The 144,179-nt window shown below is 46.6% G+C and overlaps 3 protein-coding genes across 3 annotated transcripts in view; 2 read left to right on the top strand and 1 right to left on the bottom strand.

The window, feature by feature from the left end:
* The first annotated feature begins 70,433 nt into the window (after window positions 1-70,433).
* On the top strand, window positions 70,434-85,450 carry Tectb (tectorin beta). The gene is made up of 10 exons (XM_032895566.1): window positions 70,434-70,638; window positions 71,279-71,469; window positions 73,006-73,148; window positions 73,252-73,324; window positions 78,851-78,954; window positions 79,077-79,160; window positions 80,391-80,553; window positions 81,542-81,614; window positions 82,853-82,885; window positions 83,673-85,450. The coding sequence occupies exons 1-10, from the start codon at window positions 70,563-70,565 to the stop codon at window positions 83,720-83,722; spliced, it is 990 nt and encodes a 329-aa protein (XP_032751457.1). The 5' UTR covers window positions 70,434-70,562; the 3' UTR covers window positions 83,723-85,450.
* Window positions 85,451-87,805: 2,355 nt separating this feature from the next.
* LOC116893845 (guanylate cyclase 2G-like) lies at window positions 87,806-129,203 on the bottom strand. The gene is given in 22 exon segments (XM_032895564.1): window positions 87,806-87,977; window positions 88,627-88,718; window positions 90,477-90,527; window positions 90,530-90,574; window positions 91,440-91,614; window positions 93,432-93,624; window positions 95,012-95,152; window positions 97,295-97,472; window positions 102,285-102,440; window positions 103,841-104,009; window positions 109,241-109,312; window positions 110,321-110,425; window positions 111,124-111,207; window positions 113,442-113,579; window positions 115,039-115,214; window positions 115,825-115,937; window positions 117,397-117,532; window positions 118,144-118,285; window positions 120,177-120,362; window positions 122,518-122,624; window positions 125,315-125,663; window positions 128,811-129,203. Coding segments are annotated over 22 exon segments (3,306 nt in total). The 3' UTR covers window positions 87,806-87,872.
* A 14,901-nt stretch (window positions 129,204-144,104) lies between these two features.
* The window catches only part of Acsl5 (acyl-CoA synthetase long chain family member 5), a 42,403-nt gene continuing 42,328 nt past the window's right edge, over window positions 144,105-144,179 (top strand). The window contains exon 1 of the mRNA XM_032892336.1: window positions 144,105-144,122. The gene's annotated coding sequence lies outside the window, so the exon portion shown is untranslated. The remainder of the gene's footprint in view (window positions 144,123-144,179) is intronic.

Below are 144,179 nucleotides of genomic sequence, written 5' to 3'. Positions count from 1 at the left end.
CATTCCTGTTTGTTCATTTAGCTTCAAGGTTGTGGTTGGTGATGTGAGATCTCAGCTTCCTGCTCCGGCTGCTACCCTTCCCTCCATGAGAGCCTCAAAGCCCTCTGGAATCTTATTCCCAAATAAACCCTTCCTTCTGTGGTTGCCTCGACTGCAGGGCTTTACTGAAACAACAGAAAATAACTAATACAACCTCTTCCAGTTCCTCAAGAAGGACGCATGTGCACTTCCTGAGCACTCTGCTTCTTCTCACAATGGAGGAAGATGGCAGTGGACTTCCTGTCTACTCCACACCCCCACCAGCATCTGGAGACAATGTAAATACAAAAGAGACAAGGCGCTAGGTTCCCAGATGTGAGCATGACACAAGGTGAGTATGAGGGAATGGGCTGTCTCAGCCATGAACAAAACCAACAAGAAGACGGGATCTGATCACTTTTGCCCGATAATCATGAAAGGACTTTCCAAATACTTAAAGGAAGAACAAGAAGTGGCCAGAGATTTTTGTCTTAGGGTTCTCTAGTGTCACAGAACTTAAGGGTAGTCTTTATATAGTAAGAGAATTGGTTGATGACTTACAGTCTGTAGTCCAACTCCCCAACAACGATCAGCAGCAGCTGTGAATGGAAGTCCAAGGATCTAGCGGTGGCTCAGTCCCACCAGGCAGGCAGGCAGGCAGGCAGGCAAAAAAGAAAGACTCTTCCTTCTTCCAATGTCCTTATGTAAGTCTCCAGCAGAAGTCGTGTCCCAGATTAAAGGTGTGTACCACCACGCCTGGGTCTGGGACTCACTTTGTCCCAGGTGACCTTGAACTCAGAGATCTCTTTGCCTTAAGCTCCTGGGATTCGTAGCCACTTTGCCTCAAGATCTCCATATCAAGATCCAGGTCAGAAACTTTTATCTCCCAGCCTCAAGATCAGGATCAAAGGTGAGCCTTCCAATTCTGGATTATAGTTCATTCCAGATATAGTCAAGTTGACAACCAGGAACAGCCACTACAATGATCTTGTTTTATCCTCTCTCTCCCAGCATTGGCCTTTGTCAAAGGCCCTTCACAGAAAGGAAGGTCAGAACTACTTTGCATATTTTCTGTTTCTAATGAGTTCAAAGAAAACTGGGACTTCACTCACTCAGTCTAATTAGGAAGATTAACCAAATTTAACCAACACTCACTTTTTTTAAGCATACTTCTGAGAAAATATGGTTTTATTATTTTCAAAGACACAGAAAAGCTCAGGATTTTTCTCTTGGGAAATGTATTCACTTTGCCATTAAAAACACACTCTACGCAACTGTCGTTGGCTTTTAAGTTACAAACTCCCAAAGAAATAGTTTCCAAAGTAATGAGTTACTCATCAACCAACTTATCACTCACAGTGAAGAATATGCCCATCTCTTTACACAAATCAGATATTAAGGGAAATGTGACCATGAAGTCAAAGCACAGTCGTGTGGTTTTAGTCAGGTCCAGTTTAGCTATTGAAGAAATAAGTTTCATAGATACAAGAAACGAAGCTGTAAAAACAAGGTTCTGGGAATATAGAAACAAGGTTTTGGTGGTCAGAGTGACCAGGCTTAGTTGAGACCAGCCAAAACAAACAAAGCTGTTCTCGGAAAAAGACCCCCTACACCTCCCTGTGGTGAATTAAGAGGGATGACTGGGGGCATTCGTCTTGTGCCGCTAGAGGTGAAATTCTTGGACCGGTGCAAGACAGACCAGAGCGAAAGCATTTGCCAAGAATGTTTTCATTAACCAAGAATGACAAGGAAAATTGGATCTTCTTAGTGATACCAATATGATGGACTTTGCTATGGATGTCTACAGAAACCTTTATTCCGATGATATCCCTCATGCTTTAAGAGACCAAGAAAAATCACCAGATGTGTCAGCCTGACATTCTGACCACCCAGCTCTGCCCCGTTTCCCAGGAACTTTTCGAGGCCAGGTGCAGAGCAGGATGAGGAAATTGGCTAATTAAGCCAAAAACAGCCAGTTGGGGTGAATCAACCAATGTCTGAAGAGATTCTTTGTCCTATGTTCCACCAATGAGAGTAAGCCAGCTAGCCCTGTTGCTGAGGTCTGCCCTCTGTGAAGTATAAAAGATGTGTGCCTTTTGAGTTTGGGGTTGACTCTCCCTACGTGGATGAGCAACCCCATGCCCATGGATCAATAAACCTCTTGCCATTGCATCGGTCCGTCATCATATTGTGTTCTGTGGGTCGCACTCCTGAGCTAAGACCACTTTGGGGTCTTACAACACTATCACTCACTGTGTTAAAAAGTCATCTCCCACACAGAAGCAAAGACAGGGGAACGGGTGTTCCATTTTCCAACATCTTGGGTGACGTCAGTCCACAGTTCCTTCTCTACCTGATCTTGTCACACTCCCAACTTCACTCAGGGCTAAGACTGTGTCTACCTCATTGCACATTCATTGTCTGTGATGATACAATGTATCTTTATCAATGACACTATAGTTGCTACATGGAAAGGCTCTCCCCAGTTCTGTTCCTGTGCCCCTGCTACATTTCCACAAGTCACAGTCACACATAAATTCCATACAGAACTGTAGAAATCCTCCTAACTCCAGTCAACAGACAGGCAAATAAATGTCAATACCAGTGAGGTTGGATTTTTTTCCTCTGGGTTATTTGTAAGTGAAGTCCTTAGAGTAGTCCATTTGTAGATCTGGGTCACTTTGTTTATTAACTATTGAGCAAATACAATGTAGACCAAGAATTAATGATTATCTAAAACCTTAGCAGTTGCTCAAACCCTGGAATGAGTGGAATTTTAGCTTCTCAGAGATAAATCTTACCTAACCCTCATGTCTACAGAGTTGGAACAAGCCCATGTATATACAGTGAATTTTAAATAATGATAATAGTACCTAAAATAAAATTGCCTGTTTAACAAAATCAGCCCTATGCATTTAGCCAGAGTGACTCTCAGACAAATTGTAATTAAGCAGAACAATTAATTGGCTTCACACAATACTGGCAAACTGGTATTATTCTAAAACCATGGTGGCACATCTCATATCCTGTTATTATTAGGAATGTGCTTTGGCATGACAGCAGGTAAAGCTGCTCGGACCTGTCCCAAAGTATAATTATTCTGAACTCATGCTTACAGCCTAAACAGCTATACATCTATATTTTGTGAAGGAATGTTGATGTAAATTCAACTTATGCAATTTGTTTTTTTTAATTCTACCGAACTGTCATCTGTCTATCTCTCCTCCCTTTCTCCCCTCTCCCACCCATCCCCCCTTTCTGCCTCAGTACAACAAAGTTAATAACAACAATAAAATAATAATTAATGATAATACTTTATGCTGTGATAGGGGGTTAGATTTAAAATATGTCATGTGTATAATCCCAGAACTCAGGAGAATTACTAAGAGATCTATAGGGGGCTGGAGAGATGGCTCAGAGGTTAAGAGCACTGGCTGCTCTTCCAGAGGTCCTGAGTTCAATTCCCAGCAACCACATGGTGGCTCATAACCATCTGTAATGGGGTCTGATGCTGTCTTCTGGTGTGTCTGAAATCTGTGAAAATATACTCACATAAAATAAATTTAATCCTGAGAGACACAGCCAGAATACAGCAAATACAGAGGCGAATGCCAGCAGCAAACCACTGAACTGAGAATGGGACCCCCCCGTTGAAGGAATCAGAGAAAGGACTGAAAGAGCTGAAGGGGCTTGAGACCCCATATGAACAACAATGCCAAGCAACTAGAGCTTCCAGGGACTAAGCCACTACCTAAAGACTATACATGGACTGACCCTGGACTCTGACCTCATAGGTAGCAATGAATATCCTAGTAATATCACCAGGGAAGCCCTTGGTCCTGCTAAGACTGAACCCCAGTGAACGTGATTGTTGGGGGAGGGGCGGCAATGGGGGGGAGGTGGGAGGAGAACACCCATTAAAAAAGGGGAGGGGGAGGGATTAGGGGGATGTTTGCCCGGAAACCGGGAAAGGGAATAACATTCGAAATGTAAATAAGAAATACTCAAGTTAATAAAAAAAAAATTTAAAAAGAAGAGAGATCTATAACAAGACCTTGTGTTAGAAAAAAATTATATATATATATATATATATATATATATATATATATATATATCGGAGACAGACTGGAATATGTCTGGAGACATATCTGGAATATGATAGATGCTGTGTGGCACCTTTAAAAGAACTAGAAAACTGATCTAAGAGCCAGTACCAGATAATTAATAAATGGGGTGTTTAAAACTACGAGGTCCCTCTTCCTTAACCACAGATCATCTTCTTTTCTGATTGTAAACTTAGAGACCTGATTTGTGGGCACAGCAACTGTAGTATTGACAGTACTGTGCAGTATTGGCAGTACTGTGCGGTATTGGCAGTACTGTGTGGTATTGGCAGTACTGTGTGGTATTGACAGTACTGTGTGGTATGGACAGTACTGTGTGGTATTGGCAGTACTGTGAGGTATTGACAGTACTGTGGGGTATTGGCAGTACTGTGTGGTATGGTCTGTACTGTGTGGTATTGACAGTACTGTGTGGTATTGACAGTATTGGCAGTACTGTGTGGTATGGTCTGTACTGTGTGGTATTGATAGTATTTTGGTGGAACATTGACAGCATTGTGGGTATTGGCAGTATCAGGAGGTATTGACAGTACTTGTGGTGGTTGGTACTGTGTGGTATGGTCTGTACTGTGGGTATTGATAGTATCAGGTGGTGCATGATAGCACTGTGGGGTATTGGTGCATCAGAGGTATTGGCAGTACTGTGTGGTATTGTCTGTACATTGACAGTACTGTGTGGTATTGACAGTACTGTGGGGTATTGGCAGTACTGTGTGGTATGGTCTGTACTGGTGTGGTATTGACAGTACTGTGTGGTATTGACAGTACTGTGGGGTATTGGCAGTACTGTGAGGTATTGACAGTACTGTGTGGTATTGTAAAGCAGTAATCCATAGTACTGTGCAGTATTGGCAGTACTTATTGACAGTACTGTGCTGTATTGGCAGTACTGTGCGGTATTGGCAGTACTGTGTGGTATTGTAAAGCAGTAATCCATGGTACTGTGAGGTATTGACAGTACTGTGAGGTATTGACAGTACTGTGAGGTATTGACAGTACTGTGCGGTATTAGCAGTACTGTGTGGTATTGTAAAGCAGTAATCCATGGTACTGTGCTGTATTGACAGTACTGTGAGGTATTGGCAGTACTGTGCTGTATTGGCAGTACTGTGCGGTATTGGCAGTACTGTGCGGTATTGACAGTACTGTGCAGTAATGTAAAGCAGTAATCCATAACTTTGTAACATCAAGGTGAAGAACCCGATCACATGGGATGCCGGGATTTTCCCCTGGAAAACCAAGTGTGTAAACGTTTTTATTCCTTCTTAGACAGTTCAAGGCCCTTCCAACGGCATCCGTGGGCTCTGTGCTCAAGAATCTATGCCCACATTATGACTATCCTACAAAATAGTACAGAGTCTCCTTTACGGATTTTAAAAATGGAGCTACTGTATGATCCTCCCTTCAGATTTTAGCCCAGTCTCAGTCTGACTCTGAGACTGCTACTTTCCGGTCTGCTCAGATGTCAAGGACCTGGACCATCAACTCCTGCCCCACTGGACTGAGCTCCTCCAGCTGTGGTACCTTCTCCTCCACAATGGGTGGCACCTCCATCCTCAACCTGATCAGCCTCCTCCTCCATCCTCAGCCTGGCCAGCCCTTACCCCACCACCCCCACCCCATCCCCCCCCGGTCTCCTCAGTTGCTTCTGTCAGGTGTTTTGTATGGCAATAGGGAAAGTAATTAATACAGTGGGCATCTAACTGTCCCCTCTCACTGCCAAGCCACGTATCAGTGACACTCTGTGACCGTGGCTACGGCACGGCTATGATTAGTAACTGTGGGGGCAGTTTGGGTAACTGATGGTATCTAATGCTTTCTATTAAGCCGCGAACAGGTAAAATATTATCATGAAGGCCCTTCACGCCTGTTCAGCTATTCGGACAAAATAGAAATGCTAATTGTGGGAACCAGAGCCATGAATTCTGAGTGGCCTTTGGGACGAAACGCTTATCTGGTGGTCTTCTGTTGCTGGACGTGCACTGGAGTCTTTGAGATCACGTTAACTGATACGCCCCTTAAGTGCTCTACCTGGAGAAGCACGGAGATTCCTGATAGAGATTTCAAAGAGTTACCAGCCAGCGTGTCCTAAAGGTTTGTCAGGTGAGTTAGGGCTACCATGCGGGAGAAAAGCCCCAGGAGGCAGCGGAGCTCAATGGGGTGCTCTGGTGGGATTTCCACAACAGAGGCCAGGGCTTAGGAGGCCCCTGTTCATTCCTGACTCCAGCAGGGGCTAACGGGCAACAAGGAGGGAGGAACACTGCTCCTACAAAGAGTGAAGAAAGCGGCCACAGTGCTTTCACTTCTGGCCCATCTCTGTCTCAGATTTCCCCGCTTCAGAGCTGAACCCTTCCCCAGGGCACAGGCTCTCACTGGCTCTCCCCCTCCGCTGTTCCTCACTGTCCTTTGCCACACCCCTCTCCCTCAGTACCACAGTCCCCAGGCCACCTCTTTCTTCTGGGCCAGTCTAACCTCATCTCTGGCTCAGGGCCTCTGTGTTTCTGGTTCCTCCAGCCAGGAACATGCCTCCTCTGAGTATTTGTGTGTCTGATTCATTCTTATTTTTAGCTCTTAGCTCCATGTGCAACTTTCTGTCCCAGGCTTGTCATTCTATTCTATGTCACTCTACTTTGTTTACAGAACTTACCGCTATCTAAATTTAACCTGTCATCATCTCCTATTCTTGGTCACCCTCTATCTGCTCCTAGTAGAACGCAAGCTCAGCGTGAGCAGGCCACTGCTAGGCTCTGCAGAAGGATGGGCAGTCACCCATAGTGAGCTTGCACACACACACACACACACACACACACACACACACACACACACTTGCCTGATGCAGGAGGGAATGGCCACCTTTTATCAAGCACTTACTTGGTGCCAGGCCCAGGGTGTAGGTTTCTATAAACACAATCTCACTCAACCAATCCTCTTCCCAAGCCCTCCAAAGTATCGTCCACATTGAGTAGATGTGGCTTCAGGTTGTAACTACCCCAATGTCACAGCTAACAAGAAAGCAAAAACCCTATTTGAACACAGGCCTTATTGGCTCCAACGCTCCTCTAAGGGGAGGAATCAGTGTGTTCTAAAAGGGGTGGGCAGATAGTCAATATTTTAGGCTTTGCTAACCCTATACTCTCTGTGACAGCTGCCCAAATCTGCTGAATGAAAGAGATCACAGACAATACATAAGCAAACCAATGGGGCTGTGGACCAGCAAGACATCATTTACAAAGCAGGGAGTGGCAGGAACTGGCCCACGGGCTACAACTAGCCATCCCCTTGGGAGTCCTTATTCTATGCTATACTGGAAAAACCTAAAGTGAGGTGGGGGGAAGAAGCTCTGGCAGTGGTTCTGTGAGCAATCTGTCACCCCAGCATCATCAAACACGATCCTCTGGGTCCCATCCCAGCGTTCCCATGAAAAGCTTGGCACAGCAGTACACGCCTTTAATCCCAGTGCTGTGAAGGCGGAGAGAGGATTCCAGGTGTGCGGGCAGCCGCCTAGCTGAGTTGGTAGCGTCGGGTCTTGTGAGAGACCTCGTTTCAAACAAGGTTAAGAACAATAGAGAAACCACCCAACCATTTAGCTTCCACACACTATGCACATGCACGAATATGTAGAATACACTCATAGATGTACACACACAGAGAGAGCGAGTAGAGTATAAGAAAATCATTGAGCATGTGATCTGTGCAAGGTGAGTCTCTTCAAATAATGAAGACAGCGGGCAGGTAAACTGTTCAGTCGGGAGGTAACTGTTAGGGTTCTGACAGGAACCAGGACTGAGCTGAACCCTTGACTGTGCTCCCCGGTCTTTCTAGCATAAGCTTCCTTTAGGGTCACTGTGGAGATGAACTCAATTTACTTCCTTTGGCCAAGGTCTTGTTCACACTGTAATCAGATATGATTCCACAACACCCTCAAGGACCTGCAGTTTGCTTCCTCAGCACAAGTCACCATTGGAGGACAGAACACGTGAAGTAGTTACGATGACTGTTGCTTCTCTGTAACTGAGCCTGGACACTTGCTCAAGCAAGCAAACTGAGGAGTGATAGGTCACGGGTCACGGAAAAGGAGGACCACAGCTCTGAAGTATCCCAGAGGAATCTCCCGCCATGCCATGAGATGCTGAGCAGTTTGCATTAAGTCGTCTGGTACTAGAGTGGGTACCTTGAGCGTTAAAAAGCAAGAGGCCAGTTCAGCAGTTCCTTGGATCTGGGCTGGACTTTGAGATGGAGAGAGCCCCAGGGTGTTTCTGTAGTGTTGGCTGTGCATCAGCAACTCAGCTGGACCTTAAAGGGCCTGTCCTCCTTAGGACTCTGCTCAGGGAGGCAGTGAGCTGATGTTTGAGCGTGCATGCACATGTATGTACGGAGTATATGTGGCAGGCCGAAAGGGAGTAGGCGGCAGCTGGGGAAGAATGTGCATATTTGTGTGATATATGTAAATGTGTGTCTGTGTGTGTGATATTGTGTGTTAAGTGTATGGCATGTGTGGGGTGTGTGTGTGTCTCTGTGTGTGTGAGAGAGAGAGAGAGATAGAGAGACAGAGAGAGAGAGAGAGAGAGATCTATATGTGATCTATATGCGTGTGAAATGTATGGGGTGCATCTGTGATATATGTCCGGTACACATGTGTGATGTTTATTGGTCTGATAGGTCTTAGCTATATTTTTTTGAGCTTTCATACAGTTTTCCAAACAGTGGGTCTCTAACGTTTGAGCAAGAAAGCAGCCTCAGGATGGGGGAACCGGTGTCTAAGAGATGTCACCTGCTCCAGCTCTGCTGTTGGTCAACGCTCAGGGCTTGGAAACCCCTCCCTAACTGTCCTTTTCCCCAGCTCCCTTTCTTGTCCGTCATGAGTCAGCCTTGCTCACCAGAGTCTCGAGCTGTGTGTGTTTGCCCCGTCTCCACTGCTGCAGAGAGCTGCTGCTCCAGTGTCTGAGTTACTCTTCTATTGCTGTGGTAAAACCCCAAACCAAGGCGACTTATACAAGAGAGCATTGAATGTGGCTTGCGATGGTTTCAAAGGTTGAGAACCTGGGATGATGGAGCGGAGGGGCAGCCGGGAGCTCTTATCTTGACCCCCAACCACAAGGCAGAAGAAAGGACTGAGAATTGAAAGGATCTTTGGAAACTTCGAAGCCTAAGACCCCAGGAACATCACCCCCTCCAACAGAAGCACACCCCCTAACTCCCCAAACAGTTCCACCAATGGGGCCCATTCTCATCCAAACCACCACATTAATGTAGGGAGGTGATGAGGTGGGAAAGGTCTGGGAGGAGTTGGGGGAGGGGAAATATGGTCGGAATGAATTGTATGAAATTTTCTTCAATAAAACAAACAAACAAAAATAGTGTGGACTATTGGCAATGGACTTTCTCTCAGTACTTCATACCGACAGGACCTTGGTAGTACCTATATGCTCTTCATATGTAATATTATTTAATTTTCACAATTGTCTGAGCCAGGATGGACCATTTCCTCAGCTCTGATGGGCAGCCGAGATTCTAGAAAGAGACTGGAGTTTACCAGTTAACACCAGGACTGGAGTTAGTGTGAGAACTTGTTCTGTCAAGAACAGCGTTGTTCTCCAGAGGTCTCTGGAGCCCTCCGTGCAGAGGAAAACACAGTCTCACATGCTCTTACCCCGAGGTCCTTCTTACTTGGCTACCATGTTTCCCCTTGCCAGAGCTCCATACACCAGGGTGCTTTCCATAGAAGAATCAACTCAGCAGCCACCATGATGTCCAAAACACAGCCTCTGCCCTGTCTACACTTAGAATTCAGGGGAGGAAGTAGCAGTTGGTGTTGTGGGAGAAGAGATTCAGGAGCACCCAGAGAAGGAGTCCCCTCACCCTTGGTCCCTCATCACTTGCATACATAAGCAAGCAGCTAGCATAAGCTTCTGCATTCTTCAAAAGAAAGAAAGAACTCCTTCAAGGAAGGCGGAGGTGGACAATCTGGCAATATACTTCTTCACACACAAGGCTTGAGGAAGAGGGGGTGTAGGAGCAGGAAGATGGAGAGACGTGCTGTGAAAGGCTCTCCTCTGGACACTGCGGCACACTGCAGCTGTGCTCACTTGCACAAGGTCAAGACAATTAAAAGCTGCCACAGTGAGCCAGGTGTGATGGCTCCTTTAATCCCAACACTTGGGAGGCAGAGTAAATTCCAGGCCATTCTGGTCTAATATGAGTTCCAAGCCAACTGGAGATGTAGAGTGAGACCCTGCCTCCAAAAAAAAAATGAAAGTGGGGGAGAGGGAGAAAAAAGAAGAAGAAAAGAAAGTTCCAACACTAAGGTAGGTGGAGCTCCCAAGGCTTTATCCATAAGTGAGGAGCTAACAGTGTTTGCTGATTAGGGGAGGTTGAATCACTTTTCTTTGGTTACGGTCCTAGCAAATGACCCCGCACCCATTCTCATATGGGCAGCACTAACAAACTCAGTGGGATATAATATTTTGAGAGAGAGAGAGAGAGAGAGAGAGAGAGAGAGAGAGAGAGAGAGAGAGAGTTGATAGAGAGAGAGATGTGTTAAGAGGAGCAGGAGTGGGGGGAGTGGGTATACATATGATAAATTGTGTATGTGTGTAGCTTTTTCAAAGACTAAAGGTGCTAGAATTTCTTACCTACAAAAAGAAATAAAATATAAACAACGCTAGCTCGGGCCACACACCTGGTCGGTGGTTACACCGCAGTAAGAACACCACTGATGCCTCCCTCTCTCCGTTCTCTAGGGCAAGTAGCCTCCTCTGCTGACTTCTGCTATGGCAGAAATGAGTGCAGGGGAGGGACTGGAGGGAGGGGAGGGGAGAGCCATGCTGGGGAAGCAGCACAAGGAAGTCAGTCACAACTATGCCAGTTCAAAAGGACAGCACCCAGTACTCAGCAGTCTAGACCAGCTCTGGAACAAGCACTCAAGGAAGGTTCCAGAAGACAGTAACCCAAAGCCAGGCAGCAAGCCAACATCAAGCACTCACCTGCAGGCTGTTTCTGCTTCACGGTTGCTGATCAACCCGGTAATGAAGTCAAAGAAAGCTTCTAGTAACTAAACAGGCAAGTTAAAAATAGTAGCAGTCAAGGGTCACGTAGATTAAGGTAGAAAGTTGCAGAAAATAGTTGCCTCTAAAGGAGATGAGTTCAATGTATCGGATGATCCCCAGCTCCGCCCACTGTGGTTGGTGCCAAGAGATGTTGAGTCCCGAGGGAGAGAGGCCGCCAACAGGGAGAGAAAAGCATCTATCAGGTGATGGATGCACAAGTCTCGAATCCAAACAGCTCTCCCTCCAAGTGTGAGCTTTTTCCGTGCGTTGCTGCAGCACAACCAACCTTGAGAACAGGCTGGACTCACCTTACACACTTGTGTGAGACCTGCTTGTTTTAAACAACATCGAACCCAGAAAGACCCAACTACAGCCCGATTACCCGCCACTACGACTTAGATTATTGGAATCTGAGTCCCCTGGTGTGTGTTTTCTGGTTTTCCCTCAAGCACTGGTGAGTGGGGGTGGCAGTGCTCTGGAGCACAGGGAAAGCAGTGAGACAACCAGAGGCCTCTGACGTCCTGTGTACCCTGAGCAGATCTAATGACGCCATGATTCCCCAACCTCAGCAGCCACCTTAGGCCAGGGTACCGGCAGCTCTTAGAGCCATCTCTAAGCAGCACCTAAGAGGAAGCTGACAACCCGTGTTAACACAACTCCTTTCATCTTGAAATACCAATAAAAAATTAATCAGCCCGATAACACGGGGTACCGATGGCTTTTATTTCCACTGCTGTCTGAAATGGATTAAATCCCTTTTAGAATTTCATGAGTTTGGCCCAGAAAGTAGATACTCGAGGCATTAAACATACAGGAGCCTGGGACACCAAGAAGACAGCAGCTTCTATTTAAGGGTCTGACTGACACAGCCAGCCGAGTGTCATAGGAAGAGATAAAAACTGAATTATGTCCCTGTCACTAGGACGGTCTGGGAAATCAGATGCCATGAAATACATTCCGGGACATGAGGTTTAGCCTCAGTGACAAACAGGCAGTCTGTTGGACACGACTTTCCCGAGATAACGTGGTTTGTTTTTAATTGTACCGGCACTGTATTAATATAAACCGTCAATGGGTAAACGCATACCGCCTGACAAAAATGAATGTTTTCCACTTCAACGAGCATGGAAGGCAGACTCTTAGAAAGCACAAGTCCTCACATACGTATATGTTTAGCTTCATTTAGAACCTGTGGTGAGGGTAGGGCAGGGTGGGAGGCCGCTGTCAGTAAAAGTATCTGCAACCTCATGAAGACCTTCGCTCAATTCACAGCACCAAGGTCAGATGCTGGATTCGGTCCGTTGCCATGTATTGTAATGCTAAACTCTGTATCCCAAGGTCTAGTGGATTCTCAGGTAGGCCAACTTCTGCCGTGGCAAACCTTGCTCCCCATAATTTACAACTATTGGTTGAATGAAGACGCCTACAGCCTGTAACTGGGCAGAAGAGAGGTGGGCTGGTTTTCTGATCCCAGGTTGGGATCTGAGGCAGAGACAGGAGGAGAGAGGAGGAAGGAGGCTCCAACAGGGTAGATAGATTGTGAGCAAGGGGCTGTTGTGGGAGCAGCCCAGGTAAAACATGGCAAATCACACCTCGGGGATGATTGACGGAGAAATAGACAACACAGCATAGAGGGTTGATAGCTGCTCAACTCTAAAGCTTATTATAAATATAACGCTTTTGTGTCTTTTTGGGGGGATTAAATGATCTAAGGTGGGGTGGAAACCCTCCAATAATATTTACTACAATGATGGTGCACATGTTCTTGGTACACATGTTCTAATTCTGCTACTGGGGTGACAGATACAAGGAGATGCCTAGAGTTCATTCTCCAGCTAGGCTTGCCTAATAGGCTAACCCTAGGTCCTAATGAGAGGCTACGTCTCAAAGCCTAAGAGGATACTGCATGAGGAACATTTGACCTTAGCCTACACATTCACATCCTTACACACACACACACACACACACACACACACACACACACACACACACACACTAATAAATTCATCCTTAGTGGGAAAGGCATTGCCTATGTGAATCTGTGAGTGTTACAGAGTCACTAGAGACCGCTGGAGAAATAGCTTAGAGGCCTCGCTAAGAAAGAAGATGAACCAGGACAAGGACAGAGAAGGGGGTGAAAGTCAAAGTAGGGACAGGGTTGCCCTGTGACACACTGCACTGCTCCACTCTGCAGTGTCAGGTGAAGTTGCTGTTAATGGCCTGTCCCCTCTTCTGGGCTGAGAATTCCTTATATGGGGTGACGCTGCCTTGTTGCTGTGTTCTAGGACTAGAGGTGGGTCGGGGATGCTGACCTACCAGAGCAGCACTGAGGAAGCAGAGTCCTAAGGACCCAGAGTGATGCTGCTCAGACCTACGGCCCATTCTCTGTTATCTAAGAGTGGTGCGGGGTATCCCACCTATCCAGCAAGCCCAAGTGTCAGTGATCAAGACGACTGCATGGGGTTCAAGGGGGACTTGGCTGGGATTAATACTGAAAGGGGCTTGGGGACTTGTGAACCAAAAATCAGCATCTCTTGCTAGTCCCTGTGGAGGTCCACTTGGGAGCAGGGCTTGGGGAGGGGGAACCAGCCTTCTGCTGCTGCCTGACCCCTGATTTCCATTCTCCCAGGCCCTTGTTCTTCCTGGTTGCTATTTGGAATTGACTCAACGTAAATAGTGTTCCCAGCAGTGTTCAAGTAGTCCATGTAACTGCCCCTCCTCTGCAGAGAAGGCTAGCTTACCGGTTCACCAGGAAACAGAAGTCCTGGCCTTGGGTGGAGCAGCCTATGTGATTGGTGGTGGTGGTGGTGGTGGTGGTGGTGGTGGTGGTGGTGGTGGTGGTGGTGGTGGTGGTGGTGGTGATGGTGTTTAGCTTGGTTTGGGTTTTTGTTTGCTGTTTTCAGGAGTGGTGGAGGTTGAATGCCTTGGTTTGTAGCAGGATACTAGAAGCCCAATACACAGCCACATCCCCATCCTGGGTGGAGACAAAGCAAAGTTTTGAAGTGAGGTCAGTGTAGTGAGACAGCCAGATGGGTAGGGAAGGAGGAAACCAGGCCCATTGCAGCAGCTGCTGCCACTGGGGCTCTGTGGAGGCCCCCCAGGAATAGGGACTGAGTGATCTCATTATCACACCCTGCATGACACCCCAGAACCCCATTCCACATCTAAAGTGCAAAGGAAGAACTGGATGGCACTGAAGTGGGGTGGATCAGGTTCTGGGAACGGAATGTTGACAATGGACCACCTCCCTACCCCCCTGCAATGATGCTGTCAAGTTCTTCTCTCCAGTGGAGGGAGAGGCGGGAGTGTGGTTGCCTTGGAGAATAATGGGCCATTTGAACTGCCTTTGGAAATCTCCCGGTGTAGTGTTCCCTGCATAGCATCTTTGTTCCTCTCTCAACATTTGATCCTCTGAGTGCCCATCCAGCGAGGAGTTTCAAATATAGAATACAAGTGCCGAGTGTTCTGGGCCTTGAATTCACAGTGCCGATCCACCCTGCCAGTAACTGTTTCCTTCGAGCATCTTTGGCTAAAACATCCAAGGCCCTGCAAGGTCCTTTACCCCTTGTGCCCAGGGCTAAAGGGAGTTGTGAAGCTCCAGGTAGAGAAAAGGAAATGAGGAGAATTGATATGCTGTCAGAGACTGGGTGGGGGTACAGTGGGGGGTCAGTGGGAGGCTCCTTCAGGGCGGCTCAGGAACCTGAGGTCACCAGCCGATGGCAGTCTCCTTTCATCTGTTAGCCTTCCAACTGCCTCCCTGGCCACCGTTTTTGTCTGGAAAATATGCTAACCAACTTTTCTAAGTACTGTCTCTAATGTCCTGGCCTGAGAGTTCATAAAAGATGGCAGACGAAGGCACCTGGTACTCCCAGGGCAGGCCAAGTGGGCAGCTCCGGGAACACCATGGGCAACCAAGGAAGAAACCGTGAGCCCATCTCTAAAGCCTCTGCTTCCAGCTCACCTCCAAGGCTCCTGTTCTCAGAGGTTCCCCAGCAGAGAGCGGCCTTCTGGATAGGTTTACCACCCAAGCTCTGCCTGTGGGATGTGAAGGGACGGGATGTCGGACACTGGCTGCAGGAGAAACGCAATTCCTGAGGCAGAGTAAAGAAGGTAATTGTCTCTGCCAGCAGGAAGAAGTAGGAAGTAAATGCCAGTGAGGGTCTTCCAAGGTGAGACAGCCTCTCTCCGCCAGCAAACAGGGCACCAGAGGGTCCTGTGGCTCTCTCTTGATCCGTGCTTGGACGCTGTTCAAGAGCATCTTAGACGCCAGCATGAACGACTTGGTCTTGGGGACATCTCGGTCACCCAGCATGCCTTGGGCCCCTTGACGTCTCGGTACAGCTCTCTTTTCTTCACAGATTCTGAGCCCCAAAGTAAGCAGGGCCTCTGCTGTGTGTCAGGTGAAGCAAAGCGTGCAAACGTTGTAGTTCACCAAACAGTGCTTTCATGACTGGATCCCACTCCCTCCTAAGTCTTTTGTCCTCTCAGAAGACACAAATGGTCTATTGATTTGTGTGCTGCTTTTCATGCCTGGCACACCACTCATACTTAGCTTGTCCAAGGGCAACTGGTTTCCTCTGCCTCCCTATTCGCCCTGTTCCCTGGGCTGAAAACACAGTAAAAGAATCTCTTTTCTCAAAGTCACTTCATGAAAGAAGTGTTGTGCCCATTTTACAGATGGAGGAAAACAAGGTTTAAAACACCGAGGAGAAACAGAGGATTCAGTTACAGATATAAATAACCTCTGTTCTTCCACCATCTACGGTGATTCTAATAGGATTAACCGGACAAGGAGTGTCCCTTAACTTGAGACACTTAGTGTAGAAGCAAATACACCGAGATTATTCTGGGAGTAGAGGGAAAACAACTCAGAGTGGGCATCTTCAGGTAATAGTATGGGCCCACAAGCATTAGTGGCCTAAGCAGATGCTAGACCTGGGGAAGAAAGGGGAGGCTGATGGCCCTCAATATGGAGGATCCTCCAGTGACAGGGAGGCAGAGAGGGCAAAATTATCTGCCTGACAGGAATATTCTAGGTCAGGCAGCAGGGTGTGATGAACCCAAAGCCAAGGGGCCCAAAGCATGCTGGGTGACCAAGCTCGGCTGAGTCTAGACCTGATGTGTAGTCCCAGCTCCAGCTATAACCACTGAGCATGGTCCTCTGGAGCTCAGGGTGATGTTAAGCCATCAATCTACACAGGAGACAAACAAGACCCACCAGAGCAAAGCACCGTGTGCGAGAGCCTGAACATTCACAATTCCGGCTAGCTTACTTCGAAGCCGGGTGTATTTCCCTCAGTCTGTACAGGAACTGAGGCAGGTGATGTGCTCTGTGGAAAAGGCAGAGCTTGACAGAGGGTGGAGCTTAGACCCCAAAGCATCTCATTTGGAGGTCTCACAGCCAAGCTCACAAGCCTGCATAGAGTCAGCTCTCACAGCTCACAGGCATGAAAGGGTCATAGAACACACAGGACATGTCACACACCCACCCTTAGCCTGCTGTCAGCCGTGTGCAGTTTCTCGACGGCTCCATCACATGGTCGTGTTGGGAAATCAGGGGACTGTGAAATGTCCACTTACTACACTGACTTATAACTAACTTGTAACTAACTTACAGCATGCTTGTCGGGGGAACGGTTCTAATGCTTTGATTTAATTGGCTATCTGCGTCTCCAAATGCTGAAGGTCTTTGACCCCAATTGCCTTTTGATCGATCAATAATGAGGCCAGTGGCCAGTGGTTGGGCAAAGGGAGACTGGCTGGAACCCTTAGATCTGCTTGGGCTAGGAACTGGGAAAAGGAGACAGAGAATCACCATGACTCGGGGTAGAGGGATAAAGTGCAGGAGCTGCAATAGAGAAAGCCAAAGGGCCATGTGAGAATTCGGGTGGGTGGGCCACTGGCCACTTCCCCGATTGGGCCTGGGGTAGCAGGGGAAGGTTTAGGAGTGCCCAACCTTTGAGGTAGCCAAGGCATTTAAAAATTAACTGGTGTGTGTTGGGGTGTGTGTTGGGGGGGTAGGGTGTGTGGGTGTGTCTTCCATTCGAGAGTCCAGATAGCTCCTAGATAGATCCACTCGCGCATGCGCGCTCTGCCAGAGCACAAAGCAAAGCAGCTAAACTCACCGGTACATCTACTCCTGCCCTATATGAGTTGACCTGTTTCTTCCCCAGCTTGTCCTGAAGACCGAGTCAGTGAGGGAAAGGCATGTTGGAGGAGTATCAGGAAGTAGCGAAAGGTCCTCCATCGGACGTTAGACATTGTGAGCACTGAGAACGCTGCACATCGGAAACTGGGTTGCCCCAGGGCCGGGCGGTCACACCACACCTGCTCCCTGCCCTGGCAGTGCTGTCATTCTGGCACTGGCAGTGGATCAGAAAGGAGCAATCACAAGGCAGCCTGGAGTAGTCCAGGAAGTTCATAACTCCGGACTTGTTTGCAGAGAGGCTAGAGGTTAACCTGCCGAACCCTTTGACTTGACCGAGCCAGGATCGGGGACAGAGTGGGGGTGATTTTAAGGGGACAGTATTAAATATGATGCGGTATGTCTATGGAGGAGGGTTATGGGGCTCAAGCTCTATACATTAGCAAGACAGAGAAGAACGAGTGTGAAGGAGAAAGCCAGCAGAACAAGCAGACCCCGGGCCAGGCAGGCCACGGGAAGGGAGGCTATGGGGAAATGTTCCCAAACAACAGAGTAGACTCAGGCACGGAGTTCTAATCCCTGCAGTGGCTTGTCCTCCACTCCACTTGTCCTTCCTTACAGATGAAGAGGGTTAGGACTCAATATGATGAGCTTCTCAGACCCTTGACTTCTGCTCCCAGAAAAGTCAATGGGGCCCACAAAAGAAGCTCCTGGGGAACCCACAGAGTAGAGAACGAGGAGAGACCTCCATCTGTATAGCCCCATGCAATGAAGCCATACTCTACCACAGACAATGAAGTAGAGATAATCTTGCGACAAGGAGAGGTGCACCGTGAATAAACGTAGTGGCGGAGAAAGGCTGACTGTGAGGCCTTGACCCATGGTGTTCATGGGAAAGGGGCGCTTAAGACACCCAAAGTAGCTGGACACAGTTGCACATGAGAGGCAGAGGCAAGTGGATGTCTGTGGGTCTGAGGCCAACCTGTCTGAGTTCCAGGCCAGTCAGGAATGCATAGCAGGACCCTGTCTCAAACAAACAAAACCCAAAGTGGCACAGATGGAAAGTTTCCTGTTCAGCCACTAAAACAAAATGGCTTTCCTTGTTTTAGCACCGTGTCCTCTCTTCCTCAGCCACCTCCAGGTCTAACCTACCAATCGGACCCTTTTTTCAAAGGATGGAGCCTAGCTCTCATCTGTAGAAGTTGTCAATCATAGGAACACCCTACGGGACCCTAGCTCAGAAAACACCACTGTGCTGGGATCCAATGGCAGAGGAACAGCCAGGGCACAGGCAAACTGGGAAACTAACTTGGACACAGAGGGCTCAGCCCAGCATCTCTCTTCTGGCCCTTTATTTTGCCTGAGTGCGGATCAAAGGATCTGGGTTCTTAGCAGTCAGCAGAGCACATGAAGGTCATGCCCATCTGCAAATCACACTTAGTGGTGTTTCAAGTGAAAGCCATCGACTGGGGTCTCCTCCGAGCCATGCCAACAGATGGCAGATGTCTAAGGAGTATGTAGACTTCAAGAAAAGTGACCCAGGGTACAAACAAATTCATGCAACCAACAAACTCATGCCACAGCTGTATTACAGACACCCCTGCACATCGTCCAAGCCACTAATTACTCTTCCCAAGAGGGGGTCTCTGCAACTCTCAGCTCTTTCTTAGGAGGCCTCCTCTACCTTCCTGTACCTGTCCTGGGTTCCACTTTGTGTCTTTCCCATGACATCCCACTCCCATGTCTCATCCCCGAGTCCCAGTTGCTCCAGTACCTGTATCCTTGATGTGGTGTCTGGAATTATTTCCAGTCAGTTGATTAGCAAAGCTATCCCCAGACAGCTTCAGAAGAAGACAGCCTGGGGCGTGAGTGATTCAGCAGCTCCTCCAGAGGCTTATTCGTGTAGCTGGAGGCTGGAGGCCTTCGGGTACATGGCTATAACCCCGGAGAAACGCCACGGGTAGCAGCAAACAGTCCAGGATGGTTTTGCAACAGTGGAAGAGGAGGAGGAAGGCTCTTTCATCAAATAATAAACAGCCAGAGATAAGGCCTGCTAGGCCGAGCTTGGTCAGCCAATCGCAACCTCCGAAGCATGAGAAAAGGCAGAGCCAGGCTTCTGGAGCCAGTTTTAGGGCTCGTTATAATTTAATGATGCTGCACAGGAGTGAGTGGGGGGTGGGGTGTCTTCTTGGCTTCTCCTGGTAGAGATTTTTCTAACGGGGCAGGGGGAGGGGGAGGGTTGCGAAGCTCTAAGCTCAATAGCCCCATTCTCCACGAGGGTGGCTGTGCTGAGCCATCCAGAGGTCACATGGAGCTCTAGGCTCGTGGCCTGGCTGTGCCTACTTTGCCAAGAGTTCTCTCTCACTGCCTCTGGGGAGCCGGGAAAGAGACTTGAGTGGGGCTGAGCAATGTAGGGGTCAACAGAGGGCAAGCTCTCTGACACTGGCTATGCAGCTCCCTGTTGGTGATGCTGATGGGGTCAGGGACACCTTGGTGACTTGAACTCAGTCCTTTGAGATGGTTCTCCCATCATCTTTTCTTGGTGCTAACTTTCCTGCATATAGTGATCTCCATCTGCCTGGCCTTTTCAGCCACAATTCTTTCCCAAAGTAGCACTGATCTTCTAAGGTTAAAGATTTACGTTGAAGAAGATGGGTTTTGGGGGCCCAGCTGACCTGGAATTGCATAATGGCCTCGCATCATGCCAGCCCTATGACCTGACTGCAGAAGCAAAATGGAGGGAAACTTCCCCCAACCCTATAGAGACATAAACCTTTAGGTGATGTCGATACGTCACTGCTGAACATCGAAAGGAACTTAAAGAGGACCCCTTTGCCATGTGAGGAGGCATTCATCCACCATGTACGTCCTCTGTGTTCATGGCCATCACAGGAGGCTTCTGCCCTCATGGCACATCACGGGAGACAGGAGCTCATTAGAGGGGTCCTTAGTGGAAGGGAGCCAAAGTCAGGGCCAGCGACCAGACTTGTTGTGAAGTTGTGTGCTTGTCTAAAGAGAACAAAGAATCCCACAGTGGTGATGAGAAGTCAAGTGGAAGATCAGAGGGTAGAGCAGAGCCACACACTCTCCAGGGGACGGCTTACAAGAAGTAAACACTGAGACAAACTAAAAATCAAATGTATGTCGTGTGTGTGTGTGTGTGTGTGTGTGTGTGTGTGTGTGTGTGTGTGTGTGTATGAGGGTGTGTGTATGGGTATATGTACATATGCGTGTGTATGGGTGTGTGTGCGTCTATATGTGTGTAAGGGTATGTGTATATGGGTGTGTGTAGGTATGTGTGTATATACGGGTGTGGGTGTATTGGTGAGTAGGTGTGTGTATATGGGTGTGCATGTCTGTATATGAGTGTGTATATGTGTTATATGTGTGTATGGGTGTGTATGTCTATATGTATGGAGAGTATGTGTGTGTGTATGTGTGTGTTTGAATATATATGTGTTTTTGTGTGTACATGTGTGTGATATGTGCATGTTTGTACATTGGAGGATGTGGCACAGGAATGCCCACTAAGGTCCCCCCTAATAAACTCATGTCTCCTGTGATGTGCCTTGTGTCATGAGGGCAGGAAACTACACCATTTTTTGCCTCCATTTGCTGCCTCCTGTCAATCTCAGAGTCTAGTACCTTCCTCTACCACCAGCAATGTGCTCACTATCTAGGCCAGACTGGATGGCCAGTGGACATCCGCGGTCTGCCTGGGTCTGCCTCCTCCCTACAGTGCTGAATTTCTTGTGCAAGCTGAGCCCTCATGTTTGTGCAGCTTGCAGTTTACCCACTGAGACATCTACACACACACACACACACACACACACACACACACACACACACACACACGTGCCACATGTCTCATTGAGATTAATTCATAGGCCATGTATTACACCCAATTACAGTGTCTATTTCAAAAACATCCTGCTGTATTCATGGAATTGTATAGTCGTCAACAGAATGAACTTTAGCGTATTTCTGAAAGACTGTTAAGAAAAGCTTGGTGGAAAGAGGTGCTTTCTACAGGTATGATCAGAATTCCTAGCATATAAATGAATCAAAATTTCAAAGAATACATGGAAATATTAAAACTGATAAACAGCTAGGGGAGTTGGGGGTAGCACTGAGTGAGATTGTCCGCACACAGGATGCCCTGAGTTCTATCTTCAGTGAGGAGAAAATAATTGTTGAAAGACCTCTCTTCTCATTGACTCTCCCTTCCCTTCAACCTCCCCTTCCCCATTTCCCCCAGAAGAATCCCTGCCATACACTACACAACCCTAATCGACTTGGATTCTCTATGGATTCTCCTTTCCTAGGTGTTTTCATAAAGGCTTCCATAATATGTCACCTTAATGTGATAAATGTCCCTTCATGTAATAATATGTCCCTTCATGTTATTATATGTCCCTTCATGTCATAGCATATCCCTTCGTGTCATAGCATGACCCTTCATGTCATAGCATGTCCCTTTGAGTCATAGTATGTCCCCTCATGTCATAGCATGACCCTTCATGTCATAGCATGTCCCTTTGAGTCATAGTATGTCCCCTCATGTCATAGCATGACCCTTCATGTCATAGCATGTCCCTTTGAGTCATAGTATGTCCCCTCATGTCATAGCATGACCCTTCATGTCATAGCATGTCCCTTCATGCATTGCTTCTTTCGCTTATTGTACTGCTTTCAAAGCCCATGTCCTTCCATGTTACTGGTGAGAAATTTCCCTTCTACAAATACATAGCAATTGGCTTACTCACTAATAGAGAATGTTTCGCTACTACAAATGATGATGATGGGATATTCATAGACTAGTGCTCTCTACATTTTACCTTCAAAATCACATGGGAATGAGGAGAAGGAACCGACGAGAAAGCCAGCCTCTGAGGGGCTTTTCCCTCAGCAGAGGTACAAAAACTCAACCCCAGGTTCACAGGTTCCACCTTCTGTCTACCATGGCAAGACAAAGGGACATGTTGCCATTTCAGGGAAGTGGCCATAGGAAGCCAGAAAGTTTGAGTGATTTACCAAAAGCTACCTATCAAGGAATTGAAACCACAAGTTCCACGTCCTTTCTGCCCCAGTTCCTCACACATAAACATCTCCTTATTCTTGTCATGCATCAGCCTTGGATTTTAGGATGCATAGCTCAAGGTGAGGAAAAACAAAGACCCTTTTAAAGTGAAGAAGGTAACAAATGATTGATACCGTGAGGATGAAATGCCTTGTCTGAAGACTCAGAGCCAGTGGGCCTTTGGCAATGCAAAGACAGTGAGTGCCTTACCCCTGGATGCAGCTGGCCCAGCTTGCCTTCTCCCAGCAGCTGGCTAAGGGCAGCTCCCTGAATGTTTTGGTTGTTCATGTAGGAGACATGGGGGCTGTAGGTGAGTTTCTGTAGGTTAGGGTGAGAGAGAAGGAGGGTGACCTCCTACATAGCAGTGAGATACAGAAATAGATCCTGGAACACAGAAGTCAGAAGGTGCCAGGGAAAGAGCAGGAGAGAAAGCAGAAAGAATGTGAGGAAGGTTACACTGGAAGACTGGCCAGTTTTCCAGTTTGCCTGTGGCCAAGAATGTTGTATCCTAACTCTTGAAGTCATTTGATCAACAGCCTGATCAGCTTGAAAGATGTCAAAAAAAATCAAGCTAGGACAGCAAGTGTCATAGCTGCAAGAGAGTCCTCCCAGACCCTCATCATCTGTCCAGTCTCAACATCCACATTTCTGGCAGAACTCTACTAAAAATCCCTGACAGTAGGAGGAGAAATATCTGAATGGGGAGAGATGAGGGTGAGCTGAGCAGGGGAGAACAGGTGACCTGGACTGGACACAGGTGCTGCTTTTGAAGTCAAGACTCCAGGGCCAAGTGCTTTTTATTGAGGCTAAGGATGACAGAACTGGTATCAGGCCATTGTGGGTACCAAAGGTCTTGAGCCACCATGCAGCTCACAGATCCCGAACCCTGGATTATTGCATCATGGTCATGCCAACTTTTGATATCCCTTTTATTTATTTAGCCTCATGACTTGCAGCATTCAAGGGCATCTGACTAGACATTATCAGAAAGAAAATCAGTTAGATAAGCTCTCTGGCTGTGGTTCAGGCTAGTCCCGGACCCTGCTTTTCTGGGTTATCTCCATAGGCTTTTAGAAAATCAAATTTGGAGCCTAGGCAGTAGTGATCTCCAGGATCAGAACAGGGCTAGCGCAGGCCAGGAGGTTCATCTTGGGGTAGAGAAGCAATAGCTCTTGGTATTTACCACGGGGTGGGTCCTGAACCACTGCTTCCTAGTCATGCTTTCATCCATAAAATCTCTATGGGGCACTCAGGAATTCATAGCCATCAGAGACTGAGAAAGCAGGACGAGAGGTCTGTTAACTTGCCTGTGCTCACACCATTAATACATATGTAGACAGCCGAAGCTCGAACTAAAGGTCATGTGACTCAAACCTATGATATCTTCCTTTCTATCCCATGCTGTCCCCATAAGAGTTCTTTTAAACTTTTTTTTTACTTATTTATCTATCTGTGTGTGTGAAACACACACACACACACACACACACACACAGAGGAGGGGGGAGCTTGGCGTGCATGTGGAGGTCAGAGGTCAAATCCTTTGGGGAGATGGTTCTCAACTATCTCTTGTCTGACTCAGGGTCTCCCCTGTGCTGTGTACTCCAGACTGGCTGGCTCCCAAGCTTCTGGGTGACTCTCCTGTCCTTGAATCCTGTCTCACAGGAGGTGTGCTGTGATTATAAACAAAGTCCCACGATATCTGGCTTCTTACATGGACTCTGGGGACCAAACTCGGGCTTTCAGGGTTGTGTGGCTGAAACCTTCTCCTGGTGATGCATCTTCTTTGGCCCCGCAAGAGTTCTTAGTTCATTTTCCTGTCTCTCTTACAAACTGACACTCATTTCCATCCCTCTTTCAAAGACTTGTAGAACCATCAAAATCATTATCTGTATGTTAATATATATTAATTTCTCGCACTACTTCACTGTGTGCGAGAGAACTTGGAAAATACACGGTTACTAAATGAATGGCTTGCCCACTGTTTGTGCCAGCTACGTTTAAGTTACGAGTCCCCAGGAAGGCAAGCTTCTTGGCAGAGGCCTATAATACCAGCTTCTCTGGAGGACTGACAGTTTAAAGCTAACCTGGGCTACAGAGTGAGTTCAGGGCCAGCTTAGGCAACTTAGGAAGCTCTACCTCATAAGCTAGGAAAGGCAAAAGAAGAGCTTCAAGCAGAGCATGCAGGAGGCCCTAAACTCCATCCAGGTTACTGTGGGAGGGGAGGAGCCCCACGGGAATCCACTCATGTCTCTGTAGATTGCTTTGAATGACTCATTAGAACCATAGCTTCTTCAGTGCCCTGGGCTTGTTTATCGTCAGATGCTGGCCAATGAAGTCATTTAACTTAGCTTGCAGGATGGTACTTAAGAGGCACTCGGTGAGAGCCAAAGGGCTTTCCTCTTGTGTCCTTCTGTGAGTCCCCTGAACACCTGGTTCCTGCCATCTGACTGAAACCTCACCACGCTTCTTTATCAGTGCGCCTGTCACCTCTTCGCCTGCATGGTGTGCATGTTTGCTATTCCAAACTCCAATGCTGTAGTAAGCACGAGCTCCCCGGAGATAGGAACCATGCATGGCCTCAGATCTCTGTAGTCTGTAGTCCTAGCACAGAGTCCGGTCTAGGATGCACAGCAGCCACAAGAGGCCCCACTCTGATCCTTCTTGAGACCCCCGGCTACAGGAGCACAGATGACTGACAGCCTCTTGGCACCGCCCCTTTGGGTCCACCATAGAGCATTCTGCTCAGGCTGATCCTGTTCAGTGGCTGACAAGTCAGCCCTTCCCTGCCACTCATATGTGTGTACACACACACACACGCGCACACACACACACACACACACACACACACACACACACACACACACACACACCACTCTAGCAGACACGGTATGGGAACTGCAGTGCACTCTGGGGCTGCTCCAGCATGGCCTCTCCTAACTCCCTCTCTGCTGACTGTCCTCTCTCCTGCTCTGTGGTCTCTGCTTCTGCTTACTCCACCTTGCTACTACATAAGCAGCTCCCACAGCGGACAAGAAATGTCACCTTCTCTTTGATATCTGCCTCTCAGAAGCTCTGAGCTGCTGCAGACTGGCAGCTTCATGCACCGGAACTCAGCAGTCACAGGTATCGTCCGTGCCCTTTCTTGTTCATAAAACCAATTCTCTTAACTTCCCATTTCTCCTTTTGAATATTTGCTGTGAGCTTCTTGTCCTAAATAGAACGAATTAAATAAATTCTTCTGCAAGAACCTTGAGTCCCCTGTTTGGTTTTGGTTTGTCGTTGTTGTTGTTTTGTTTTGTTTTGTTTTTAGACAGGGTCCCACTATGTAGCACTAGCTGGGCCCAACCTCACAGCAATCCCCCTGCCTCTGGCTCCTGAGTCCTGGGCTTACCAGCATGTATCACCATCCTGCTGGGCTCAAACCTTCTGTTTGAAGACCTGTGCAGCAGTGGCCTGGGCAGCTCTGGGTAGTTAAGACGAGTGCTCTGAGCAGAGTACATCTCACAGGGACCTACTTTCTTTATTCTTAGGATGAGGCTTATAGGATCACAGAGACGTTAGAGGGATGGGTGCTTTCTAAACCGCTGCAAAGCTGAGGCTGAAGAGAGGACCCCAGGGATGAGGGTGCCTACCGCTCGTGCACTGACTCAACTTCTGATCCCAGAACCCCCATCAGGTGACTTACTCCTACTTACCTGACTGGTGTTCTTCTCCAGCCTCTGCATGTACATGCACCCATGCGCACATCACCACACACACACACACACACACACACACACACACACACACACACACACACAAACCTCAAATAATAAATTTCAAAAAAAAAATAAATAAGTGCTCTAAACGACTCTATGCAGGGTTGGTAAAATTTGGCGCAAAGAACACAGTAACATTTTAAGCCTTGTGGAGCATGGTCTTTCTTATGACTACTCTGCCGTGCCGTGTGAAGGCTGCCCAAAGTTGTGCACGAGTGAGCATGACTGTGTCTAAATAAAACTTTATGAAAATGATGCCATACCATTGTATGAACGTGAGACGGACTTGGTCAGAGGGCCTCAGTTGGCTCATGTTTGCCCCAGAGTCACGGAATCTTATGGTTAGACAAATTATAACCATCATGATAATGGGTAGCCTATCTGTTCCTCAGACATCATGACAGACCTGACTAATCAATCTGGAGCACCTTCTCGAAGGGCTAGAGGTGGCTTCAAAGTCCTCCTGGACCAAGGGCTAGAGGTGAAGTTAAGTTGGTTGTGTAGAGATGTCTATCTGTGTCCCACCCACCATCCCGTTCTGTTTCCACAGCTCACAACTGAGAAACAGGCCAGCGAGAGATTCAGTAACAATAAAGATAGAGGCAATTTGGAAACACGTAGAGAGCAATCTTCAACGTTAAACGTGCTGGGGTAGAGCTAAAACCCAGTCTTTCATGTTTTTGAAAAGAAAAATTTTCACAAGGGGCTAGAACAGCTGGATCCAAAGTCTCTTTGTTCCTCGCCCTAGAAGGCAGGGCTATGTTCTGCTAGGACGAATAGATGTTTGCTCTGTTTCTCACCAGCAGAAAGTGGGGCAAGCTCCCTGACCCTGGGTACAGTCCAGGAGGCATGGTCCATGTTCCCTCTTCTGCAGGACAGGCTAAGCGGGGAGAGACAGATGCGGTTGCCTCCTCCCCCTCCAAGCCAGTGTCCTGTGTGCCCTCTTCCCTTCTTATCTCAGCTCCTCTCAAGGAAGATCAAAGCCTTGTGTAAACTCTGCCGCTTCCTGGTACTAAAGTCCACTCTGACAGGAAGCCAAGCTCTTTATAAATAGTAAATAGGTGAGCCTTAGTCATCTGGGACCAGCTATTCCTTCTGGAATCTCATGGCGACCAAGAAGTTTCTCCACAGTTAAGGTACACATTCTGTAGGCACCCAAACTCCCTAGCCTGCAGGATCTCCTCTTATATGCAAACAGCAATCACAGCCGGTTAATAGTATATTCGTAGCATCACAGTTAGGGACACGTGCTTTTAGATGACTGGTTAGGGATTCCCCAGTGGCCCCACGTGAATGACAGCTTGGCTGCCTGACAAGGAAGTTTCCAGGAAGTCCCCTGAGTGCCAGCAGCTGCTATATGGGTGCAAGCTTCCATCCTGGAGGCAGGTATGAGCTGGTTTTCACAGTAAGGCGTTGACCCTACTCCCTTAGCACACAAAGCTCAAAATTGCTTACAATTTCAGAAGGGCTAAGTACAGGCAAAGATTTCCCCCTCTTCCTCTTCTTCGTAGCCATTTTTTTACATTTGTTTGTGTATGTGGGTTCTGCTCACACACATGTCTCTGTGTCCTGGTGTATCCTAGCACTGGAGTTACAGACCTTCATCTACAGCCCACTGAGACTCAAAGCCAGGTTGTCTGCAGTGACAGGTGCTCTTAACCACTGAGACATCTTTCCAATCCACAAAGCCCTCATAATGGCCCTGCCTGACAGCCACTGGCTTCTGGAGAATATTCTTGAGGCTGGGGGATAGTGAGCAAAGTCTTGAAAAGCTACAGACTAAGGTTCAAGACACTCAAGAGCCCTGGGTCACCCATGCATTCCCCAGGCATCTCCCTTTCTCCCCACTCCCTACAGGGCATCCACCAGCCTGATTCCATCCCCAGAGCTTCTGTTAAGGAGCAGGGGTTGAAGGGACTTGCTACAGAGCAGTCCAGTTTTCTTCCTTTGGAAGGCCTCCTGACTTTCCCCATGCTCACCCAGGCCCTGTCTCCCTCACCTGCCTTCATTTACCTCGACGACACAAACCACTGCAAATCACTCCATCAAATGCTAAGGCGTTCTAGTTCGTGTCTAGCCTTCCACCAGGATGTCGGCTTCTCGGCAGGAAGCGCTGGCTAATTTTGTCTGCTCCCCGCAGTGCCTCTGCCATCGGGAAGGAAGCCTGACACAATAGGTGATTTCTATATCTGCTTATGGCGTCAGCACAAGGGTCGCAGCACCCACGAGCCAGGCTCAGACCGCCTGTGCTCTGAGGATCTCTCACTGCTCCTCTGGTGCTTGTTCATCTTTTTTCAAGAACGTTTTGCTGAAGCCCTACTGTGTGCTGGATCCAAGCTAGACAATGGGCTTACAGATAAGACGAGCAAAGTCCTTATCCCCCGCAGCTTAGAATGTCACTTAGGACATGCACAGTATTCTGCTGGGGTCTCCAGTTGTCTCCTAAAAATAGGAGGTGTTTGGGAATTTTTTTTCCTTGTCCCTCTCCTCTCCTTTTCTCTTTTCTTCTCTCTCCTTCCCTCTCCTCTACTCGAAGCCACTTGTGTAGCATATGTGTGCAGGTGAGAGAGAGGGGCTGGTATTACCTAAACATCAGCCTAGTTTTAATAGGTGACAGCTGTGTTCTTCTGCGTTTAGGAGGGTCCTCAGAGTCTTGAAGGCGGGGGAAGAAAGGGGTGGTGCATGCAGAGGTCAGGAGTGAGGATTCAGAGAGGAACTGGTGTCCATAGGAAATGCTCACCAGTCCTGGTGCCGAGCGTCTGGCCTTGGCCCAGTTTGACTGACACAAGGCCCAGTGTGAAGTTTGGGAAGTCCTCTTCCTCTTGTGGTGATTCTGTATCAGTAACAGCAAGTGTGCCCCTCAGAGACCTCTCATGCTCTTCTCATGCATGAATACCCACGATGATAATCCTAGCTAACCACATATCTATCCCCCTGCTTGAGTCCCTGCATTGGTCCTGACACGTCAGTACTGAAAGTGAGTATAGCATTTAAACTGGTCTTCCCACAAGAGAAGGTCCATCGAATTGAACTTTACTTCATATTATCAAAAGCATGAAGGAGGATACAAGACTCAGTCTTTCCTCTGTGTCTGTCTGTCCATCCACACTTAGTGCCTTCTGATCACTTGCCAACTACCCGCTCCCTGCAGGGTCCACCTCCTCCCAGAGTCCAACCATTGGCTGCCCTCGTTCTTCTCTTGCTCAAGTGACTTATCTGATGGCCGTAAGGTCCAAAGCCCATTAGGCTCTTACAATCATGAAGAGACCTTGACTTCTGGCCTTATGGCCTCCTCCAGTCAAAACCCAACAAGACTCATTTCTTGAGCAACCCCCCGCATCACGCTGATCCTGACTGCAAAAGATGAGCTGAGCTGAGAAAGACATGAGGTTAGAGACACTTGAACCATCGGCTCTTGCCCTATGGCTGCCCACGGGTGGGAATCATTCAAGGTTCCCTGTCATCATTCGCAACTCTTGCCCAACCACGCGCAAGGAGAAGTGCATGGCAAGGGCCTGCTGGCTTTTGGAACCACAAACAGTCTAGATTGATTTGTTCTTATGGCTCATTGGGCAACCGCGCTGACCTCTTCCCTCTTTGCCAGGCCATGAGGCTCTCTGCTGACTCGCAGCCCATCCTGATAGGCAAGAACCATCAGCCTCTCGCTTTTAAAGATCTGAGGTGCACAGTGTACCTCCGGCTACAGCCCAAGCTAAGTCACCAGGACACATGAGCAAAACCACTGCCTCCTCACTTAACCATCTCCAGATCTTTCCAAATGCAACCTTCCTTTCAAAGTTGATCATGTTGTCCCCAGCTTGGATGTGTTTGTCACAACAGTAACTAGGAGATGAGTGATGGCCAAACATTGTCTCTGAATCAAAGCCTGTGACATTGTCGTTTTGACTGATCCGTCTAAGTTTATGAAATACAAACATTTTGTGTTCTGGGTTCTGTTAAGATATCTATCCCTGTAGGATGTATAATATAAAGAACTTAGTGTTGTGGGCCGGAGAGATGGCTCAGCCATTAAGGGCACTGACTGCTTCTTCTGAGGGGACCCAGGTTCAGTTCCCAGCACCCACATAGCAGCTAACAGCTGTCTGTAATTCTGAGCTCTGACACCCTCACGGATCCATATGTGCAGGCAAAGACACCAACACATATAAATAAAAATAGACTATAAAAATAAACTTTTATAAAATATCATGTGTTTCCAACCAAGAAACAGTGACATTAGACAAAGGCTCTCAAAAAAGACACAGATGCCATATACAAATGTGTGTATGTGGTGTGTGTGTGTATGTGTGTGTGTGTGTGTGTGTGTGTGTGTGTTTTCAAAACCCTCATACACCAAGGAAACACAAATCAAAACTACGTTGAGATACCTCTGCCTCAATCAGTCAGAATGACTGTCACCAAGAGAAAAATGTATTAGCAAATGCTGATAAAGATGAAGGGGAGAAGCAAACCTAGCACCCAGTGGTGGGAAAGGAAGCCATAATGGAGACCAGTAGAAGGCCCTCGAAAGCTGAAAACAGAGCCAACAGAGGGTGAATCCTAAACCACTCCTGAGAGTCTATGTGAAGGAATTTACCACACCGCAGAGACTCTGGCACGCCCACGTGACCACCACACCTCACATAGACAAGCTTATAGATGGGCTAGAGGTACAGCAGTGAATGAGTGAAAGGAGGCAACGCACAGTTCATAGTGGAGTCTTACTTAGCTATAAAGAAGAATAAAATGTTATCATTTGCAGAAAGATGGATAGAAGTGGAGATCAAATAAGCCATCTTCAGGAAGACGAATGCCAGGTGATCACCAATAAGTGGAATTCACATTAGAAAGGACACACACACATAAACACACTCACACACACACACACACACACACAGGCATGCACGCACACACATACACACACACATTCACACACATTCACACACACACACGCACACATGCACTCACACACACATACACACATACATACACACACATGTACATTCACACACTCACACACACATACATGCACACACACACACACGCACACACACTCACACACACATACACACATACATGCACACACACGTACATGCACACACATATACACGCACACATGTACATGTGCACGTGCATACACGTATGTATATATACCTATGACATGAAAACAGCAAGAGAGCCAGTGGGCAGAGGAGAGGAGCCAGCAGAAGGGAAAGGGGAGACTAAAGCAGGTAGAGGACGGTGACTATGACCTATGTGTATGATGCACATGTATGAAAAATCATAATAAAACCCATTATGTTATATAATGAATATATGCTAATTTTAAAAGCCTACAAAGATTATCTAAATGTTCCAGAATGGAGTGGGCATGGCATCCCCGAAGACGGCATTCCATAGCACCCTATCCCCCCCCTCTTCCCTGGTGCTCTCTGAGCCTTGAAGGGTTGGTAGCATGGGTGTGTGTGTGTGTGTGTGTGTGTGTGTGTGTGTGTGTAAGAGAGAGAGAGGAGAGGAAGAGAGAGAGGGAGAGGGAGAGAGAGAGGGAGTTCCCATTTAAGGTTGAGCCTTCAACAGCTACTCACTCCCAGCACTTTGACCAGTTGGGAGTCCTCAGCAACCACCACAGACTGCAAAAAGAGGCTGCTTCTCTGATCAAAGCAGACGGCAGCGCTAACCTGTGGACGTAGACAGAAATACTTAGAAGGTAGTTTGACAGGAGGCACATCGTGTCCACTTAACACTAGGACACGACTAGGTTTTTAACATACACACATAGAAGTCTATGTGTCTGCATAGACACACTAGTATGCGTTTAGTTGTTGTTCACGGCAGTGATTCGCTATTTAGCCTAGGCTACCCGCCAATACATATTTCTTCTGCCTTAACCTCCAAGTACTGGGATTGCGGGTGTATACTGCCTTACTAAATACGAATCTTCAGAAACAACCGAACCCATACTTCGTGCCAATTTGTCTCTAAAGAGTGAATTTTAGTGCTTTTTTTGTTGATTTTCCCACATTACCTGCTTCACTCTTTTATTCTGCTTCTTCCCTGGAACCGGGGATGCATTCCCTGGCAATACGTAAGCAAACAATACTCGCCCGTTGGTAATTATTTGTGGTGTGTTGTCACAGAGCAACAGTGTATCAGATGTGTTCTCGGTTTTCATGAATACACATGAGAAAAGCGGAAGTCTGAAGAAACGTCTCCCAATGTTTCATGTATGGATTGATGTTTTCATTCTCCTCCTCTGCTCCGTGGGGTTTTCCAAATGGACCATCACTTACATGTGAGATCAAGGCCATTCGTGGGTACAGCAGCTGTTCTCATGGGCCGGCAAGGAACTGAGAAACTGACTTCGGGGAGGGAGGTGTTGGGGTGAGGAAGGCCAGGGAGAGAGGGGGAGGGAGAGGAAGGGAGAGAGAATGGATGGGAATTCTATTGAGAAACAGGCCTTTGATTGTTTAGGCTCAAAAGGCCAGAGTAAAATGTTGACACCTCCCATTTTCTTTCTACCAGGGCAGTTTCTATTAAGAAACTCTAAACCCCCTTAACATTCTTTAGGGGATTCTCAAGTCCGGGGCTCAGAACTAGGCATAGAGAGCTATTTGTTCCTGGGCGGAGAGGCCGCTGGGAAATGTGGCTTGATGTTTCTGCAAACGTGGCTGCAGGAAGGGGAGCGTTCAATGTCAGCCTCTCGCCATCGGTGTGAGGCTGTCCAGTAGGCTGTGCAAATCCAGTAGCTATTTCCTGGCCTCCCTCTCCCTTCCCCTCCTCTTCTTTTTCTCCACCACCTCCCACCCACCCACCCACCACCACCACCACCACCAGCACCACCACCAGCACCACCAGCACCACCACCACCACCACCATGCACACACACAAAATAAAGGAGAGGAAAGAAAAGAAAGGAAAGGAAAGGAAAGGAAATTTCCTTTTTACTCAGAGCTTCCGGAACAGTGAGGCTAAATTACATGGTCTGATGAGCAGAAGTAGGCCAGGCAATTGAGTGGGAGAGGAGCAGACCAGACCTAGGAGAGGGTAGGAATAACCTCAGGGAGGGTAAAGATTTAAGATTCCCCTCTCCCAGTCCCCCTCCTTCCACACCTGTCATTTCTAACTGGCACAGCTCTTTCTCACTTGCTTGGAGCTCAAGCATCTTAAACCAGCAATCCAGCAAGTGTCCCCGTGTTCACAGAAGGGAAAATCTTGACCTAACCCAGACATCAGGAAAACTGGAGAGAGATAAAGGTAGAATGGGAGTTACCTAAGGGGAGGCAAGGAAAATAAGGTCCCTCCAGCACAGACCCTGTAAAAAGCAAGGGCTAGGGAAAGGGGGAGATAAGCAATTCTCTGTGGCCATGTTATAAGACAAGGGAGAACGGGACCTGAAAGGCACCCACAGAGGGAAGTAAGGGGCAGGCAGAGCTTGCACACGGTGTGTCAGAGCGCATCAACTCGGGGCTCAAGCAACATGGGATCGGGGTCTGGTGAGCAAATCAGTAGCTTCTTTGCAAACCCGGGCACATGTGGGTCAGGAAGGTCTTCTGGGAACCAGCGACCTGGACTCAGGAGACCACCGGGTAGCCTGAGAACTGCTCACGAACTGGAGTCGGCTTAGAAGACGGACTAGCTATGAAGGTAGGGAAAGGAGCCACGAGTGGAGGCAGTGGATTCGTGTCTCTGTTCTGCAGTGTGACACCTGAACAGCTCTCCACCCTGCCAAGCGAGCCTTGGGGTAAGGCTGCACCTTCGAGCCTCAACATTACAGTTTCATACCGTGCACCACTGGGCCTCTGCGGCCGACTCTCTCCTCCACACAAGCGACCCCTCTCTAGCTGCCACAGTGTGAAGAGGATCCACTCCGTATGTGCAGGACTGAACCAGCTTCTCTCACCCTAACTGTGATGTTGGCCAAACCCCTTCTCTGTTAGCCTGGCTGGCCCCATGTGTGGTGTGATGAGAGGCCCAGGTTTAATGCACATGGCCCTCCAAAGTCCACTGGTTCTCTTGCTCCGCTTGGCTGACCCGGTTCCAACCTCTGCACAACCTAGGCTCTGGTCCACTGGTTCTTTTGCTCCTCTTGGCTGACCCAGTCCAACCTCCGCACAACCCTAGGCTCTGGTCATCTTGGGCTTTGGCCAGCAGCCACTCTGACCACATCTAGCCCTCCTGACCCCCTCCTCTCTCAATTCCAGCCCCAGGGACTCGGTTTCTCTCAAGCTTTGATTGTACTCTCAACCTGGGATCCTGACATGTTCTAAAAGTCCTTCAGACTGGAGTGTTCTTCTGAGGGGGAAGGGAGTGTCCCCTCAGTTCCCAGGAGCTCTTGCAGGATCACTTGCCCCCACCACTCACCACAGTTCCTCCCCTCTTACACATATCCTTAAGTTCCCTCCCTGATTCTGGTGAGAGCCCCATCACACATTTCTTGACCAACTTGGGTTATCTTTATTGCAGTAGTTCTTCTCCACTATGAAGAAAGCTCCAGGAAAACCGATTTCAGCCAGGGGAATTTACTGTTAGAGCCATAGCACCAGAACACCAGAAAGTGGTTAAGAGATCTTTGTCAAATGAGTGTTAAGTAAGTGAGTGATGAATGAATGAATGAATGAATGAATGAATGAATGAGGGTGAGCTCAGCCTCACTGTTTGGCTTCTGTTTCCAGCTAACTGCATTGGGCTTTCCCAGCTTCTGGGGCCCAGGCGTCCTCTCCCTTTACTCCTCCTGCCTCTGAGTCTCTACATGTGTCATAAACGACTTCTCCAGTGTAATCCAGCTCCTTAGACTTGCTTTCTCTACTCCAGGTCAGCCCAGAGGGGCCTGGGGTTCAGATGGAAAACATCAAAACTTCTTTTGTTCCCCCACCCCTCTCTCTTCTGCACAGGGTACTTATCAGAGGCTTCTACTGAGGAACAAGTAGCTGACAGGCGCTGTGCTGAGCCCAATGCTCGGTAACTACAGGCACCCGGTCAAGGAGACCAAGGTAACCCCATGCAGTGCCAGCTACTGCTACCATTCATGTATTGTTATCATTCACATATTCTGGTACAAATTCACCCAACAGTGCTTAGATGAGGTGTTCTTCTAGATATTGGGGATGTTACAGTGAGCAAGTCAGAAAATAGGGCCACTGAAGACTTAAATAATACAAGGTCACATTGAAGCAGTCAACCATGGATTCTGGGGAAGTGGTGTCCTCAAAAGGTGGCATGTGAAGAGAGACACAGTAAGAAGACCATGTGACAACAAAGGCAGACATGGGTGGGACTGACAGAGGTGTGACATGGGTGTGAATGACATGGATGTGATTGACAGAAGTGTGATTGACAGGTGTGTGATTGACATGGGTGTGATTAACAGGTGTGAATGACATGGATGTGATTGACAGGGGTATGATTGACAGGGGTATGATTGACATGAGTGTGATTGACAGAGGTGTGATTGACAGGGGTGTGATTGATGGGTATGATTGACAGAGGTGTAACAGGGGTGTGATATGGGTGTGAATGACATGGATATGATTGACAGGGGTATGATTGACAGGTGTGTGATTGACATGGGTGTGACCCAGCTGTGAGCCAAGACGTGCCAAAGACCCCAAGCAAACCATTGAAAGCTAAAGAGAGGTAAGGTGTCAGTTACCTGCAGGGATGAGGGGAGCACACACTTGGATTTCAGGGATTAGGGGAGAACACGTCTGCATCTCAGCCCTCTAGCTTACAGATCATATGGTAATTCATTTCTGATATAACAAACACTTCACAAATGTATTAACCCCAGTGGCTGCTGGTCATTCTCGCCATCCTTCAGGGCTGGCTCCTAAGTTAGCCTTTATGTATATTGCAAATTCACACCCTTAACAATAAAATCAATCAGAGCTGTAAGCCCTAAATTCTTTCTTGGGCAAGCAACTATTGAATCACCACCCACCCCCATTTCACGTGGCTACTGTTACAAAAACGCCTTCTCTTCACAGTTATCAGGACTGCAAAGTTCTTTAAACCTGTCACTAGGAACATTTAGAACTTTCGGCCAGGAAAGAGCAAACTCTTGTGAGGGATTGAGGAAGAACACAGAGAAGATATAGAGGTGTCAGACAGGGCAGGACCTGAAGTCAGAGCAAAGGGTTCCCCTCAGAATGGAAGGCTAAGCTCAGACTGACAGATCAGGATCCTAGCTGTTAGGGTCTATAGTCGACCACCCTGAAGGTGTGTCACCTACAGGGGAGGTCTCATGCAAAACAGTTAAGGCGTCTTCTTGGAGGTAAGACAAGCACAGGTATCTTGTCTTCTGACCAGACAAGAACCCTCCCATCATGTGGGAGAGACACTGCCCACACCTTCCAGTGTGGCAGCAGGAACATGTAGAGGAGAACAGCGAGCTCTGCTCTTGGGGACTCCAGTACAGTCATTGCTACAAGGTCATTATTCACAGTGCCTTGGGGTCAGATGTGGATGGTTTGCTTTACTGCATGTTGATGTTTGTCAGAGAGCAGGGCAGATGCAGAGTACTTTGCTTTTCTGACAGGTTCAATTCTGTTGCAGCTGCAATCACATGAACTTGGAAACCCCATCTGATCTTGTTATAGCCTTAACTTCTGCTCCTTGATGGAGCAGTGTTTGCTGTGGGCTATGGGCTGGGTGGGGTTCTCATTAACAAATGCCCCTGTGCATGGGTACAGCACACGGACACTCTCCTGGACCTCAGCAATGAACAGTCACTGGGTTAAGGGTTGCTCAGCTTCTAGCAGCAGTTTGTCAGGTCACACGCTCTGCAAACAGAAACTGTGGACACGGAGGAAGTCAGTCAGTGAAGACTTTAAAAATCGGCTTTGCAAAAAGGATTTGGATAAGGATCTAAGGATGGGGCCCAGAGATTCTCAACTTTCCAGGTAGGTCCAATGTAATGTTGTGTCCTTACAAGAGGGAGCAGGAGAAGGCAGTGTCGCAAAGGACACACAGACCACAGGGATGCAGACATACAAACTGACAACTAGGCAGACAGCCTTGGACAGACAGCCTCTAGAATACTGTTCTCAACCTGTGGATCGAGACCTCTTTGGGTCAAACAACCCTTTCAAAGGGGTCAAATATCAGATATTTACATTAAGACACCTAACAGTAGCAAAATTATAGTTATGAAGTAGCAATGAAAGAATGTTGTGGTTGGAGGTCACCACAACATGAGGAGCTGTGATAAAGGGTCATAGCATTAGGAAAGCTGAGATCCTCTACACTAGAGTCCAGAAAGGGTAAGGAAGAGACCTAGAAAGAGTTCACGGAGGAGCTGGCCTGACAATGTCAGGATCCTCACTGACCTCCAGAATTGTAAAATAATCAACCTGTGTAGGCTTACAGCATTAAGTCTGTGTTAGGTTGTGGGAGTGGCAATGGGAGAGCACCCTTGAGCACAACCTTGCACACAGCCTTGTACACAGCCTAGCACACAGCCTTGTACATACCCTTGCAACAGCCTTGCACACTGCCTTGCACACTGCCTTGCACACACCCTTGAACACTGCCTTGCACACTGCCTTGCACACACCCTTGAACACTGCCTTGCACACACCCTTGAACACTGCCTTGCACACACCCTTCACTTTCCAATTCTTTGTTTAAAACATGCCGAAGGCTGGTGAGATGCTTAGCAGGTAGGACACACTTACCCCAAAGCCCCGAGAATCTGAGTTTTATCCCCGGGACCACTCCAGTAGGTTGTCCCAGCCTCCTCTTCACATGTACCTCCAGCACATGCCCCACCCCCACAAAATAAATGAATGCAAAAAAGTAATAAAATATCTAATGTGCTGTGCTTAGGCTCTCCAAATCTCCACTTATGGAGATGCTGTCCCTACTCTACAGCAAAGAAGAAAATTTACAAAGGAAAGGGAACTTAGAGCTGTCACTCTGTATAACATATCTCAACATTGTTATAATTCCAGCATTACAGATCAAATCCAACTGCCAAGAGAGTGATCACCAATCCAGAGATCACCAAAGTCGGCTGTGTTCTAAGCCTCATGTTGTTCTAAACTCCTCCTGATTCCTTGCCATGTTTGGTTCTTCTGCTGTGTTTGTTTTTAGTGGGCGTCAGATATTCAACCCAGGACCACTCATGCACAGAGCGCAGGCTCTGCTCCTGGCATCCCACCCGATCCCTCTTCAGATAGTCTTCTCTGTCAGGTTGGCTGCTGGCTGGGCTACAGTCCTAGGTGGTCTAATCCAGGAGCCAATCAAATGCTAAGAAGACATTTTGACTTTAGGAATGGATATTATCCTATATCACTTGAGGATGGATTCCAAGTGAGCTCGACATTTTAAAGCCAGACTAGACTTCACTGGAAGAGGAGGAAATTCTCCCTGTGGGCCATGTGGAATTTTCAGCCTACCCTTTCCCACAGCCTGCCTAACAGGTTTCAGACTCAGTTCACCAGCCCACACAATCACCACATGCTGTCCATTCACACAATCACATACTGTCCTTCCCATGCATAGATGCTCTCCATGGATAACCCATTGGCTCTGGGTCACTGGCTGGACTCCTCAGGCGGAAAAAGGAACTGCGCCTTTCAGAGTTCAGTCGCAGAATGCAAGAATGGTGTCCGGATAGGATTGGCTGCTCAGTGGCTATTTGGTCTTGTTCTGTTCTATTTAATTTGGGTTGGATGGTAAACTTGGCAAAAACAAGGTTTTTTCCCCCTGTTCTCATGTACAGACCCTTGCCACACAGATGAGAACTGCTCCCAGGATTTCACAGTCTGCCCAGGGGATGATGGTTTGGGTAAAAATGGCGCCCACAGGCTGGCATATTTGAACGCTTAGTCATCAGGGAGTGGAGCCATTTGAGAAGGATTAGAAGGACCAGGAAGTGTGGACTTGTTGAAGTGATTGTGACACTGGGGATATGTTTTGAGGGTTCAAAAGCCCAAGGTAAGCCCAATCTCCCCCCTCCTCCTCTCTCTCTCTCTCTCTGTCTCTTTCCCTGATGATGGTGATAATGAGGAGGAGGAGGAGGAGGAAAAGGAAGAAGAGGAGGAGGAGGATCAAAATGTAAATAAAGGTCTTGACTACTGCTCTAGCACCATGTGTTTCTGCTGCCACACTCCCTGACATGATGATGAATGTTTTATTTTATAAAAATTGCCTTGGTCATCGTGTCTCATCACAACAGTCACACCCTTAACTAAGACCCTGGGTGACATTGTGGATTCGGTTGGATGGTAGCAAATGTGTTGCAAGGAGAAACGTGAAAGATACTGTGTTCTGGGTTTATCTTCTCTCGTTGTATTCAGAACCACTTCCCCACAGGCCAGCTTGAGGAGAGAATCATTGTACAGTCCCAGGTCTACAGAGTAGAGGCCCCTTAGCACACAGCACCACATTACAGACACCACCGGCCCCATGTGAAGCCTGCAGAATGGCCCCACAGAACCAACACCACATTACAGAGTAGCATCAATCTGTAGACTCACAACTGTCTTATAAGCAACTATTTTGAAGGAGGGGTAATTTATTAAATATCCAAGACTTGGTAGTATGGGAAAAAAATTCACACTCTTTTAAAACCATTCAAACTGGATATTCCTTCTTAGGTAATAATGACATCATTAATTTGGACACGGGGAAACAGACTTCCCAGAATTTTTGCTCATATAAATTGTTATAACTTCGAAAATAAAGTGAAAAACAAAACATTTAAGAACCACATATATGTTCTCTTTGGTCTGGTAACCCCAGCTCAACAATTATTTGTGTATAACACAAATAATTAGAATGGACACAAACATTTGTGAACAAGGACGCTCAGTGTGACAAACACCTCACAGTGTCAGTGTTCAGATACAGAGAGTAAAGAAATGAAACAATAGGGGAGCTGCGAACCCAAAAAGATCATGGATGCACTCCTGGTGCAACATAACTGAAAAACTAGATCAAGTTAATCTGTCAACTTCTTCGTACCTTAAGAACTCTACAGCTTGTTCAGTAAGAACTGAGGAGGTAAATCAGCTTGCTCCAAATTTTATATTGTTTTGTTTCTGTATATGGAGGAAGAGATAAGAAAACATTGAAATTTAATGAGTGAGTATTTCTGGGGATGGGGTTACTGGTCACTATAGAGTGTGTCTATGCATGTGCATGCATGTGCATGTGTGTGTTTGCGTGTATGTGTGCATGTGCGTACGTGTTACAGTATTTTTATAGCAGATGTATAGTATCCACGTCTTCTGAACAACAAAAGACTTCAGGGATGTTGAACGCCCTTGAAAACTCATCCTACATGCCGCGTCATCAGATCCTTTCAAGCACCCAAACCCAGAACAAGGGGGGCTCCCTTTCTACTTGTTCCTTTGGTGTTCATCCAAGACCATGTTGGAATGCAGTTACCTCTTTATTTCTCTTATGGCTGTCCTCACGGTGTGTGCTTCAACCCGTGCCACATTCTCCCAAGATGTAGGACACTCTTAATGCACAACCGTTAGATAAAACTGTAACAGAAGATCTGTTGTGCCAGTACCTTCGAAACACGCTAGCGCACGGCTTCTTCCAACTCAGCCCTGGTCCCTGCACCCTTCTGCATTGGTCACTCTTCTGCTGCTATGATTAGGCCGTTGGCTAAGGCAACACGGTTTTATTTGGGCTTGTGGCTTCAGAGGGATAGGAGTCCATCACCATCACCATTGGAAACGGTGGCAGCGGGTAAGTATGGTGGCCAATGCTAAGGGCTCACATGCTAAACAGCAGGCATGAAGCTGAGAGAATGAGTTAGTTGGTAATGGCATGTGAGTTGAAACCGTGACCCCAGGACATACTCCCTCCAGTAAGGCCACACCTCCTGAACCCATTCAAACAGCTCCACCAATTGGGTACCAAATATCCAAATATCTGAGCTTATGGGAGACATACTCTTTCAAAGCACCCTCAGACTGCACATCCACTGACTCTGACTAACTCATGGACCCACACAGACCACCCTTCCAACAGCTCCTCGACCTCCCATAGACAGCTTCTGCCACAGGGCAGACATCTTGCTTCTTATTTCTCCCTTCCTGATAGACTTGGAAAGTTTACCCCATTTTCTAACCTCCCCCAACTCTTAGCTAAATAGTTGCCCTCTTTTTAAAATTTAGCAGCTAAATTACATTAACATAAATAATCCAGCTCAAAATTTGGTGAAGAGCTTTCAACAAACACTTCTCCTGAGATGATGTGACAGAGTGATCACCTCAGAGCTGGAACGACTGTGAGCAAATCCCTTTCGCAGGGCTCGCCTAAGACCGTCAGAAAACACAGATATTTACCTTGTGGTTTATAACAGTAGCAAGGCTAATGGTTCTGAAGCAGCAATGAAAATAATTTCATGCCTGGGGGTCACCACCACATGACGAACTGTATTAAGGGGCCATGGCCTTAGGAAGGTTGAGAACCGCCGATCTACGGGTTTGCCTGCAATCCAATGTTATGGGGTCATTTTCTTGACTGGAGCTCCTTCCTCTTAGATGACTCTAGCCTGTGTCAAGTTGACATAAAGTTAGCCAGGACAAGGCATGAATCCAAAACAGTTGAAATTAGGGCCTTAAAGACGTGTGTGAACTACCATGCCGTTTGCAGTATTGTTCACTGCAGCCGAGATACAGAAGCAGCCCAAGGCCCATCAGCAGGCAGAAGTGTGAGAAAGTGCAATCTGTGAACGCAGCGCCACACAGCCTTTGCAGCGGAAGAGATCCTGCCAACTGTAGCAACAGCACGGATGAACCTAGGCACTGAGGGAAATCCAGTAATCCGGGCCATTGAGGACGAATACTTAACAATTACACGAGGTTCCTAAAATTATTAGAAGCAAAGTCAAATGCAGGCAGCTCAGGGTCTAGGGTGCCACAGGGAGGCCCTGCTCTGGGGATATAGTCCTAAAGTCTCATCTACCCTTAGTGGGTGAGTTCTAGAATTTTCTGTGCCGGCATCTGCCTACAGTTAACAACACTGCATCGTGCAGCCGATAATTTAGGAGGACAGATCAATCATAAGCTAAGTCCATGTGTCTCCTTCTCTCCGCAAGTTTCTCCTCGGAGAATCCCCAGCCCTGGGGCCTTCTGTCTCCTTTGTTTCCCTCGATGGCCTCTTCATTGCTTACGATATTCAGATGTTTGTATATTGTGCTCCATCTCCTTCCATCCTGAGAAGCCCATCAGAGGGAGAACAGCACTCATCTGTGTGTGCTAAATGAATAATAATTGGTATATCACCCACTATGACCATCCCAGGGGAGCAAAGCTATCCTGGGGGAGGGTATCTGTGCCCCTCTTTTTGACTGTCAGAACACTGAAACCTGGTCCCCGAGACACTGGAACCTTCCTGGGAGCCTCTTACTCCTCCTCGATAAAGAGAAAGGCTGAAATCCCAGTACCACCCAGAGGAGGAATTGGTCTCTTGGGAAGAGATTTTTCACAATTTTGAAATTTTTTCAGACCACCCTGAAGGAGAGACTGGAGCTGAGACCTCGGCCAGGACTGCTTAATTCTTCGTAGCTCTTATTCTCGTGCCAGGACCCCGAAGATGGACTTGTAGGATCGTAGAGTCACAGGGCCCTTTATTTGTTCCTCTTCCCAATACGGCCACACTGTATAAACATCCTTCTCTGTTTTCACTCTTCTCAACCCTTTAATTGGGCCTTTGGGGACGACTGGCCAGAGCCTCTCCTGTTAGCTGGACTCAAGCAGCTCCCGTCAGTCATGCTTACATGCTTTAGCAGCCTACAGACCTCACTTCCCTTTAGCTTGCGTTCCAGGATTCACTTGGGCCGTAAAGCCAGGCCAGGGAAGCAGATGGCATTAACTGACAAGGTTCACTTATGGCCAAGCAAGCTTTCACAAAGTTTACCTGACCCAGCTTCCCCCAGACTCCAGAAAGTGCTGGACACAAACGCAACCCACAAAACATGGCAACCACCTGAGCAACATTTAATGTCTCAAACGGTCTTCAATGACCCCTGACCCCGGTGATGAACACAAAACGGATTTTCCCACTTTAAGTACTCTCTCTGAACCTCAGGTTTCTGGCCACGGATACAAGAAGGCCCCTGAGATCCGTGTTAGAAGAGTTGACGTGTTGTTTTCACTCGCTGTCTGATGCCAGCAGGCCTGTGGCTGCCTTGGAAGAGTCTTTACTAAGATAATCAGAAAATAACCAAGTAATACTCAGGAAGGGAAACAGTGCTGGGGAGATGGCTCCACGGGCACAATGTGTGCTCTGAAAACATGGCGACCTGAGATCACATCCCCAGAGTCTGTGCAAAGCTGGACACCTGCTCTGATATCCCAGCTCTCCTAGGTGATATGGGAGGCAGAGGCAGGAACTAGAAACAGATGTGACCAGGGAACCCCACTCTGTTTCACACGAGGGGAGAGTGAAGGTACAGCCATGTTGTCATCTGTCGTCACCCTGCTCAGAACCAAGGCAAAGAGGAGGGAAGCAAAGGCTACCTCACGTCTCAAACCAAGGCATAGACAGAGCAGGGCAGTGGCTGGGGCACCCAGAGGCACAACTGTGCTCACCAACTTAGACACACTTGCACTCAGAGGGTTTAAATTCTATTCTCCTTCTTTATGTTAAGTCTTTAAGCTGGTATCACAAACCTTATCATCACTTTTATTAAGAGAAACACAGAAGTATTAGATGAAACACGTAGGTTTCGTTCTGTGTTCTGTGTGAATTTTTAAAACCAAAACGAATAAGGATCCTATCCGCTCACCAAGGCTATTATGAGGTAGAAAGGTTTAGTGAACTCAGCCCACTAGGGAGGGCTACCTAAATTCTCATGAGATCAGCTATCCGTGCCAGCTCCAGGCCTGCCTCCCCCCAAACAACACTGTCAGAGAAACCAGAGACTAGTCACCATTAACACGTAAAAGCAGAGAAGAAAATGTGAGTTCATCTTGAAAAGAATGGGTTCAAAGAGCACAGGAGCCAGAGACAGCTGGCAAAGTAGTAGTTCATGGCGTCAGGCTGCAGGGCCGATGGTCCTGGGGGGAACCGTACCCAGGATGAAAGCCTTCACGGACATCCCATGGGCTGAGGTAGGCGCCCTGGTGATGGAGGCAGATAGGGAATGGGCCACTCACTCTCACAGCACGCAAAAGGAAGCCCGTGCTCACACCAAGGACAGCAGCATTCTTATTTCAGGGCACTGCTTATGTTTTCGAAGCAACTCGTTAGTCTATTGCATAAAAACCATAAGCCAGAGGTTTAAAAAAAATCACTCAGAATTCCCTTCTCCGGGAGATAACTTCTGAATGTGTAGAATTTTGATAGGGCTATCTTTTAGATCTATTTTATCTTTAATTACACGAACTATGGAGGGTTGCTGTGCCCCTGTGAGGGTAGGCGCCTGCAGAGTTCAGAAGAGGGTGTCAGATCTCCTAAAAATAGAGGTGCAAGAGGTTGTGAACCACCTCCCATGGGTGCTGGGAGAACTCTGGTCTTCTGTAAGAGCCGTATGCACTGCTCACCACTGAGCCATCTTCCCAACCCCTTGGTGTTTTAGATTTTGTTAGATAGATGGGTTGATGTGTGTCTGAGGATGTGTGTTCAATTTAAAGATACGACCATGCTATCCACAATGTCCTATAATCTACTTTTTACTAAACCTTAAATTGTAAGCATGTTTTTCTGAGTATGTTCTAAAAAATATTACTATCAGTTCATATTTTTATGATGTATTACATGTTCAATATACAGTAAATTATATATTTGAATTCCAAGTGTGTATGGATTTCAATATATAAGTGCCCCAGATTACTGAGCATTTACTCCTGGTTTTTTTACTAGTATAAACCAGTCTAGCTATTGCATGTTGTGCTGTGCGCTCCTTGTGGGTTGCTTTACTTAACTCTCACAGTAATGCCATGAGTTAGGCGTCACCATCAACCTCATCGTACAATTGCAGGAACACAGAGAGAAATCAGGATCCTGCTCCAAGGTTGTGAAGTTGGAGGGCATGCACACTCTGAGTTTCAGAGGTGGCTGTGAGACTAGGCCAGCCCCAGCTCTCCCACTGGTCCCTGAAAGGGCTCTTCTGTCTGAAGCCAATGAAGGCCCTTCCATGTGTTGGCCTTGAGAAAGAAGTCAGGCAGGCTGACTCGAAACATGGGAAAGCAAACACACAGTAACCACCTTTTCTGGCACTCCAAGGAAGAGCTCTAAGGAAGGAGGAGGAAAGAAAATTTGGCCTTAAGGAACAACATGGAAGGTGTGGGAGGGAGGATGGGGGGTCAGCCTTAAGGAACGGTGTATCCCTGGTGGACATCTTTCAGATAGTCATGGGACAGGAGCCAGGTACTAGAATGGAACGCTGTGTGCTCAAACACTTCTCCCCTAAGCATGCTCATCTGTAGAAGTAAGCAATCTGCAAGTGTATGGTTGTTCAGTCTACAGACCACACTCTCCAGGCTTCTGCCCACTGAAGCTGGACAGAAGGACATGCTTCCAGAGAGGCCCATTGGTCTTTTATCTGTTGCTTGTTTATAGACAATCCTACACGGGCCTGGAGAGACAGCTCAGCAGTCAAGAACCCTGACTGACTGACCTGAGTTTTATTCCCAGCACCCACATGGTGGCTCATGACCACCTATAAATGCAGTTTCAGGGCATCCGACATCTCCTGGCTTCTTTGGGTACCAGGCATGCATCATATATACATACATACATACATACATACATATATATATATGTATATATATGTGTGTGTGTGTGTGTGTGCCATATATTCAAACATGTAAAAAATTAAAATAACAAGAAAAAAGAAAACACCGTGCAGAATTTTAATTTTTTTAATTTATCATTTTACTTTTAATCCCGTGGCTCTATCTGTGGGTCTGTGCTCATCTGCAGAGTCCAAGGACGCCGGTGACATCAAATCTCTCTGAAGTCGGAGTTCCAGGTGACAGTGAGCCTCCAGCTTCGAGTGCTGAGAACTGGACTCACTTGGGTCCCTGGAGGAGAAGTCCATGCTCCCAACCTCTGAGTCATCTCTCCAGCCCCCACTACAGCTTTTTTAAAGCATGTGTTTGACAGTTTCTTCAGTGAGAAATACCCAGACTCCTGAAAAAAACGAGCCTCTGAGACCAGCAGCTGGTGGGAACAGATGCAGAGACCCACAGCCAAACAATAGGCAGAGTCTTGTGAAAGGGTGGGGGGCAAGGATTAAGGGAGCCAGAGAGGTCAAGGACAGCACAAGAAAGACCCACGGAGACAACTAATCTGAGCCTATGGGAACTCACAGAGACTGAACCGTCAACCCAAGAGCATGTCCTGCTACACATATGTAGCACCAGGTATGCAGTGTGGTCTTCATGTGTGTCCCCTAACAATGAGAGCAGGGGCCATCTCTCTGTTGCTTACCTTCGGTTCTCTTCCCCCTATCTGGACTTCCTTGTCTGGCTTAGTCCTATTGCAACTTGATTTGCCAGGGCAGGTTGGTACCCACGGTGGGGCACCTCTTCTCTGAGGGGAAGGGGAAAGGGTGAATGGGGATAAGGGTGGGACTGGGAGGAGAGGAAAGAGGGGGCCTGCAATCAGAATGTAATCAGTGAATAAATAAAATAAGATTTAAAACCATAAAAACACATAAAATGAAAAAATACTAGCTCTGTCCTTAGCAAAATGAAACAATACGTTTATGGTTCGTTGTTAAGGAATCTTTATTTCCAACATCTGCTTTGGTAAGTGGGACACCTGAGACTCAGAGAAATGACTTTCCTCCAGATTGGATGTAGCGATGGTGACCAGGAAAAGACGTTGGCTTCTCCAGGCCAGGCATGACTTCTCTAGACACTGGCTAAGACCCGAGCAGGGACTCACAGCAACACAACACTCACCCTAAGGGAAATTCTTTATGGTGATGATGTATTTCTGAAAGACCAATAAAAATCCAGGACTCCTTTGGGTTCTGGATGTCAGCTTTACCGTCCTGGGCTCTGTTTTAATGATTGACAGGAGATGGATAGCTTAGCTTTTTCAGGGCTCAGGACTTCTGCAACCTTTGTCTCTACAATGTCTCCTGAGCTCCAGTCTCCTCTCCCTGCCTGCACCCCCAAACACATTCAGCTCATTGTAGCTCCAGTTTGACTTTTGATGATATTTTGCCTTCCAGGAGGTTGTCCTTGACACTCTCCCTGATTTTTTTTAGCCAAGGAAAATTCCTGGAGGCCGATGGGATGAAGCGGCGTCTGTTTTTCTGAATGGGTCCAGGCTGGAGGGTCTGGAATACACACAGGCAAAGGGGTAGAAGCAGGGCCTCTGAGGAGCTCCCAAGCAGCACGGGGACAAGGAAACTGAAGCCTAACAACACAGGATATAAGTTCCCTGGAGCAGAAGAGGACCAGGCTCGAGGCTCCCCAGCCTGATCGAACCCTGTGTCCTCCTCAAGGCCTGACATTTGAGGGTAAGTCCCATCCATCCATCCTAATGTGTTTTGTCGAGAAAAAAAACGATTAGAATTTCTGAATCTGAGTGAGAAATGACTCCTGCATGGAACTCTTGAGAGACAGAGACAGAGACACAGAGTGAGGGACAGAGAAAAGCAAATTAAGAGAGGGAATTTGGGCAGAGAAAAGACAGCATCTGCTGGGGGTGAGCCTTTTCCTACACTTTTGCCTCCAAGCCTCCCGGCATCTAGTGATGGAAGAATCAACAACTCCCTCACTTACTCCCTCTGCCCTGCTTCACCCCAAGATGCTATCTGGTCTTGCAAACAAAGGCAGCAGAAGAGGTCACCCTGAGAAGGAAGGAAAACGTGTGTCCCAAGTCCTCCGGGAATGTATGATGGTATTAGCTGGTAGCATCCTGTCAAGAGGCAGCTTAGCAAGCCGCTAGGCTGGGAACAGAGCTCTGTTCAGTGTTGGGGTCAGAGCCTCAGAGCCTGCACAGAGACATCAAGGCCTTTAGTTGTGAATATTCACGAAGACAGATTGGGGGAGGGGGACAACACGAGGTGGATATTTTAGGCTTGTCCTCATCCTAACTGATTATGTCGTTAATGACGTCCATCCCAAACAAGAGCAGAATCCGATGTTAGCACTTCGATGGGAAAATCCAGCTCCTACGTGATATCTAACTGGGTATCATGCAAGCTTTACAGGCTGGGACACAAGCTGTGGGTTCCCTCTCAGGCAGCCTCATGGCTTCCCTATGTCAGCACGGGGGGAATGCCGCCTTATTTGTTTTATTTTAGACACTGCTTCTGTGTCTAAAACAGGACATATGTATCCCAGTCTGGCTTTGAATATGTAACTGAGGATGACCTTGAACTTCAGGTTGTCTGCCTCCACGGTATTACAGGTGTGTATGTCTGCATTATGCAGTGCCTGGGATCAACCCCAGGGCTTCACGCAGGCCAGATAAGCTACAACCCCAGGCCCCAGCCCAAACTCCACACCTTTAATCTTAGAATGAAAGTCTGAATGCGACCTTCCCTTCCTCTTGTCTCATGCACCTCCCACCTCATATTCGCTGTCTTCCCATGGTCTGTGATGACATCTATGACGGCCAGTCTCCCGTGTCAATTAGACTGGATTAGCATCACCTAAGGAAAGATACCTCTGAATGTATCTATGAGGTTGTTTCCACAGAGGCACGACTAGGAAGACCCATCTTGAATACAGGTAGCACCGTGCCCTGGGGTAGAGTCCAGGAATGAATGAACAGAGAAAGCAAGCAAATGGAAAACATCTTTTCCATTCCAACCCACCTCATCCTCCTTGAGTACACAAGCATTGTGACCAAACCTTCATGCTCCTGCTGCGGGACTCTCCCCACAGGGACTGAGCCACGAGTCAATAAACTTTTCTTCCTTAAGTTGCTTCTGCCGGGCATTTTGTCACAGCAGTGAGAAAAGTCACTGGTGCAAAGCCCCATCTGTAATGCACCATCACTGTACTGTCGGCGGAACCTTAGACAGACATGCCTGGTGCTCATGTGAGAGGTAGGATCGGAGAGAAGCAGACACACAAACTCTCCGCGAGCGGTCCAATGACGAAATGGGGCGACTGTCGTTAATCTAGCAGAAAGGATGGGAAGGAGGAAAACAGAGCTGGAAGCATCAGCTGAGGTAGGTCACGGCAGGGGAGGGGCAAATATTGGAACCCGGAAGCTATAGGGAATTACTGAAAATGCCGGAATCTGGAAATTATAACGAGTCATTGAAAATGCTTGATAAAGGAGTGGCCATGACGGTCGCTTGGCTGCACGTACAAAAGAGCACCTGCTCTGGATGTGCCTCCTTTGAAATATGGGGCTCTCCCTCCTCTGCAAGTAAACAAGCCGGGGTACTGTGGGGGGCTGCCCCTGTCTCCGCCTTACTGGGTCAGCTGAAACCTGAGTCCAGAGTAAACGCTGACCAGCTGAGTCCGTTTGTCCTTTCTTCCAAAAGCTCTTTCTTGTCATCTTCTCACTTGTAATGTGTATGCTACCTCTAAAGGGACACCTTGAAGTTACTTAATACGGGTCCCAAAAGTCCCAGGACCGTGCTACAACTCCACCGGGATGCTATCAGCCGGCTCTCAATCACTGATGCGGACAAAGCGGGGTTGCCTGATAGGATAATGGTTTCAGGGTTCTGAAAAGGAGGCCCTGGCATGAAGTTCAGGGCTTGAGTGATGAGGAAAGGGGCTGATTCCACTCCAGATAAGCCCGACAGAGAAGACAGCATTTGCATGTTTCCAATGGCCACTTGAAAGGGTACCTGTGCAGGACCCGAGGAGAGATTCTGGAGGGCGCCTGTGGGTCAGATTGCTATTCACTCATCCTAAATCCCGTTTATTAGTGGAAAAGCAAAGGACGTTTGCATTGATCCTGAGTGAAGTTATTCTCTGTGGCTGCAGTTGTTCAAGAACTGGGGGAGTTAAAAACAACAACAACAACAACAACAACAAAAACCAACCAAACAAACAAACAAAAAACAGTTTTCATCTGCCAGATGAAAGGGGAGTTTCAAAATAAAATAGACTCTTGCTCCTGACTCTGTATAAAAATCACCTCACTGTCGGGGCTAGACCTTAATGTAAGACCTGAAACTCTCAAAGTGTTAGAGACAGAAAGGCATGCACAAGGACTTTCTCAAAAGGACTTCGATCACATGGGAAGGAACATCAAGTCCTGACAAGTGGGGTTGCATGACCTTAAAAGACTTCTGGATAGCAAGAGAGTTGACAGAGCAAAAGACAAGTTGGCCTACCGAATGGCAGAAGAGTCAGCGGTTAACCACACACCTCACAGAGGATTAGTATCCAGAATACAAAAGGAACTCAGAAAGTTAAATACCAACATGTGCACCATGCGATCAACAAATGCCCTGGTGATAAGAACAGGCAGCTCCCAGAAGATGGTGCCCAGGAGGCTAAGAAACATGAAATATGTCCAACGGCCTTGGTCAAGGAAATGCAAACTAAATTACACTGAGACTCCATCTCCCTGTCACACTGGCTACTATGGAGACAACAAATAAAGACCGAGGAGATGACTCTGTGGGTGTAAACGCAACCTGTGCTGGCCCAACTCTCCAAAACTTGTACCCTGACCTCTACCCCCACATTGTGCACACAGATACAGACACACACATGTGCACACACCCCTAATAAATCTGTAAGCAAAACGGAACAAGTGATAAGTGTTGGTTAAAGTGTGAGAAAGGGGAGCTTTTATATACATATATATATACATGTATGCTGCTTGTGTGGGTTCTCAAAAAGATAAGAAATAAAACTACCTTAGGCCTGGAGCTGGAGAGATGGCTCAGTGGTTAAGAGCACTGACTGCTCTTCCAGAGGTCCTGAGTTCAAATCCCAGCAACCACATGGTGGCTCACAACCATCTGTAATGGGATCTGATGCCCTCTTGTGGTGAGTCTGAAGACAGTGACAGTGTACTCATAAACATAAATAAATCAATCATTTTTAAAAGGGCTGGAGAGATGGCTCAGTGGTTAAGAGCACTGATTGCTCTTCCAGAGATCCTGAGTTCAATTCCCAGCAACCACATGGTGGCTCACAACCATCTGTAATGAGATCCGATGCCCTCTTCTGATGTGTCTGAAGAGAGTGAAAGTGTACTTGCACTTACATAAAATAAATAAATAGTTTAAAAAAAACTATCTTAGGCCCAGCCATGCCACAGTGGGTATATGACCAAAGCACACTAGGCCAGTACACTGCAAGGACTCTCAAACAGACATATTTTCTGCAGTGCTACTCAGAATAGACAAAGAACAGAATTAGCCTATGCATCCATCAACACATGAAGAGAAATTGCATGTGTATCCGTGGGAGTTTTACTCAGCCAGAAGGAAGAGCAAAATCATGTCACTTGCCAGGAAATAGATGTGGTCAAAGACCATCATACTAAATGAAATAATGTCAACCCAGAAAGAAGCACGTCACACACGGTCTCCCATTGATGAATTATGATACATTCAACTTGAAGGCAGAAGGGAGGGCAGGAGGAGGAGGAGGATGGAGATTAGCCCAAGAAAAGAGGCAGGGAAGGGGATGGCAAGCAGGTGGGTATATTCAAGCTATATAATATACTTGAAAGAAATTTCTTCATGAAACAAGCATTATACACAATGATATAGACCAATAAACAATGTTTTAAAGAAAAACAAATAAAATATGTCATAACGGTTGGAGTGAGATGGGCTTTCAAATAGTGAGGACAGTTATCACTTACATATCCCAAGTATTTGTGTGGTGGGAGCAAAGCTCAAAACTGTAATAAAACCGTGTGCCTTTTTATATACTGAATAAAAACATTCTTAAAGATCAGTTTTTAAATGTATGTTTTTTCAGTTTTTTGAGACAGGGTTTCTCGGTGTATCCCTGGCTTTCCTGGAACTTGCTTTGTAAACCAAGCTGGTCTGGGATTCAAAGATCCACCTGCTTCTGCCTCCCAAGTGCTGGGATTAAAGGTGTGCCAACATGTGAAATCAGTGGTGACTGTTGGTGGTCGTTTCAATGAAAAAAAAAATTAGAAAAGAGACGGGAATGTGGCTCTATGGGTAAGGCCACCTGCTCCACAAGTGTGAGAGCTGAGTTTGAGTCCCCGAACTCATGTTAAAAGACAGGCATGACTGCACATGGCTGGAACCCCAGCATTGGAACGTTTGAATGGCCTGGCTGAAACTACTAACTTCCAGCTCAACGAGAGAATCTGTCTCAAGGCAATAAAGTGGAGGTCAATAGAGGTAGATGCTGGACATCCTGCTCAAACTGGCTGTTGCATGCCCATGTATACAACACAGAGAGAGAGAAAGAGAGGGAGAGGGAGGGGAGAGAGAGAGAGAGAGAGAGAGAGAGAGAGAGAGAGAGAGAGAGAGAATCACATACCACTGTCCTTATTCTGATGTAGAGGTCAGGGCACCCTTCACACATATGACTTACACTACTTTACCCCTTTTCATCTTGCCCTTTGAATATTTGAAATTATTCATGAGTGATCCTGAACATCTAAGACATGAATGTGGTGAAGGAGGCCTCAGTTGTGGGATCCAGTCTCATAGTCCATGATGGAGAGAGGTAAGCAGGAGTAATACAGGACAATTATCATGACTCACATACCAGTCAGTGGAAATAGGGTACAACCACCTCAGCAGAGGTGAGGGGAAAAGAAGGGTACACACAGAAGAGGGCATTAGTAGGGACCTACAGCTCAGATAAGCAGATGCAGGGACTCAACAAGGTCCAGAGTTCAGTCTCCAGGGACCACAGAGGTTCTACTGTGCAGCAGCTGGAAGTGATACTCACGGGACAACAGCAGTTTCTAATCAGGAAGCCTTCAAGGATGCCTGGGAAGGGCACAGTTAAAGATAGCAACAGCAAGACAAACAATGAACTAAGTCAAAGTTTAAACAGAGGTTGCCTCAAGGGGATCCAACTCGTGTTTGTCTCTCTGCTTCCTTAATATTTTATATGCTTCCTAAATGTTCTAATATTTCTGTAACAACTATGTGTTATTTCTGTAGTATGCACAACAAACTAAAAAAAGAACTGAGAAGATGGGAGGAAGAAATGTCCCAAGAGGAATGGAGGGGACAGGAGGTGCTGAGGAGAAGTTGAGGAGGAGCTGAGAAGAGCTGAGGAGAGCTGAGGAGGAGCTGAGGAGGAGCTGAGGAGAGCTGAGGAGAGCTGAGGAGGAGCTGAGGGAGAGCTGAGAAGAGCTGAAGAGAGCTGAGAAGAGCTGAGGAGAGCTGAGGAGAGCTGAGGAGGAGCTGAGGAGAGCTGAGGAGAGCTGGAGAAGAGCTGAGGAGGAGCTGAGGAGAGCTGGGGGAGAGCTGAGAAGAGCTGAGGAGAGCTGAGGAGGAGCTGAGGAGAGCTAAGGAGGAGCTGAAGAAGAACTGAGAAGAGCTGAGGAGGAGATAAGGAGCTGAGGAGAGCTGAGGAGGAGCTGAGGAAAGCTGAGGAGGAGCTGAGGAGGAGCTGAGGAGAGCTGAGGAGGAGCTGAGAAGAGCTGAGGAGGAGCTGAGGAGGAGCTGAGGAGGAGCTGAGGAGCAGCTGAGGAGCAGCTGAGGAGAGCTGAGGAGGAGCTGAGGAGGAGCTGAGGAGAGCTGAGGAGCAGCTGAGGAGCAGCTGAGGAGTGTTGAGAAGAAGGTCTCAGCCAAACACAAGCAAACTTCTGCTCAGAGTCACCTCTCAAGTCCTATCTCTGCCTGTACTCTCATGAGCTGTACTCAGTGATAAAGTTAGTCAGAGATAAAATGCCCTCAGCTGCAAGGCTGACTTCACTATTAGAAAGGCCTTGTGTGTGTAACATGTAGCTTTTACATCTGCCTACCACCAGCCTCTCCACTTAGGAAAAATATGAGACAGACTGATGATTAGATAGAAGACAGATAGGCAGATAGATAGACGACAGAAAGACAGACAGATAAAGACACATATGTAAATAAAGATTGGCACATTGTTACATACTTTGGTTTTGGGGTTTGCTTTGCTTTGCTTTGCTGTATTCCTTCTTTTGGTCCATCCCTTCTACCCTCCTTCCTTTCACACAGGGATGGACTTCAAAGTCATTCTTGCAGCCAACAAGGTTCATGTCTGAGTTAGCCTCTTGGTGCCATTCATTCCCCCAGTAACTGAGGAGCACCTCTCAGTTCTGTGTGAGCTAGCCAGCCGTGGGAAGCTTCCTGGTCGGCACTAACTTGATATCTTCAAGTCCTGTGGCCTCTGTGTGTGTGTGTGTGTGTGTGTGTGTGTGTGTGTGTGTGTGTGTGTGTGTGTGTGTGTGTGTGTGTGTCCTCAGAGATAGGCTCTCAGCATCAAATTCTGGTAAGCGACCAAGAGCAGTGGTGCTGGCCGGGTTCCAACGTTCTGATGTCTCTTCTGGAACTTTCGTCCAAACTTGTGCTTGGTTGAAATCCATGACCAAAGTATGTCAGTTTGTCCATGATCACAGAGTCACAGGCAGAAACAGAACAGTGGGACGGTCTAAGTCAGTGGTTCTCAACCTGGAGGTCAAATGACCCTTACACAGGGCTCACCTAAGACCGCTGGAGATTCACATTATAATTCATAACAGTAGCAAAGTTACGGTTATGAAGTAGCAACAAAAATAAGTTTATGGTGGTGGGGGGGTCACCACAACACAAGGAACTGTATTAAAGGGTCACAGCATTGAGAAAGTTGAGAACCACTGGTCTAAGTGCTTCCTAAGCCCAGATCCTGCTGTGGGGGCCTCGTCTGCCTCTCTGAGGGAAGTCTGTCCTGAACTATGTAGTTCTTGGAGGTATGAAAAAGCCGTATGTGAGTTTCCTATCTTAAACGCCCATTTAAATTTGCTAAGGGGATCATTTCCATCGCTTTTAAATCCAGCCTTACAGGGAATCGTGAGAGGCTTTGAAACAAGACCCCAAAGCAGATTCTAAATAACCTGAGGCAACCAGTGGAGGACACGGTGCACGCGGTCAGGAGGGGAGTAACACCGCCACTTAGCAACTCTGATATTTAGCTTATAGGCCCAACCACGTGGGCTGCTCAAATTCAACTTACCGGATCGTTGTGTGACTTTTTTTCATTTCAAAAGAAAATTGAACCACTGTGCTAAGCTACTAAGCTCTCCCAGGCTGGACCGTGCAGCACACACAAGCCCAATTCTGCACTTGATCTTAGCCAAAAGACCGAGAAACAATACAAGCCCAATTCTGGATGATCCCAAAATATCAGTCATCATTCAGACTGGCATACCACCTCACTGGATCACAGTCAGGTAAAACCAGACAACAGGGAGCTGCGAATGAGACAGGGAAATGCTCTACAGCCTCAGTCGTTGGCCATGCTGGCTCTGGAACAGGAGCTGGCCAACAGAAAACAAGGGAGACACCCTGTCTGTGTGACGGAGGAGGCCGGTGTTGCTCCTCCTGTCAGGGATGGTGATGCTTCCTCTGCTCTCACAGGGTGGATTTCCCGGTTACCTGAGCACACACAGGTCGATCAGGTAGAGATGGTGCGCGATTCAGGCCATGTTTTAAAATCAAAAGTAGCCCAGTGTGATGGTGATACACGCTTTTAATCCTAGCCCTCTGGAGGCAGAGGCAGGTGGGTCGCTGTGGGTTCAAGGCCAGCCTGGTCTATACTTCAAGTTCTAGGACCACCAGAAATACGTAGCGAGACCCTGTCCCAAAATAACAAGCAAGGAAGGCAAAAGTAGTGTTAGAAAAACAACACTGTGAGGTCGGTGGCAACTTAAAACTCTCCAACGTACCCGGATCCTTGAGAACGGCCTCTTGACAGCTCGTAAAGTTAACAAGAGTCCTCTTTAAGCATCTTCTGTCGAGAGTATCTCCTCTTCCTGCCCTGACACGTACACATACAGATTCCCATCCTAACACTCACTCCATTTGAACACCACTCCCCACCACCACAGCCCCTTCTACCTCAGCGCCCACCATTACTGGAACAATTTCGTCAGGATCAGGTACTGAAGCCATGAGACTTTCTCCTGGTTAGCACTTACCCCCAATGACAGAGTGCGAGGCCACTATGCAACAGAAACACCGAGGGCCATTAACGCAAACCGGATAGCCTCCAAGGGGTTAGAAACTGATAACATTCAAACGGACTGTAAAAACGAAGACACACGAACATTTTCTAAGGGCTGGAACAGAGTCCCCCACGGGTGTTTGACGCCCAGCCCCCACCCCCTGTGAGTCCCCAAGATCCTTCCAGTGAGGAAGCACATTCAAAACATTTTCCTCATTAGACCAAGACATTGTTTGCCTTTTTTCCTAGGCTGACATTTGCACTAGTAATGTGCCAACCATGATAAATTAAACTGCTATCACCAGAACCAGAACCAAGTTGGCAAGCCAAACTGTAACAAAGGTCATATCTGTCAACACAGTGTACCTCCAGGGTTTCTTTTTTTTTTAAGAGCAGTTTGAATTTTTTTTTTACTTAAATGAATCCTTGATGGAGCAGCAAGTTATTAATTTAAGTAGGTTCTTCCTGGTTATCCGTATAGCTTTTTAATGGCGATATTGCATATAGCAAAGTGGAAATGTACATTTAAAAACTACATATCAGGGCCGGTGAGATGGCTCGGTGGGCAAAACTGTCTGCTACCAGGGATGACGACTGAGTTCAGTGCCCCCAGAACCCACATGGTAAAAAGCAGAAACCAGTCCTAAGAAGTTGTCTCTGGTCACCACATTGGTGCAGAGGGGCATGTGCACATAAATACACAAGATAAATACATACAATAAACAAAAACTGCATACCAGGCTGGGCCTGGTCATTCCCTCAAGCAAACTCTTGTTTGGATCCATACACAGAGCACTCTTTGTACTTCGGTGGACAACTGACAAGCAGGTTGTGAATGTTTAGTCCTGAATCTTCGATGGTCTCCTGAATAAGTGAGGAAGCTTTCCAGGTAACAACTGAAGATGCTTGTTTTCAGTGGTAAGAGGCGAGCTTTCAAGCCAGGCATGGTAGCACTTGAGGTAGATCAAGTGGCGCATGGTAGCAGGTAGATGAGGAGTTTGAGGCCACATCGCTTTCTAAACACTAACAAAAACAAAAGGGCAAGCTTCATTTCAGAAGTGGAGTCTCCAAAATCTAGTGTCTGCTGCCAAGAACAGTTTCTTTAAGGCTCCCTGAGTTTTCTGATGAGATTTGGTACTAAAGAATATAATTTTTTAAGTATATAATGACATGTCAATTGGGGACAAAAATCAGTAAAATTAAAAAAAAAAAAACAATATTGTCAAAAAGACCAGTGCATAGAATATTCCTAACAAAAAGACCAATTAAAGCCCAAGATAAGGGGCTGATCAGTAAGGAACTGTTTGGTGAGTTTCTATGAATTTATTAAAATAAAATACCCACAGTTATGCTAAGGGTATTAACATAAGTACTAAATTACAATTGTTATTTAAAACATTATTAATGCATAAGCAGTATCAAAATCCACCAGCTTGTTCTTTCCTCTGCTCTGGGACCTCAGGAGCTTCCTGTGGCTTGTGTTATTCTGCTTTTCTTGTGTTCACGCTAAAGATCTAGGCCTAGCAAATGCTATGCAGACTAAGCCATCCTCCCATCTCCCTTTTAATGGTGGGTTTATTTTGTAGATGAAAATTTACAAGTTACAAAAAAGAAAAAAAAATACAAGTTACTCAAGGGCATGCCAGTGTCCCTAGCGGACCAACTCACGAAGTCTCCTCCTTACGACCTTTCCCTGAAGGAAGCAGAAACCAAGTTCTCTCAGACCCAATCACCACACATTACAAAACATGAATTCGACTTTGATCTTGGCTGATTCGAACAGGGATTGGTCTGTCTACAGGCTGTATGTACACTGCCAGCCCTGTCGAAAGAACTCTGCTCTGAGGCCATTACCAGCCAATCCGATCTTCATACGTAGCTACGCCAGTAATCAACAGACAAAACCAGTTAGCAACAGAACTGCAGAGGATCTGCCTTGGGCAAGTGGAGGATAGGCAAGAGCACTGGGCCATGATTGGCTGTTTCGGAACACATGATCACCAAGGTCCGGTAGGCTCAGACAACTATTCAGACAGCTCTGAAACCCAAAGCCCAGAACCCAGCGTTTTGAGACTGACATGACTTGAGTCAGAGTCCGAGCTGCACTGAAATGTCACAGGGCACCTTGTCTCTATGGGGACTGTTCTTTAGAGTGTGGCGGAACAGAGCGGAGAAGGGAAGATGGGAGGATCCTGGCTCCAGCTCTCGGGAGTTTTCCCCTCATCCCTCAGGGATGTCTGCTGCCATCAAAAACTGGCCACATTGTCTGCAGTCCTTCTGCAGGACCAGAGACCAGCAGACCACTGTCAACTCCTTGTCCCCAACAGGGTCTCCCAGAAGAAGCAGGGATCTTGGCTGGTGTTGAAGAAAAAGAAGCAGAGACCTCAGCACTGGTTTCCTGGACAGCTGAGGAAAAAAAAAAAAAAAAAAAAAAGGCAGGGAGGGCTGGAAAACCCCAGCTTACGATAATCTACTTGAACCATTTCGATTTGCTTTAACAATGAAGGTTATTGTCAGCCTTATGTAAGGTCTCCTTAACCACCCAGTTGCCCCATTTTCCAGCTGGAACCCTACCTTAAAGCCTTTTCTTGCTGAAAATCTGCTGCCACCATTGTGTATAAACCAGTCTTTCAAGCTAAATCACCAGATTAATGAACTGCACTCCCCTCCACGGGCTCAGGAATCCCGTGGGACCCTTTCCTTGTCTGTAGCCAGTGTGGAGGATTATCCAACTGCCACATGACCTGTGCCAAGGTCACTCTTTCCTGATAAAAAGAAAGGTCTGCATGATCTAAAGAGTTCAAGGTGAAAGATTCTGAACACTTCAAAGAATAGGATCAGGAAAAAAATCATTCTTTGACACAACAAACTAGAGAGTGTTATCTTATTTTTTGAGATAGGGTCTCACTATGTAGACCAGGCTGGCCTGGAAGTCACAGATACCCACCTGCTTCTTCCTGAGTGCTAAGGTTAAAGGCATGTGTTACCATGCCAGACCAGAATGGAGATTGGTTTTTTTGTTTAAATACTGTCCTTTGATTTACAAGAATGTGTGAACTTTCTGGAAGCCAGTATATACCATCACAACATTTCCAGATAGCTCTATCTGAGGGCTTCAATCCAGGCCAGGGCCTTCATTTTTTATTCATTAGAAAGTCGGTTAAAAATGTTTACTAAGCGTTTGTTCAAAGTTTTCAGCCCAAATTGACCATTAGAATTGTCTTTTAGTATTTTTTTCTGTTCCCAAAAAGAAAAATGGGGCGTGTTCTCTTATGTATGGACGCTAGCTTTTAAGCCTTCAATAGGCAGGGTACCACCTGAATAACCACAGACATTGGGTATAGAATAAGGAACTAGGAGGGCAGGGAGATCTCCCCGCGGAGGGGAAATGCAATATATAGTTATAGAGAAACAGGGGAGACTGGATCAGGAGAGAAAGAGGGTAAGGGGGAAAATACGGGAGGGACAGCTAAGGGTTATTTGAGGGGTCATATGGGAACCTACTCTGGTACAAGCTTCTTAAATATACATATGTGAAAGAAATCTAAATAGAATCACCAAATAACTGGGAAGAGGAAGTCCCAAATAGACATCCCTCAGCATCAGGGACAACCTCCAATTCCAGGAATGAGTTACAGTTAACTGAGTTCTTGGTTAAAGGGGTCCCATGGGAAACCCCAAACAACTAAGGGTATTGCCAAGGCTATTGGTTGCTCTCCACAAACCGATGGTGAAGTCCTACTGCTGAAGACATCTGTGCATCTCAATCAACATGAAGTCAAGCTGGTGCCTAACTAGAGCCTTTACCCTACTGCCTGGTGTTCACGGTACTGCAAGGAACTCTGCATGCTGTCAGAGAAAGGTAAGCATTAACGTTGCTGTAAACCCTTCAGTTTACAACAGTGGCCTTTCTGTACAATAGTGGCACAAACGTCATGGGGGTAACCAACCATTATCTGACTGGATTTAAGGCCCACTCCATAAGATGGAATCCGTGCTTGACACTGCTTGGGTGGCTAAGAACTGAGACTTAGCTAGGCCATGGACCTAGGGAAAAACCAAATACTATTGTTCTACTAAAGGAACGTAGGAATGAGATGACCCCTAATGACATTCTGCTGTACTCATAGATGTCTCACTCAGCCATCATCAGAGAAGCTTCCTCCTACAGCAGATGGGAACAGATACTGAGACCCACAACTGGATAATGTACAAAGAGTAATAGACCTCGGGACACTCAATCCTAAATGGGTCGCCTTCATTAAATCCCTTCCCTTAGGGTTCAAAGAGGAAGAGAAGGTAGAGAGCTTGTAAGATTCATAGAGGATGGTTGACACCAAGGGAAACTGTTTCCAGACACAACAGGACGTATGCATATATGAACCCACAGAGATTATGACCTCATGTATGAGGCCTGAACATATCCAAACCAGAGGAGTTCCAGGGAAGTAGACATGAGCTCCCATCCCCAACCAAGAAGCTATCTCCAGTTAATATCCACTCACAGCGGAAAATTACTTTCCCCAAGGGGCTCACTCTAGGTACACAAACCATATGTAAGGGCAAACCCCATGCCAGGCCCTTGATGGCAACACAGAATGAACTCAAAGGTTACAGTTCACTTTTGGGAGAACATCACAGCAGAAGGAGCAGGAGATGGTTGAAACATAGCCATGGTCAAGGACAGAGAGAAATAAATACATACATGACTTTGTTTTTTTTACAAAAAAGATGTGTCTGCCAGCAATTTCGCCTGGTTAATGTTATCAGAAAGAGCAGCTTGGGATTATTAAAACGTGTCAATTAGGCTATGGTACATTCTGTATAGGAATGGCAATTAAAACTTTTTAAAGTGGGCTAGGATTAAAAAACAAGCTTCATAAGCAAATGTATATGGTAGCTTTAGTATCAGACAACTGTATGTCAAATTCAAGTGGATGAGGAGTTTTAGGTTTCCATTTTCTTGTCTGTAAAATATGGAAGATAAAACCCACTCTCAGATCAACAGAAATAAATGATAGATAGAAAGAAAGAAAGATAGATAGATAGATAGATAGATAGATAGATAGATAGATTGATAGATTGATAGGAGATAGATTCTCCACCAATATCCTTTGCTCTGCTTTCTGAACAGACACCTCAAATTGTAGAAAACTGTATGACTGAATTCCAGCCAATGAGAGTTGATAATACCAACTGGAGAGCACCCATACCCTTCCCTGTCGGGTGGTTCAATACAGAGATCTTCTTGGACACAGAGCAAAAAGCTGGAGAACTAGTACCTGGCGGACTGGGAAAGACGATCTACATATTGTGAACATGTTAGTATAAAATGAATTTCTGTCCTATTAAGTCGGAGACTTGTAGCTTACTACTAATCTGTCATCCATGTATCATTAATCTATCTATCCATTCATATATATATTCCATCATCCATCATCTAGCATCTATGAATCTTTATATCTATGTATGAATCTATCATCTATCTCACTGTCTGTCTACCTATCTATCCTTGCATAGAACCTAACAAAATTTACCACATAAATAATCATTATGACAATTTTCAGTGTAGAAAAATTCAAAAGTGTCCACATTATTGGTTTAATAAATAAAGGAAGACACACAAAGAATATATATATATATATATATATATATATATATATATATATATATATCTCCCAGACAAAAGAAAAAAGTTCCAAAAAAGAAAAGTTCCAAAGTCTCCATGAGAAAGAGGATCTGAGAAGAATTCAATAGCAGGTAGCCTTGAGCTTGTCTTTGAAGGAGGATGAGCCTTGTTGACAATGGAGACACCACTGATGATTTTTTTAAATCAAGAAGAAAGTCCTCAATATATATATATCCCTAAAGCCTATTGGCTACTACAGAGCTTGCTCAGTGTTTTCTCCACCATTCATAGCTTCTGCTTGTGATTTCCAAAGCCCACGGATTCCTGTCAGCCATTTCCTCCAACCATCAGCAGCCTTTGGAGACTCTAATATTCCTACTCTTCATCCCTGGAATCCTTGCTCCCAAAAGCTTCCTATAGCATGGAAACTTTTATATCCCATACCTAAGGGTCCACCACAGCTCCAGTTCTATGGGTTTAATATCATGGCTGATAAACAAGATGGTAATTTCGTGTTGTGTTTCTGTTTGCATGAAACTGTTGATCAGTTAATCCATTTTTCAAGAAATGTATTTATGTATCTATTCCTAATGTCTAAGTGCTCTGTCTGCATACATGCAAGAAGGCATCAGATCCCATCACAGATGGTTGTGAGCCACCATGTGGTTGCTGGGAATTGAACTCAGGACCTCTGGAAGAGCAGTCAGTGCTCTTAATCTCTGAGCCATCTCTCCAGCCCCCTGTTAATCCATTTTAGTCACCCTTTCCCTGTACCTAAACCTCAAGGCCACATTAGCAAGAACTGCATTTCAGAACCAATGGCCTGATCCATACTGAAGAGTCTTTTTTTTTATCTTTATTAACTTGAGTATTTCTTATTTACATTTCAATTGTTATTCCCTTTCCCGGTTTCAGGGCCAACATCCCCCTAACCCCTCTCCTTCCATTTCTAGACAAGCTTCCCCTCCCCATCCTTCCCCCATTACCACCCTCCCCCCAACAATCACATTCACTGGGGTTCAGTCTTGGCAGGGCCAAAGGCTTCCCCTTCCACTGGTGCTCTTACTAGGCTATTCATTGCTACCTATGAGGTTGGAGCCCAGGGTCAGTCCATGTATAGTCTTTGGGAAGTAGCTTAGTCCCTGGAAGCTCTGGTTGGTTGGCATTGTTATTCATATGGGGTCTCAAGCCCCTTTAAGCTCTTCTAGTCCTTTCAATGATTCCTTGAACAGGGGTCCCATTCTCAGTTCAGTGGTTTGCTGCTGCCATTCGCCTATGTATTCGCTGTATTCTGGCTGTGTCTCTCAGGAGAGATCTACATCTGGTTCCTGTCAGCCTGCACTTCTTTGCTTCATCCATCCTATCTAGTTTGGTGGCTGTATATGTATGGGCCACCTGTGGGGCAGGCTCTGAATGGGTGTTCCTTCTGCCTCTGTTCTAAACTTTGCCTCCCTATTCCCTGCCAAGGGTATTCTTGTTCCCCTTTTAAAGAAAGAGTGAAGCATTCGCATTTTGGTCATCCTTCTTGAGTTTCATGCGTTCTGTGCATCTAGGGTAATTCAACCATTTGGGCTAATAGCCACTTATCAATGAGTGCATACCATGTGACTTTTTCTGTGATTGGCTTACCTCACTCAGGATGATATTTTCCAGTTCCCTCCATTTGCCTATGAATTTCATAGTCATTGTTTTTGATAGCTGAGTAGTATTCCATTGTGTAGATGTACCACATTTTCTGTATCCATTCCTCTGTTGAAGGGCATCTGGGTTCTTTCCAGTTTCTGGCTATTATAAATAAGGCTGCTATGAACATAGTGAAGCACGTGTCTTTGTTATATGTTGGGGCACCTTTTGGGTATATGGCCAAGAGAGGTATAGCTGGGTGCTCAGGTAGTTCAATGTCCAATTTTCTGAGGAACCTCCAGACTGATTTCCAGAATGGTTGTACCAGTCTGCAATCCCACCAACAATGGAGGAGTGTTCCTCTTTTTCCACATCCTCGCCAGCATTTGCTGTCACCTGAGTTTTTGATCTTAGCCATTCTCACTGGTGTGAGGAAATCTCAGGGTTGTTTTGATTTGCATTTCCCTTATGACTAAAGATGTTGAACATTTCTTTAGGTGTTTCTCAGCCATTCGGCATTCCTCAGCTGTGAATTCTTTGTTTAGCTCTGAACCCCATTTTTTTAATAGGGTTATTTGTCTCCCCTCTTGGTCTAACTTCTTGAGTTCTTTGTATATTTTAGATATAAGCCCTCTATCTGTTGTAGGATTGGTAAACATCTTTTCCCAATCTGCTGGTTGCCGTTTTCTCCTAACCACAGTGTCCTTTGCCTTACAGAAGCTTTGCAGTTTTATGAGATCCCATTTGTCGATTCTTGATCTGAGAGTATAAGCCATTGGTGTTTTGTTCAGGAGATTTTCTCCAGTGCCCATGTGTTTGAGATACTTCCCCACTTTTTTTTCTATTAGTTTGAGTGTATCTGGTTTGATGTGGAGGTCCTTGATCCACTTGGACTTAAACTTTGTACAGGGTGATAAGCATGGATCGATCTGCATTCTTCTACATGCTGACCTCTGGTTGAACCAGCACCATTTGTTGAAAATGCTATCTTTTTCCATTGGATGGTTTTGGCTTCTTTGTCAAAAATCTAGTTCATTTTTGGGTCTTGAATTCTATTCCACTTGTCTATCTGTCTGTCTCTGTACCAATACCATGCAGTTTTTTTTATCACTATTGCTCTGTAATACTGCTTGAGTTCAGGGATAGTGATTCCCCCAGAAGTCCTTTTATTGTTGAGGATAGTTTTAGCTATCCTGGGTTTTTTGCTATTCCAGATGAATTTTCAAATTGTTCTGTCTAACTTTCTGAAGAATTGGATTGGTATTTTGATGGGGATTGCATTGAATCTGTAGATCGTTTTTAGTAAAATGGCCATTTTTACTATGTTAATCCTGCCAATCCATGAGCATGGGAGATCTTTCCATCTTCTGAGGTCTTCTTCAATTTCTTTCTTCAGAGGCTTGAAGTTCTTATCATACAGATCTTTTACTTGCTTGGTTAAAGTCACACCAAGGTATTTTATATTATTTGGGACTATTATGAAGGGTGTTGTTTCCCTAATTTCTTTCTCAGCTTGTTTCTCTTTTGTGTGGAGGAAGGCTGATTTATTTGAGTTAATTTTATACCCAGCCACTTTGCTGAAGGCATACTGAACAGTCTTAATTTTAGTTGTTGTCATACAAACTTTGTGATACAAACTCAACACTCCTATTTTCCTCTGCCAAATAGTGACTCGGAGATTATCTGCTGGAAAGTCTCCTGTGATTTATCATTTGGGGTTTCTTTCAATATTAAAGATTATTTTAACTTAGTCTTTAAAAATACAATGATTATCTGATACGAACAGGAGAAAACAACTTTTATAGTTTCCTAAGTTTTCAACTTTCCCAAAAATGCTTAACACAGCCATTGTAGTTGTCCAACAACCATATATATTCGTGTCTCATGTTTTAACTTGGTAGCACATGGAGACTCAGAGTCACAAAACCTCATTTTCTTCAATCAACTCTTTACAACCAGTCATGATTACGATGCTGATTTTGAATGCTGTGGCTTCTATATGGTACATACTAAACACCCCTCCGCTAGAGGCTAACATCGGGGGCAGCTTACATTCTTCACAGTTTGCAATGTACTTAGGAACTGAGAAGACAGCTCCGTTGGTAACATGCTTGCTTTGCAGGCAGGAAGATTGACGTTTGCTCTCCACAACCCATGTCAAAAAAGGAAATGGAAACTAGTGTTCATAATCACAGATCTGGGGAAGCAGAGAGAGATAGATTCCTGGCACTCACAGCCCAGACAGACGAACCTACTCAATAAGTCCTAGTTCAGTGAGTGATCCTGTCAGCAGCAGTAGCAGCAAGAGGAGGAGGGGGGGAGGGGGAGGAGGAGGAACAAGAAGAACAAGAACAAGAACAAGAGGAGGAGGAAGAGGAAGAAGAAAAGAAGAAGAAGAAGAAGAAGAAGAAGAAGAAGAAGAAGAACAACAACAACAACAACAACAACAACAACAACAACAACAACAACAACGAGAAAAGATATGCCCAAATTGTCCTCTGGCCTTGGCATACATGGGCATGTGCACACACACACACACACACACACACACACACAGAGAGAGAGAGAGAGAGAGAGAGAGAGAGAACTTATACTTGTTCCAAAACACTTTGTGTCACTCATTCAGCAAATTATTTGCTAAATCAGCTATGTAAGACAATGACTTGCTTTGCAGTCAAAGCTCGATGTTGAGCAGAAGCCCAGCTGCATTCCTTGTCCTGATGAAGCTTTCAGGCTGGTGGAAGGTCTTTATACAAAAAGGCAACAGCTCTCTCAGCGCTAACAAGATCTGTAAGGGGAAAGTGGTAGGGTGAACTGTTCAGCCCTAGAAGCAACACATGGGTTTGCTCTGGGAGTTTCTATTCCTGAGTTGTTCCCAACAGATTGATAATGCCTGTTGGAGCACTGTGTAGGAATGATCCTGGTGTCATATCAGAGGCCAGAGGGAAAGAACGTCTTGATTAGTGATGTCTAGCATGGATACAAAAGGGGGAGATGGCAATATGTGTGCTGTGTGCTCACTTGATATACCTCGAGTCTGTCTGGAGGTCATGGGCCTTTGAAAGGAAAATGAAGCCTTGATCTGACACCATGGTCATTGAGTGGCAGAATCTTCATGTTCTTCTGCTTTGTACCCCAAATATGTTTCCAATGAGATAACAGTTTGTCTAGCTGTATAGTAGCATAGCAAAGAAAGCTATAAATCAAGACATTTTCATCTATGTGAGTGGACACATCAGGCAGGCTGGTTGTACTAATAGCCCAAGGCAATTTTCTCCCAACCCTGAAACATTACAGTTCTGTAGCCTCACAGTTCTGATCACCCAGCCTTGGGACTATTGAACAGATGTGGCTCTTCTCTGGACACTTCGGCTCACAGACACCATAGGCCTCTGTGCTTCTGGTGAGCTGCAGGGTCACATTAGGGATGGGGATGTGGCGCTGACCGGCAGTTGCTCTATCGAAAGAGGATCCTTCTAAATCCTCAAATCTCCTGAGTGTGCCTCCTTGTACTTTCTCTGGAGAATTGCTCATTCCTGGTTGGACCCAGTGGAGTCTAGAATGAAATGCCCACTCATCTGCAAATTGGCAAATGGTCTCCCACCAAGCAGAAGGAGGCTTGATTCAGAGCTTACAGGGAACAAGAGGGTCCATTTAACAAACCTAACATTTAGTGAACTCAAAAAAAATTAATAAAACGGCTTTTCGACCCCAATGCAAGCTCACTCGTCTTGGCTTGGAAGTCCCATCTCTTACCGTGGCAGGATTTGACTGCAACCCCTTGCCACTTGTCCCCTGTCCCCTGCGAACCCTTGATCACCCTTTGCAAAGGGCATCTCCTTTGGACCTGGGCTGGCTCTCCCAAATCACTCCCAATGTTCAAACAGAAAAGATACCTTTTATCACCCAGCAACTCATAAAGCAAAGATACCGGGGAGACGAGCTCATCTTTTGGGTGAATCTTCCATGAAACTCTCTTTGATAAAACTCTCTTTTACAAAAAGAAAAAAAAAACCCTAGGATAAAAACCTTCTAATCCACTTTCCCCATGTCTGCAGTGGTCTGAGCCAGAGATCTGTGTTTGCATTCTGTCTGCGATGGTGTCCCTCTTACTCCAAGGGCATCTGGGGCAGAGGAGTGCTGAAGAGCTGAGAGAGGATTGAGTGGGGCATCAGAGGGAAGGTAATTACCACAGAAAATAGATGCCTCCCGCCTTTTAACCAACACCAGTATCAAATACGTTTGGCCCAAGCGCACTTGGTCCCTTTCTGTCTCTTATGCAAATTAAACATCTAGAGACCGGCCGGCCTGCCACAAAAGTGGAACCCACTGTCCTACCTCACTCATTCCCCTCACGCTTGAAAGCAGTATCATGTACCTGATTGTTAGCTGATTCTCCACTCCAAGAAATCATAGGAGAGATCTCTTTTTCTGTCCCCAAATGCTATCCCAATGAGGCCTTTCTACAAATCAAAAGCGCCTGCTCTTTTGTTAGGGTGGGCTTCCAAAGAGAAGGCTGTTGCCATAGAAACCCTCAGGGGTTCATCTGGGAACACTGGGGACATGCTGTCGCAGCCTGGGGATACCTACCTTTGATGCTTATACTCACAGCACGCGGTCTTTGCTGCCGAGTTCACGCTAGGCACTGGGCTCAGCGGGTCGTTTCTTTAGGTACTTGAAGCAGGCACAGGCGGAAGAGAAGCCTCATGTCCCAGACTTGAAATCGAAAGTTTAAAGAGGTCCAGCTACTTGCCTAACATCATGCCCCCGGGAATCTGACAGAGCCATGATGTGACGACCTAGGACACACCTAGCATTGGTGAAATTAACGTCTTCCCCGTAATGGCCTCTACTCCTAGAAGACCTTACATCTTCACAGGTCCCACTAACGCAGGCACAAAAGACTCTGGGTGCCTTGCCCTCGATGAGGAAACATCTATGTATGTAACATAAATGTTAATTTGCACACACTACTCTTTTGATGATCTGACTTACATATCACAGACATCAATATTCCCTTCCAAAAGAGGAAGAAAGTTAGACTCACAAAACGGAACACGTGTCAAATAATAGAGAGCCGATAAATGGTCAAAGGGGGCTATGGGTTCCAGACAGGTGTCCACCGGCTCAGCCTTACCCCATTGTGTCTTGTAGCATCTTTTCGGCCCCCTTGCACCTTTCCGCTGGAGACAGGGATCGATCTCTGTACCTAGCTGTCTCCAGAGCCTGATGCTACTGCTGACCCACCCGGTCAGAGTTGGCTGAAAGAAGCTGACGTTTGAAAATAACAATTATCCCCAACGCAAGCAGAAGGATCCTATCGAGCTGCTCACGATAGACCAGAGTCCGTTCTGGGTAGCCAGGCTGCCTTGAGCATCTGTCCTAGGCCTTCCTGTTCCTTTCCTCAAGCTCAGGGGAGCTCTTCCTTTCTCCCTTCCTACACCCCAAGGACACAATCACCTTGCTCTCTGCACTGCACTCCCCACTAGTTCCCAGATAGGGAAAGAAAAAGCAACCTCTAATCTACCCATGTCTTCTAGGGCCAAAAGCAGAACCACCATACTTACCATCAGGGCCCTGTAACGTTTAATGAAAAGCAGGGAAGGGAAATCACCCCCGGGGAAAAGAAACTCGGAATTCACACGTGTGAGAACGTGTATGGATGCACGGGAGCTGCTGCTGCTGCTGCTGTTTTCAGGCTACACTGAACTCCATCCCAGTGTTAAAATAGTTTAACTCAGCCTGCCCACCCACCCTATTCACCCCAGTTGACTCATATTTACAAACTACGTGTCTTGTGCATTATCAAGACAGACAGTGTGCGACTGACTTTAAGAGAACGCAACCCAACGCACAGGGCAGGAGCATGCTGCCAGAAACTTCTATTTGCCTTCACACAGACACTTGTGAGTCTGGTGTCTCGACATTTGGCAAGCGCCTTCATCTCCTTGCTCACCCCCTGGGGTACGACCAGGGTGATGGCCTCCATTTTGCGGACAAGGAAGCTGAGTCCTAGGAAAAAAATTAATGACTTCCTCAAGAGCTCTTTCCTTAATCCTTGGACGCCATAATAAGTCAACTTTATTATAGTACTTATATGTAGATGTTAGATCCGTCCTGAGGTCACCGAAACATGAAATTATATGTCCTCCCCGGGGTGTGTCTCTACCTCCCACCAGAGTAGCATCCCCTATGCTGTTTAGAGCAAAGTCGGCTTGGGTGATCCCAGGTCATTGTTTGGAAAGACTAATAACACCTAAAGGCTTTGCAATTTAAAGTTGTATTTAAGGAGGAAGCTATAGACATCAGGAAACATGGAGAAAAGTAATCTTTAAGTTTTTTTGTTTGTTTGTTTGTTTTTAATATCAACACAACCTAGATTGTGCTTGGCCGAAATGTAACTATGTTGCACTGAAATCCTGTCAGATTCAGAATTCTACTCCCCTCTGTAAGGGGAAACTAAGAAAGGTTGGTGTGGGGGGGGATAATACAAAGGAAGAGAATTACTACCTGAATAGTACAGAAAGACCTGTCCCCCATCAGAAAGTTGTTTGTTTGTTGTGCTGCTTTTTAGTACAAGAAGGGACAGCCCAGCTTCCCTCTCCAGTCCTGGTTGAGGCTGTAAAGGGTGGGGGTGGGGCGCCTGACTGCGAAGGAGAGGAAATCAGATTCGGAGGTAACCGAGCTCCATCGGCCTTCTGTGCGGGCTCCCTTTTATTCCCCTGTCATGGATAATGTGCGCTCATTGTGACTTATCGGGAGCTGGTTTCTCTTACACCCTCTAGATATATAAGGCGGAAATAGGACAGGGGCTAGAGATTTGGGGAGCATCCGGGAGGCAGCAGCATCTACAGTCCAGAGAGAATGAGAAAGGCAGGAACATGAGCCGCCGCCCGTGACGCTGACATCCCCAGTGGTACAACCTCAGGACAGCGTCACCGAGCTCCCTTGGAAATTCCCTCACAAGATTGTATGATAATTTGATCTTACCTTGACTTTAACTTTTCCTTCATATTTCCAATACAGGACCACTGAGGCCCGGGGCCTGGAAGGAAGGTGAGCATTTGGCCCATTCGGTTTGGGCACCTGGCAGAGATCGGCTCTAGAGGAACCATGGTGGCCAGGGCCTTCGTTCTGCTGGCCCTCTTTGCGGAAGCCTCGGCGAAATCATGCACTCCGAATAAAGCAGGTACTCTGATGCTACCCCTGCTTTCTCAGACAGGGAACCCCTAGTCTCCAACTTGCTGTGATCCGAACGCTATGATGGCTTGGTTAGGAAAGGGTAAAAATGGCCCCCAGTGCCGATCAGACTTTCCCCATCAGGAGCAAACACTTGCTGAGTAAGCCAACTCTTTCGCAAATTAGAAGATGTTTCCTCCCCTTTCCATGTGACATGTCACTTAAAAAGTGTTTAACCACTCAATGCATGCTATGTGTCTTTAAACAATATTTTTGCAACGCTGAGCACCTAATAATTCAGCGAGGATTTTAAATTATAAGACGTCTCATTCTCCTTGGGATACATGCATCAGTCTGGGTTTTCAGGGCTGGAGTCTCTAAAAAATTGAGTAAAAGTTTTAGGGCTGGGGCTATGGCTTGGTGGTGGAGCTCTTGCCTTGCAAGCATGAGGCCCTAGAAAGATCATTGGCTCCATAATAAATGGATCCCATGAAAGAAGCACTAAATATTGATAATAGTATATTTTTCGTGAGTTACAAAAGGAAATTTTCAGTGACCAAAGTATGGGAGAACTCGTCGCAGCTGGCGGATGCTGTGTGACACCGAGACACTGACCGCGTCTGATTTCAAGCACATGTGACCTCTTCCAGATGTCATCCTTGTGTTTTGTTACCCCAAGACCATCATCACTAAAATCCCCGAGTGTCCCTACGGATGGGAAGTACACCAGCTGGCCCTCGGGGGACTGTGTTACAATGGGGTCCATGAAGGTGGCTACTACCAATTCGTCATCCCAGATCTGTCACCCAAGAACAAGTCCTACTGTGGAACCCAGTCAGAGGTAAGGCCAAACCAGCCAGGGCAGAAGTGCTTAAGCAGAAGGGAGAACCGTGACACCAGAGTGGACGACAGCAGAGTGAAATGTCTGCTGCCGACCGTCCGTAAGAGGATGCCCAATGCTCCAAATACTTTCCAAAGTCAGCCCCATTGCTTTAATTTCCCAGGAGGCTCAATGACTAAAGCCCCTTTCTCTCAGCTGGTTTAGATGGCTCTCTGTGTGCCGTTGTTCCTGCCACATACACGGGTGGACCCACCAGAGGTTGACACTGACATTAGTCTCTCCTCTCTCCCCACCACACCTCCTGAGATGGGTCTCCTACTGAACCCAGAGCTTGCTGATCTGGCCAGAATGGCTGACCAGAGAACCCCTGGGCTCTCCCATCACCGCCTCCCAGTGCTCAGATTACAGGCGTGTGCCTCGTGCCCAGTATTTTATCTGGGTGTTAGAGATCCAAACTCAGGTCCCTGTGTTTGTGCAGGCCCCAGAATACTCTTTGAACTTGACCTTGATTCTTCCAGTTTGTTGGGAAGTGGGGGTAGTGCCAAAGCTTCCGTCTTTGTCAGAACGAAGCACTTTTCTCACTTTACATCTGACATTTTCATCCCAAATCAGCAAGCCATCTTTCCCCCAAGACTGGAAGTGACAGTTAAGAGCTTTGGGGAAAGTACTAGGAATCAGACTCAGAGAATAATTGGTTCCTAAGCAGGGTCATGCGGGTCACCCATGGTGGGAACCCCGAATGCTAAGGGACCAGCTTCTTCCCAAGTGTCATGACAGAAAGTGAATCTGTCTGTGAGCTGTCCCATAGAGCTGAGAGTCCTGGGTGAGGTGAACAGGACGCTATATGTGAATGCACCCCGGTGAAGTGAAGTAGAAACCGTCTCCCTCCCCATGCTCTCAGACCATTTACTTTAAAGCAAATGTTCATAGTCCTAACAGTGAGCTTTGAGACCAACTTGCCAGGAGAAAGAATTCCACAATTAGCGCTTTATGGTTAAAGGACGTTTTGACTACAGACTTACGATCTAGAGTGGAAAATAGACAAAGACGTTCATGGGGCATGGAGGAGGAGTGGTTTAAAAAGTTGAGGCTGGGAACGGAGATTCTCAATGCAGGTCCTCGGTCAGAATACATAGACTCGTGAATATCCAGACTTTTCCTCCGCATATAGAGACCTCACTGAAGGGATTCTAGAACTCGGCAAAGATTTTCACCTCAACTCACAAAGAATGCCTTCTATTGTTGTGATAAACATTTAGGTCTCCTCACTAGGGGTGGGGAGTGCTTTGTTTTATATCTCAACACAGGGTTTTATGTAGGCCAGGTTGGCCCCAAACTCACTATGTAGCTGAAACTTGCTTGGAATCCCTGAGCACCCCTCCACTTCCCAAGTGCCGGGATGACAGGCGTGTACCACCACGCCCAGTTTTGTACTGGCCTTTTATCCTACCAACTCATTGTCAACCAGTTTTCCCAGAATCCTGAGTCCCATCATGGGCCGCAGTGTACACCCTAAGTGCCTTCTTCCTCCCCTAGTACAAGCCTCCCATCTACCACTTCTATAGCCACATCGTGTCCAACGACAGCACCGTGATTGTGAAGAACCAGCCTGTCAACTACTCCTTCTCCTGCACCTACCACTCCACCTACTTGGTGAACCAGGCTGCCTTTGACCAGAGGTAAGCCTCTCTGGGGATGGAGGGCTGGTTACTGTGAGGATGCTACAGTCCCTGTCAATCAGACATGTTTCAGTCCTTATGCAAAATTCTCTCCCCTTTTCAGAGTGGCCACTGTTCATGTCAAGAACGGGAGCATGGGCACATTTGAAAGCCAGTTGTCCCTCAACTTCTACACTGTAAGTCCAGGCTACCTTCTCCGTCTGTGGCCTCTTTCCAGGGCACTTCCACGGGAGTTGCTCTCTCCTGGTATTTGGGCAGAGCCCTGTTCCAGGGTTTCCAAGGTGGCATAGTGCCTTAGCATAGCTTCAAGAGAAGGTTCACTTCGTAGGCTGAAGAGGACAGCACAGGTGTGGCCAACTTTCCCATTTCATTAAGGCAAGGTCACTGAGCAGACAGTAGGGCACCCGGTGTCTGACTCTTAATCAAGGCTGATTTCCACCGCATTTCCCTCCAGAGACTCATTTGTCATTCACTGTCAAAGAATTTAGTCTGAAGCATTGAATTCCCTGACTAGGCCAGAGCTAAAGACAAGGCTCAGGGCTAGCCTCTGCCTACCTAGTTCTTTTCTCCCTTAAGCCTTACAGTAAGATTTCCTCACCATCTGACTGGATCTGCTGTCTGTGTTGACATCAGCCGTTAAAGGCACACGTCGGCTCTCTCAGAATTAAGTGCTCCAGAGAAACTGAATACGCGTTGGCCATTAGCCCAGCTGCTCTCCCATTAGAAAGGACACTTTGTTTTTAAGCTGTAGCTTCCAATGAGGACATGGGCACGCAGAGGGGATACTGGCCCGGCTGCCTAGAGGGAGATACAGGCAGAGACGCAAACCTTTGTGCAGACCATTAGAGCCCAGGAGGTGTCCTTAGAGGGAGAGCATCTGACCCATTTCATTTTGCAAGAGAGAACAGCACCCCATCTGAAACCTCACTAACACTGAACTTGCTTCACCTATTGCCTGGAAGCCATTACCCACCCTCCCCCAACCCCTCAGAATTCATCTAATTGCTAGATTAGTCTAGACGAATCCTAAAATAATCTAGTCCGTTTTGCAACCAAAGGAAGGGAGATGTTTGCCCAAGACCAGATGCCTCAGAGAAGCATGTAGGGAAAACAGAGATTCCCCAACTGAGATTCTGCCTGCAAAAAGCATGGTGTACAGGGCCAGGGCCCTTCACATGCAAAGGCCGTGTCTAATTTGGGATTCAAGTATTTCTGTCTTTTTAAAATCTATTGTTAAAGAAGGATCACTAGGAATGTATACGCTTCAAGATTCCTTAAAATCCAGACTAGCCTGGCTTCCTATCACTAGTGGCTGCCCCAGAGACAAGAAATCCCACAGGGCCACTTGACTTGTCTGTAGGGATCAATGCAGTGTGGGTAACCCAGCATGATGTAACCATGGTGACACAGCTTCCCACAGAAGAACTACAGTCTTTACTACAGCCTCTGTGCAGAAGCTAGCAGTTGTTACTCTAGTGAGATAAGGTTGTAGATTCGATCCTAAGAACGTTTACAATACTTAGTGATACAGGTCAGGGTTTTAAAATCTCATCCCCCACCATCAACCACACAGGGTTGAGTCTCCGGCGTGAATGTAACCTCAGAAGTAAAAGGAACATATTCTTTAATCAATCAATCAGTCAATCAGTTAATCAACCTTCACCAGCAGCCCATCCTCTGAACTGCAGAAACGACTTTCTGAATTGTCTAGAAATGAAGTTAGGTGTCTCCAAAAATCTCACTGTCAGAACCCCTCCAGGACACATGGACTTCATCAAAGCACACCTTCTGCTGCCCAGACGCTTCGGATCTATCTGTTTTCTCTCCCGCTCTGGGCCGTCCAGTTTCCTGAATTCCCCCCCACTTTCTCCCTTTTCCACTCTGAGGGCATTCTTGGGTGTTTCCAAGGCAACAACTTCCCCTTTGCATATATTTCCATCAAATTACCAGAAACAGGACCATGTCCTACATAGAACAATGGAACCGACACACTGCTAATTGCTTAAGATTCTGGGAAGCCCAGAGCCTGAGCCCCCAAATACACTCCTCCCACTCTGCATGCACACTGTGTCCTTTCTGTCCACCCCTCCCCACTCACTTTGGCCAAGGACCCACAGTTGATCTTCCCAAGGGAAAGTTATGACTCCCACATGAAGACAAAGGAAGGTTGTTTGTTTACAGACAGAGCCTGACCTTGTGGGTATAAAAGGGGGGGGGTGAGAGACACTCCACGAAGCCTGATTTCACCACTTACTAGTTAAACAACTTTGGGAAAGTTCAGGCACCCCCCTGCACGTCCATCTCCACACCCATGAAGTAAGAACTCTGTTGACATGTACGCCTTAGAACTGTTAGGAAGATTCCATGCAGTCATCTTTAGGGGTAGTCAGTGTGAACTTGGTAAGTACCCACGAAGACAACTGTTCTCGTGAGTGAAGACCCAGGCCCGATTTCACATGGACACTCTGAGCGTTCTTCGAAGTGTTTGCTGCCCTAGAAGTGTTGAGAGGAATGTTGATGTCAGTGTGAGATTAGGCCAACGTCTTAAAACGGAAGCAGTGCTGCCCAGCCTTCCTAGTGATGCAAAGGAAATGGAATGGCTTGGGGCAGACATAGGCAAACGGTAAAGTTAAATCAGAGCAAACTACAGAGCTGACCACCCTTGATTTCCCACCTGAAGTCCACCGCGCTTGTCACTGAGGGGCGGTCACTCCAACTCTTCTAGTGCTTCAGGTGAGCTGGGCCTTGTGCTTCAGATTATCTTGTAAAATCTGACCCTGCCCCCGAACTTCTATTTGCTTTGGTTCTGTCTGCTGAAATAATTCCATGGAATGATGTTGGTCACACCTCTCCCAAGAGCTCCCATCTTCTCTAAGTAGAACATTGTCTCTCTCACTGCTTCCTCCGCCAACCCAGCCACTTTCCTGTGACCACAAGCTGGGTGGTCAGTGCCCCTGTCACAAAGGGGGACCCAGAACTGAAATGCTTTATTCTAGTCTTCCAAGAAGCTGGTAAGAGACATGGTAAAGAGACATGGTAGGCCACAGGTGAGCATCTGGGTTCTGGGATACTCTAGGGATGTGTCCCCTTTAGAATTATTCACTTGATACTAGTTTCCTTTCACCATTATCTCTCCTCTGTGAACAAAAGCAGCTACAAAATTTTCCCAGATGAACTTCTGCTCCGTGAGGCGTACCTGCACTTAACTTGGGTGACTAGTTAGTTCTAAGACAGCCTTTCAGTCAAGGTAAGGAATTCTGGAACATGGTTTCTCAACAGATCCATCCATCCTGTAGGGCAGAAAAGTAGTTTGTGTGGTCTCTCTGCTTTTAAGGATGGGAAGATAAACTGTCCTGGTGTGTACCAGCTTACTAAGGTAAAGTTGTCTGAGGACAGGTCTCTGAGTTTTATGTGAAAAAGAAAGTAGGGGTGCCAGACATGGTGGCTTGGATTTGTAAACTCCCTTGAGGGGAAGAAGTGGGATTGTTGGGATGTTGAAGCCAACCTTGTCTACATGTGAGTTTCAGGATAGTCAGAGCTTTATAGAGAGATCCAGGAAGGGAGGGGGAAGCAAGCTAAAAATGGAGGGTTGGAGGGAGGGAGAAACATCACTGTAGTTATGAGAAATGGAAAGTCCCATTTCTATCCTTCCCTTTGATGGAAATTTGGACAATTGCTCAACCAGTAGAGAGATCACACTCTACCAGCTGATCGCCAGGAAAAAGATTTCACACAAATGTCTCTCCGGAGACTTGGGAACTAAATTGCCAATCCCAAGTTAGTTCCCATGTGTGGAAATGTCCCTTGCAATCTTATAAGTTTTAGGCAATACCAAAAATACTTTCAAAGCCACCAAATAGCTGTCACTTTAGCTGCATGCTATGCAAGTAAGTCGCTTATAACTGGGAACATTATTGCTTAATTGTGGCAGCCATTAATGTAGCACAGAGTCGTGACAGATGGAAAGAGGGGGAGACAGCTCCTAGGTGGCTGAATGTGGGAGCTTTGGCTGGACCTGCTTCAGTAGAATAAAGTAAGATAGGGGCTTGGAGTCTCCTCACAAAGCCTCGTGTGCTGGACCCATGGGAGGCCAAGACCTACCCTGTGTTCTTTGTTTCTGTTCTACTCCCGTCTCATAGGAATGAAGAAACAGAGTCCCAAAGACTAAGTCCCTTCTCCTGGGTCTCAAGTCAAGGGGTGCCTGGGTTATCCTGGGATCTTAGCCCTTCGGGCCAGTGCCTCTATCATGGCTAACACCAGAGAGTAGACTAGGTCTAACACTAGGGTCTTATTCAAGTGAACTGAAAGGAGACTGACAGAGTGGAGAAGGTGCAGCCTTTGAGGAAGCCAATCACAGCTGTTACTCCTAATAACTCCCTGAACATTATCTCAAGATGGTAGATTTAGTCCCTGGGCCAGGGAGTAGATCCTGCCAGTTCTGAGCACTAGTGAGCCTTTGAGACACTCAACAGGGCCTGCTCTCCTTAATCATAGCCCTGGGATCTCATACCCTGCTCCTTCCTCTACTTCCCAAACCTTCTCCATACCTGGCCCCTTGCTGTCCTGTCAGCCACGGGACCTCCCCTTGTGGATGCATTCTCTCTGCTGTGGCTACACAGCCCCAGCCTTCCTCACCTTCCTCACCTTCCTCACCTTTCTCAAGCCTTGTTCAAATGCTTCCTCCTCAATGAGGCCTTCATGGTTGCCCTTTTCAAAACTGTCAGTGAAGTGCTTGCCCTGCAAAAATGAGCTTCTGAAGTCAATCTCCAGACCCTCACTAAAAACAAACACGCTAAGCACAACGTCACGTCACTTGTAATCCCACTCTGGGAGAGGAAGAAAGAGGTAGGTCCCTGTGGTTTACTTGCAAGCCAGCCTAGCTCACTTGGTGAGTTCTGAGCCAATGAGAGACCCTGTCTTCAAGTCAAGTAGACAGTTCCTGAGGAAATGAAACCAGAGGTTGCCTCTGGCCTCCACATACATGTGCACAGACAAACGTGTACCTTTATGCACTCATGTACACACACACACACACACACATACACACACACACACACTAAATGTAGCTTACCCTTCCTCATGTTCCCAACCCATTTTTATTATTTTTGTGGTTTCTAACGTTATATACGACATACTAGTCTAATGTGCTGTGCAATTTACTTCTTTTGTCTTTCTCTCTTGCTAGAATACCTTGCGTCATTCACAAATATCATATCTCAATGCACAGGGTATCTTGACATAGAAACTATCCAAATACATAGAACGATACCCAGACGCATTGCAGGAAATTGGTGACTTACGTCAATCGATAACCACACCGTTAATCAAGTCACAAACTCGCAAACCCAGGTGACCATTTGCTCAAAGTGCAGGGGTGGAGAGTCAGGGGTAGTGAGGGACTAGAGCATTAAGTGATTTGTGAAATCACAGGAATCCTGTCTTCACCTCCTTGGGCCCCATCATTTTCCCATCTGTTAAGTTCGTTGTCATCAGTGACCGGCAAATGTCCTTAACCCTTCTAAGATAGCATCAGCATCCTCAGAAGTTCAATTTCTCTGGCTCTAGAGTTTTCTCTATGGTCTCGTGCATTCGTTCCTTGGGTTGCTTCCCTCTCTATCCCATCTCAGTATGTCTGCTCCCACCAGACCCGATGTCTCGCTCTGAGAGGTCACGAGACCTAATGCCCCCATTTCCTTCCCAAGAATGCCAAGTTTTCCACCAAGAAAGAAGCTCCCTTCGTCCTGGAAACATCTGAAATCGGTTCGGATCTGTTTGCAGGAGTAGAAGCCAAGGGACTAAGTGTTCGGTGAGTTCCTTTTCTCTGCGTGTCTATTTTCTAAGGAAAAAAAAGACCAGCCAACGGACTTCGGTTTTGAGATGTCTCTGAACACAAGAGTGGCTCTCAGTGATACCATGTTTTATCCCCAGGTTTAAAGTAGTCTTGAATAGCTGTTGGGCCACCCCCTCGGCTGACTTCATGTACCCCTTGCAATGGCAGCTGATCAATAAGGGGTAAGTGCCACTCTTGGCAGAGTCAAGGCCGAGCGGTGCACCCAGTGTGTCCCGGTGTCCTTCACTGTGGCTTGGGAGGAAACCTTTTGGTCAGACCGGATCGTTTTGGTGGAACCCCAGTTTGCAAGCATCTATAGTCACTGCAGTAGGTACATTGCCAGGTATTTTCTGAACACATGAGCACACCTGCAACAGCGCACTCTCTCAAGGGGCAATTCCACGTGGGGCACTGGGGTTGCCGATGTAGGCTGCCCACCCAGCAGGCTGCCACCATCCAAGCAACCAGGGGTAGCTGTCACCAAGAGGCAGGTGCCACAGCTTGTGCCAAGGCATGTATGCCTGCCCATTATTTGCCTTCCCTTCCCCCCATCAGAGAGCTCCTCTTACAGTATTTTCCACCGACTGACACCAGGCCTAGGGCACTCTGGCAGCCAAGAGCTATTTTAAGGTTTCGTGTCTGAGTTTAGGTGAGGATCTCAGGTTCATTGACCAAACAATCCCGCTAGATCCTTGTAAGTTGGAAAATTCTCACAGCCCCGTCTCTGTTGAGGCCACAACAAACAGAAATAACTCTGACCCTTGACCCAGAAAGGAAGGCGCAACCTTTGTTTCTCCCTCATGACTTCTGAGAGAGTATTCTGAGATGACATTTCTAAGGCCCTCCTTCTGTCTCAGCAAACATACATTTAGATATCTCTTTCCAGTCATTGACTAGATCATGTATGAAAAAATATGACTGTATTTTTTTTACTAAAGTTATTATACATGTGATTGATGGGACATAAATTCCTTTCTCCAACTTCAGGCAAAACCTAATAATATACACAGAGATAACTGGTGGGTGTGGCTCAAGTCTAGGTGTCCATGGCAACATTTGAAAACAGGATTCCCACCCACCATGGAGGTCCTTCCCTTGTGCTACCCTGGGGTCTTCCATATGCCAGTCATGAAGAGGGCTTTATCTCTTGGAGAATTTGCTTCTGTGGGAGAGGGCTTCAACTTAGCAGATTCGTGGGTTCTCGTAAGCCACTCCCCTCTATTTTAGGATGGAACGACTATGTCCACTTTCTCGGCTCTGCGGCCGACCTCACACTTAGAGATCAGAGTTCTCTGAAAGGACAGATAGCTGCTCACATCTAGCAGAACGAGCACTGTGTGAGGTTTCGCCTTAGAGCCTTTTCGGCCTTCTCTAGTGTAACGTTTCCCTCTCCCTTCCCCTGTGTATCCCAGTTGCTCCACCGATGAAACCGTCCTCGTGCACGAGAATGGCAAGGACCACAGGGCCACTTTCCAATTCAATGCCTTCCGGTTCCAGAACATCCCCAAACTATCCAAGGTTTGGTTACACTGTGAGACGTTCATCTGCGACAGTGAGAAGCTCTCCTGCCCAGTGGTGAGAGTCCTGGCTCCAAAAGGAAGACATTACAACCCCCCCCTGGGGGAGGCTGATAGTGGAGGAGCTGGATTTGACCTGGGAATTGTGGGTCCAGGGTGCGGAGGTAGAAGGCCTAGACCTGTCCACCTTGCTACCAAAACTTAGCAGCCTGGTCTGCGTCATTTGTCCCACTGGTGCCAATTTCATCCTCTTTGAGTAAGGGTCATCAGTCCCTTGTCAGAGAACAGTGTAATGAAAATGGAGATGATAGTAGGCATGGAAATGCTTTGAAAAGTCAGAAGGGTAAAGGAATCCAAGACGTAGGCAGAACTGTAAAGACAGGTGACTGCGGTCTGGATGGGACCTATCTTCAGAGAAATGCTGGGTGTCTGGGTCACAGCGGACGACACAGAGGGGAGAGCCAACACCCCGTGGTTCTGGGGTTTGCTGAGCTTTGAACACCTCCTCAGGGACTGGATACCTCCGAGGTCTGCACTTCTAAAGAGGCTGCCAGCCCACGTGGCCTGGAGGAACTACAGAAGGAGGCTGATTTTCTCCTTCCGTAAACTCGCATAGCTGGAAAACAGATGCTTATGAACACAGGGAGGAAGAGAGGAGAGAACCAGAGTGCAGGGCGGGGACAGGGAGAACCAGTTAGCGCTTGATCTAAGAATGGTCACTGGAGTTTCAGTTTTAACAGAGGAAAATGAAGCAGAACTTACTTTTCGAGCATCCTCTTGTATTTCTGCGTTAACAGTAAAAGCTTATAGAAAGGTACAGTGCCCATTCCTCCACTGGAATTCTAATGAACTATTCCCCCAGGATTCCCTAGCCTGGACAGCCAATGAATTCTAGGCCTGTGTGCACATGTGCGTGTGTGCGTGCGTGGGCGCATGCATGTGTGGGCGTGGCGTGTACTCTAGGTATCAGTTGCTATGTAGTGACTGGGGACTTTGACTCCTTGAAGTTCATTTTGGTTTTTCTCATTTCTCCTCCCGGTCTTCAGAACTGTGACAAACGGAAACGCATGCTACGTGACCAGACAGGGGGTGTCCTGGTTGTGGAGCTGTCCCTACGGAGTAAGCTGATTGCCCAATAGTCATGTGTTCTCTGGGCTGTGTCCACAGGCACGGCAGGTTTGAGCATTTTGATTGAATTGTCAAACCAGGCGTGCCTGTGGACACAGCACTCGCGGGCTCCTCCAGTGGCGAGTGGCAGGGGTCTGATCGTGTGGACGCAAGGACATGAGGTTTGTGGACTCCCCTGAACGTCTCATGAGGCCAAACCCAAACGCACCTGAGGAATTAGAATGCGCTGAGCTGAGCTTCCAAACTGATCATGTAGTGAACAACAGGGCAGGAATGCAAGTATCCTAGGGACGTCAGCAAGCCTTACCCCAGGCCTGGCCAAGCGCTGAGTCCCATAAATGAACAAGACTCACAGAGACCCTGTCACCAGGCTTCCACCTTCTAGTCAGGAGAAAAGTGGTTCCACAGAGGGAAAGGGGAATGTTGAGGGATCCAGTGGGCAGGGAGATGCAGACGTGTGCCCACAATAAAAAACAACAAAACAACAAAATGATAATCGCACAGGTGCTACAGATGCTTGGAAAATGTCAGTGTGGCCTGGAGGATGCTGCGAGTGGTAGGTGAGCTTTGGCGCTGTACCTCAAAGCGCAACTGCCAGTCACAGACCAGGGCTAAGTCCGAAAGCCGCCTCTTGATTTTGCGTGTCCTGCAAACTAGCTCACGTTCTGTATGCTTTCCTGTGGTTCTAAAAACCAAAAAGAAAGCGGAAGACACGGTGCATGAAAATTCAATGAAGTTAAAAATCTCGGTGTCTCTAAAGTTTCATTAGAACACAGAGACGGAGGGGACACATGTTCCTGCAGGTGTAGTCATACTTCAGTGAGCGTACACTGAGGCCATGCTTGGTGTGGTACCACAGATCTGTAACCCAGCACTCAGGAGGCTGAGGCAGGAGGAGAGTGAATTTGTGGCTTGTCTGGGATACATAGTGAGACCTTGCCCAAAAGCATAAAGGAAAAAAATGCTAGGTACTAAAATTATTTAGTGCTCTCCAAAACATTTAACAGCCCCTGCTTTAGAGAGCCAAGGAGATGATGCCCTAGGGGAGGTCCTTGTAAACCCCAGGAGGTGATTCCTCTGAAAGGCAGCAGCTTATGATCTAAAGGGGGTCGGATGTGGTCAAGTTTGTGGCTCAGCCACAAATCTGATGCTTCCTTTGTGCCTTTCTTCAACCAGCATTTTCTCTCTCTCTCTCTTTCTCTCTCTCTCCCTCTCTTTGCTCACTCCAGGCAGAGGGTTTTCCGGTCTCTGTGACTTCTCAGGTAAGGGAAAGAGGCACTTCTGAGAAGTGTCCTGGGGCAATGCTTTTGTAAAGTAGGTGTGTGTGTTAGAGATATTTACTCTGGCCCCATCGAAATCTGTCATTAAAAATACACATCTTTGAGTATACTTGAGTAGGGGCGGGGGTTTGGGGGCAGAGGTGAAGAGGCCTCACAACAGCCGGCCTTCGACCTGAGAGGGAGGACCTGTTTCAAATGGATGAAGAACCATCAGACCTCACGTCACCCTCTGAACAGAGCCAACACCGTGTGGCCTTCCTAAATTCCTGAATTTGGAGAATATGATTTCTGATCAGATCATCTGCTCACTAAGCAAATATTTGAGGCCTGGCTATGACTCTGCTGTCCATTAATGGAGTAACATCAATAAGAAAGAGCCTCGGCCTGCCACGCTTAGCTTTCCTCTGGGAAACTGGGCTACGAGTGTCCCTAGCAAACGTGGTACTCTGTGAATTAATTATAATTCATCACTAAACAACACAGCGAACAAGACAAGGTCATGGGCGAGGGCTGGGGGAAGTGACAGAGCAGGCAGCCAGGGGAGCTTCTTAGGGGAGGAGTCAGATGTCTGTTTGCCAAAGGTCCACAATGCATGCTTACTTGTTAGGGCCTCTGTCCTGGCAGGAGTGGACCGTGCAAGCCCCAGGGAATGAACAAATGTATACAATTTGGGAGCTTTACAACAGCCTCATTGCATTAAGCCTGGCTCCGTTCCTCTTTGCCTCAGACAGCTGTTTCTCAGTGCCCTCTCTGGCCCACTGTTTTGCAGATGTTCTTCTCCACCTCGTCCTGATGCTGGGGACCTGGGCCGTGTTGTAGGAGGTAGCTGGCAGCTGCAGCAGCTCTCTCCACGGCCACCCTGAACTGTGACAGATTCATTTATTGTGCTGCCAGAAAGAATGGACAGAAGACTGACTGCATTGCTGGGGAGCCAGGAGCTGCCCTTTGCCAAATACGTGTCCCATGATGTGTGTGTGTGTGTGTGTGTGTGTGTGTGTGTGTGTGTGTGTGTGTGTGTGCGTGTGTATGTGAATTTGGTGATCCACTGCCTTGGAGTCATACTTCCTGTGGCAGTTAGATCCTGATAATCTTCTCCATGAAGCTGGGCAGGAGCCTCCTCTCCTCCGCTCAAATTAGAGCAGCACTTGAAAGCTACCTTCCTTATAAAAGACACACCCATCACACGCAGCTTAGCATTTGGAGACAGGGACAGACCGTCACCGCAAAAATCAATGTCAAATACAGAATCCACGGGAATAGCCAGCTTTTATCCAGCAGGCACTCTGTCACTGCATCCTAAGGATCAGCATGGACCCCCCCTAGGCAGGAGGTCCCAGTCTTCAAACCACGATGTGGAAATCCAAGTTAAACACAATATATTTGCTCAAACTTCTGTAATGGATGAGAAGCGGGTTCTTGAGAGCCAGCCGCTAGTACTAGTCTACTTTTATTATAGGGTTTCTTAAATCGATATAATCATTAGGTTGGTGTAAATGCCTTGTCCTTATGAGTGATCATATTTCTTTAGTCACAAATAAATAGGAAACAGACAGTGAACAAAGAAAAGCCCTCCTTCATTTCGTGTAAGAGTGTGGCATTGCCTGCGTGAAATGTATTTGCACGAGAGTGGAAAGACTGGCGGAGTCCAGGTTCTCTGAGATGAGAACCGATCTTCCCCACACGTGTGGTGCCCTGTGCACTCCCTAGCCTCATGTGTGCTCTTGGAAGTCTTCCCGTCAGGATGGTGGACAGCATTTCACCTTCACTGAAAACATCCAAGCCTGTGTCTACTTCCAACTCGCTCACGTGCGATTGTGGGGACTGAAGCAACCACTCGTCAGAAATGTCATGCACATTCAGTCAGTGACATCACATGGCAGTGCACACTCAGAACTAACCATCCCTGGGACCCGGAGCACACCAGTGTCAGTGGGTCACTTTGGCCCTGAGAAGCAAACTGAACATACCAGTCCTGTGAGAGCATTAGCTGAGGTAGGACAGGAGAGACCGTGTGCTAAGTCTCTTTTTCTTTGTCACTTGCATACTTGGCATTTGAAATCACATGTCAGTTGGTCCCTCTGTATTTAATGCCCTTGAGAGGTCTTGATATCTACAGTTGGCTGATCCTTTTACAACTTGCATAAATAAACTCAGAAATTGTGTTTGTTTAGCCACAGGGTAGAGTACGGTGGTTCCGCGCAGTCTAAACTTGGTACCTAGCTGGTGCTCCAATCAGTTTGGGATCACTTCCTGATGTAAAGTAGGAGTTAGTTGTAGCCAAGAATTACAGAAAACATGCTTTATTGATCCTAGTCAGGAACTCTTAGGAAGCATACATAAAGCCAAGTACATAGGTGTTTGGCTGTCAGAGTAAAACAATGTTAAAACCATCATCATGATTTATGAGCTTGTATTTCAACCCGGTGCTATGGACTAAATAAAATGTCTGGAATAAGTAACCTGTGACTACAGTGTATGGTGTTCATATGTTATGATAGAAGACAGCCCCAGGGTTCTTCCAAAGGTGTGGAGACTTCCTAGACTCCACATTCCACAAACTTCCAATCACTTACTTCAAACACTCCAGCACAGGGGTTTACAAAGAGGCAAAGGAAGTAGCCATCTTGCATGGCTAACATTGGACGGGTAGAATCACCTGGGGCAGGCAAGCCCTGCTTGTGGAACCCCACTCTCTTGCCAGTGAATAGATGTGTTCAGTTTAACTGATAGGCCCACACAGGGTTTAGTAACCCTTTCTTTCTACCTTAGGGTTCTGGTAGGGATTAAGAGAAAGCAACCTCCATGTAATGTCTGTGGTAAATTTTAACTTGTACTAAACATAAAGCTTATATCCACAGAAAAGAAACATACATAATCCCTTAGGTATCCTTAGTACACACACACAACATAGATACAGATTGGAAGAAACTGCTCCTAGCTGTAATACCCATTCCCTTTCCATTTCTCTCCCCCTCCTCCCTCTCTTCTCCTCTTCCCCCATGTGTAGATTTATCCAGTGTGTATGTGTGTGTGAGTGTGTGTGTGAGTGTGTGAGAGTGTGTGTGTGTGTGAGTGTGTGTGAGTGTGTGAGAGTGTGTGTGTGTGTGAGCGTGTGCTTGAGTGTGTGTATGTGAGTGTGTGTGTGAGTGTGTGTTTGTGAATGTATGTGTGTGTATGTGTGTGTGTGAGTGAGTGTGTGTGTGTATGTGAGTGTGTGAGTATGTGAGTGTGTGTGAGTGTGTGTGAGTGTATGTGAGTGTGTGTGAGTGTGTGTGTGAGTGTGTATGTGTGAATGTGTGTGTGTGAGTGTGTGTGTAGGAATACAGTTGAAGTGTGCGTGCGAGTGTCTGAGTCTGTATTTTTACTGTGTTTTGTGGGCATGTACAGGTCTGGATATCAAATGTTTATGTTATAATATTAAATGAGGCCAGATTTAACAAAGTCTATTATTTAATATAATTTAAGCAAACAGATGGGCTTGGGCTAGAAGCAAATGTACCTCATTGATACGAATACAAAGATGGAACAATAGTAAACAATTACCTTATTCAACCCCAACTCTGGAGCCCCATAGAATTTCCTAATGCCCTTTTACTATAACATTAGATTATTTGGTTGTTTCATTTCTGTTTGCAGCTTTGCTAGTCCTTAATGTTGCATCATTGCTTTTTAAAATGTCTCTGTCCAATTAAACTGCAAGATAGAGATGAAAGAAAGTTTCAAACTCTCACACGTCCAGTGTGTCCATTAGCACAGCAGAAATGCATGCACCTTAAGGTCATAAAATTCTCAGATGGATGGTGAATGGGTAGACAAATGGACTGGCACATGGGTGGATAGATAGTTGAGTGGATTAGTAGGTAAATGGGGGTTAGAGAGATAGACGGATGGGTGGGTGAGTAGATGGATGGACAGGTGGACGAACAGACAGATGGACAAATGGATGTAAAGGGGCTGGTCTAAGCGCTGCCTATGTGATTATGGTTTGTTTTGTTTCATGATGGAGCAAAGTGCTTAGGACAAGAAGCCATGATGCTCAACAAGGGAGGAATGTAGGAGATACAAGAAGATGGACTGGACCCATTGTCTCCATGCTGGAGGGGGAGAAACTCCGTATGTAAATGCTTTCTGCCTTCCCTCCTCCTAGGTGGCCATCTAAGATGGTCATCCCTTAACACTGAAGACTTTGCAGGCAAGCAGAGCCTCTCACCAGAACTATGCCAAGGAGAGGAAGTATCCGAAGGTCAGAGAAATTAGTCAGTACCTCGGGGAAGAAACCAAGGGAACACTCAAGAGTGGTTCTGAAGATGGGCTGATACCGGGAAGGCTGTCCTTGGTTGTGAAGAATGGCCAGAATTGTACCAAGCATTTTTTTGTAAATATTGAAATGGCAGATCCCCATAAAACAAAAGGTAGTTTGTTTCTCAATACAGTATACGCAAGAACATCTCCACAGTGCACGCCAGCCACAAAAAAAAACTAACTGGCCTCACTGGGTCCCACCTCCTCATTTCTTGGTATTTCAAGAGATCAAAATGTCTCGGGGCCAGCATGTTATACAAATGCTCTGTGCATTCACAAGCAGCCATCTAGGCTGGGGACATATAAGGTACAGAGAAAGAAGTGTAGCAAGGAGTAAGGTATGGCGGGCTGTTGACCAGGCCATATTCTCCCAGGAGGAAATCGGTTTTAGGCAAATCCATTAGTTGTGAGGCTAAAAACCTCTGTGACTGGCCATGCCTGGAAATGAGTTCCCTCTGGCCTCCGCTTCCAATGCACACTAGCTGGGGGTCTGGGAGCAAAGTTTGGAACAGAATGGGACACCAGACAGCACCATCTAGTGGGACATCGATTCATTGCCGAGTACTACAACTGCTCAGAGGAAGAGGAATGTCAGATGTATCTCCCCTCCCCGCCAAGAGGATACCCACAAACATTAGTGGGGCTCTACAAACATCTTGAAAGAGCCTCACAATATCTCTGGAACTTTGGCTTCTTCCTCAGTAAACTCGGGGAGCGGGACAGCGAAGCCATCTTTGCCTTTTAGCCAGAAGGTCGTCTGTTCTCCCTTGCCCTGTGGGAAGGGAAGGAGGTGTCTGGTGAGCAAGAGAAGAACAGCTGACAGGGAAGCTCGGATGGGTCTGGCTTGCTTGGATAGGCAGCCAGACCCATCTCTTTTACAGATAAAGGACTTGATATACAAAATCCTGACGACTCCATGGGCCATCAGTCAGCCATGCTCTTCGGTGGAAAGGCCTGCAAAGAATAAAGTTCGTGGCCCCCTCCCCACGAAATTTTAAAAATCTAATAAAATCTGGTGTTTTAGTGCAACTTGGGGACCAAGAAAAGCACCTCACACACAAGTGTACGTAAGAGCCTGACTGTTCAGCATTGCCACTGCACCTCTGTCTGTATTTGTGGTCCAGTGAGACCGGAGAGGGGTGGGTAATCATCCCAAGACGGTTCTGCAGTGCTGCTATCCACAGGGCACTATGCTCCTGCACAGTGATGCCACTCTCTTCTCCCTTAATTCCTTCTCAAGGCCTCCATCTTTGGCAGTCCCAGGAAATGAACCTAGGCCCTCGTAATTGCCAGGCAAGCACTGGCCTACAACCCAAACCCTTAGCTGTTTGCTCTCTTCAAAGTTTTCACCCCTACCCAGACAGCCAATGTCTATCAAGGACATAGACCGGGAAGGTAAAAAAGGGTCAAGCTGGCCTTACCTTGACTGAAATGGTGCCTCTCTTCTGAAGATGGTACCCTCCTGCTACTAGAAGAGCTCTGGCAGTGCTCTGAGAAACATGAATCCGGAGAGCTGCCAGAAACCAGACATTGGCTAATCACCATCTTGTCCCTGGGAGAGAGTCGGTGGGCAGGGGCTTCTTTGAAGAAGGGGCTGACATAGCTTCATTCTTTGTTTTCTATAACTTCTCATGAAACAAAGCACATAGCTGGGTACCATAATCCCAGCCATGGGATGCAAAAGCTGGTGGACTTGGAGTTCAAGACCAGTTTTAACTACATCATGACTAGTTAGGTATGTAGATAGATAGATAGATAGATAGATAGATAGATAGATAGATAGATAGATAGATAGATAGATAGATAGATTAGATAGGTAGATAGATAGGCAGATAGATAGGCAGGCAGACAGACAGACAGACAAATTTAAAGTACAAATTATATCCAGTGTCTGGGACACATAGGTTGGGACCTTCAGCTCCCCAGGCATTGGTAAATTGGTAAGATACTAATGAATTAGTGTTTGGTTTAGGAACACGGAGAACCAGCTCATTCTGCAAGCTGGTGATCCCCATAAATGGAGGCCCACTGGGCTTCTTCCACCTCGTGGGATGAACTGAAGACAAACTACTGAAAATGTTACCATGACCAACGGTGCAGGTGGAACAGATTTGGAGCCTGCCTACGCAGCCAGCTTCCTGATTTACTGCAAACCTTTCCTTACACACTGATAGGATAGGTTGACATGTGTTTTAAAGTTGGCTAATTAACTTTGTCAATGAGGTAGCTGTGTGGGTGCTTATACATTGGGAGCAATCAGTACGTTCAAAATGATAGCAACTCAAGTTCTCTGAAACTTAAACCACTGAGGAATATTTTTCCATGTTTTAATTCAGAGATAGTGTGTGTGCGTACACACACACACACACAATATATATACATCAGAGACAGAACCACTGCTACTCACAGGCTAGTCTGCCCACTATTTGTGTGGAACTGGATCTGGCATTTACATGTTTCTAAAACTACCCTTGAACTACAACATCAGAATTAAGTAGTTGCAACTGAGACTATATGGCCCCCAAAACCTAAAATATTTACATGTTTACTGCAGAAAAAAAGCCAATATTCTCTAATGTGTGTGTTGCGTTTATATGCTTTCATTATGGGTAGGTTTGTTAAGGACAGGGAGAAAGTCCTGCTAGATAAAATGCTAGCTTTGCAGGCATAACGACCCTAGTTTTGATCCCCGGCACCCACATAAAAGCTGGGTGTGGGTGTATATCTATAACTTCAGCGTTGGGAAGTGGAGACAGGTGAATTCTGAGAGCTCACAGGTCACCTAGCCCAGTCAGTCAGGGAACTTCAGCTTCAGGGAGACCTTGACTCAAAAATCAAGATGGAGAATAAGGTGGAGAGCTGTAGAGAAAAATACATACGAGAGAGAGAGAGAGAGAGAGAGAGAGAGAGAGAGAGAGAGAGAGAGAGAAGAAGAAGAAGAAGAAGAAGAAGGAGGAGGAGAAGGAGAAGAAGAAGAAGAAGAAGAAGAAGAAGAAGAAGAAGAAGAAGAAGAAGAAGAAGAAGAAGAAGAAGAAGAAGAAGAAGAAGAAGAAGAAGAAGAAGCAGCAGCAGCAGCTCCATTGTGTGCACAGGAGGAAACATCACTGTCTACAGAACTGGTGCTCAAGTTGACTCCTGGGAATAGTGATCTTATCTTCCAGATGGAAAACGAGACAAAATGCAAATGAGCCTTCTAAAAATACCCACTGATCAAAGACAGGGCTAGGGGACAGGGATACTGTGCTCACAGAGTGAGGCAAACGATACCCACGCAAACTGCTGCTTTCCATTCTGGAGGCCATGTTCACAGTGTCTCCAAAAGACAGTACCTGGGCATGGTGATTCCCACCACACCAGCGACCACAGGACCTAAGGGGGGAAGAATGGAAGGGTCTAACTGCCTGTTTTCCTCACGGCTGGGTTCCACACAGGCCATCAAGTCCATAGAGAAAGTTCATCTGACAAGTATTTATTTAAGTGCCCGCCCGTTGGAGCGGCGCCTAGCACTATGGATCATCCAGTGCCTGCAAAGTATCTTTGGGTCCCACACACTTCCTGCAGAAATCAAGTCAAACCTTAACCACATTCCTTATGGACTGCAGATGTATCAAAGCCCACAGTGGCACAAACTTGGGGGATCGCTTCTGGCTGGAGAACAGATTTGCTTTCCATTGGATAGTAGGACCATGGGAGTGGGGACCTCATGCCAAAGGAAACCATGAATCATTTTCCCAAAGAGGTATCAAGACATGAGCCTGCACCTACAGAGAGGCTGAGGCAGGAAGATTGCAAATTGGAGGCCAACTCCAGCTATGTTGCAAGACTCCCTCAAGGCTTTTTTCCCAAAAAGGTAATAAAAAACCAAGTAGGGTTTACTCATCTTCAAGTCATAAACACATGAGTTTGACCACTAAAAAAAAAAAAAAAAAAAAAAAAAAAAAAAAAAAAAAAAAAAAAGATAGCAAAAGAACACCAAAAGGGACACATGAAGAAAATGTAGCCCATCATGGCTCCCGCACTCTGCCTGCCTCATGTTCTAAAACAGCCCAGACATTCTATGCATCCTTATTTGCGGCATGCAGCTCAGCAGACCGGAAATATAGATGCATTCTGCGGTACCTTGGTACTGTGACCATTTAATGATTGTGTTCCCGAAAGCCTCAGACAGGGCTCAAGCCCGGAGCTACCTGTGGCCAGGCAGGGACCCTCTGTCTTAGCCACCAGTTCTGTCTACCTGTGTGGAGGCCTATCCGGAGCTTGAGTCTCTCCTCAGGCATGTGCCCAATCTGGAAGTTGGTGGTGACACTGAGTAAATGCAAAGACATGGTGGCAATCTCATCCGCGTGTTGAGCTCCATTTCGGATAGGAAGCCCACTGGCCACCATATAGGCATCGCCAATGGTTTCCACCTGGAAAAAATACAACACAGCATCCTTAGGTTTCCATGAGGGAGGCACTAAACAAAGGAGGAGATAGGGTTGCACAAGAAGACCCCCATTCTCAGTCCCTCTCTTGAGGCCTCAAACCCCAAAGCTTGTCACTCACTGATCTCCACTCCACCCAAATCCAGCATTTCTTCACACGTCTGTTCTTGTTCAGGTTCCTCCACAAGCATTCTTGCTCCCCACAGCCATTACTTGCACCTCTAAGTCCTGATAACCCTGGTACTATATTTCCCTAGTTCGGAGTCAGAACCAGTTAGACAAGCAGCCACGTACAAGTTGGGTAAGTCCTGAAGGATTGCATGGATCTCTCAAGTGGAGTCCATAGTAGCCAATCCAAAATGTCTTCATGCCACACAAAGATGCACACCATTCAATTAATTCACTCACATACATATAGACATTTGTATCACTAATCTGTGTTCCTCTATACCAGCTCTCTTAATAAAACCAGAGTCTTTACTGTCATAGAAGTAACTGATGCCTAGAAGCCTATAGAAAGATTCTATATTAGTAAAGTAGTGGGAATACTGCCGATGGGAACAATTACCTTCTGCTGACCCAAAAATTATAAAAGTCAATTACTCAACAAGTCTAACTTGGCTTCAAGACCACTTTTCCTCTCCTGAGAACCAACTTCATAAATACAATGCAGTTGGATAGCCACCCACGCCAAGTGCCCCTGGGGAGAGAGTGCCAGAAGAAAAGTTCCAGGAGACACTGTCCTAGGCAGAACAGGAGTAGAGATGAGCTCTTAAAGGCACATTGTGCCATCCTTTCACCCTTGAATAGCTGTCATTTGTGGAGAATACTAGGAGATGCCCTCTGAGTGTCTGTCACTCAGGGACATGGCCACACTGTCCTCCAAACCTTGTCAGTCCCAGGACATAGATAGAAGTAGAGGCAGAGTCATGGGATCATGGGTAAGTTGTGTACAGTTGGGAACAGTTAAGGCTGCCTAGCAGGTATGTGGAGGCACACAGTACACCCAATATTTCCCTAACCATGGTCTGACCCTCTCCACAAAGAGGTCTAACAACCCTCTGGGCAGCAACATCACCACTACACACACAAAGTCACATCATCACCATTTTTGCTGTCCTCCTCTGTGTTCTACTCACTCTGGGGGAGCATGTATAGACACGCCCTCGTAAATAACAGGCCATACTTGCCATCTCCCCCTTAGCCTGCATCATACCAACAAAAATGAGATCCACAAAGGATCTAAAGGTAACAGCTTTGACTTCCCAGGATCTGAAAGACACACGATCAGTACTGTCCAACACCTCCTTTCCAACATGTTTTTGGTGAGATTAAAATAATGGGTGGGGAAAAGATATCCACAACAATACAGTGTGCATGGAGGCCAGAGGAAACCTCAGTTGTCCTCCCTTAGTCACTGTCCACCTTAGTTTTTTTGAGGCAGAGTCTCTCACTGGCCTGGAACTCACCAATTAATATGGTTGGCCATAGAATCCCAGCAATCTACCTAATTCTGCCTCCATGGGGCTGAGAATTATGACCACGAGGCCCTGCTTATTTCTATGTGGGATCAGATTCAAGTCTTCCAGCTTGCAAGCTTTAGTGACTGAGTCATCTGCAGCTGCCACACAGACAAGCATTTACATTGGTGACTAATCAAGGCCCTTCCCAAGAAGACAGAGAGAACTAACATATCAGGGTTCTGCCATGCATTGAGAGGAACCATGATGTGGTCTGTCCTCAGTCGGCCTGGAGACAGTGGATAAGTCGTCTGCGTCACGGTGCAGAGAATCTCAGCTCACCTTGTATACGTCATGGGTCTGTATTGTGTGATCAAACAAGCTGTACAGGTCATTGAGGAGCTTCACCACTTGCAAGGGGGAGCTGAGAGAGCACAGTTTTGTGAATCCCACGATGTCAGAGAAAAAGATGGTGACAGACTCAAAATGTTCTGGTTCTACGGACTTTCCAGCTATTAGCTGTTCTCCAACGAAGCTGAAATCGGAGAAAGGGTAGATCTTAACCAGCTGAGAGTTATTTCTGCTCCCAAGGCTCCTGGCTGAGTCGATCCTTCTGCAGGCCCTCAGGCTTTGGTGGGCTAGGTTTACTTATTAAGTTTGCCATATAGAGGGGCTTTGTGACAAGCGTTTATTCACTTTGGCATTTTCTCCACAGAGATTTTCAAGTGGTTACTATAAACTGCAGGAGAGGGTGGAGGTCGGGGACAGGTCACACATTAATGGCTTCGTTAAAAAGAGTCTCTCACTGCAAACATCTTATTCCTTTCTGGAGCGTGTATAGTTTCGTGGTAAAGACTTGGTGTGCGGTGTGAAAATGAGTGCAACAGCTCACATTCCACAAAGCAATGTGTTTACTTCAACCAACTGTTCTCTCTCTGTGGGTGCATTCAATCCCCTATGCTCTGGAGCAGCAGCTCTCAACCTTCCTCACGCCACAACGCTTTAATATGGTTCCTTGAGTTGTGGTATCTGACCATAAAAATAATTTTCATTGCTATTTCACAACTGTGAACTTGCTACCATTACAAATCTGAATATAAGTACTTTTAGAGACAGAGGTTTGCCAAAGGGGTCACGACCTACAGGTTGAGAGCAACTGCTCTAGAAAGATATGCACCATTAATCTCAGCACTCAGGAGGCAGGTGTGGAGGATCTTTGTGAGTTCAAAGACTAACTTGTTTACGCAATACGTTCCAGGGCAGTCAGGGCTACAGACTGAGACCTATCTGAAAAGAAATAAAGAAAATAAATAAATATACCCCATTCCCACTCTTTGGGTGACATGCAAATGTACAAGCATTTCAAAAGTAAATGCTTCTATCTGGAGTTGAGAGGATGCACAGGTGGAAAAAGAACCAAAGTCAAAGCTTTTTTTTTTTTTTAATTGATGCCATATTGAACTAGGCAAAGAAAGGTTTCATAGGTGTTAGTGCAAGACATGAAGCTAGCCTGCCATCTAGTGGTTATATCCTGTTGCTGCATTCAACCCTTTCCATATAAACCACGCTTCCATTTCTGTGGTTTGGAGAAGTTTGCTTGTAATTTCATTAACAAGGTGGATCGACTTGCCAAGTTATGCACATACATACATACATGCATACATACATACATACACACACATACACACACATACATCTACATCTACATCTACATCTACATCTACATATACATATACATATACATATACATATACATATACATATACATATACATATACATATATCCTTCCTAAATCCCTCCCTCCATCTACTTCTCCCCCTGCTTGGCCCCCTCTTACAAAGCTTGATCTTCTCTTAGAAAAAAGAACAATGGAACGTCTACTTCAGGTTGTTTTGGCCTGCCCACCGTTGCTCCTAAATACCTTGGCAACATGGTGGACAGGAGTTTCTCCACCTTTCTCTTCTCTGCCACCAGCTGGCAGGTCCGCTCCTCCACTACTTCCTCCAGGTGACTGGCGTACATTTCCAGCTTGCCCATCATGCTATCCAAGATGCTCACCCGGCTTTAGAAAAAGGCAAATGTTAGCATCCTCTCCCAGGAACCATAGGACCACAGTGGATACACAACTCCCAAACACTGATCCCAGAAAGACATTTCATGCCCTTAGGAGTGTGCTACTGAAAGACTGCCCATGGCAGCAGCAAGTCCCCGGCCCTGAGCTGAAGCTGTGCCCTTTGTTCCTTGGGCCTCAGTTTACTCATCTGAAAAATGTACCTTGCATGCGGTTCTCTGGGATTCCTGGGATTTTCTAATATGTATAAACTGCCTAGGAGTGAGTCTTGCAGCCAACAGACATGCAACAGTGGACTTTGATGGTTCGCCTTCCCTTCCCAGCATGCTCCTTGCCATGGTCGCAACCAAGTCAAATGGTACAGAATGCAGAATGGGGCATTTCTCAGATTGCCCAACACGGATCATGTCTAGATTCCATAGGACTGCATTCCAGAAAGCCCCCCCCAATGAAATCTCTTAAATTCCTCACCTTTTAGGTGAGAAGACTAAGACTCAAATAGGAAATAAGTTTGTCTTAATGTTGGGACCATATAATTTGAGTAAAAAGTCAAGGATACATTTAACAATCCAAAATACATTGTGTTAGTTAGCAAAGTATACATTGTTGAGACATTATATTTTATACCATTACTACCAATATTTCATGTATAGTAAAATAATATAAAAATTATCAATGAAAAAAACATTTTGACCTGGAGAAGAACACAGGCACTAGCAATGCCAAGTTAAATGAACAAACTAGAAGTAAACGTCTTAAAGCCAAAGTTCTTTCTGTCTCCTCAAGCTAAAATTTAACATTTAATATGTATTAAAAATTATAGCATCAGGCCAGGAGTGGTGACACACACCCTTCATCCCAGCCCTGGGGAGGTAACGGCAGGCAAACTTCTGTGAGTTTAAGACAAGCTTAGTCTACTTAGGGAGATCCTAGGGAGTTCCAAGCCAGACAGAGCTACATAGTAAGAATGTATCTCAAAAGGAAAAGGAAAAAAAAAGATACAATTAGGGGGTGGATAGATGGCTTGGTGGTTAATAGTGCTTTCTGCTTGGTTGCCAGCACCCAAAAAGCAGCTTACGACTGCCTGTAACTCCAGTTCCAGGGAATCTGACACCAACTTCTGGCATCGCATGACACATGTACACGTAAATAAGTACTTTTTTTTAGTTGACACTGTCAGCCTGATATGTAGAAAGCTGCCATTGTAAAGGAGATTTGAGAGGTAGGTGTAATCCGAAGTCAATAACCAACTACCCTTGTCTATCATACACAAGGCCCTGGATTTGACCCTCAGCTCTCTAGAAGAAAACAAATGAGTGATAATCTAAAGTTGGCAAGTGACTTTTATCATATAGTCCAGCACCAAATTATTAGTTTTCATCCTTGGAATAAGAATTTGAAAAATAGGGCTGGAGAGATGGCCCAGCGGTTAAGAGCACTGACTACTCTTCCAGAGGTCCTGAGTTCAATTCCCAGCAACCACATGGTGGCTCACAACCATCTGTAATGGGATCCGATGCCCTCTTCTGGTGTGTCTGAAGGCAGCAACAGTGTACTCACATACATAAAATAAATAAATAATTCTTTTAAAAAATTTTTGAAAAATATACTAAGGCAGCGTCAAAATGGCCTGGGAAAGAGCCTTGACTGATGAGAGATGTCTGAATGAGCCCAGAGGGCAGTGGCATTGCTAATGTCTGCTCTGTGTTCACAAAAGAGATTGAAGACTCCACCTGAGCCAGCATGTAGAACTTTGCATATGGTGGGCATTACGTGGGAACATGATGACAGGAGAGGAGAAGAGAGAAAGGGGGAAGATGGGTAAGAGTCAGGAGAGGAGGAAAGAGAAGGAGGGAAGGGAAGGAACGGAACAGAAGGGAAGGGGATGGGAGGAAGGGAAGGGAGGAGAGAAGAGCCATACAGACTGTTACAACATAAATGAACACCGAGTACATGCGACTAAGTAAAGGGAGCTGGTGTGGAAGGAGGTGGGGAGTGTGCATGATCTGGTAACGAGGTCTAGTGAAGCAAAATTCTAGTCTCAGTGTGGCTGAGAGTCTTGGACATGATTTTCTTTTCAATTCCCAATGGCTACATGACCAGAAGGAAGAATCTACTGCACATGTAACTTACCCTCTTGGACTGGCTTCTCGTAACGTCTTCTTGATGGAAGAGAAGGCAGGCCTTTGCTCTGGAGATTCAGCCCAACATGCCCTCACCAGGGCCACAATCCTTTCGTCACCTTTATCCTCTAACAGAGACGGCCGAAATGGAACCAGTGCCCAGGGGTCTTTAATGCGGCTGATGATTTCTGAAACCCATTAGGGGTTTGGATGAACAAGCTAGATAGTCTTGCCACTCAAGACACAACTATTCAAATGGTGGTGTCATTCTCCAGTATCGTTTATCAAAGTAAAGATAAACGATGTATTTAAGTCCCAGGGTGAACTAGATGTTCATAGATGTTCTAGATCCTGCTAGAAAATTAAAGAGTCCAGTGGAAATGTAGACATGGCTTCTGACCCAACAGTTTGCAAACTGAAGCTTTTTAAAATAGAGCCTTTCTGAGTGATGTCCCAAATTGAGAGGCATGTGGTGCCCAAGTCTCCAAAGTGTGCTTCATGAAACTTTGTTTCCCATGCTTCATAAAAGTGATTTTAATGAATAAATGCTACTGTCTCCCTGCCTGTCCACTTTTGGAAACCTGAGTCCTTTCCCTTCTCTGTTGACTTCTAGCAGCACTTTTTAAAGATCCCATTCCCACCTTTTAAAAAAGGAAATATTTTGAGAGCAATGCATACATATTTTAATATAAAAATACCATGTTGCAGAATATAAATATACAACTGCATGCTACTAAACCAAGAGAGCCCTAAAAGGGTTGTGTACATGATCTGGTAATGAGGTCTAGAAAAGCAAAATTCTAGACAGGATGTGGTTAAGAGTTTTGGAGATGGCTAAGTAGGTACATGGGGAGGGAGTAAATGTTCCGTTAGATAGTATAATGATGGGCACACGGGCACTATTTGATAACACCTAGGGAAGCTCATAGAACAGTTAGGTTTAAAAAATAAAAACACTGTTATATATATCAGGACATGAGAGAAGCTGGAAATGGGACTCAGGGCATAAGGAAAGAGTCTAACTGTGCTATGTGTATGTGGCTTTGCTAAAACTAGGGCAGGAGAAAGTGCAGAGCCTACTTAATGCCTGAAATAAGGCAAGAAGACAAAAGGAGCTACTGGCAATTCTTCCGTTCACAGCTACTATGTTGCAGTTACTTCTCCTGAGCTCCTGTGAAGAGGCTCAGGGTTCAGTGAGAAATGCTGCCTCTGTTTTAGTTGGAGAACTATGGATGGTGGTGAGATCAAGTTGGCCGTGTCATTATGAACTCGGGCTTAGAGATGCAGATGTATGCCTGTATCTTACATGTTCAAGTATGGGTTATTATACACATCTACATTCCCACCTACCAAAGACAGGCTGGAAACAACAGTACTGTCCAAGTATCACCATCTAAAGAAAGAAGCCAGGGCTGCTTAGAGAATGGCCTGCTTCTTGTACTGAGTAGGGGATGTGTAGTACTGAATATGGGGTATGTAGTACTGAGGGGGGGGTACCGAGTGGAGGTGTTGTACTGTATAGGGGTGTATATTACTGAGTGGGGTGTGTAATCTGAGCAGGGGTGTGTAGTACTGTGTAGAGGTGTATAATACTGAGCAGGGGTGTGTAGTACTGAGCAGGGGGTGTGTAGTACTAAGCAGGGGTGTGTAGTACTGAGCAGGGGTGTGTAGTACTGAGCAGGAGGTATGTAGTACTGAGTGGGATGTATAGTACTAAACAGGGGCTGTGTGGTATTGTGTAGGGGGTGTGTAGTACTGAGTGTGAATGTAGTACTGAATGGGAGTGTGTAGTATTGTGTAGAGGGTGTGTAACACTGAGTGAGGGTGTGTAGTACTGAGCAGGGAGTGTGTAGCACTGAACAGGGGGATGTGTAGTACTGTGTACTACTGAGTGGGGTGTATAATCTGAGCAGGGGTGTGTAGTACTGAGCAAGAGGATGTGTAGTACCGAACAGGGGGTGTGTGGTATTGTGTAGAGGGTGTGTAACACTGAGTTAGGGTGTGTAGTATTGAGCAGGGGATGTGTAGTACTGAGTGGGATGTGTAGTACTGAACAGGGAGTGTGTGGTATTGTGTAGGGGGTGTGTAGCACTGAGTGAGGGTGTGTAATACTGAGTGGGAGTGTGTAATACTGAGTGGAGTTGTGCAAACACAAGTCTAGGGCCTCTATAGCACCAGAAGGTAGAAAAGCACTCAAAAGTGAAAGAAAATACAATGGTAGTTATGTGTCCAGAGACCATGCTACCAACTGAAATTGGACAGCCAGAAATGGAACCATTTGAGCCACATTAAGGAGAAAGTTTCCGTGAGTCCATATTGATAGATATCAACAACTGATGGCACAGATGAAAGGAATCAAGTAGACGAATCTAACAGGGAATTCTGCACAATATCTACAGAAATCCTTGATTTAATATGGCCTATGCATAGTGGCTTCCTTCCAACATGGAAGGATAAAATCAAGGAGTCTACAACAGAGACATCAACCAGGACTAACTCTCTCAGATCACCAAAATCAGCCTCGACTTGGACAGTTGTGTTCACAGTTGCATCATTAAGAACAGGCAGTGTCACAAAAGTGACAATTTACATCAACAAAGCTTGTCCCCATAACCCCAGAACAGCCACGAGAAAAAGAAAAGGTCAGAATTCCAAATGAGAAGCCATGTGCACAGTTTCTGACCAGCAGCTGGGGAGATGGCTCCCTGGGTAAAGTATTTGCCATGAATCCCCAGAATCTGTGTAAATGCCTGGTGGGTGTGCCTACAATACCAGCCCTTGCAAAGTAGTGACAGGGCTTTCCCAAGCGAGCTACCGAGCCAGGATAGCCATAAAAGCAAGCTCTGTGTTCTGTGAGAGACCGTGCCTTGATGTATAGGTTGGAGAGCTGTAGGGAGCAACCTTTGACTTCCATACAGGCATATACAAGCATGTACACCCACACACACATATGCACAAATGCACAGGCAAACACACATAGGTGCACACACAGATCATACACATGTCAAACAAACCTGATGGGTACTCCTCAAAAGTTTCAAGGTCATAAGTGGGGGACAGAGGCATTGTGCAGGGACGCATAAGACAGAAACTAAACACAATGTGACACCCAAGCAGGATGCTAAGATTACAAACTATAGGTAGCTGGGTTTGTGGTGCCCTCCTGAAATTCCAGGCCTGAGGAGGCTGAGGCACAAGGATGACTTCAAGTAGGAGGGCAGCCTGGTCTGCACAGTGAGTAACAGACCAGCCAAAGTGGCACAATGAGATTCGGTCTAAAACAAAACAAAATGGCGTGCGAGCTTTGTCTTTGAGTATACATTGTAATGCCTAAAACACATTCTGAAACAACTGAAGCACTTATCCTTTGTCTCGGCAGGTAGGCGGGACACTGGCCTGCGGTGGGGGAGGTTGAGTAAACACTCCTGGGCCTGCCTGTTCCCATATTTCCAGGAGAACAGGTTTGGGGAGGAGCTTGAAACAGTTCTTTATTAAGTCTCCAGTGCTACTTTAGCTGCTGGCCCAGAGACAATGAGACCAAGTCCAGTTCGTCTCAAATGTGCCTTAGCAGGGATTCTAATGGAAGTGTATAGTCTCAGGCCTCGCTGCAGACCTACTGAGCCAGAGCAAGGGAGAGCAGCAATTCTGTAGTCTGTCAAGCCTCTAGGTTATTCCAGCACCCACTAGAGTTTGAGAACCACTGGGTTGCTATGCACAGGGACCCGGGTTTATTTGTAGGAAAGCATGAGAGGCAAATAGAAGTTTACCTGTCTATAATCCAAGCGCACACTCTATTTCTCCTAGGTACACTACTGTGGAGACACAGGCCCCTCTGACCAGCCTGCAGTTGTCGCCGTGAGAAGCACATTGACTGTCTCAGAATGCAGTGGCCAGGTACAAACGGAGGTAGGGCTCCCGAATTGAAGGTGATTTCTACCTGGACTCAGCTGGGGATGTTCATTGGCTTGGTTCCAAATTCAGGAGTGCCTGGCTGGATCTTGAATTTCGCTTAGCTCTGAAGTATTTACTTTAAACAGCTTTAGTTTGGGGGTGTGAAGCTCAGCTGCTCAATGTGTGTGTTCAAGGACTCGTTTCAGAATATATTTCAGACATTCAAGTGTAGACACTGTAAACGGAAACTCCAGTTTCAGTGTAGAAACTGGAGTGTGGTGGTTTGAATATGCTCGGCCCAAGGAGTGGCACTATTCGAAGGTGTGACCTTGTTGGAGGAAGTGTGTCACTGCGGGGGTGGGCTTTGAGATCCTCCTCCTAGATTCCTGGAAGCCAGTCTTCTCCTGCTTACCCTCAAAAGGAGGTGTAGAGCTCTCAGCTCCTCGTCCAGCACCATGTTTGTCTGAGCCCTGATGATAATGGACTGAACCTCTGTACCTGTTAGTTAACTCCCAATTAAATGTCCCTCATAAGAGTTGCCTTGGTCATTGTGTGTGTTCACAGACACTAACTAACTAACTAACTAACTAACTAACTAACTAACTAAGACACTGCAGTTTGATTTAAAAGAAACTGCCCGGGCTGGAGAGATTGCTCAGCGGTTAAGAGCACTGACTGCTCTTCCAGAGGACCTGAGTTCAATTCCCAGCAACCACATGGTGGCTCACAACCATCTGTAATGAGATCTGATGCCCTCTTCTGGTGTGTCTGAAGACAGCTACAGTATACTCATATAAATAAAATAATAAAAGAAAAAAACTGCGTTTCTGGCTTCATAGTCTAAAATCCTATCTCTTTTGCTGTATTTTTTTCCCCACAATTTGGAGTAAGTGTGTGCATGCGTGTGTGTGTGTGTGTGTGTGTGTGTGTGTGTGTGTGTGTGTGTGTGTTTCACAATTTGGAGTAAGTATGTGCATGCATGTGTGTGTATGTATGTGTGTGCGTATTTGTGTATTTGCCACCCTCATAATCTCTTGTTTCTTTCCCACCACATCCTCCTCCCCACACCCAAGCCCCTTAGTCCCATGAGCATCGTACTCCAGCTTTACCCTCTGGAGCTGCCTCAAGGTCCTCAAAGGGCCCGTGGGCCTGCTGGTGGATCAGGTCCCTCAGGAGAATGGCAAAGCTGTAAACGTCTCCCTGCGGGGTGCCGGACCAGGGCAGCTCCTGAAGCCGCAACAGTTCTGGGGCTGTCCAGTAGAGCTCTGCAAGACAGTGGGGTTCCACTTTGAAGCAAGAAAGAAGGTACCTCGAGGGCAGAGCATCCTGAGAGGTTGGCCCTGTGAGAGTCTGACTGGGAAGGTTTGCAATGTCTGTAAGAAGGGACCGTGGGGAGAAATAACCCAAGGAGGACATTCTCATACGAGCTCATCGTAGTTTACCCAGTACCATGGTACAGTAACTGTTTCTGTTTATAAAATGATAAACTCATGTGTAAATCTAATCATTGGTTAAAATATATTTCTATATGTTTTTAAATCAGTAAATGTTTCATTTGTTTCACATACACACCTAGAATCTCATATATGTGTGTGTGTGTATGTGTGTATAGAGTCAAATATATATATATATATATATATATAGAGAGAGAGAGAGAGAGAGAGAGAGAGAGAGAGAGAGAGAGAGAGAAAAGGGGTCATGTAAAAATAAATTAAGTTCAGACCTGGGAGCCAACACATAACCTGTTGTCAGCTGGCTTTAAAAAGTCTGTGTACCAGCTAGTTTTATGTCAGCTTGACCCAGGCTAGAGTTACGCGAAAGTAGGAAACTTCAATAGAGAAAACACCTCCATAATTTTGGCTATAGAGCAAAATGAACAGTTGGTGATGGAGGGCACATCCCGTCGTGGGTGGAGCCATCTCTGGGCTGGGCTCTATGAGAAAATACAAGCAAGCCCTGGGGAGCAAGCCAGTAAGCAGCACTCCTCCATGGCTTCAGCATCAGCTCCTGCCTCCAGGTTCCTGCCCCATTAGAGTTCCTATCCTGACTTCCTTGGATAAATGGTGATGCGGAAGTGTTAAACCAAACAGATGACCCTTTCCTCCTTAAATGCTTTTGATCGTGGTGTTTTCTCAGAGCAATGGTGGCCCTAAGTAGGACAGCCTGGCGGATCTCATCAACTACATTGAGAACATGGAATGAAAACAAGAAGGGACATAGAGGGCAAAAGAGGAGAGCAAGAGTAGCTTTAGTGGCCCGATTTAAATGAGAACCAGACTTCTAGCACAGAACTTACAACAGCGATTCTCAACCTTCCCAATGCTGCACCCCTTTACTACAGTTCCTCATGTTGTGGCTACTTCAGAACTGTAATTTTGCTACTGTTATGAATCATAGTGTAGACATTTTTGAAGATGGAGGTTTGCCAAAGAGGTTGCAATCCTTGGGTTGAGAACCGCTGTCTTACACCACAGATTCAGGCCACCCCGTGGTGATTTATTCCCTCCTTCTCCATGGATGAACTAAACGACACTGTTCCATCATCTGGGAAGGAAAAACTACCCATGGGTCCCCATGCAAGTCGGCATCATGAAGCAAAGGCAGACAAGAGACCCTCTGACCATTTAGCCCACAGCAAGTGGATCTAAACTCTGCCAGTGGCCACCTGAATGGTCCGTGGCCTCCTGGTTGTAGATCCTGCAGGTGCTGCCGTGCTTGAACTCCCACAACCCGAATCCTGCCAGCTTCAGCTGCATGTGACTGTCTACCAGACAGTTGGAAGGTTTCAGGTTGCCGTGAGACCTCAGTGGGCTCCCGTGGAGGAACAGCATGCCCTGCAAGAGTAATCATGAGCGTATGAAACAGAGCCAGAGGATGCTGCTCGAAGCAGTGCACAGACACACGGTGCCTCTGCTTGTTCTAGAAAAGCCACCAGCTCCTTGTCTAGGAAGCCGACTTAGGCGGAAGTCTACTTATGACGTAGGCAGAAAGCTACTTATGACTACTCGATAGGAAACCAGGAAGGCAAGTCCGGCTATAAATTAGAATACCCTCGTTGTCAGGAACTCTAGTTCAAATCTCAGCTCCACCACTGGGCAGAGGGAAAGTTGCTAGCTACAAAACAAACACCACCCCCAGCTCCGGAAAAAAAAAAAATCGCAATGTTTGGGCCTGGGATCTAAGAGTCTATATTAGCGGCAGAATCCATAGGTATGACTCAAGCACAGCCTGTGTATTTAGGACCCAGCAGGGAGCATGCTCAGAACCGGGGAGCCCGTGCTTAACGTGGAAGGTGTTTGTAACAGGCTATAAAAAAGCAGGAAACACACGGCCAGCCAAGGGAGGGAGGAGGGTTTTTTCCAGAGCACTGGGGCCTTTCCATGGGCGGGAGGGGCTAACGGAGCATCTGAGGCCGAGACAGAATGTTTATTTTAGGAAGGTAAGGGGAGGAGTAACTTTTAAGAAAAAGCTATCCCAGGGCAAACTTGGAGTTGTAAGAGGAAGGTCAAGGGGAAAGGCCGGAATGCCCTTCCTTTTTCTGAAATAACGCGGATTCGGCATTTCGGAGCTCTTGGGGTTTTGTTTGTTTTTTGTTGTTGTTGTGTTGTTGTTTTGAGTCTGGTTTTTTTTTGGTTTTTTGTTTTTTTTTTTTTTGTTTTTGGTTTTGGTTTTTGTTTGTTTGTTTGTTTGTTTGGGGTTTTTTTGTTTTTGTTTTTTTTTGTACTGCTGTCAAAGCTCGGGATATCTTCATTTTTGGAATTGTGGGCAGAAAAAGCAACAACAAGTCCAGTCTGTCTGGGTACAAGGTCAACACCAAACGTGTGAACCTGTGGTAGCCTGGGTACTGTGGCCCTTCCCACCTGCCTCAGGAAACTGGTGTCAACCTGTGAATAACAAACGCCTGTGTCTCCTTCCAGGATAACTGTCAGGTGCAGTAATCGCCCCTCTGCACCTAACTCACAGTGACCTTCCTGAATGACCCTAGAGAGGAGGGGGCAGGGGAGGGGGTCCTCTCACAATTGAGCAAAGAGAGGGAGAGAATCAGCGTGCCTGGCAGCCAGGTGCTGGGAGCTCTGAGGTCGGATTCCAACTCATGGCCTTGAGCAGCTCCAGCTCCCTCTGCTGGACAAGGAAGCCATGACAGGCAGACCGACCTGTGGAACCCCACACTGTGACATTGATTTGGCAACAAATAAGACAGCCGCAAGCATTCGCATGCACATGCGCTTTTACATGCAATGCATGATGGCGTTTGTGCGTGGTATTGATTTGTGAACAAGTAAAGAGCAGTAAACATTCTTGTGCACATGCCCTTCAAGTCCTCACATCTAAGCTTTGCTAAGACTCGTTACTCTTCTCAGTCTTTGCAGTTTCAGTGTTCACAAGTAGGTGGCGCACTGAGCTGGAATGGACCCCCGGGGCTTCAAGCTTCAAAGCTCACTCACTTGTCAAGAACTACTCTGTTCTGTGCTCTGGGTGGTTAAACGGAAGCGGGGAAAGGAAAGTAGGAACCACACTCCTCCAACATCCTTGCACAAGAGCAAACTAGGTTCCACTAGGCTCAGAGTCTGCTGGGAAGGAGAGGGATGTCAGGCAGGCCGGCCCTGGAGGCCCTGATGACACAGCAAGGAGGATCTGAGGGGAATCATTTTTAAAGGTTTAGGATCTCTGAACTTTAATCCTCTTAGATAACAACAAGCTTGCTCCATCCAGAGCCCTAGGGCCAATATTGCGTTGGAAGTGTGGACTGATACAGATAGCAATAAGTAAACGGCCAGGAGAGTGGAGCGGAGCGATCACTAACCCCGCCCCTAAATCAGGAGATGGGGTTTCTTTCTCCTCACAGCACCCTTAAGATGGTAAAACTGAACCCATTCATTCGGGCTAACTCCGACCTGAGCCCGATCCACAGCTCTCCCTGTCCCTGCAGACACCTTGGTGTGTCACATCACAGAGATACACGAGATTTTTTTTCTCTTGCCTTTGTTGGTCCAACCTCAGGCAGGAGACCTGCCCAGGGTTACATAGGTTCCCTCTCTTTACCTAACTGTAAGGAAACAGCATATGAGAGCTGGGACTTCAGTGGAGGTCACTGCCTGTGTAAAATGAGCATGCTTAGGGGTGGCTGCAGTTCTGGGGACGCTGCTGTCGCCGCGGGATGGCACGCATGCTTGTGTTTTTATTCTCCATCCTAATGAAGCAGTGTGAGAACAAACAGAATTCTGAGTGTGTTCATGACTCATAGGCCAGACATCATACCTGCTCTACCGCTCTACTGGAAAATTCTGGAAAGTTCCCCCAGGGCTCTTACACCTGGCTCTCTCATGTTTGTGTTCTCTGATGCTTAGCAGGAAGTGTGAGAGAAAACACAGGCTTTAAAGACAAATTAGCTCCAACCCCCAACCCAACCAGTCAGGCCGGGACCTGACTAGGCCTCAGTTTAATTCCCTCTTGAAAATGAAGTAAATATGGCTAATGGTTAGTAAGATCAACATCGGATCAAAACACAGTGCAAGTCACACGTATGTTTTTACATTTTTTCCAGCAGCCATCTTAAGAAAAGCTAAACAAGTAAAAATAATTTTAATAATACTGTGAATTTAATTTGGTGCATTTAAAGATCTTTATTTCAAAATACAACCCCCCCTTTGTTTTTTCACTAAGCCCTCAAACCAAGTGTGGATTTCTTTCATACTTGAGACATACCTAACGTTGGACTGGCTCCATTTCCAGTGTTCCTTATTAACACATGGGCCTTGAGGAACCATATTCAGATAGTGCAGAATTATTCCATAGAATTCTTGGGAGATATCAGTAAGAGTGTTTTTTAAACAGCCATATTAGAGTTATCAATGAGAGTACTAATAATCAGGTTTAGTACGAAGAAGTTAACATCGATGCTGTATCTGTTACAAGGTAGCCACAGTGCTAAGAGTTTTATGTACTGTAGCTCTCAGATCAACTTTTGGAGATGGGTTTTGATATGATATTTATTTCTGAGTCCCAGGGTGGTGAAGGTCATGTGATCAGTATGTAACAGAGTTGGGACTTAAATCTCTAAGCCAATTTCTGTGACAAATTGTTCCTTACTCAGACTTTATCAAGGCTTCTGTTAGTTAGAAATGAAGACCCAGGGCTGGAGAGATGGCTTAGCGGTTAAGAGCACTGACTGCTCTTCCAGAGGTCCTGAGTTCAAATCCCAGCAACCACATGGTGGCTCACAGCCATCTGTAATGGAATCCAATGCCCTCTTCTGGTGTGTCTGAAGACAGCGACAGTGTACTTATGTATAATAAGTAAATCTTAAAAATAAATAAATAAATGAAGGCTTGTCACATTGCTTTGGGCTCCTAGAGGACAGGTAGATGAGGCCCACTCGTCTGTCCCTCCTACACCCAAACTCCAATCAAATCCTCTCTCTCTCTCTCCCTCTCTCCTCCCTTCCCCTCCCCCTCCCCCTCTCTCTATCTCATGCCTGATGTAGAGAAAGTGCTGGTAAATATATACATCAGAAAGAAAGCTTGTTTTTATGATTGACAAGTGACAGTCTTAACTGTCCTTGTCTGTCTTCAAGAAGTGCCATAGTAAAATGAACTTTTGACAGATGGCCATTAAAAGTCTACAGCAATAATGACAGGGGTTTTCTGGGGTTGCCCTTAGAGACATAATCATGGAGAAGACTGTGTTTGTCTACCTTGCTGGTCAACAAGATGCCAGCTTTAGACTGGAGCCTAGGAAGTCAGATTCTCACCAGACCAAGTCAGTTCCTTGGGAGCAAAGGGTAGGAAAGCCTTTGAGAAAGAAAGATTTTGAAGCCAACGTCCAGTTCACTCACATAAGAATGCAGAGAGGCATGGGCTAACAAGGCCATTCAGTACCACAACCTCTAGAAAGACAGAGAGCATAGGTTTCATGCTTGTGGCTTGCCCAGCACCCAGCAGGGGTTCCTATAAGGGGCTTGATTGTTGATGGATGCAATGCTGGCTGGTGGCTGCACCAGCAGACAGCTTCTACCATGGGTTAGTTGAAGTACCTTCCTCTCTCCAGGTGCTTTTCTTGCCCCTTTTAAATGGCCAAAGTCCACAGCAAACTAAGGACAGATGCACGTAGTCCTGCTCGAGGAGATGAGCCTCAAGTGGCTAGATCATATTTATTAGATGGGGCACACTCCATAGCTCATCTTCCCAACTAAGCACCTGCCTTCCCCCTCCCTCACCGCCATCTGCACACCTACAGTGAGTCATCTTAGGCTTTTGTATCCAGCCACCCACTCTGCATTCTCCCTGCCTGCATGGAAGAACTGAACCTCTCTCCACCCTCCTCTGAGCGTTACCATACCCTGATGGGTACCTGTATAGGAGACTGGCTCTCCCCTGTTATGAAGCATAATGGACATCTCTAGTTCTTCATGCTATATAGTGTGGCGCGGGGGATGCCTAGATTTGTACCCTGTTGACATTCTCCGGTAGCTATGAAGACTTGAGGCAAGTTATATGGGTGTCCTGTATCCCATTCTGTTGGAAGAACCAAGTCAGTGAAACAAAAGACTGGTGAATGCCTTTTGCACAGTGGCATCCTCATGATACAATGTGTTTTGTTACAGTGATTATTATCCTTCTCCTCCTGTTTATAGCCATCATAACCCCCTTCCCTCCCCCAAAAAAAAGACTGTTCTTGCTTTCATATCCTCTCATATCCATAGCCTGCCTTTTTAGCTTCATGGTAGTGATTCCAGGACTCGAGGGCTGGAGAGAAGAAGGGCACACCCTCAACTTGTGGTCAGGTAATTGACTTCACTCTGGAAGTCTAAATGTCGAGTTCTTTGCTCGTCAGACATCTCATTCCATCTTCAGTGTAAAGCACTATCTCTGCTCCATGTTTACGTGTGATTAGAGAATGAGAAAACCAGGGGACATCTGACTGAATCGAAGTGATCAAACTTAAACCTGGGGTCATTGTACCCGAAGAGCCTTAAAGACAGCCCCCAAAGAAGATTAGCCCGCACGGAGGACAACCCCAAAATACTCTGATCTGTGCTCTCTAAGTAAGTTTGCATTATACTCACGTTGACTATGTCATACACGAAAGAGAGCTTGAATATCCAATCCATCTCATGATCAGAGTTCCTCAAAACATCCTGGAAAACAGTTATTCCAAACATCACCCGCGGGATGATGTCCCAGGTAAGGCTGGCAGAAGATAGAATGAGGCCTGTCACTGAATGAAAAGGAAGGATGGGCGGGAGAAAGGTTTGAAGGAAGACGAGGAGACAGGAACGGAAGACAGGAGAAGGAGAGAGCCCGTGGCGGGACAATATGGAGGCTGACGTTAAGGTTCCACGCTGTACCTTTACAGGTTGTTGTGAATGTTCTTAAGGAATGGATGTGTACAGGGCTTTGTATGTCTAGGTGGGCGATTATATCTTATCAATTGGACCAAAGGTTATTGTGTTGTGTGTTTTTTCATGTGCAGATTTAAGTATAAAGGAATGTGGGGCAGCTGGTCTGGGCCGCCATGGAATTGGGATGTGTGTTTCTGGCATGGAAACCTGCCTTGGGAACTAGATAGGTAGAGAGATGGCTGCCAGGTTCAGAGAGAGGCCTTCAGCAGTGTGATATGGGATGGAGCAAAGTGGGTGAGAGGCTTTGCTGACTGAGACTTAAGATACTTAGCAGATATCTTGGGGCACTGCAGTGCCGGACCTAGTGGGGGATAAAGACAGCATTTTATTTTTTATAATTTTACAACAACAATCACCCAGACGTAAGCTGACACACAGAGTTTGGCTGGAACTAATGTGAGATGGAGATGTGGTACCCAAGTGGAAGTCTTCACAGAAAATAGCACAGTCTGGCTCAGTGTGGGGAAAGGAGACGGTTTTGAATTCTACAAACACTCTATTGTCGGACATTGACTAATGGTCTAGAGGAGGGGTTGCATTTAGAAGAAATCAAGTTCGTATAGTTTCCAGCCAGGGTAAAGAAAACCAATCCCGGGCAGCTCTACCTTGATCCCAGGAAGTAGCCCAAGGTAATTCAGGTCTCTCTATGAGACTGAAAGGAACCATGCATGGACGAATGGGACAAAGATGGATATGGTTTTCCACGCAACGTCTAATGAATCACAACCTCTGATTTCTGCTTACCTTGAGACTTCCTTTCTTGCAATACTGTGTAACGATGCAGATGTTAGGTGGTTCTGTGCAAACACCAAAGAAGGGGACGATGTTTTCATGCTTTAATTCACACATCTGGAAACAATGTTGGCAGTCTCATTGCGTGCGCCTTCACATGGGGAACTACGGTATGCTTTACCCACTTTGAGCTGATCCCTAAGGTGCTGGAGAACTCTTTCCATTTTATAGGCAAAGGAACAGATGCCTGGAAGGTGACATAGCCTGCTGCAGGGATAAATGGCACAGCTAGAAAACCCGGGGGGTCTGGAAAGCAAACGGGGGGGGGGGTTTAGCAAAGTCTAATCTAAGCCGTGGGTTGTAACTGAACCTTATCACCACAGGTAGACCCTGCACGACTTCCCTAGTTGTGGCTGTTGACGCTGGTGTGTGACCCTAGGTCATTGACACAAAGCAAAGCGCCAATACCCTCCCCAAGATCCAAGTTCAAAAGGAAGCAGGCGGCCATCAGAGACAGAGGATGGAGGGCCAGAACTAAGCCCAGGAAAAGTTAAGGGAGCAGGCACAGTTAGGTGAGAGCCAGAGCGTAGGTCCTCCGGAAGAGCAGTCAGTGCTCTTAGCCAACCCCAAAGTAGAACGTTCTTAACGCAGGATGATCAGAAACATCCCTGTTCATAAAGGGTATGTAAGGCCAAGAGTCTGAGTCTGAAGCAGAGAGAGGGAAATGGGTAATGGGAAATCACCATTGAGCCTTTGGGATGGAGGCCATTTCTCACGTGGGAACAGAGAGCTAGGGGTGGAGAGGGGACCCTTACCAGCCAGACTTCCCGCAGCACAGTTGGCTTCTTAACCCGTGCTTCTGCTTCCTCGCTGATATAGCAGAGGGCCACATGATTTCCCTGAAACCAGACACAAAGCAGACAGCTCTGTTTTTCTTTTCTGATATTTCAAAGGCATGGGTGGTCTGCCTGTCTGTGTGCCTGTCTGTGTGCCTGTCTGTGTGCCTGTCTGTGTGCCATGTGTGTGCAGTGCCTGAGAATAGGACAGCAGATCCCCCTGGGGGGAGAGATACAGGCGGTTGTGAGCTGACACAGGTATGCTGGGAACTGAACCGAGGTCCTCTGGAAGAGCAACCAGAGCTCTTAGCCACCGAACCTTCTCTCCAACCCCAAGGTAAAATGTCCTTAACTCAGAATGATCCAAAAACATCACCACTCGGAAAGGCAACTTGGGGAACTGAGCAGAAAGCCACCTATGGAGGCAGCGTTCCACTCCCGCTGAGCAGTCAACCCTAATGAGAGACTGTGGAAGGTCCCGGACTCTAGCAGTTCAGGAGTAAGGTCTCCTTCAACCAGCATCAAGGCAGCTGTGGCTAGCCCAGTGCTGGATAGGACTGCTGGGCTTGGGTAGCTTGTCCATGGTGATAATGGACAGGCAGAATCTAACCCCAACATCAAACTCTCTCTTCTATGTCTAAGAAAATAGCGGGCTCAAGTCCTAAGTCCGGAGTCAGGTGCCCAGTCCAAGCCCATCATGACAGTTTGATTTAATCTTCTCCCGGACTCCACTTTTGTTCCCTGCAAAATGTCAGGGGACACCGCCACCAACACACTTGCCTGGTTTGGGGAAGGATGGGATCAGTTAAAAGGCACGGTATCAGAAAGGCAAGACTCGGCACCTAAAGCTTTGGTTCAGTGGCGTACCTGTCATTTGTTACCTATCGGGTCTAATGCTTTTACGGTCATTCAATACCCAAGCACAAAAACACGTAACAGTGAGGAGCTGCTTAGAAGAACCGATATAGTCTGCACACAGAGAAGGCAAGGCGCGGAGAAGCTAATCGGCACCCTTAGAGATGCCGCCTTCGCCTTCGGTGTAGAAGCAACTGGGAGGACTTTGGGATTTCCATGGAGGAAAGGACGCCTGTGGGATCGAGGAAAAGATTCTTGGAAGAAATGATGCTGAAACCTGAAGGATGAGAACGTCCCTGTCCCGGGGTAGGGAAGGCAGAGTGGGCGGGACACTTCCAGAGTCCGAAGCCACTCTGGAAAACAGGGATTCTGTGATTTCTTGGCACTTTCTGCCTCCCTTTCCCAGGATCTATTTAACTTCCCCCAAAGGTAGTTAAAGCTTTAAAGAGTGACTAAGGCCTGGGGCAAACAAGGCGCCCTGAGAATGGAAAGGAAGGGTGGGGGGAGGGGCGGTGCCTGAGCTTTTACTCTGTGGATGGATCGTGGTCGCCCACAAGGCAATTAAAGCCCCGGGATAAGAAACCCACACTGTAAGACTGTGTGGCCTTTTGAGGTTGCCACTAGGCACATGGGACTACTTAAAGCGTGTGTGTGGAGCTGCGCGTGCGTAGGGTGCCAGAGGTCAGTGCTGGATGTCTTCTATTGCTCTCCACCTTATTTTTGAGACAGGGTCTCTCACTGAACCGGAAGTTCACCAATTCATCTAGACTGCCTGGATAAAGTCTCTGTCTCTTGGCAATAGGATCACAGGCTGCCACGCCCTGTCCCCCTGCTGTTACACCGTGAGAGCTTTCCTGATTGAGTCATCCCCAAGGCTCCCTGGCTATTTAAGTTTAATTACCTTTAACCTTCAGTGTCCCTAGAGAAGCTAGTGTTCAATAGTCACCTGCAGCTAGTGGCTACCATAGCTTTGGGATGCTGCCGTCACCACAGAAGGTTCTGCTGGAAGTTCTAAGCCTGATTGGCTCACTGCAATCATGGGGGAGCTTGTTGCAAATGCAAAATCTCAGGCTGCACCCGCTGGCTCAGAATCGTCATTTTAGAAACAGTTCTTAAGTTACGTTTAAGTTAGGTAATACACAGTATTTGTACATACCTCCCTGCATTTTTTTTGTTGTTGTTCTTTTTTTCGGAGCTGGGGACCGAACCCAGGGCCTTGCGCTTCCTAGGCAAGTGCTCTACCACTGAGCTAAATCCCCAACACCCTGCATTTTTTTTTAACTGTGTCTCAGCTCTCAAAGTTACAGAAACACCAGTCCAGAGACACAAACCCAGCTGAGATTTTGCTTGGAGACCATCCTTGTATTCGTTATGGCCTGCCTGAGCAAATTCAACTGGAGAAAGGGACAGAAATCCCCATTAACACTCACACACAGTAGTACCTGGTAAAGCCCCACAGGGGCATAGAACAGCTCTTCATCCTGGTGAGTCTTGGCAAAGGAGCCACAATTTGCAGAAATGTTCACAGTAGATGCATTACTAACGTTACATCTGGACATAGGTGTGCCTCGGTGGGACGGCTGGAAAACAACAGGGCTTGGTTGTTCTCAGCAGCTTGGCCAAACACCCAGGGGATGGGATATTTGGCCGATAATAAAGATGAATTGCAAAGTCACATAGACAATATCTGGGAAATCCAGGCCTTGAACCCTGATCTTCCTGCTCTAAACTGTGAGAGTCTGCTTGCTGTGTGCTTCATTCTGGGCACCAGTGTGGGTGGTACAGGCACTAAGTAGGGGCGGACTGCCTATATTTGTGTGTTCGCTGAGGTACTTACGTAGAGGTAGGAGTCCTTTCTCTGAGTGAGACTAGGCTACCTTTATTTAATATAACCAGTACTTCTTCAACAAACAAGAGTGCATATTCAGAGCATAGGAAGCTAATTCGATTTCAAATGAATAGCAATGCACAAATACAAGCAAATTGGATTAAGGTTGTTTGTGTGGAGAGGGAAGAGGAAACTCAAATCCCTGGAGACATTGGACAGTAACTGACTAATAGAAGTCAGTCTCCTGGTTTTAGAACACTGAAGCCGATCTTCCAGTCTTCAGCACTGACCTCTCCCCTTGTCACTATCAGCAATTCATTCTTCCTACTGTCACCTCCTCTCAGAAGCCTTTCAGTTACTCTCCACTTCAGGGCTTTAACCTCACCAAAGAGACTAGGTACTTGGTCTACAATGGATGGTAGTGTTAACGCTTGTTATGCAAATGAACTATGTTGTCACCTGGTAAATGAAAGGGTTGATGTTTTCGAATATGACTGAATACCCCTCAGGACTGTTTTTAATTTTCCAACACCCCTACAGAGTTGAAGGGAGCTTTAGAGGAGTGCCAGTTATTTCTAAACAGCTGAGTTTGGAATATATACATCAACTTCCCCTCCGGAGACTCAGGGAGCATCGTTGGTGGGCCAGCTGAAAGCATGTAAGCGATGGATGAATGCAAGGCTGTACTCTGGACCTGAACTCACCCACGCTGTGGCTGCCTGCACAAAACCTACACAAGAGCAAATCAGTTACAAAGTCCAACATAGAGGGATGGAGAGGGGGGTTGGGCTGCTGAGGGAGAAAGAGAAAGTCACCACTGGGGTGGAGTAGGTGACCACTGACAGTTCCCCATGTCCCAGTGGATGATCCCACACACATTTGTGCGTATAAGTGTTACAGAGTTGCAGAGGGGACATGAGGTTTGGAGAGAAACAGGAGATATTTGGGGGGAGAGAGGTGGAGGTACTATAGATACAACCAAGATACATTGTGTACATGTGTGATATAAACAAACAATTCGATGGTTTTTTAAAAAGTCACTGACTTTTGGGGAGGCAGGGCAGCATTCTCAGATAAATGTAGCCTAGAAACTAAACTCCCATCTCGAGAGGAGGCTGATTGCCTGTGAGTTGGCCCCTTGCTATGCTCTTACTGTGGGAGCTCCTAGGGGAGGTCCCTTGGCAAGTCACCAGGAAAGCGTGCGGCCTCACTTTATGCTGAGGCAGAAGAGTGATGCTGTCATAACGGATCTGCCACCAGGTGTCTCCAGGGTGGCTCTGCACTTTTCCTCTCAGCCTCCACAACATCAGACCTGTGACGGCAGCTGCTGAGGCAAGAACCAGCAGTGTCACCGTGGGGATCACAGCTGTCACAGATGCAGTCATACCTGGAGGAAGAGACCTCCATTACTCGGGCCCACCTATGAGCACAGGTGAGCATGTGCCACAAGGCAGATGTCTCAAAGGCTGTCTAGATATGGTTGTGACATGCTGAAGCCATTCAGACTTGGCTCTGCTGGGATCCTAGCCTGCCTGCTCCTCACCCCACCCTGGCAACCATGGCAACTCTAGACATCCCTTTGCTGATAGAGACTTCTGCAGTGAGAACATAGCAATGTTCTAACCCTTTCGTTGAATACTCCCTGTGTGTTGAACACGTCTCTCCTGTGTTCTCCAGACATGTTCTAGCTAATTAAAAAAGCCAGGCTCCTAACCATCCAGCCACATCCTCCTGCCCAGAATACGTATGCCTTCCAAAAGGAAGTTCTAGGACTCAAATCTCAAGAGCTAAGCTTCCTTATAGTAATGGCTCTTAGCAGGGAAGGCAGGCAATGGTGCCCCTAGGAGACTGACTGTTTACTTCCAGTTCTGACTAGAGGGTTGCTACTGTTCACCATCCACAGAGCACAGACAGCCTCACACAGAAAAGTTTTCTGCCCAAAGAGTGCTGCTGTGAAACCACCTCCTCTGCCTTCCCTGAGCCCCTGTGCTGCTTGCCTGCTCTGGTCGGAGGCTTCGTCCTGCAAAGGTCGTCATGGAATCCACAGCCGGGTTTGTATTCAGGATGGGAGCCATGGGGCCCTGAGGCGTTCAAGTCGTCCCTCCAGGGTCTTTAAGCAGAGAAGGCAAAGGTCAGCATAGAGTGCATTTGTTCCACCTGCCTTCACCCCATGTGTAGCAGGAGACATACATACAAAACAAACACACAAACCAGGGGCTGGAGAGATGTCTCGGTGGCTAAGACATTTGCTCTGAAGCCCAGTGACCCAGTTATGTCCCTGGAACTCACATAATGGAAGGAACTCCCCAATGCTGTCCTTGTAGCTACAATGCATGCCATGTCGTACCCATGCCCCGCCCCATGCACACATGCATGAATGTATGCACAGAAAGAAATAAATATGAACAAACAAGCAAAGCCAGCAAGCAGGCCTTGATCCCTTAATTCAAACCTCTGGTGACTTGATGTTTTTCTAACTCTGTTAGACTCCTAGACTTCAGATGTACATTACCACCATGTAATGCGGAGAGGGCAACATCTCCTTTTCCTTCCAGGTAGAATAGTTTCCACTGTCTTGTGACTTAACCATGTCTCTTTTGACTTAAAGGGTCACGTGCCAATGCTACAAGTGTCAGCCATGTCTGACATAGACGGATCTTAACACACGGGAAACACCTTGATGGTTCACAGGCCAAATGCCGTTCCCTACACAGAATGCACCCCTTCCTACTGCAGTATCATACTCAGGACCTGGTCTTTATAGTTACTTTACCCAAAGAATAGGGGAGGAAAAAAATGTCTCCCACAGAATCCGAGTTAGCGATAGTACAAGTGAAAGCAGGTAGACACTGAGTTAAGCGTTAGTTTTTCTTTTCGCTTCCTCATTGGTTTGTAGCTGGAAAAACAAAACTGAAAAATTTTGTAGGGATTCCTAGTACTGGGAACTCAGAACAGCACGAGGTCCTGATGTCCAGTCCCATTTTACAGGCAGGTGGTTTTACTGAATGTGGACCGAGGCCTGTAGGTGCCCATGTGATTCACTGCCTCACAGAGGCTCAGGCCTTCTGAACCCCATTGAGGATGGGATTCATCCAAGGCATCAAAGGAGTCAACGCCCTTCCAGAGGTGTGGATGGATTGCTGTGCTCCTGGGCACCCCCCACCTCCAGGAACCCTGAAAAGAGTCATAGCCACGGTCTGGGCAGAGCTCTCATAAGACCCCAAAGTTGATCTTTATGAGTTCAGAAAGCTCTGACACTGTAACACGACCCGATGTTGTCATCTCCAGAGCCCATGCTTAGAACTGATTGTGTGTGTGTGTGTGTGTGTGTGTGTGTGTGTGTGTGTGTGTGTGTGTACATATATATCAAAACATGCCTCGGGTTTCACATGAGCTTACAATATTGTGTTAGGCTGCATTTATACCTATCCTGAAATGTGTGCCACTCACTGGCCACAGGTCGGACACACCTGAGTGAACAGACCATTTAGTGGAATATTAGAACTGGACCCCACACTTCTGGTCCCCTCCAACAGCATGATTAATCTGAGAGAAGTGGCCAGAAGTACCTGATTACTTTCTGAAAACTGTCATAATGAAGAAAAGGAAGGAAGCGGGATCTGTTTCCAGATTTCTGTAGGGCATAGACGGAGTAGTCCATGTGCCTTTTCCCCTGGGCGTCCAAGAGCACAGCACCAGTGATTCCTGAGAAGACAGATTATACCACGTGAGGATAATGTGGCTCTCATGGCCAAACACGACAGCCCAGCCCATCAGACATTGATGCAAGACTTTGCCATGTCACAGAACCTGAGCTAGGGTCAATGTGAACACCAATGGACAGAAGATGGCTCAGAAGTGCAGCCACGCTGGGAAGGACCTCTTTAGCTCCAAATTCGAGGCTCATCCGGTGTCAAGAAAAAAAAATAAGCCCAAACACAAAATTTTGCCAGCTTGCATGCGTTTCATGCAAAACTGCTTCCCATGAAATTAGAAAACGTAATGGAAGCTGAATGATCCCAGGGCAGTAGCTGGCTGGGCATGAAGGATGGACAGCTGCCTCTCTGGTCCCTGGAAGGGAACATTATTAGAAGCTGTGAGAGACAGAGCTCCCAGAGTTCGAAGGTGAGGCCTCCTCATCTCCTGGTCAGGGAAGTTCTAAGCCCATATGCCCTATGGAAGACTGGAACCTTGGTGAGCTCATAACAGAATGTAATGGAATGAGGCAGGCCTCTGAGGAAAACTATAACACGTGCCCAGCATCTCCAAGTCCACAGGGACAGGACTAAGAAGCCTGAGCTCAAAGAGCACCTTACCCTGCAGTGTGACCTGACCAGCTCTCAGTGTGCTAATCAGCTGCCGCCCATCCCGGAAGTCTTTCTCAGCCTTCATCATTTCCTCCACAGCCTGAGCGTAGAGTAAGACAGCATCGTGCACGTAGGCAGAGTAAGGGCTCACCTTCAACAAAAGAAGCAAACGCGGTGAGCATACACGGAGCTCCCAACGCCTAGCTAGAAGAAATCATTTTCTATCCTCTGGGCACAGGTCCAGCCCAACTGAGAAGGGAGGAAGCCACCTCACGCCCACGCCAGACAATAGCAAACCTAACTGTCCAAGTCTTTGCCTTTCCTTGTGTGCCCCAGTTTTCTAACTGGATCACAGCTCAGACCAAGAGCAGCTCCGGAGGCCGTCCGCTATTTGTGGGGAAGGGGGCGGCATGGGTGGAAGACTCAGAAGACCCAGAATGTCTGCCATTTTTCTGGCTGTGAGAGCAGAGACACACTCTCTAACCTCTCTGGGTCTCGGCTCGCTCATTTATGATCTGGGATGAAATGATTCATGAAGCCTGACCTGACTAGATGAGGCAGAAGCCCATATTCCTCAGTACCTGATGATTTAATCAACGAAACACACATGCATACATGAACACATGCACACACACCCCACAAACATACACCCACCCACACACACACAATACCACCTGTCCCTACAGCAGCTGAAAGGAAAGATCCCTATAAATAACCATCTTCTCACACACACACACACACACACACAAACACATACACACATACATGCACACATGCACACTATACAGTACATTACACATTTAAACAAATATACACATATACACACATACCTTACACATACATTAAACACTGACACACACTACACACTCAAACAAATACACACACATTACACAGTCACACACATACACACACATACACATACACCATACATACACATAGTCACACACGTACCTACAAACACATATACACACATGCATTATACTCACACACACATACACACATGCACATACACATACATCATACATACGCATAGACACATACATACATACAAACATATACACACATGCATTACACTCACACACACATATACACATGCACACTCATACATACACACACACACACATGTACACACACACACATGTTCATCACGGTCAGTCTACAGTCTGACCCTCATTCCTCATCAAGCCCCTGTCTTCAGTGTCTCAGCTTGTCCCCAGAGGGAAGTACCTTTCTCTCTTCCCAGTAGTCTCAATAAACTAACATGTTGTCCTTCCTCTGTGCACAGTCATATTCCTGCTGGTTGGTGTGTCCTCTCATGACTGCTTGTCTGACCTCTGCCACTCCCCATTTGACGCTTCCATCCTGACTAATAGTCTTGTCATCCTCCTGATAAAGGCCATCAGCATAGTCTAAGGTCCCATTGGCATCTCTTCTGCTATGTCAACATGTATTATCACACTCAAGGTCACAACTTGGAAGATAGATACCACTAAGGATTCCAGTTCATGTTTGAGAAACCCAGCTATGAGGAAATTGGGTAATTTGCTCAAAGACTCCACAGTTAGTAAACAGCAAAGACCAATAGCTTCCCATCCCACAACTCTGACTCCTCTGTGGTCATGGGTATGGACGTCACAAAAGAACATCACACCACTGTTTATTTTGGGCTATGGAAGACGTCTGTGTGTGTGTGTGTGTGTGTGTGTGTGTTTGTGTGTGACTCTGTATATGTGTATGTACATGTGTATACATGTATGTGTGTGCATGTGTGTATGTGTATGTATATATGTGTATGTGTGTATATGTATGTGACTTTGTGTGTATGTGGATGTACATGTGTATACATGTATGTGTATATGTATGTGTATATTTGCATGTGTATGCATGTGTATGTGTGTGCATATGTGTATGAGTGTATGTGCGTGTGCGCATGTTTGTGTGTGTGTGTGTGTGTGTGTGTGTGTGTGTGTGTGTGTGGTTGGGGAGAAGAGACAGACACAAGAGAAGTGACTAATCCACTGTGTAGAAACCCCCCAGCAGACCTGGTCCTCTGAGGAGATGGAGCTTTGAAAGGGTGGCCTCCTCAGCCTTTGGTAGACTTGCTTCCGGAAGTCATTTTCTCCAGCGTTCCCTCCATAGGTGCTGGGAGCAATGAGAAACACCGACTCATAGACTTTGGGAAAGCGTGTCACCTTGTCCTCTGCCAGTACTTCCTTCCAAAAACTGTCCTAAAATGTAACAAAGTAAACGTCACTGTGCTGTAGGAAGTGACCTGTGGAGCCCAACTCCATCCAAGGCAGCACCGAACCTACTGTCATATGCTAATCCCTGGAAACAATAATTTCAGAAGGTTCTGCAACACTAGGTGCATGTTTTATAGCTAGCATGCAAGCCAGAGAATAAAGAAGGAAAATCACACTGGGGCACCAAGTCAGAGCTAAGATGCGTGAAGCTTATGAAACAGCAGAGACTCCAAACTGAGTGCATTTAGGACCACCTGGTCCCACTGTGTTCTGTGGTTTCACTGTTTACGACCATCAGTAGCAGCTAGATGCCGGGCTGCTCCGACAAGCACATGGGCAGCACTCGCTGCATGGATCCCAGAGTCCCTCGTGCAAGCATGTCTAGAGGTACACATATGTGTATGCATAGAAAGTATGTGTACTTCACATAGCTGATATTATCATGTGATACTCTTACCCTGCAGCTTGATATTTTTCTTACAGCATAAACCTAACTGAAATCCATTCTGTCAAATGGATTTCTGCATTGTTTAAAGAAGCAGGGTGATATTGCCTGTATACTTCACTGTATAGTTTACATTGCATGTTCTTCCTGTGCTATCCAATTCCAAGGCCAGTTGGAATTGACTATCAGAGCTTTGCAAGGAAGAAGGAAAGGTTGGAAGGAGTCCTCAGCGAATCCTAAGAGCTGCCCCATCCTCTCCTCCCACCATCTACCTGCAAACGCAGAGAAAGGGAGAGGGAGAGGGAGAGGGAGAGGGGGAGGGGAGGGGAGGGAGAGGGAGAGAGAGAGAGAGAGAGAGAGAGAGAGAGAGAGAGAGAGAGAGAGAGAGAGAGAGGTGAAGAAGGGGCTGATAATGAAGTAGAGGGAAGAGGGTGCCCTGGGAAGTAGAGGGAGGTAGAATTCCAGCCTCCCAGAGAAATCTGAGGCAGCTTGGCCATCCAATACTTCCTGACAAAGGAGGAATATGGTCATTATCATCCCTCTTTACGTCGACTTTGTTCCGTTTTAGTTCCTTCTGGTGATATAAAAACAAGTTCGCTTTAGAAAGGAAAACCCGCTGACTGGAAACTGCACTGTAGACGGGCAGTGAAAGAAAGGCACGTGGCCCTTTTAGATGTCATTAGTGTAGTATGTACAGGCACAAAGGCTGGCCCTGGGATAGAGCACACCCGCATAGTAGGTGTGCAGCCTTGGAGAAGGTATTTCATCTCTCTGGGCCCCCATTTCTTATTCTGGTAAGGAAGTTAAAACACACAAGCAATGACTCAGTCTGAAACAGTAGTAGGGCGACTTGGGAGTGCTGAGAACGTAGACCAGGTAACTCACCTGCCTCACCTAAGTCTTGGGTTTGACAGTTGGAAGGGCAATCATGTCTGCCCGGCAGCAGCATAGGTTAAATGTCTACGTAGTACATACATGTATGTGCTGTTTCAGTCTTTTCATGATCAAGGAACCAAACCACCTGAGAACTGTTTCATGGGCCAGTAAAATGGCCTCTAAGGCCCATGTTAGCTTCAACAAGGACATGGGGAAATGACTGTGGAAAAACAGAATGGGGACCACCTGTCTGAGAGTCCTTCAGGCAGGCATACGTACTTGGCAGAAATTAGAGTTCTGCTGATGTGCGCTCCCCTGGAGGGCAAAGGCTGGACACCAGAGTCAACTAACCTCATCTTGGTCCAGGCCCAGTTCCTCACTAACTGCAGAGGAACTCTGTGTAAACGCTTCAGTTCAATCTTGCTCTATTTTAGTGTGTGTATTCAGGCGTGTGTGTGCATGCATTCATGCTCATGTGTGTGCATGTGTATGCGTACAAGTGTGTGTACATATCTGTGGGGGGTCAGAGGTCAACCTTGAGTGTTGCTTTAGATGTCGCCATCTTGTATTTTTGAGGCAGTGTCTCTCAGTGGCCTGAGCTCACCAACTAGGCTAGGCTAGATAACAGCCTTTTAAAGTGGGTTCCAAGGATCAAGGTGTGTGTCAAGCACTTCACCGACTGAGCTGTATCCCCAGGCCTGGTCTTAAGACAAACCTTCAGGGTACTGACCTCGAGCTGCAGAATCTGGTTCCCAAACAGGTCATGGCACCTGACAGTTCCTATCACCTCTCACTACAGAGCCACTGACCAAGCCCTACCTCCAGCTGCTGCAAGAGAATGAAAACAAATTCTCCCGCGTTGAGTCCCAGGTCCTCTGCTGCTTCCAGAATGTGCTTTGCGTCCTCTGAGCTGCAGATCAGAATAACTAGAAGAAGGGGGAAATAGTCAGCCAGTTGCTTGTGCTCGCGCGCACACACACACACACACACACACACACACACACACACACACGTGTGTTTGTGTGAACATCATACACTCTCCCACAGGCACAGACACACTTGTTTTTTTACACTACACTTGATCTTAGCCAAAAGGCCGAGAAGCGATTGTTTTTTTATGTCTAAAATAAAACCCACTGCAAACAGCACACAGCCCTTTTCTTTCTTGGAAATACTTCAGGAAATAGGAGTGCCTAGGCCATTGTAGGACATATGTAAGCTGAGCTTGTGACACACAACCGTCCACCTTTGTCCTTAAGAAGCTAATCTTTGCGGCAGTTTTCCACCACCACAGTGTGCAAGCCCAGGGCATTTGAGATCATTTCTCGGCCTTGTTTTTGTTTGGCTGACCCCAAATCTGTAGCTCCCCAGCTGCATATCAATTAGGAGGAAGTAAAAGAGGAGCTGAGGTCAACGGCACTTGGACCTTCTGAGTTGGGAAGGGGAGAAATGACCACGTGCTTTGCTTCTGTTCAGTAACACCATCGTCCACCCTGAGGTCACACAGATGAAGAGGCAATTTAGCTCTTAGGTTACACAAGCTACTGGAAGCAGCTGTGAGCAAGCCAGAATGGAGCCCACAGTCAGGAGAGCATCCTACTGTCAGAGGAACATAAGCTCTGCATTGCTCACAGAGACCGTGGAGAACACCGTAAAGGAAGACAGGCTCATTCGGGCTCACAGTTTCAGAGCTATCTGTCCATCGCCACATGGCCCCGTGCTGAGGTAGGGCATCACCGTGCTGGGAGCATGCGGGAGACGACTGCTCAGTAGACGAGAAGAAGAGCATGAGGAGGGGACTTGGAACCAGGTGAAGCCTCCAAATACACTCCTGGTGACCTACTTTCTGAAGCCAGGCCCCATCTGCTAAAGATTCCAGAACCTCCCAGAACAGTCACCAGCTGGAGACCAAGCATCAGACACACAAACTTATGGAGGAACGTTTTTTTTTTTGGAGTCCCAGACAGTGAGTGGGTGAAGAGTTAGGGGACAACTGAGCACTCTCACCAGAGAGAGATATGGATCTGACCCCAGCGAGGCAGGAACTCTTCAGAGAAGGTCTCCCTGAGGAGGTGAACTTGAGACTGAGTCTGGAGGCTGAGGAAAAGCTCCTAGGAATGGGTGGGGAGTGAGTGTGGGCCATGAAGCATGTGTTAATCTGAAGAGGGGTTCATCAGGATGTTCTAAGCCGTACCACAAAGGCAATGACTGCCATATATTGGCCAACTTCCTATCCAAACTCGGCCCTAAACCCTTCCCACATAAAGCCCTGTTTAGTCCCAACCTTCCTGAGAAAGAGGTAGGATGGTTTCTATTTAGTAGAGAAGGTGGCTATGGCACAGAGAGGCTAAGATTCTTGCTCATGAGTGCATAACTAAAAGTGAGGAGGCTGAAATAAAAGCTCAGTACGTCTGTCTCCAAAGCCATGTTTTCAGTAATAATGTCCAAGCTTTGCAAGAGCATGCATCTAGAATTTACTCTGTACAGTTCAACACTATAACGTCTGAGATTTCACATCACATGCTCGTATGTATGTGTGCATGTGTATATGTGTATGTATATGATGTGTGTATGTATATATATGTATATATGTATACGATATATATGTGTATATGTATATGATGTATATGAATATTGTGTATGTATGTATGTATGTATGTATATGATGTGTATGTGTATGTACATGATGTGTATGTGTGTATGTGTATATATATGATGTGTGTATGTCTATATATGTATATGTATATGTAATGTGTATGTGTATATGTATATGTATATGTGATGTATATGTGTATGTGTGTATGTGTATCTGTATGTATATGTATATGATGTATACGTATACGTGTATGTATGTGTGTATATGTGTGTATATATCTAATATATGTATGTGTATCTGTATGTATATGTATGTGATATATATGTGTATGTGTATGTCTGTGTGTGAATGTATATGTGGTATGTGTATATATGTATATATGTGATATGTATGTGCATGTGTATATGTATCTTATGTATATATATCTGTATGTATGTGTATCTGTATGTATATATATGCAATGTATATGTGTATGTGTATATATGTATGCGTATATATCTATATGATGTGTATATGTATGTGTGTATGTGTATCTGTATGTATATGTATGTGATGTATATATGCATGTATGTGTGAGTATATAAGTAGTATATGAATGTGTATGTGTGTATGTATATATGTATGTATATGTATGTGATATATGTGTATGTGTATATATGTGTGTATATATGTATGTGATGTGTATATGTATGTGATGTATATGTGTATGTGTGCATGTGTGTGTGAATGTATATGTAGTATATGAATGTGTATGTGTGTATATGTATATGTATGTATATGTATATGATGTGTATGTGTGTATGTGTAAGTATATGATGTGTATGTGTATACGATATATATATGTGTGTGTATGTGTATATATATGTATAACAAAGAAACTGCTTTAATATATTACTATTTTTGTACCTTGTCTCCACCTCCTTTTTATACTCGTAGGAAAGTAAGTATAAGGACAGGTTCATAGCCATTTCCAAACAATCTCTGAACATGAGCAAAGCGGGGAGTCTCTTGCCTACTTACCCCTGGCGACAGAAGACATGCTCCTGAGGCCTTCCTGCAGAAGGTCTGAGCGGCCGCTGCTGTATCTCACGTTGGCTGTGATGGTGAAATGGAGCTGGAGTTCATCCTCCACAGCCTTCCACAGCTCATCCACTTCTCCCCAGGAGGAACCTGCCGAGGAGCCTCCAAACACCCCTATGTGTCCCCAGCCCAGGTACCGCAGGCTTTCCCGAAGCACAGCGCCGATCTCCTGCTTGGGCGGCACAAGTGTCACGCAGGTGTCACACCAGAAGTGATCCTCCAGGGCTGCCATTTGTCCAACGAAGTCAAACAAGGGGATGTCCCACTCGGAGGCCAGTAAACCAATAACCTTCAAGGTGGACAAGAGAGTAGCTTTCTGTGATGCTGCACTCACACTTCAGGCACGCAGTCTGCAGACTCAGGCCCAGGGAGCCTGTGGTCATTTCTGCAACTTCTGGTATGTCGGTGACAATCCCTGCCATAAAATTTGTAGTGCAGGGACCTCGGGGGACAGGAATGATACATGCAAAGCCTTCTGGAGCCCTGCTATGAACTGATCCTTGTGTTAAGAAGGAAAGGCCATCCAGAGACTGCCCCACCTGGGGATCCATCCCCTATGCAGCTACCAAACCCAGACATTATTGCAGATGCCAAGAAATGCATGCTGTCAGGAGCCTGATATAGCTGTCTCCTGAGAGGTTCTGCCAGAGCATGGCAAATACAGAAGTGGATGCTCACAGTCAACCATTGGACTGGGCAAGGGGACCCCAATGGAGGCGTTAAAGAAAGGACTGATGGAGCTGAAGGGGTTTGCAACCCACAGGAAGAACAACAATATCAACCAACCAGACCTCCCAGGGCTCCCAGAGACTAAACCACCAACCAAAGAGTACACATGGAGGGACCCATGACTCCAGCATATATGTAGCAGAGGATGGCCTAGTTGGGCACCAATGGGAGGAGAAGCCCTTGGTCCTGTGAAGGCTGGATGCCCCAGATTAGGGAATGCCAGGGTGGGAAGGTGGAAAGAAGTGGGTGGGTGGATGGGGAACACCATCATAGAAGCAGGGGACAGGGGCATGGGATAGGGGATTTCTGGAGGGGAAACCAGGAAAGGGGATAACATTTGAAATGTAAATAAAGAAAATATCCAATAAATGGGGAAAAATGGACCACTTCCAATATTAGGCATTGTGACACAAACTTATTACCTATAGAATCCATTCATACAATTGTATTAGCTGAAAAAATTTCTCAGAATGTTTTAAATACACTTATGATTTTTGTATTTGGACAATTTCATAGCTAGTAAGTTGCGGCCCCAGACTGAACACGAACCCCTTGTTAAAGCAGCCTTGAATTCTCAGAAAGGTAATCATCTTAAGAATAAAGATGCTCTTTGAAAAAGAACTTGATGTTCATTTCTGTCTTCAGCTTTTAGAGCTCTCGTGCATGACACACGCTCGTGGGCAAACTTGGTTAGCTGGAATAGTGTCCAAGTTGGCTTTTTTCTTGGTTGAGATTTTCGAACATGCATAAATTGTGTTTTAATCAATGCCTACCCCATCAGTTCCAATTTCTCCCCTATTCTCCCAACTATTCCCTCCCAACTTCATGAGGATTTTACTTTTTAACCCACCGAGCCCAGTCAGAACTGGTAGCATTTATGGGTACAGGGCCATCTACGGGAACATAGATAGCCTCTCAGAGGCTGCATCCTTGAAGAAAACTGGCTCTCTCTCTCTCTCTCTCTCTCTCTCTCTCTCTCTCTCTCTCTCTCTCTCTCTCTCTCTCTCGGTAGCCAACAACTGCCAGTCTTTTCTCAGCTAGGAGTGGGGAGTCCTGACTGCCTCACCCTCCGTGCTTAGATTTTGCTTTGCCTGATCTCACTCATTTCCTGTGCACACTCTCACAGCTGATGTGAGCTCATACGTGCAGTTTTCCTTCTGAGTTCTGAGTTCTGAGTTCTGTTTGGTTGTAAACAGCTACTGTCTTCGGCACCTAGAATTGGTCCTCCTTGGTGATCCCTGAGTCTGAAGGGGAGGAGTATGACGTAGACGTCCCATTTAGGGCTGAGCACTCATTTAAAGATGGAGATATGGGGGTGTATTACATAGGTAATCCTGGTGCAATGGGATTAGAACTCAAGCCATAGGCCCCCATTTAAATGTTTCCTGAACCCATCCACTCGTCTCTTGTGTATTTTCTTTAAGATATTACATTTTACAAAGAACTTCAGAGACCTTTATGTTAAAGGAGTTTATGCCCCTCATGGGAGCTGAGATCTATCAAATTAGTCCCAGAAAGCATTGTGCCCCTATAGAATGTATAGATGTACATTTGCAGGCATTAAAGGACGCAGTTGATTACTTTTTTTTTTACTTTCAAAACATTAACTTGGGATGAACTGTCAAATGTGCGTGGGTTTTCAATCTCACCCTGATAAAGATTATAAATCAAAATTTGTAAATGAACTTCAGTGATAGAAAAATTCAATGCCTAGAGGAGAAATAAAGAACATTTTCTGGTCCGTTTTTCAGAGGTATCTCATCTCTTGGCTTCCTATAAAAACACGTTCACATACTCGCCCAAACGAATCAATGATAAATTACTCCAAACTGAGGAATTACGGACGGGTGAAAGGAAAGCACGGGGTGGGCAGTGCCTCAATACTTGGAACTGACCTTGAAGGAAGAGCAGGGCTTAGTGAACCACAGAGATGTCAAATGCAGAGAGATGGAGATTTCAAAGGTCACCTGGGTTTTACAGCAACAAGCACAGCGAGTTCCACAGCAGCACCGGGGGAGTGAGATCTCTTAGTCACCCTCCCCATCCTCTCTCAGATGGGGTGAGGTCCTCGGACATTGACTAAGCTAAGCCCGTTAACCACAAACTGCATGCTTCCCTCATTTGCTGTCGCTTAGAACAATCTGTCATGCCGTGTTCACTCCAGTTTGCTGTGAGCGTCCCTGAATAATTTATTATACACACCAAAGGAAAGCCTCCTTCAACAATTGATAATGTTATATTTAAAAACAAGCCCTGGCGTTGGTCTCAAATTCTCCAAGCCAAGCAAGCAGCTGACAAATCAGAAGCAATGAGTCTACGTACAAGACAGTCAAGCAAGCAGGAAGGGAAGGACATGCGACCTACTCATCCCTCAAAAGTCTTTAAGGACCATTAACTCTTTTAGTTACTTGGTCTCAAAAAATAAAAAGAAAGAAAGAAAGAAAGAAAGAAAGAAAGGAAACTAAGACCTAGACAGCAATTATTATGATTTTTGCCCAGAGATTAGTGAAACTATATACCCATCTGAAAATCTCCTTATAGAATGCAATACCATGTACAATGAATATATACCATTACATTTTTTTTAATCAAAATATAAAAAAAAAAAATCAGAAAGAAGAGAGGAGTGAAATTTGGGTCTTTATCTGTATGCTCTCTCCCATCAGTAGAAACTCACACAACAATTTTAGAATACTGCATACTTTACCTCTGCTGCTTCTGAGCATGCTGGTCCAATCAGAACAGAAATGTGTTCTCTCTGGACCTGGTCGATGAAAGCTGCAAGGGACTCCTTGGCATTGCAGGTCGCGTTGGTGTACGTGAACTCCCAGCTCAAGTTCCCAGTACCCACTGGCTCTGAGTTGAATTTGTCCACAGCAATCTGGAGGCCTGCCCCCAACCTTTGCACACTAAATGGATGAGAGATGTTCCAGGGGGCGTGGAACCCCACAGTGAGCTTAGCAGCTTCAAGACAAGTCACTAGCACAACGGCAAAGAGTGTCAAAACCAGAGACGGATGACATGCATGGCTTCCAGCCCCGCCATAGAGCCTATATTCTAGTGGAGGCTCAGAGCGTGCCCTGGAAGCCATGGGTAACATCTAACCAAGTATCATTACACAACTCTGGTAGGCTCGGCCTCTTGACCACTCGTGCACAAAACTTATATGAGAGCAAAGAGTCCCAGGAGATGACAGCTTGCTTTCTATTCAGTGCCACTAATTAACAGAAGCTGGCTCTTTCTCAGCAGGCCCTAACACAATACAGAATCAGAGAGCTGTAGAAAACAGGCAGGAGTAAGGAGTTGAGAAGCTCCTGGATGCTGGTCCAATGATACCACTGATAGCCTTCTTGTTACTGGACAAGTCACATGGCCCTATGTGAAGACACAGAGTCCACGCACATAGTGAAACAGCCTGTGCTAGAATTCTAACTGCTCTTCATGTTAATTGCATGACCCAGGATATAGTTGGTGTGCGTCTTCTCCAAAGTGGTATGGGGAAAATTACAAGAAGCCATGTAAATCTAGTCCCTGCTACAAGGCTGACACAAAAGCCATTCCATCAATATTAGTTTTAGGGGCTGTGGAGAGAGCTCAGTTGGTAAAATGCTCACTGAGCAACAGAAAGACCTGAGCTTTAACCCTCTGAACACACTTTAAAAGCTGAGCACGGTGATGCATGCCTGTAAGCCAGAGAGATAGAGACAGGAGGAGCCCTGCGGTTAGCAGGTCAGCCAGTCTAGCTGAATCATTGGGATACCTTGTCTCAAAAAACAAGGTGGAGAGCAGTTGTGGATGACATCTACTGGCCTCCACATGCATGAACACACATGCACAAACATACAACACACCAAAACTAGATCTGATGGTGAGTACCATAGTAACAGTGGAAGCTATTGTCTGCTCAACCCATTTTACAGGAAACATTTAGAACAAGTGAGCTAACGTCACTGCCAACCAGGCATGTCCTCTCTCCCTCACCTGGGCTTAGAGGGACGTGAGTGTAAAGTTAATGTATAAAGTCCTAAACCCAATACCTCCTCCCTTAAAAACTCTTCCAATACTGTGGCCCCCTTTGCCTTCACAATGAGCCTAACACCACCATCCCTCTCAGACCGATGTGGTATGGGTGCTATGAGACTACATACTCAACCTAAGACCTCAAATTTAGTAGGAAGTCAGTAAAATTCCACAGGAAGGGTTTGGAATTGGTCCACTCAAACTTTCCTTCCAAGAGAAAGAGAGGCAGGAAAAGGAATTTAGCGTACCTGGCACGTGATGGCGTTTGGGAAAGACAGCCAGTGTGATGTATGCACACACATCCCCTAGCCTATTGTGGGGAAAGACGTTGACTGCATGAAGTCTGTCTGCTTCTCTGCCCAGTGGGTATCTAGGAGAGAGACCTGCAAACTTGACAGTTTCTTATCCTAAGATCTCAAGGATGCTGTGGGATGCCATATTGACTGACGGGTTCTCTTTCAGACCTGGCTCACAGTTCCCCCTCAGGCCTATGCCTTGTGTTAACCATCCCTGGAGTAAAGGACACTAGCTGCTGCCTGTCTGGGTTATGAACCTCCAACTTCCGGCTGGATCCTTAGGCTTGATCCACGGCTGAGTGGGACCCAGTGCTGGAGATGAGCCCCATACTCAGCAAGGGTTTGGGGAGCCAGAAGAATTATGACAGAACTGGGTGAATCCCATGTCTTGGGTTTGCAACAGAACAATTTCCCCAGGATTCAAAGACCACTGCTTTAGAAACAATATCCAGTACCTCTGGAAGATGGAGACCCAGGTGTTGGCTCTGACTGAGTGCTAATGGCAGAATGAACGGTAGTGTCCCTGAAAAGCTCTGCACAAGAGGAAGAGACTCCTTCCCCACTCCCGAGGGCTCTGCCAGCTGCACCGTATTCTACTCCTCCTATACCTACCACACCAGTTTCCACAAGGAATGTGTTTTTGACAACTAAGGAGGCACTTTTGAAGAGCTGGGCCTTCTGATCAATGCTTTCAATAGTTAAGCTTTTTTTTCCAGCTATCATCAGAATCCAAACTTAGCCTGTTGTGCTAGCCTAAAGTCCAGAATTCTAAATATTTATGTCATAGTCTTTGGTTCTACATCCGGGATTGCTGACCCAAAAACCATGGCATGGAGATTGTCTGTCAGAGGTTAGCCAAGAGGATAGGAAGCAGGCTGCCCAGGAACATGTGACAGTCAAACAAATTCAAGGGTCAACAGCAAAGTAAGAGATCACATGGTCCTTCCTTGTGACTTTAGATTTCCCAAGATCTTATAAAAATATATTTTTTATAAGAGCATATATTGTGTATTGAACAGATTACTGCCTCTTCTCCCTGAAAATGTTTTCTTCATTTTCTTGGCAAATGGAAATTGAACTTAGGGCTGATGGTGTGATAGGCAAGTGCTCTACCACTGATCTACATCTAAGGCCTCCGAGACCTCTGGTATGTTCATGCATGTCTCTGCACATGCATGTGCATGTGTGTGTGCACGTGTGTGTGTGTGTGTGTTATGTGCATACGTATGTGTGTGTTCATGCAGTCAATGTGCATAGTATGCAGAGGTGAGAGGAGGCCAGAGGATGTGCCAGGTGCCTTCCTCTGTCATCTTTACCCTACTCCCCTGAGATGGGGTTTCCACTGAACCAGTCCTCTGATCCCACTAGCTTCGTTGGCTAGTGAGCTCTAAGTAAATGCCTGTCTCTGTCCTCTGCCATTAGTGTTACAAGTGCCTGCAGCCACGCTCAGCCTATTAGATGGGTGCTTGGGGTTTTGAACTCAGATCTTAATGTTTACACATTGAGCACTCTTACCTACCATCTCCCCATCTCCCACAAACTTCTTTACTGTCACATATCCCAAACACTGAGCCAGTCAACTCTATCCCTATTCGTCATTCCCTGGCGACAACATGCTTTTGACTCATGGGAAAATGTTTCCCCATCTGTGCCAATCGAGAGAATCATGTGCCCTGCGTTTGGCATCTGGCCCTTAGCTCTCTGCTGAACAGTCACAGAAAGCCAGGCAGGATGTCCCTCCGCACTCCCCCACCCTCATCTGCTTCTTGTCTGTAGACAACAGAGGGCCTCCCACTTCCTGGCATTTCCTCTCAGTTCCAGTTAAAGGCCCTGGATTAACCCTCTAGCCAGGCCCTTAGGGTGGCTCACCCCATGCTGTAAGTTCAGGGAACCAGAGCTGTAAAGCAGAAGGTATCCTTAAGTACTTGGGAAGAGGGAGGTTTAAAAGGAAAAAAAAAAAGCTGTTCCCGTAGGAAGCAGTGCAGCAGAACATTTGTGAGTGCAGGCTGTGGGAGGAGGCACAAGCTGGCTTGGACACATTAGGGGTTGCCTAAACCCTCAACTTCCTTGTCTGTAATTAGCCAGGTTGACTTTATGTGACCAGCAAAAAGAATACTAGACATAAAGCACACAAATCAACAGCCAATAAACAACACCGTTCAATAAAGGGCTGTATTTACAGTCCAGACCCTCATCTCTGTTGACTGGGCTATCCCGCCTGCCACTTCTGCAGAAGCCAGAGGGGAAGGTAAAGGGCAGTGCTGTATATGCAAATGCAGTGAAGGTACATCACAGATGACAAGGCTTGGACTGGTCCCCAGAAAGGAAAGAGAAAGCTTGCGTAGGCAAGTTCCCATGTGTTATAAACACCAGAGTGTATGGTCGTTCTGTATGTACTGAGTCAGAGGACCTTTGGCTTCTAGTGGACAGCATCATCCCAAAACTATGTAATGCAAGACACATTTGTCATTGGCGTCTTTCCAGTTGATGTATTTAAAAACCGAAAACCGCCCAGGGAAGATGGTCCAGTCGGCAAAGTGCTTGCCAACACAACTTGAGGCTCTGAATTTGATCCCTCGCTCTCATGTGACAGAAGGCACATGTTTTGACAGCACATATGACCCTAGCATGAGTGGTATGAGATGGGTGAATCATGAGACCCACAGCCTGGCCATCCCAACCCATCTGGAGAGCCTGAGATCTTCCTGAAGAACAACACACAAGATTGACCTGTACATGTATGCGAACACATACAGATACACATGCACCCCTGCACGTGCACACACACACACACACACACACACACACACACACACACACACACACACACACACAGAGTGAGCACAGTAAAACATTAACTTATATCCCAAATATCATTTCAACATGTAATTGGCATTTGGAAACCTTTTACATTTTACATTTTCCCATTTTACCATATTCCCCAAATTCAATATAGATTTTGTCCTTAGGTCTCAATTTAGGCTGACTTCACTGCAAGTTCCCAGAACCACCTATAGCTTGGGGCCACAGTCCTAGGCAATGAAGCTGTAAATCTCTGTGAACTTTCTTTCCTGGCCCCTGGGTGATGGCCCCACTTCCTGTGAGTGTTGATGGAGTTCCTGGAATTTAGGTCTTGGCATCTCTCTCAAGGACGTTTATTTTCCCATCTGAATTTTTTAATTCACAGAATTAAATGCATTTAGGGGTGAGAAGATGATGCTCCACGGGCAAAATGTTTGCTGTGCAAGCACAAAGAACTGAGTTCAATTCCTGAGACCACAAGTGAAAAGCCAAATGTTGTGTTATGCACTTCTAGTCCCAGGGTTGAAGAGGCAGAGGCAGGAGGATTCCTGGACTTGCTAATTAGTGAACCCTAGGCCAATGGTAGACCCTTTCTCAAAAACAATGAAAATACAGAGAAAAACACCTGAGGGTGACCTCTGACTCCCACAGGCAAGGGCTTGTCCACCTGAACACACACATGCACCCAGACCCACCTGTGTATTCATGCACACAGACATACAAATTGTATGCATTTATCTTGCTCAATTGCATATTTTAGCATGTATGTACACGTTGAAAGGTAGTTAAGATCCAGCTATTAGTAGTTAACCAAGGCACATAGTTATTGCACTGTGATGAGAGCACATCTGCTCTTGTGATGCTTTTCAAGATGTGCTAACCCAATGTGAAACCCCGATGACCTGAGTTTGACCCCCACAAAGCACAGTGCAAGGAGAGAACGGATTCCTAAAAACTATCCTCTTACCTTTATATAGGCTCTTGTATGCATACAAGTGCGCACACATGCATGCACACACACACACACACACAAATAAAAAATTGAAAGTACAATATGTCATTGTAGTGCTTTGAATGAAAATGGTCCTCATAGGCACTGTTTGAAAGGATCAGGATGTGTGGCCTTGTAGGAGTGGGTGTGGCCTTGTAGGAGTGGGTGTGGCCTTGTAGGAGTAGGTGTGGCCTTGTAGGAGTGGGTGTGGCCTTGTTGGAGTAGGTGTGGCCTTGTTGGAGGAAGTGCGTCACTGGGGTTGTGGGCTTTGAGGTTTCAGATGCTCAAGCCAGACCAAGTGTCACTCTCTGTTCCTACTGCCCAGATGTAGAACTCTCAGCCACCTCTCAAGTACCATGACTACCTATATGCTGCCATGCTCCTCACCAATGGTAATGGGCTAAACCTCTGAGCCCGTAAACCAGCCCCAGTTAAATGCTTTTCTTTATAAGAGTTGCCATGGTCATGGTGTCTCTTCACAGCCATAGAAACCCCAACTAAGTCAATCATCATCAACTACGGTCTCTGTGTTACACAACAGGGCTCCTGCATTTGCCCTTTCTGTTTCACCACCATCTTACCTCTGGCCATTGTCTCTTACCCAGCTGTGGTTAACGATTGTTCCATCTCCCCAGGGAGAGCCGATTTTATAGTTTCTATTTTTGAATGAGATCATGTGCCTTTAATTTTTTTTTTGTGCTTATCTTGCTCATCATAATGTCTTCCAGGTCCACCCACCATGTAACAAATGACAGGATTCTGTTCTTTTATATGTGCATGTCACTTTATTTGAGACTGATTCATATAGCCCATGCTGGTCTTAACCCCATCATGTAGCAAAGGGTGACATTGACTTCTGAACGCCCTGAGCGCTGAGATCACAGGCGTGTATCACCATATCCAGTTTTATTCAGAGCTGGAGATTGAACACAGGGCTACACACTGGCTAGGCAAGTGTTTTCTCTTAGCACAGGCTAGGCAAGAGTTCTCCCTTAGCACAGGCTAGGCAAGAGTTCTCCCTTAGCACAGGCTAGGCAAGTGCACAGGCTTCTCCCTTAGCACAGGCTAGGCAAGCATTCTCGCTAATCCTCTCTACTTTAGTTATGTATTGTACTTTCTTTGTTCATTTGTTGACACTTTGTTTTATTTTATATCTTGTCTCTTGTGAATAATCTTACACTGCATGTAGGAGTACAGCTGTCTTTTCAACACACTAATTTAATTTTCTTTGTGTATGTGCCCACAAGTTGAGTTGTTTTATCTCCTTGTTGTTTATGTCTTTTAGAAGCTCTTGCTAATAAAGGAGCAGGTAGCTTATATTTCCATGGCCTGATATTGTTCCCTCCATGATGCTAATAATTTCAGTATTCGCATGGCATAATAGGATACAGCTGCCCATGATCACAACAGCCGCCCTCTGTGAAGTTAGTTGGTGTATCTTGGCCTACTGGGAGGCCACCATGGCTCACCAATTGGGAGGCTCAGTTCCAAAGCTGCAAGGCAATTTGTTTTCTATGGTTTGGGGGAAGGAGGGATAAAGAGATAGAATTTGAGGAAACTTTTTTTATTTATTTTTATTGTTTGGTAAGTTCATACGATGTATTTTGATCATATCTATCCCCTTAACTTCTCTTGACCACCAACTTTACATCCTGTTCATTTTAATAACCTACAAAGTCCAGTTTGTGCTTCTCATACATTCCTTAGTGTGGAACTATCCACGGTAGTGGACTCAACTTACCAGGGGTTACAATCCTTAAAGGACACTGACTATTCCTCCCCTGGAAGCAATGAGTGTCCACAGCTCATAGTTATGGGTAGGGGCTCATGATCCTTGTCTGGGGGATGCTTCTTCTCACTATTAGACTGTTCTAGTCAGCCAACTGCACACCTTTGGGTAACACTTTCTCCCCCTCAAAAAGAAAATGAACAAGTGACCTCAAAATAGTGCATGCCCAAGCAATTGCTGTTGATGGCTGGAACTGAGAGAAATTAAGAGCTACAGACATTGGGCTGTGGGTTCAGATTTCCTCTTGTCCTCTGTGAAGCCCCCAAGGATGCAGGGATGGCAGGAGATCTAGAGTGGGGCTATAGCACCTCATGGCATGACAGATGATCCAAAAGGAAGACCTCCAGGTGGAGAGATTGCCAAGAACGTGTAGCTCATTGGCCCCTGCAGGTGTGTGGACCAAGGCTTTCGTGGTTAATGAACTCAGTAGCAGAGAGGCCGTCCATCCCTTTGAGTGAAGGGAAATGGTGGTGGCTACTCTCTCTCTCTCTCTCTCTCTCTCTCTCTCTCTCTCTCTCTCTCTCTCTCTCTCCATCACAAATGTTGCCCACCCTCCCAGAGTTCCTCCCCACAATCCCCTCTCTCCTTAGTCTCTGAGAGGGCAGTGCCCCGCATATCCCAGATGCATGCCAGCTCTCTGCTACATATGGGTCAGGGGCCTTGGAAGAGCCCTTGTATGCTCTTTGATTGGTGGCTCAGTCTCTGGGAGCTCCCAGGAGTCCAGGTTAGTTGACATTGTTGGTCTTCCTGTGTGGTTCTCATCTCCTAGAGCAAGGATTATTAATGTTTATCAAGAGATCAATGACAATTCTCAAGAGCACACAGGAGATTAAGGGAGTTGTAGAATTAATGGCTTTGAACTACAGAGATGTGTTTGACGTGTTTGCACTCTGGACCAAGACTACCTGAGCTCAGAGTTTGACCCTGAGGCTCTTCCAACTGTTGGCCACGTACTTTGGACACGTTCATTGGCCTCTTACTGCAAGAGGAGCCTTTCATCTTCCTTCAAAAGGCAATAAGAGCTTCCTAGGGTTTCAGTGAGATTAGATGAGATGCTACAAGGCTCTCAGTGCAGGGTGGCCACTCGGCAAGGGCTCCTAAATGTTCTCTCCTGCGGTTGTTGAGGGGACCTCTTCAAGGATCTGAACTGAGGATGAAGGCTTTCCTCTGGAGCTCTGACTGCTGCCTTAAAAACGTACTTTGGGCTTCATTAGCCTTTTGAGATATCAGATAAAGAGGATAGTACGGAATTCCAACAGCCGTGAGAGCCCTGGTAAGAGAGAGTCTCAGGATACTTTGCCCCTTCTTTCCATATCTCGGTGGAGGACAAACTTCATCGTCAGCCCTGCCATGTAGGAAGCTAAAGTTCAGCCCTCACAGTCCTCACTATGCCACCTGTACATGCTAGTCCATGGACTCTGGGGCACGTCACCCCAGCTCCTTCCTTTCTAGCCCATCATTGCTGAGTTGACATGAGTTTTCTCATCTACAGCTCTGATGCTGTTTCTGTTTGCCCTTGGGCCATTCTGCCTGCCCTGGACAAGCATTCAGTCTATGCTCTTTCTTACCCATGTGTCCCACATCTCTTAGCCATTACGGAATTCTGTGTCACCATTGTCTTCTTTCTGTCCTCCTTCCTCTTTCTCCTCTTCTTCTTTCTTCTTTCTGGTCCTTCTGTGCTGAGATCAGGAAGCTAACGCCCAGGGAGCTCTTACCATTGGACCTTCCTCCCCCTCCCATGGCTTCCCTTTTTCCTGATGTTCTCATCTTTGCTCTCCACCAAACTTCCTGGGGGGAAGCATCACTTTGTGGAAATTCTCCAATCCGAACCAAACAAAACATTCTAAAACAGAGAATCTTGAATCTTAAGAGCACTCTTTCTGGATTCTGAGACCGGAATCTTATTTAAAAAGGAAATTTCCATTTTCCTTTATGATTTGTTAGATTCAAATCATTATACAATATGTATTGTATAGAATCTTGAAATAACATGTAGAGTAAAAAATAAAGCATCCCAGTGTTGGAAGAGAGTAAAGATTTTAAATAACACTTGGTGCAATGCAGACTATTAGAGGACAACATGGAAATCACTGGGTGCTACAAATTGTTATACAATACCCTAAAATTATTTTTAAATGTGTTTGTCCTCCTTCCCTACACCATCATGCCCTGATCGCCAAGATATAAGATCTCTGGGAGGTGGCATGTCCTATCTGAGTTTTTACTCTCTCATCTAGGAAAATCGCAGCTTCTGTCCACTTGATTTTGAAGGTCAAATGAAGAACGAATCATGGCGTCTGACTGCCATCCCTCATGATTGATTTAGATGTCTGAAACTCTTGTTGACACTCACACCTCACAGTCGTGAAGAGGCGAGGCAGCTTGGAAGAGTTACAAACTAGGAAATGCAGTGTCAACAGGCCTGCTCTTCCCCGCCTTCAGCTCCTGAGAAAGGTTGGTTTCTATTTGTGGAGTACGCCCAGCCCCTAGCCTAAGAGGTAGCATAGCTGTTTCCAGGCTGAGTTACAGGAGTCTGGAATGTTAGTGTCTGACATTCCAGAACTATGGTGTATTGAATATGTGGTTCCTTTGTCCCTAAGAAAAGGGAGAGAAAGTACACACAGTCAGTCAGAGCATCCCATGGAAGACTATGTCAGAATTGGGGCTATTGGTCAGTCCCCCCACATCTCAATAACCTCACCTGTGAATGGCCTAAAAGAATGAAGGTTTGCACTTCTCAGTGGCTGCTGGATGGCTAAATTGAAAGGGGTTTTAAAGACCGTTGTGTTCTAAGCTATATGGCTATGGGTGCTATAAAGAAGCCTAGTCTGACCATGGTGTTTGAGGAGACATGCCATAGTCTGACCATGGTGTTTGAGGAGATATGCCAGAGACAGTGGTTCAGCAAGAGATGATGTGGGGGCTGGGGAGATGGTTCGGTGGGAAAGCGCTTGCTTTTCAGACATACAGCACACACGTAAATGGCAGGTAGGCATAGAGCACTGTAATCTCAGTACTTGTCAGGGCTGAAACGGGGAGGGGAGGTGGGCGGGGAGGGGATTTCCCACCAACACCAAGCAAGCTGAGTAGGTGGACAAGCCAGAGAGCTCTCTCTTCAAGGGAGAGACTCTGCCTCAATAAGTAAGGTGGAGCATAATCAAGGAAAACACCCAACATCAGTCTGTGACCTCCACATGTGTGCAAACACAACCTACAAACACGCCCAGCAGGGACACATACCATATACACATATGCAATATATATATGTAATATGATATATAATAGCATTATTATTATATAATGTATAATTTATATAAAATATAATGACATAATATAAAACAATAATATAACGTGTGTGTGTGTGTGTGTGTGTGTGTGTGTGTGTGTCCATGTAATATACACATTAAGAGAAGAGAAAGCTGCTGTGGCCTGCTAGAGCATTAGGGATCTGGATTCTGGCTTTTCACCATAGGTCAGCATATCACGTTTGGAGTCTCCGATGCTCTTGAGAATGAAGTTAAGGTCGTCATGACACAGATGGCTCAATCACGCCCATAGTCACACTCACGTGGGTCCTCCTATTCTGACCCCATGTGACTTCGAGTTGGGTCTATGTAAAGGTGGCGTGAACAGTCAGTGGCAGGACTCCTGCTCAGCCAAAGCCTCCTCCTGGGACCCAGCCAGCTGCCCAATGTCCCCAAACCATGAGTTCACATCTAGGTCCCACTTGGTCATAACCAAGGCTATCCCTAATACAGCCTCTGTAGATAATTGAGTATCTAGTTGGTCCTATTAAAGGCAAGGTTTGTGCAAAAATGAATCTAGGGTAACCCCAGGACAATGGCACCTGTATCACCTGACACTGATGTAAATGCAAAAGGCCTGAGCTCCTGCTTACTGAATTGAAAACCCATGGCGCAGGTCCAGACAACGGCGTTGTGACAGTCCCTCTGGGTGATTGTGACATGTACTGAAGTTTAGAAACTATGGCTTGGCGCATCTCACTCTCGAGAGAATGTGGCACCAGCAGGTGTTCAGTCCGTAGTTTGCTGACCAGCATACCCTGGCTCTGGTCCAGTCCAGTAGCACTAATGCCTGAGGTTCTCACAGGGCTCTCCAGAGCCTCTTAGGAGCCCCTTTCTTTCTGGTGGTAAGGAAATTTAGGTTGGGGCTCTTTAGGAAGAGAGGACCTTTGAGGTCCACTTTGACGTCCAAGCACTTAAGACCTGGATACAAATCTGACCCGAGAAGACCCCTGAGTTATTAACTTGCTAAGCCCACACAGAATTGAGCAGGAAGTGGTATTAATGCCTGACTTTGATATTGGTCTCCTGACCGGGTACATTCAGAAATAAGCCTTTCCATACAGGCCTGGTACACAGAAAGCACTCAAGATTTGCACGCTCGCCAGTGGCTAGTTATACATTGACTGGTGGGACAGCATCATAGAGGGACCAAACACACAGATGGACATCTGTGAGCCTGCCTCAGGCCTAGGTAGTCTGTTTCCTGGTTATAAGGTTTCAGTATCTTCCTGAAAAGGGTCCATTGTCCTCCCCTGAGAAATAAAAGTTTTGCCTGGTCTAAAGAGCCCCTTATCTGTTCATACTTCTTCTGATTAGTGATGATTCCTTTGTGGTCTTAATGATTTAGTAACAGCATAGTGACAAACTCCTTCCACATGGATAGAAGGAAGGAGATAGGCTGAGTTGTGAGGCAACACCTCTGGTGTCTTGCTAGGGGCAAGTAGGGCAGATTGGTCCCATGACCCCACACTCTCTGTGCACTTGGACTTGTCTTTTGACTCAGTCTCTGGACTTCAGGCTACCTCTGCTTATTTGTTTGCTTTGGAATCCTGGAATATCCTGGCTTTCCTAGAAGGCTCATCTCCAAACACAAACTTCTACTCAGCCCAGATCTTACAGCCGCAGCCTGAGCCGGTATGAGTGACTTCCCCATTTCCTGAAGTAAAGGTGCACTTTCTCTGCCTTATTGTCTACTCTGGACTCTTCCTGTCTCAGACCCAAAGATAGTGGGGAAAAGAAAAACCCCTCCTATGCAAAGCCACATGCATACCTACCCCTTCCTCTAAACTCTGGCCTTTATAAAGTTCCACCCCACTCAATGCCAGCTTTCCGGGCCAATTGCTCTATTTTTTCCCTTCTTCAGTCCATTGCCTAACAATCTCTTGTTTAACCTTTTGCCAAATTCTCCACTTCTGTCAGAGGTGACTCTGAGTGTTTGAGCAGGTAACTTCTACCTTTGCACCTCTATCGCAACAGGTCCAAAGGTTCCAAAGGAGCTGGCAGGACACTCAGACAAGATCCAGTGGCTTCAGGTGTGCCTAGTCCTGGAGTTCAGAAAGACAGAGGCAGCTGAACGTGGTGCTGAACCAACAACATCTAGCTACAAGGGGAGCCACTCCTCCACCCAGCGACTGTGTTCTCACAGGTGAGCCGCTTTCTTTGGCTTATGGGATAGTGGGAGTAGAGAGAAGTAGGGGGAAGAAGGTGGGTGTATAGTCCTCCTCGACCTGCCTAAAGCTCTTTCCTAACACGAGTGATAATCTCAAGTGACTTGTGTGGGAGGCAAAGAAAGACATCAGTTTGAAAAGGAAACATTTGAGCCACTTGGCTCTTAGGAGAGAAAAATAAAAGGAGTTGGAAGAAAACGTGAATCCCACTTTCGAAAGGGCGCAAAGCCTTTTAAAAGTTAAGATGGAGCAAGAATGCAGGTTTCCTTCATCTTCCATTCGGAAGGTCTTAGAGGATCTGGAAAGCACCCTAATGGAGAGGGTACGTGTTGACACTTGGGGAATCTCTTGTAAAGGATTCCGGTTCTGGATGCAACTCTGAGTCGTTAAGCATGGCCTTTCTTTAGAGCTAGAACATGGTGTAGCTGTAATTGACACAGGTCAGTTCGTCTCTATGGTCTGTTCCACAGTACAGAAATCTTGGGCGATGTCAGAATCCTCCCATGTAGGAAGTATTAAGGGTGTCACCACCATGCACTGGAACTGGATTGACAGACAACCCAGCAAGACCTTAGAACGAACCAGAGCTTGCTGAAACGGACACTAAGTTCTAGAGATCAGTGACATCTATAATTGATGTCCTCTAATCCCCTGATGGGAGATGGGATAAGACAGGACTTAGAGAGAATCCAGGGATAGGTATCGAATTGACTGAGGTGCTGCATCCTCTCCCCCACCAAAGGTCCTCCTCTGGGGGTCAGGGCGAGGGCCGAGGGGGGGATCCTGGTATGCTGAGCTCTAAAATTAAACAAAAGCTAGAGGCACCTCTCTCTATCCTACCCAAGGGGTCAGACCTGCAGGTCTCTAAGATGTGGCACCATTTTTCCCTGGTCTTTCTAGCAGGGGTGGGTGGGTCTGTGGGGATGGGATGCTCTCTGCAGAAAGAAGGAATCCTAAGGTAGCTCTTATGAAGAGCCAGTCTTCACCTTGAACTTCCTGCCTATCCTTCTTAAATGCTACTTGATCCTGCCGGTCTGTGAGGTTGCTGCGGGAGTGGGGAGAGGGAGGGGGCAAAACCTGTCATCTCTTTTCCAATTCTGAGACTGAGGTCTCCTTGTGTTCCTGGGAGACCAGAACCTCAAAGGGTGATCAAACAAGATAACTGTGGACCCGGGTAATGCTCAGGTGTGAGAGGACTCACAGAATACATTTCATCCTTAAACTTGGCGGGTGAGAACTGGAGCTGGTGGGGAGGCGGCGGCGGCGGAAAAGGAGCCACGTCAACTGAATGGCTCGCGGTCCTAGTGGTTCCTCACTTTATCTATTCTGTTGTCTCAGCGAGGTGTGTCTGGCTTTCTGAGCCGAGGAACTGGGGAAAGGGGCTACACGGAGAAAGGGACAGTTGTGTTGCGTCTGACCTAAGGGCGGAGGTCCCTGTAGCTGGACTTTCCTGTCCTGCGAACGCAGCGGGGGAACAACGTCACCTCCGTTTCTCTGGCAGTGAACCCAGGGGCACCTCAACCCGTTTTCATTTGGATTTTCCGTCTTGGAGGAGAGCAAATGGGACCAGCGGGAGCAGGTGGCCTGTGTTGATGCAAAGGTGGCTTGTGTTTCAGCCCTTGGGGACTGAGGTCAAAGGCTTTGAAAACCCGCCAGGGTAGCTTTGGATATCTGTCTCTTCCTAGTCAAAGGCGCTTCCACTTTCCGTTGTAAAAGAGGAAAAAAAAAAAAAAAAACCAGGAAGTGAAGTCCCCAGCACCAGCATGTCAGAAAGCCCGGCTATGGCCTGGCTGGGACAGATCAGGGCAGGGCAGAAGTGGGGACGCTAGCCAGGCTGCCTGCCTGCCTGCATGGACGCTCTGAAGCCACCCTGCCCGCGGAGGAACCCGGGGTGAGGAAGGGAGAACCGGGGCTCTCCTGCCAGCCAGAAGCCGGAGACAGCCCCACTCGGAAGCTCCAAGGCGTGCGGCCCTTCACAGGGTAAGGGATCTGGAACCGGGTGTGATCCTAGGACGGGGCTCCTGCGCGTGACAGAGGCATCCCGAATCCCTCCTCCCTGCCCACTTCAGGAAGCGGCTTGGAATTCACAGCTCGCTGTGCCCCCACGTGTGTGCGCCATGCTCGCTCTGCCTGGGAGTGGAGGGCTCCTCTGTACCAGAAGGGGTGAGGGGAAGGAGGAAGAGGACGCAGGGAGGGACTGTATCCTCTCAGGGGATGGAATACAAGCAGAGACATTTTTGCGGACCTGAGCACGTGGCGGCTCGCTGGGGTGGGCTGGGGGTTTAACCTTGGTTTTTCACTGCGTTTTGTCTCCCTCCGATGGTAGGAGCTGAGGAATGAGTCTAAGGAGATGGAGAGACAGGCCGAATGAAGCTGGGTGGTTGGATCTAAGATGCTCTTGAAGGGTTTTGAGGGAGTGAACGTTGAAAGGGGGTCCACGGCTGGGCTTTGGTACCTCCTGTGGTATCGCCCCTCCCCCCTCCTTTGACAGTCTAGTCTGAATGGCAGGATTGAATCTAAACTTCCTACTTACAGTTGATTGGTGCCTTGTAAGAGGCAGGGTCTAGAATAAAATAAAACATTGGTCAGGTTTAAAAACGGAAGACAGAAGCAGCGGATTCCGATCCCGCCCTCTACGTGCACGGCAGGTATTTCTGGTAATTGTAGAATTCACCTCGGAAGAAACAGTATAAAATCTTGTGAGC

This window comes from Rattus rattus, chromosome 2 (assembly GCF_011064425.1).
Source record: "Rattus rattus isolate New Zealand chromosome 2, Rrattus_CSIRO_v1, whole genome shotgun sequence".
Classification (NCBI taxonomy): Eukaryota; Metazoa; Chordata; class Mammalia; order Rodentia; family Muridae; genus Rattus; species Rattus rattus.
The sequence above is the reverse complement of the archived record's forward strand: the minus strand, read 5'-3'. Positions and strand labels throughout refer to the sequence as shown.

Excerpts from the sequence above, each read along its gene's own strand:
- Tectb (XM_032895566.1), top strand. The coding sequence starts at position 70,563 with ATGGTGGCCAGGGCCTTCGTTCTGCTGGCCCTCTTTGCGGAAGCCTCG. Across the intron at positions 73,325-78,850 it reads TGTCCCTCAACTTCTACACT|AATGCCAAGTTTTCCACCAA; the intron begins GTAAGTCCAGGC and ends TTCCTTCCCAAG. Across the intron at positions 79,161-80,390 it reads TGGCAGCTGATCAATAAGGG|TTGCTCCACCGATGAAACCG; the intron begins GTAAGTGCCACT and ends TGTGTATCCCAG.